Here is a 108637-nt window from a genome sequence, read left to right on the forward strand (position 1 = left end):
AACTGCTATAAGAAAACATAGCCATTACCCTGCAAGATACAGGAGTAAGAAAGGACTTTCTGAATAGGATTCCATTTGCCTAGCAACAATTGACAAATGGTACCTCATGATACCAAAGTTTATGTCCAGAAACGGAAACTATCAGCCCAATAAACAAAAAATTCACAAGAGAAGGAGAGAACCTTTGCTAGTTAAACACCTGATCATGCTTTAATATTCAAATTATATTAAGAACTAAAAAAAAAAAAGCAAGAAGTCTAGAAAATAACTCAATTTAAAATGGGTTGTAGATAGGAACAGAGATTACTCAAAAGAGGGAATACCTCAAAATGTATTCCTGGATAATGTAAGTGACTTGCTCTAAAGCAAAGAATACTAAGTGTTTTATTTATGGAGTGGCTTCATCCCAAACTGGATATAGAGAAGAATACTAAACTAATAAACAGTTGTGTAAATAACACCAGTCTCTGCAAATAGTTATAGGTGCTGCTTTTATGTGCTTTCTATTATTGTGATAAAACACCATTTCAAAAAGTAACTTGGGTAGGAAAGGGATCCCCACCACAGTCCATCACCAAGGGAAGCCAAGACAGGAACCTATATGTGGGAACTGAAGTGGCAACCATGAAGTGATACTGCTTACAGACTTGCTCTCAATGGCTTGTTCAGTCTGCTTTCTTATGCAACGAAGGACCACCTGTCCAGGAGTGGCATCACAAACAGTGGGCAGTATCCTTTCACACCAATTATAAAGAAAATAGCCAACAGATGTCTACAGACTAATCTGATGGAGCATTTGTTCAACAGATGTACCACCGTCCCAGATAACCTTAGCTTGTGTCAACTTGACAAAAATTAACCAGCATATCTGCAAATCAAAGACCATTCTCTACAACTTTCTTATTAGATACCAGTCACTTATTTCAGTTACACAAAGATGGTAATTGTATCACTTACTATAGAACAGCCTAGATCAGATAAGACTAAATATTTCATGATATAAACCTTTTACTGTAAATTTTACCCCATATTAAAAAAAAAAAACTTTATACTACTAAAACTTTAAAAATGAACCAAGAAAGTATAAGGCTTTAAAAATTCAAAAAAATATTTTAACACAAAGGCCTTAAAACTATATTTTAGTCAAGATGAGTATGAGATAAATTTTAGTTTAGAGAAAACTCATATAGAAAATCTTTTGGAAAAATAAACATGCAAGAAGACTCCAAAATATATTGGCCGGGCATGGTGGCACATGCCTTTAATCCTAGCACTTGGGAGGCAGAGGCAAGCAAATTACTGAGTTTGAGGCCAGCCTGGTCTACAGAGTGAGTTCCAGGACAGCCAGGGCTATACAGAGAAACCCTGTCTCGAAAAGAAAAAAAAAGAAAAAGAAGAAGAAAAAAATGAAATATATTAAAAATAAAAATGAATTGAAATTGATAAAGTAATACCTAATTTATTAGGTATTACAATATAATGTAACTTTACAGCAATTAAAGAAATTTGGTACCAGAAAATGATGTAGTTGAAAAAAGTAATTGGTAGTACAGATCTCAGAATTAGACTCCATACATAGGAGAGACATAGGTAATTAAAAAAATACAGATTGTGTGAGGCCTTGGACTTGACCCTAACATTGTACAAAAAGAACATTTATACTGGGACAACTAGATAACAGGTAAGTCATTTTGACAAAAAGATAGGAAAAAATGACTCATATCTTATCTCTGTCCTTACATCAAAGTAGATTGTACATGGAACAAAGGAACAAAGAACAGTCTGTCTGACTTGCTTTCTTTCCTGTTCTTTCTTGAGATTCAAACTCATAACTACCTGCAACTCAAGTTTTAGTCAATCCAATACCCTCTTCTAATCTTCATAGGCACACGAATGCTTGTTGTACAGAAATAGACAAGAAAATGCAAGCACATAAACAGAAATAATAATAAATTTTTAAAAAGACTAGTGATATTAGTTTTTATGTAAAGACCCTGAAGTGGAAAGATATGTTATACAACACCTCAAAGACAGTACAGTACTGGCTAAGAATTCAACAACATATGATATAATCCTAGATTCCACAATTCTGTCACTGCAGTATCTTTCCTCTCTATAACAATAATAAAATATTGGTAGGCACAGAGAACATGGACAATAAAATCAAGAATATGGAACATGCTTTCGAGGTGTGTGTGTATGTGTGTGTGTGTGTAGCTTCTTTATGTTAAATTATAGATCATTTGAATTAGCATAGTGGGTATTAAGACAGGAAAGGGAAATTTAAATCACTTCAAAGAAGGTATTAAATATTAACTTTATATGTTGTATACTTTGAGATATGATTTCAGTAAACCCAGGGTTTCATGTGGGAGAAAACTTGTGTCTGACATGTCTATGTAGAAAGGCAGTGTAGAATCAGAAATACATAAAGTTGATCCTGCCTAGTAGTCTCTGGGTTGGATTCCTAATATCACCAAAAGAAACAAACAAACAAAAAAAAAAAAAAAGAAAGAAAAGGAAGAGTTGTGGGTCTACTGGAGTTGAATAGTTTACTGGGAGAGCAGTTTTTTGAAGGGAATAAGAAAGGCCTCTTGAAGCCTTGTGATAATTCTCATAAGATTGTTTAACAGAATAATCAGTGATTTCATGCCTTACCACACGATCTCCTCAGACACATATCCTTGTACTCTACCAGTATCTCCTATATAACACAGCAAAGGGGACCCTAATGATAGGCCAAATAATGCCAGATTTGTGCCCTTGAACCTCCAGAAATGTAAGTTAAATGAAGCTTTTTTTGCATGTATGTGGTACTGAACATTGAAATGTGTTCCTCTGGGCATGCTAAGCATACAGCGTACCATTGTATAGTGTATCTTTTTAAATTAAAATCTTTATAGAATATATTTTGATCATGTCTTCCTCTTCCTCAACTCTGAGACCATCTCTACCTCTCTATCCACCTAACTTTATGCCCCCCAAACAGACAAACAAACAAACAACAAAAATATGTCTTTTGGTAAAGGGAAAGTAAGTTTTTTCCAATGGAATGTCACTGTATGTATGAATTATACTGCAGAGCAAATAGTTAGACAATATGAAACAAACTCAACTTCATGTGAGCTTTTGATTTCATTTGTTTGGGGTTTTTTGTTGTTGTTGTTGTTCAAGTCTTTTTTATGAAGTATCCAGCATCATATATCTTATTATAGTAACAAAAAATGAGCTTATATAATATGTGTTAGCAAAAAAAGTCACCACAATTTTCTTGGCAGGATAATTATATCTGACAATAGTATACAAGATGGTTTTGAAAAGAAGGCATACAGGGACAAAGACCAGCAGGAAGATAATCATAATGTCCCTGAATACGGGGAAATATGATTGATATGATTGGAAAGAAAAGAATGGCTTGGGGCAATGTTGGTTAATTAACCAACACACAGACCTGTTTGTGTCTATATGTATATACAAGTATATACAAATGTATAACTTATAAAATAGGGTTGACTGACAACTTTATAATTCAATTAAAATATAAACATAAAACCTTGGAAACGGAAAGCAAATGTAGCACTTTTATCATAATGTAATGATAAAACTTATCTATTGATATAAAACCTAAATTTTGACAAAAAAAATAATTTTTAAAATTACATAATGAAATTGAAAATTGCCTGCCAGAGTTCTTTTAAGGAAGGCTGAGAATTAACTGCTCAACACAAGAATGAAAAAACTCCAAAGCCTTACTTGGCTTAATCTTAAATAGTGGGGGGAATATAGGGAAGAAATGAAGCAGAGAAGAGAGGAATACGGAGAAGAGTTGTGAAGGTGTTGAGTAAAAAATTATAACTAGGTTTTAGTCTTAGCTTAATACCAGTCTTTTTTTCTTACAGAAATCATCATTTCATTCAGTCAAGGGAGCAGGGATTAGACTGGAGACACAGCTCAGCAGCTGAATGCTTGCTTAACATCCATTGGGCCCTGGGTTAAATCCCTAGTACCACAACGAGAATCCAAGCAAACAGAATAGATATGAATATTTACAACTTTGAGTTCATATGAAAAGACTCAGAGAAATGAGTTTGGAAATTCAACTTCTTGCTTTGTCTTCTTTTGGTCTGCCGGATCAAATTCAGAGCTTTGTGCTTTCTTGGCAGGTAAGTCTGTCACTGAGCTACATTTCAAACTGGACATGACTTAAGGAAGACAGCAGAATAAAGTTGAAATAATAAAGGATACTTCATAGGAAACTAAGAAAGGGCCTCCAGCTGAGGAGCTATGTTCAAGTGATGGCTGCTGGGAGAGGCAGAGTCAACTTTCTTTAAGGATTCAGGCCCTGACAGGCCAACCATACTCCAGTAGATGGCCTCATACTCATAAAAATAGTGTCAATACTGAGTGTACTCGTGAACTCATGAAGTGATTGAAGGAATGGAAAAGACTTGATTAAAATATTGTATGCACTTATGGAATTATTTTTAAAAAGTTAAAAGGATAGAAATGTTAAACATATTTCAATGTAAACCTTATTTTTAATTTTATTTAATAATGTAAGCAATTATCATTTGATTTCCATTCAAGAATCACAACTTACTTTTGAACTGTGGAATTTTACTAGCTCTTAAGATATTCACCATTTGGAGTTTTTGTACAACACAGTGACAGAGTACTTCCCTGCCTGTCTGAGGACTTGTATTCTATCCCTAGCATAGAAAAGTAAATTTAAAAAACTACCATTTAGTCAAAAAAATTAGGGACCAGGCCTCAATTAGAAAATGTACATAGGAAGCAAAGCAAGAAATTGCCCAAAAAATATTGAAGAAAGAGAAATAAGGAAGCTGTTCTAAATAGAACAGATATAAGGGTGCTGCCTATCTACTGAGACATAGAACTAAATCAAACTACTAGAGTAGTGCCTTAGAACTAATCTGTGATGCTCAGATGCTATACTGGCAGCATGGCACACACCCTATTAAAGGTATTCTTGATGAAAAGCAAGTGGGGAGCAATGATGATCTCATATGAAGATGCAGCTGCTAAGAACCAAAAATTTCCCCTTATCACCTTTGAATAAACATGGCCAAACACAGACTCTGAATGGTAACACCAAAATGAAGTGCCCATGGTTTTGGAGTTGTCAAATGCTACCCAATACACTACAATAGTTATGAGCTGAATCATTTTATCTTTTTGGATCTCAGAAGAATAACCACTCATTTTTTGTGTCATATTTGTTCCTGTGTTTAATTATGAAAAGATTACAAACATATTTTGGTGGAAACTTTTTAATCTGAGAATTATTAACACTTTCTTCCAATACCTTTGGAGAACCAAGCCTTTCATAATTTCCAGTGGACATTCTGTCATAAATTGATTGCAAAACCTCAGTGCTTTGCTAACTTTTTCATAAATCACTTTTATTAGTAATTTTGCATGCATATGTGCTAGGGATATAAATTTAATTATTTCTTATCCTGAATCATAAAGTCTGAGTGGGCAAAGAGGAAAAGAGTAGAAACAAGATTTGGAGAAATGTCATTAAAACCATTACTATTATGTTAACATCAAGGCTCATGGTAGTTGCAATTCTTAATATATATTCAACCAATTATACAGACTGAGCTAATTTTTTTTTTTTTGCTCTTCATGAGAAAAGTCATAATTAGAACTATTTGGTGTATAAGAAGAATGATAATCTATGATCCCAATGTAAGAATTGCAGGGCCTGGGGAGATGATCCAGTGGGTAAAGTGCTTGCTTTTCAAGCATAAGGAAGGACATGAGTTTGGATCTGTGGAATTTGCATTAAACCTGGACACACTGATGTCTGCCTATAAACCCTAGTGTGGGGAAGCAAGTACAAGAGGATCTTAGAGGCTCACTGATCTGTTAATCTATTCAAAATGACTTACCTTCAGGTTTAGTGAAATACCTGGTCTTCAAAACATAAGGTACAGAAACAACTGAGACAAAAATATCCTGACATCAACACCTGTTCTTCAAATATGCCTATATAGGCCAGTGTACCTGATAATGTGTGCACACACATATAATGTTTTTTTAATTAAAAATTAAAGCTGTGAATTATCTTGAAATACCATCTCCTATATTGATAACACTGTATATACCTCCTGTATGAAACTACCCTCAAACCACTTGCTGTGAGACCTTAGACAGTTAATCCAACTTCTTTATAACTTGCACTTTAAAATAAAGCATGGTGCAAAGATTATATGCCCCAGTACAGGGGAATCCCAGGGCCAGGAAGCAGAGGTGGGTGGGTTGGGGAGCAGGGCTGGGGGGGAGGGTATAGGGGACTTTCTGGATAGCATTTGAAATGTAAAGAATATATCTAATAAAACATTCTTTAAAATAAAAAATAAGACCTTTTTGTAGGTGCCAGCACTGGGTCACCTTGGGCACTGAGTAGGCGGACACCCCCATGGTCCTTAGAGGATTCTCCACGTGATCTTGGGACCACTGGTGTGTGGAACTCAACTTCTGTTCCAATCCAATCGTGCGGGACCTGAGACAGCATTAGGGAAGCAGAAAACCGGCCTGACCAGGGGCACAAGTCCCTTCCTGTCAGTGCCAACACTGGGTCACCTTGGGCACAGAGTCAGTGGACACCCCCATGTTCCCTAGAGGACTCTCCACATGATCTTTTTTTTTTTTTTATTACATATTTTCCTCAATTACATTTCCAATACTATCCCAAAAGTCCCCCATAGCGCCCCCCACTTCCCTACCCACCCATTCCCATTCTTTTGGCCCTGGCATTCCCCTATATTGGAGCATATAAAGTTTGCAAGTCCAATGGGCCTCTCTTTCCAGTGATGGCCGACTAGGCCATCTTTCGATACATATGCAGCTAGAGACAAGAGATCCAGGGTTCTGGTTAGTACATCATGTTGTTCCAACATAGGGTTGCAGATCCCTTTAGCTCCTTGGGTACTTTCTCTAGCTTCTCCATTGGGAGCCCTGTGATACATCCAATAGCTGACTGTGAACATCCACTCCTGTGTTTGCTAGGCCCCGGCATCATCTCACAAGAGACAGCTATATTTGGGTCCTTTCAGCAAAATCTTGCTAGTGTATGCAATGGTGTCAGCGTTTAGAAGCTGATTATGGGACGGATCCCTGGATACAGCAGTCTCTAAATGGTCCATCCTTTCATCACAGCTACGAACTTTGTCTCTGTAACTCCTTCCCTGGGTGTTTTGTTCCCAATTCTAAGAAGGTGCACAGTGTCCACACTTTGGTCTTCATTCTTCTTGAGTTTCATGCGTTTATCAAATTGTATCTTATATCTTGGGTATCCTAAGTTTTGGGCTAATATCCACTTATCAATGAATATATATTGTGTGAGTTCTTTTGTGATTGTGTTACTTCACTCAAGATGATGCCCTCCAGGTCCATCCATTTGGCTAGGAATTTCATAAATTCATTCTTTTTAATAGCTGAGTAGTACTCCATTGTGTAAATGTACCATAATTTCTGTATCCATTCCTCTGTTGAGGGACATCTGGGTTCTTTCCAGCTTCTGGCTATTATAAATAGGGCTGCTATGAACATAGTGGAGCATGTGTCCTTTTTACCGGTTGGGACATCTTCTGGATATATGCCCAGGAGAGGTATTGCTGGATCCTCCGGTAGTACTATGTCCAATTTTCTGAGGAACCGCCAGACTGATTTCCAGAGTGGTTGTACAAGCTTGCAATCCCACCAACAATGGAGGAGTGTTCCTCTTTCTCCACATCCTCGCCAGCATCTGCTGTCACCTGAATTTTTGATCTTAGCCATTCTGACTGGTGTGAGGTGGAATCTCAGGGTTGTTTTGATTTGCATTTCCCTGATGATTAAGGATGTTGAACATTTTTTCAGGTGCTTCTCTGCCATTCGGTATTCCTCAGGTGAGAATTCTTTGTTCAGTTCTGAGCCCCATTTTTTAATGGGGTTATTTGACTTTCTGGAGTCCACCTTCTTGAGTTCTTTATATATATTGGATATTAGTCCCTTATCTGATTTAGGATAGGTGAAGATCCTTTCCCAATCTGTTGGTGGTTTTTTTGTCTTATTGATGGTGTCTTTAGCCTTGCAGAAGCTTTGTAGTTTCATGAGGTCCCACTTGTCAATTCTCGATCTTACAGCACAAGCCATTACTGTTCTATTCAAGAATTTTTCCCCTGTGCCCATATCTTCAAGGCTTTTCCCCACTTTCTCCTCTATAAGTTTCAGGGTCTCTGGTTTTATGTGAAGTTCCTTGATCCACTTAGACTTGACCTTAGTACAAGGAGATAGGAATGGATCGATTCGCATTCTTCTACATGTTAACAACCAGTTGTGCCAGCACCATTTGTTGAAAATGCTGTCTTTCTTCCACTGGATGTTTTTAGCTCCCTTGTCGAAGATCAAGTGACCATAGGTGTGTGGGTTCATTTCTGGGTCTTCAATTCTATTCCATTGGTCTATTTGTCTGTCACTATACCAGTACCATGCAGTTTTTATCACAATTGCTCTGTAGTAGAGCTTTAGGTCCGGCATGGTAATTCCACCAGAGGTTCTTTTATCCTTGAGAAGAGTTTTTGCTATCCTAGGTTTTTTGTTATTCCAGATGAATTTGCAGATTGCACTTTCTAATTCGTTGAAGAATTGAGTTGGAATTTTGATGGGGATTGCATTGAATCTGTAGATTGCTTTTGGCAAGATAGCCATTTTTACAATGTTGATCCTGCCAATCCATGAGCATGGGAGATCTTTCCATCTTCTGAGATCTTCTATAATTTCTTTCTTCAGAGACTTGAAGTTTTTATTATACATATCTTTCACTTCCTTAGTTAGAGTCACGCCAAGATATTTTATATTATTTGTGACTATTGAGAAGGGTGTTGTTTCCCTAATTTCTTTCTCAGCCTGTTTATTCTTTGTGTAGAGAAAGGCCATTGATTTGTTTGAGTTAATTTTATATCCAGCTACTTCACCGAAGCTGTTTATCAGGCTTAGGAGTTCTCTGGTGGAATTTTTAGGGTCACTTATATATACTATCATATCATCTGCAAAAAGTGATATTTTGACTTCATCTTTTCCAATTTGTATCCCTTTGATCTCCTTTTGTTGTCGAATTGCTCTGGCTAGGACTTCAAGTACAATGTTGAATAGGTATGGAGAAAGTGGACAGCCTTGTCTAGTCCCTGATTTTAGAGGGATTGCTTCAAGCTTCTCACCATTTACTTTGATGTTGGCTACTGGTTTGCTGTAGATTGCTTTTATCATGTTTAGGTATGGGCCTTGAATTCCTGATCTTTCCAAGACTTTTATCATGAATGGGTGTTGGATCTTGTCAAATGCTTTTTCCGCATCTAAGGAGATGACCAAGTGGTTTTTGTCTTTGAGTTTGTTTATATACTGGATTACGTTGATGGATTTCCGTATATTGAACCATCCCTGCATCCCTGGGATGAAACCTACTTGGTCAGGATGGATGATTGTTTTGATGTGTTCTAGGATTCGGTTAGCAAGAACTTTATTGAGGATTTTTGCATCAATATTCATAAGGGATATTGGTCTGAAGTTTTCTATCTTTGTTGGGTCTTTTTGTGGTTTAGGTATCAGAGTAATTGTGGCTTCATAGAATGAGTTGGGTAGAGTATCTTCTGTTTCTATTTTGTGGAATAGTTTGTGAAGAACTGGGATTAGATCTTCTTTGAAGGTCTGATAGAACTCTGCACTAAACCCATCTGGTCCTGGGCTTTTTTTAGTTGGGAGACTATTAATGACTGCTTCTATTTCTTTGGGGGATATAGGGCTGTTTAGATCATTAACCTGATCTTGATTCAACTTTGGTACCTGGTATCTGTCTAGGAACTTCTCCATTTCATCCAGGTTCTCCAGTTTTGTTGAGTATAGCCTTTGGTAGAAGGATCTGATGGTGTTTTGTATGTCTTCAGGATCTGTTGTTATGTCTCCTTTTTCATTTCTGATTTTGTTAATTAGGATGCTTTCCCTGTGCCCTCTAGTGAGTCTGGCTAAGGGTTTATCTATCTTGTTGATTTTCTCAAAGAACCAGCTCCTTGATTGGTTGATTCTTTGAATAGTTTTTCTTGTTTCCACTTGGTTGATTTCACCCCTGAGTTTGATTATTTCCTGCCGTCTACTCCTCTTGGGTGAATTTGCTTCCTTTTGTTCTAGTGCTTTTAGGTGTGTTGTCAAGCTGCTAATGTGTGATCTCTCTAGTTTCCTTTTGGAGGCACTCAGAGCTATGAGTTTTCCTCTTAGAAATGCTTTCATTGCATCCCATAAGTTTGGGTATGTTGTGGCTTCATTTTCATTGAACTCTAAAAAGTCCTTAATTTCTTTCTTTATTCCTTCCTTGACCAAGGTATCATTGAGAAGAGTGTTGTTCAGTTTCCACGTGAAGGTTGGCTTTCTATTATTTATTTTGTTATTGAAGATCAGCCTTAGGCCATGGTGATCTGATAGGATGCATGGGACAATTTCAATATTTTTATATCTGTTGAGGCCTGCTTTGTGACCAATTATGTGGTCAATTTTGGAGAAGGTACCATGAGGTGCTGAGAAGAAGGTATATCCTTTTGTTTTAGGATAGAATGTTCTGTAGATATCTGCCAGATCCATTTGATTCATAATTTCTCTTAGTTTCACTGTGTCCCTGTTTAGTTTCTGTTTCCATGATCTGTCCATTGGTGAAAGTGGTGTGTTGAAGTCTCCCACTATTATTGTATGAGGTGCAATGTGTGCTTTGAGATTTACTAAAGTTTCTTTAATGAATGTGGCTGCCTTTGTATTTGGAGCATAGATATTCAGGATTGATAGTTCCTCTTGGAGGATTTTACCTTTGATGAGTATGAAGTGTCCCTCCCTGTCTTTTTTAATGACTTTGGGTTGGAAGTCAATCTTATCAGATATTAGAATGGCTACTCCAGCTTGTTTCTTCATGCCATTTGCTTGGAAAATTGTTTTCCATCCTTTCATTCAGAGGTAGTGTCTATCCTTTTCTCTGAGATGAGTTTCCTGTAAGCAGCAAAATGTTGGGTCTTGTTTGTGTAGCCAGTTTGTTAGTCTATGTCTTTTTATCGGGGAGTTGAGTCCATTGATATTAAGAGATATTAAGGAAAAGTAATTGTTGTTTCCTGTTATTTTTGTTGTTAAAGTTGGCATTTTGTTCTTGTGGCTGTCTTCTTTTAGGTTTGTTGAGGGATTACCTTCTTGTTGTTTCTAGGGCGTGGTTCCTGTCCTTGTATTGGTTTTTTTCTGTTATTATCCTTTGAAGGGCTGGATTCGTGGAGAGATAATGTGTGAATTTGGTTTTGTCGTGGAATACTTTGGTTTCTCCATCTATGTTAATTGAGAGTTTGGCTGGGTATAGTAGCCAGGGCTGGCATTTGTGTTCTTTTAGTGTCTGTATAACATCCGTCCAGGATCTTCTGGCTTTCATAGTCTCTGGTGAAAAATCTGGTGTAATTCTGATAGGCTTGCCTTTATATGTTACTTGGCCTTTTTCTCTTACTGCTTTTAGTATTCTATCTTTATTTAGAGCATTTGTTGCTCTGATTATTATGTGTCGGGAGGTATTTCTTTTCTGGTCCAGTCTATTTGGAGTTCTGTAGGCTTCTTGTATGTTCATGGGCATCTCTTTCTTTAGATTTGGGAAGTTTTCTTCTATAATTTTGTTGAAGATGTTTGCTGGTCCTTTGAGTTGAAAATCTTCATTCTCATCCACTCCTATTATCCGTAGGTTTGGTCTTCTCATTGTGTCCTGTATTTCTTGGATGTTTTGAGTTAGGATCTTTTTGCATTTTACATTTTCCTTGATTGTTGTGCCGATGTTCTCTATGGAATCTTCTGCACCTGAGATTCTCTCTTCCATCTCTTGTATTCTGTTGCTGATGCTCGTATCTATGGTTCCAGATTTCTTTCCTAGGGTTTCTATCTCCAGTGTTACCTCATTTTGGGTTTTCTTTATTGTGTCTACTTCCCTTTTTAGGTCTAGTATGGTTTTGTTCATTTCCATCATCTGTTTGGATGTGTTTTCCTGTTTTTCTGTAAGGACTTCTACCTGTTTGATTATGTTATCGTGTTTTTCTTTAAGGATTTGTAACTTTTTAGCAGTGTTCTCCTGCAATTCTTTAAGGGATTTTTGTGCTTTCTCTTTATTGTCTTCTGCCTGTTTAGCAGTGTTCTCCTGCATTTCTTTAAGTGTGTTATTAAAGTCCTTCTTGAAGTTCTCTATCATCATCAGGAGATATGCTTTTAAATCCGTGTCTAGCTTTTCCGGTGTGTTGGGGTGCCCTGGACTGGGCGAAGTGGGGGTGCTGGGTTCTGATGATGGTGAGTGGTCTTGGTTTCTGTTAGTAAGATTATTACGTTTACCTTTCGCCATCTGGTAATCTCTGGGGTTAGTTGTTATCGTTGTCACTGTTTAAAGATTGGAGCAGAAGCTGTGTTCCACTCACCAGCAGTCTCTAAATCCTGCGGCAGGGGTCGTGGGTAGCTGACGGTACCCCGGTGCTGGTCCAGCAGGAAGAGGCCTGTGGTCCTACACAGGCCGTTTTTCTGCTTCCCTAACTAATGCAGTCTCTGGTCCCGCGTGCAATTGGATTGGAGCAGAAGCTGTGTTCCACTCTCCAGAAGTCTTAAGATCCTGTGGTGGGTGTTGTGGGTAGCTGGTGAGTGTCAGCCGACCCTGCGCCCCAGCTGCCCCGGTGCTTTTCTCACCGGAAGAGGGTTGTGGCCCTATGTAGGCCGGATTTCTCTCTCCCCAACCAGAGCAGTCTCAGGTCCCGCGTGATTGGACTGGAACAGAAGCTGTGTTCCGCTCACCAGCAGTCCCAAAATCCTGCGGCGGGGGTCGTGGGTAGCTGGCGGGTGTCAGGCAACCCTGCGCTCCCGCTACCTCGGCACTGATCTGGCCGGATGAGGCCTGTGGCCCTACTCAGGCCGGTTTCTGCTTCCCTAACTAATGCAGTCTCAGGTCCCGCGCAATTGGATTGGAGCAGAAGCTGTGTTCCACTCACCAGCAGTCCCAAAATCCTGCGGCAGGGGTCGTGGGTAGCTGGCGGGTGTCAGGCAACCCTGCGCTCCCGCTACCCCGGCGCTGATCCGACCGGATGTGGCCTGTGGCCCTACTCAGGCCGGTTTCTGCTTCCCTAACTAATGCAGTCTCAGGTCCCGCGCAATTGGATTGGAGCTGAAGCTGTGTTCCACTCACCAGCAGTCCCAAAATCCTGCGGCGGGGGTCGTGGGTAGCTGGTGGGTGTCAGGCAACCCTGCGCTCCCGCTACCCTGGCGCTGATCCGGCCGGATGAGGCCTGTGGTCCTACTCAGGCCGGTTTCTGCTTCCCTAACTAATGCAGTCTCAGGTCCCGAGCAATTGGATTGGAGCAGAAGCTGTGCTCCACTCACCAGAAGTCTTAAGATCCTGTGGCGGGTGTTGTGGGTAGCTGGTGAGTGTCAGCAGACCCTGCGCCCCAGCTGCCCTGGTGCTTTTCTGACCGGAAGAGGGTTGTGGCCCTATGTAGGCCGGATTTCTCTCTCCCCAACCAGAGCAGTCTCAGGTCCCGCGTGATTGGACTGGAACAGAAGCTGTGTTCCGCTCACCAGCAGTCCCAAAATCCTGCGGCGGGGGTCGTGGGTAGCTGGCGGGTGTCAGGCAACCCTGCGCTCCTGCTACCCAGGCACTGATCTGGCCGGATGAGGCCTGTGGCCCTACTCAGGCCGGTTTCTGCTTCCCTAACTAATGCAGTCTCAGGTCCCGCGCAATTGGATTGGAGCAGAAGCTGTGTTCCACTCACCAGCAGTCCCAAAATCCTGCGGCGGGGGTCGTGGGTAGCTGGCGGGTGTCAGGCAACCCTGCGCTCCCGCTACCCTGGCGCTGATCCGGCCGGATGTGGCCTGTGGCCCTACTCAGGCCGGTTTCTGCTTCCCTAACTAATGCAGTCTCAGGTCCCGCGCAATTGGATTGGAGCAGGAGCTGTGTTCCACTCACCAGCAGTCCCAAAATCCTGCGGCGGGGGTCGTGGGTAGCTGGCGGGTGTCAGGCAACCCTGCGCTCCCGCTACCCCGGCGCTGATCCAGCTGGATGAGGCCTGTGGTCCTACTCAGGCCGGTTTCTGCTTCCCTAACTAATGCAGTCTCAGGTCCCGCGCAATTGGATTGGAGCAGAAGCTGTGCTCCACTCACCAGAAGTCTTAAGATCCTGTGGCGGGTGTTGTGGGTAGCTGGCGAGTGTCAGCAGACCCTGCGCCCCAGCTGCCCTGGTGCTTTTCTGACCGGAAGAGGGTTGTGGCCCTATGTAGGCCGGATTTCTCTCTCCCCAACCAGAGCAGTCTCAGATCCCGCGTGATTGGACTGGAGCAGAAGCTGTGTTCCACTCACCAGCATTCCCAAAATCCTGCGGCGGGGGTCGTGGGTAGCTGGCGGGTGTCAGGAAACCCTGCGCTCCCTCTACCCCGGCGCTGATCTGGCCGGATGAGGCCTGTGGCCCTACTCAGGCCGGTTTCTGCTTCCCTAACTAATGCAGTCTCAGGTCCCGCGCAATTGGATTGGAGCAGAAGCTGTGTTCCACTCACCAGCAGTCCCAAAATCCTGCGGTGGGGGTCGTGGGTAGCTGGCGGGTGTCAGGCAACCCTGCGCTCCCGCTACCCTGGCGCTGATCCGGCCGGATGTGGCCTGTGGCCCTACTCAGGCCGGTTTCTGCTTCCCTAACTAATGCAGTCTCAGGTCCTGCGCAATTGGATTGGAGCTGAAGCTGTGTTCCACTCACCAGCAGTCCCAAAATCCTGCGGCAGGGGTCGTGGGTAGCTGGCGGGTGTCAGGCAACCCTGCGCTCCCGCTACCCTGGCGCTGATCCGGCCGGATGTGGCCTGTGGCCCTACTCAGGCCAGTTTCTGCTTCCCTAACTAATGCAGTCTCAGGTCCCGCGCAATTGGATTGGAGCTGAAGCTGTGTTCCACTCACCAGCAGTCCCAAAATCCTGCGGGGGGGGGGGGGTCGTGGGTAGCTGGCGGGTGTCAGGCAACCCTGCGCTCCTGCTACCCCGGCGCTGATCCAGCCGGATGAGGCCTGTGGTCCTACTCAGGCCGGTTTCTGCTTCCCTAACTAATGCAGTCTCAGGTCCCGTGCAATTGGATTGGAGCAGAAGCTGTGCTCCACTCACCAGAAGTCTTAAGATCCTGTGGTGGGTGTTGTGGGTAGCTGGCGAGTGTCAGCAGACCCTGTGCCCCAGCTGCCCTGTCTCCACATGATCTTAAGACCACTGACCAGACAGCTCCACACTCCTCAGAGAAGACACCACTTCCAGGTACTTTAACACGACCAGGATCTTAGGATTACAGGATGCCAAGATAACAGGAGCTGGGTCACACCAGTATTTTAGGGACTCAGAGGAACTTGACTGCCAAGGGCTCTGACACACCCAGAATCTCAGGTTCACAGGAGCCCACTATCAAAGATCACAGAGAAAGCTGGACTCTGAGGAATCCTGAATCAACTGGAATTATAGGAAGGACAGGCTCCAATCAGATATATAGAGGACAGCAAAAACTTGAGATAATCAGATGGCAGGAGGCAAGCATAAGAACAGAAGCAATAGAAACCAAGGTTACTCGGCATCATCAGAACCAAACTCTCCCACCATAGAAAGTTCTGGATACACCATCACACCAGAAAAGCAAGACATGGATCTAAAGTCACTTCTTATGATGATGATGGAGGACTTTAAGAAGGAAATACAGGAAAACACAGGTAAATAGCTAGAAGCCTCTAAAGAGGAAACACAAAAATCCCTTAGAGAGTTACAGGAAAACACTACCTAACAGGTGATGGAATTGAACAAAATCATCCAAGACCTAAAAATGGAAGTAGAAACAATAAAGAAAACCCAAAGGAGACAACTCTGGAGATAGAAACCCTAGGAAAGAAACCATGAACCATAGATATGAGCATCAACAACAGAATACAAGAGATGGAAAACAGAATCTCAGGTGCAGAAGATTCCATAGGGAACATGGAAACAACAATCAAAGAAAATGAAAATGAAAAAAGATCCTAACTCAAAATATCCAGGAAATCCAGGACACAATGAGAAGACCAAACCTACAGATAATAGGAGTAGGTAAGAATGAAGATTTTTCAACATAAAGGGCCAGCAAATATCTTCAACAAAATTATACAGGAAAACTTCCCAAATCTAAAGAAAGAGATGCCCATGAACATACAAGAAGCCTACAGAACTCCAAATAGACTGGACCAGAAAAGAAATTCCTCCAGACACATAATAATCAGAACAACAAATGCACCAAATAAAGACAAAATATTAAAAGCAGTAAGGGAAAAAGGTAAAGTAACTATAAAAGCAGACCTATTAGAATTACTCCAGACTACTCAACAGAGACTATGAAAGCTAGAAGATCCTGGACAGATGTTATATAGACACTAAGAGAACACAAATGCCAGCCCAGGCTACTATACCCAGCCAAACTCTCAATTAACATAGATGGAGAAACCAAAGTATTCCACAACAAAACCAAATTCACACATTATCTCTCCACGAATCCAGCCCTTCAAAGGATAATAACAGAAAAAAACCAATACAAGGACAGGAACCACGCCCTAGAAACAACAAGAAGGTAATCCCTCAACAAACATAAAAGAAGACAGCCACAAGAACAGAATGCCAACTTTAACAACAAAAATAACAGGAAACAACAATTACTTTTCCTTAATATCTCTTAATATCAATGGACTCAACTCCCCGATAAAAAGACATAGACTAACAAACTGGCTACACAAACAAGACCCAACATTTTGCTGCTTACAAGAACCTCATCTCAGAGAAAAAGATAGACACTACCTCAGAATGAAAGGCTGGGAAACAATTTTCCAAGCAAATGGTATGAAGAAATAAGCTGGAGTAGCCATTCTAATATCTGATAAGATTGACTTCCAACCCAAAGTCATTAAAAAAGACAGGGAGGGACACTTCATACTCATCAAAGGTAAAATCCTCCAAGAGGAACTATCAATCCTGAATATCTATGCTCCAAATACAAAGGCAGCCACATTCATTAAAGAAACTTTAGTAAATCTCAAAGCACACATTGCACCTCATACAATAATAGTGGGAGACTTCAACTCACCACTTTCACCAATGGACAGATCATGGAAACAGAAACTAAACAGGGACACAGTGAAACTAACAGAACTTATGAATCAAATGGATCTGACAGATATCTACAGAACATTCTATCCTAAAACAAAAGGATATACCTTCTTTTCAGCACCTCATGGTACCTTCTCCAAAATTGACCACATAATTGGTCACAAAACAGGCCTCAACAGATACAAAAATATTGAAATTGTCCCATGCATCCTATCAGATCACCATGGACTAAGGCTGATCTTCAATAACAAAATAAATAATAGAAAGCCAACCTTCACGTGGAAACTGAACAACACTCTTCTCAATGATACCTTGGTCAAGGAAGGAATAATGAAAGAAATTAAGGACTTTTTAGAATTCAATGAAAATGAAGAAACAACATACCCAAACTTATGGGACACAATGAAAGCATTTCTAAGAGGAAAACTCATAGCTCTGGGTGCCTCCAAAAGGAAACTAGAGAGAGCACACATTAGCAGCTTGACAACATACCTAAAAGCACTAGAACAAAAGGAAGCAAATTCACACAAGAGGAGTAGACAGCAGGAAATAATCAAACTCATGGGCGAAATCAACCAAGTGGAAACAAGAAGAACTATTCAAAGAATCAACCAATCAAGGAGCTGGTTCTTTATGAAAATCAACAAGATAGATAAACCCTTAGCCAGACTCACTAGAGGGCACAGGGAAAGCATCCTAATTAACAAAATCAGAAATGAAAAAGGAGACATAACAACAGATCCTGAAGACATACAAAACACCATCAGATCCTTCTACCAAAGGCTATACTCAACAAAACTGGAGAACCTGGATGTAATGGAGAAGTTCCTAGACAGATACCAGGTACCAAAGTTGAATCAAGATCAGGTTAATGATCTAAACAGCCCTATATCCCCCAAAGAAATAGAAGCAGTCATTAATAGTCTCCCAAATAAAAAAAAGCCCAGGACCAGATGGGTTTAGTGCAGAGTTCTATCAGACCTTCAAAGAAGATCTAATCCCAGTTCTTCACAAACTATTCCACAAAATAGAAACAGAAGGTACTCTACCCAACTCATTCTATGAAGCCACAATTACTCTGATACCTACACCACAAAAGACCCAACAAAGATAGAAATCTTCAGACCAATATCCCTTATGAATATTGATGAAAAAATCCTCAATAAAGTTCTTGCTAACCGAATCCAAGAACACATCAAAACAATCATCCATCCTGACCAAGTAGGTTTCATCCCAGGGATGCAAGGATGGTTCAATATACGGAAATCCATCAATGTAATCCAGTATATAAACAAACTCAAAGACAAAAACCACATGGTCATCTCGTTAGATGCGGAAAAAGCATTTGACAAGATCCAACACCCATTCATGATAAAAGTCTTGGAAAGATCAGGAATTCAAGGCCCATACCTAAACATGATAAAAGCAATCTATAGCAAACCAGTAGCCAACATCAAAGTAAATGGTGAGAAGCTTGAAGCAATCCCTCTAAAATCAGGGACTAGACAAGGCTGTCCACTTTCTCCATACCTATTCAACATTGTACTTGAAGTCCTAGCCAGAGCAATTCGACAACAAAAGGAGATCAAAGGGATACAAATTGGAAAAGATGAAGTCAAAATATCACTTTTTGCAGATGATATGATAGTATTTATAAGTGACCCTAAAAATTCCACCAGAGAACTCCTAAGCCTGATAAACAGCTTCGGTGAAGTAGCTGGATATAAAATTAACTCAAACAAATCAATGGCCTTTCTCTACACAAAGAATAAACAGGCTGAGAAAGAAATTAGGGAAACAACACCCTTCTCAATAGTCACAAATAATATAAAATATCTTGGCATGACTCTAACTAAGGAAGTGAAAGATATGTATAATAAAAACTTCAAGTCTCTGAAGAAAGAAATTATAGAAGATCTCAGAAGATGGAAAGATCTCCCATGCTCATGGATTGGCAGGATCAACATTGTAAAAATGGCTATCTTGCCAAAAGCAATCTACAGATTCAATGCAATCCCCATCAAAATTCCAAATCAATTCTTCAACGAATTAGAAAGTGCAATCTGCAAATTCATCTGGAATAACAAAAAACCTAGGATAGCAAAAACTCTTCTCAAGGATAAAAGAACCTCTGGTGGAATCACCATGCAGGACCTAAAGCTTTACTACAGAGCAATTGTGATAAAAACTGCATGGTACTGGTATAGTGACAAACAAATAGACCAATGGAATAGAATTGAAGACCCAGAAATGAACCCACACACCTATGGTCACTTGATCTTCGACAAGGGAGCTAAAAACATCCAGTGGAAGAAAGACAGCATTTTCAACAAATGGTGCTGGCACAACTGGTTGTTAACATGTAGAAGAATGCGAATCGATCCATTCCTATCTCCTTGTACTAAGGTCAAGTCTAAATGGATCAAGGAACTTCACATAAAACCAGAGACACTGAAACTTATAGAGGAGAAAGTGGGGAAAAGCCTTGAAGATATGGGCACAGGGGAAAAATTCTTGAATAGAACAGTAATGGCTTGTGCTGTAAGATTGAGAATTGACAAGTGGGACCTCATGAAACTGCAAAGCTTCTGCAAGGCTAAGGACACCATCAATAAGACAAAAAAACCACCAACAGATTGTGAAAGGATCTTCACCTATCCTAAATCAGATAATGGACTAATATCCAATATATATAAGGAACTCAAGAAGGTGGACTCCAGAAAGTCAAATAACCCCATTAAAAAATGGGGCTCAGAACTGAACAAAGAATTCTCACCTGAGGAATACCTAATGGCAGAGAAGCACCTGAAAAAATGTTCAACATCCTTAATCATCAGGGAAATGCAAATCAAAACAACCCTGAGATTCCACCTCACACCAGTCAGAATGGCTAAGATCAAAAATTCAGGTGACAGCAGATGCTGGCGAGGATGTGGAGAAAGAGGAACACTCCTCCATTGTTGGTGGGATTGCAAGCTTGTACAACCACTCTGGAAATCAGTCTGGCGGTTCCTCAGAAAATTGGACATAGTACTACCGGAGGATCCAGCAATACCTCTCCTGGGCATATATCCAGAAGATGTCCCAACCGGTAAAAAGGACACATGCTCCACTATGTTCATAGCAGCCCTATTTATAATAGCCAGAAGCTGGAAAGAACCCAGATGTCCCTCAACAGAGGAATGGATACAGAAATTATGGTACATTTACACAATGGAGTACTACTCAGCTATTAAAAAGAATGAATTTATGAAATTCCTAGCCAAATGGATGGACCTGGAGGGCATCATCTTGAGTGAAGTAACACAATCACAAAAGAACTCACACAATATGTATTCACTGATAAGTGGATATTAGCCCAAAACTTAGGATACCCAAGATATAAGATACAATTTGCTAAACGCATGAAACTCAAGAATGAAGACCAAAGTGTGGACACTATGCCCCTTCTTAGAATTGGGAACAAAACACCCAGGGAAGGAGTTACAGAGACAAAGTTCATAGCTGTGATGAAAGGATGGACCATTTAGAGACTGCTGTATCCAGGGATCCATCCCATAAGCAGCTTCTAAACACTGACACCATTGCATACACTAGCAAGATTTTGCTGAAAGGACCCAAATATAGCTGTCTCTTGTGAGATGATCCCGGGCCTAGCAAACACAGGAGTGGATGTTCACAGTCAGCTATTGGATGTATCACAGGGCTCCCAATGGAGAAGCTAGAGAAAGTACCCAAGGAGCTAAAGGGATCTGCAACCCTATTGTTGGAACAACATGATGTACTAACCAGAACCCTGGAGCTCTTGTCTCTAGCTGCATATGTATCGAAAGATGGCCTAGTCGGCCATCACTGGAAAGAGAGGCCCATTGGACTTGCAAACTTTATATGCCCCAATATAGGGGAATGCCAGGGCTAAAAGAATGGGAATGGGTGGGTAGGGAAGTGGGGGGCGCTATGGGGGACTTTTGGGATAGCATTGGAAGTGTAACTGAGGAAAATATGTAATAAAAATATTAAAAAATAAAAAAAGAAAAAGAATAAAACCTATAATCATTTTTTCTTCCATATGCTCTTAAAAGTTACTCAAATAAAATAAAATCAATGTAAAATATGAGTTTGATAGCCCCTACTGCTATTCATTGCTATTATAATAAATGTTACCTTCATATGAAAAGAAATATAAAATTTCAAAACTCAGTTTAAACCAAGGAGTTACAAACTATTTCAGAAAACAATTAGCATTCTAACCATTCACTATTTACACTGTGTGTGAGTGTGTGTGTGTATGTGTGTTTAGATGTGTGTGTATGCCCAGGAAAATCAGGGTTCCCATTGTTCTTTTGAAGCCATTCACCTTGTTCACTGAGACAGGGCGTCTCACTCAGACCTGGGGTTCACCAAATGGTGAATGTCCAGTTAGCCCCAGAAATATGCCTGTTCATTTTTCCTCAGCACTGGAATTACAAGGACAGGCACCAATTTCACCTTTCATTTGGTTGCTGGGGATTGAACTCAGATCTGCATGCTTGCATGGTAATCACTTTATGAGTGTGTTGTCTCTAGCCCCTCATGAAACTATTTTCTAATGAAAGGAGAAATAAGAAAACAACAACAACAAAAAGTCTGTGTTATTAGGCATATTTCTTTCTTCTTAATCTCCTTTCCAACCTTATCACTAAAAGAAGTGAATGCTCTAATATTCTTGCAGTGTCTCACTTCAACAACATGCATACCAAGAATTTTTAGCAGCCATGTGTGGTGACGCACGTCTTTAATCCCAGTAGTAAGGAAACAAAGGCAGGTAGATTTCTGAGTTCACAGACAGCCTGATATACATAATGAGTTCTGGCCAGCTAGGGCTGTCTAGTGAGATTCTGAAAAACAAACACAGAAACAAAGACCTTAACAAACAAATCAAAACAAAAACCAAACAGTTCTCATTATCTCTCCAGAAAATGGATCAAAACCATGCACTGCAAAGCTTTGCCTCATGATACCATTAAGTTCATTACGAAGCTATATTCAACATTAAGTTAATTCGGTGACAACCCAGTGCAGTGCCACACCACTAGGTTGCTAGGTTGTCAGGATGTGACTGTATAAAAGCACTATAGCCTGAAAAGCAACAAAGAAAACATCAAAAGTGGCGCCCCCTACTGCTCTATCATGCTTCATTTTCCCTCACATTATAAAAGGTGTTCCTCTACCGGAAGTTCCCCTGATACAGTCACGTGCCAGAGGTACTGCAGTACTATAACCAGCCAATAAGAATTGCCCCCTGGGCAATTCAGACCCGCCTCCAAGCAAAGTTCTGAGGGAGGGCCATTAATCAGCCTTTTGTCACAGAAAACTGCTGCTTGCTCTCTTGGTAATGGAGTAGCTCAGGTTTTCCTTGCTGCTTACAATTGTCCAGGACGGACGTTTTCTTAAAGCAGTGACATCCCAAAACATGGAGCAATTTCGAAAGACAATGGTTCCTCACTTTCTCACCAAACTCTGGATGTTAGTTGATGATGCTGTCTTGGACCACGTGATTCGCTGGGGCAAGGTAAAGAGACTTCTGGGAAGGGGCGTTGGTTTAAAGAAAAGGATGTGACTTCAGAAAGGGTTTTTTATAGGGGTATGGGAATTTTTTACACAGGTTGAATGACACAGCCACAGGAAGTTTTTGCGCCACCCCACCCCACCCCCGCAGCCACTCAACTGAGTTGGACACTCAGTTCCTTGAGAGGATTAAGTCTCAGTTCACCTAGTTTTGTGATTCCTGGCAAAAGAAAAAGGGGAGGGGCTCATTTTCTACTTTTTATTTTTCTTTCTTCAGAATCCATAAATATGTGCAGCTCGAGTAAAAAGTCACTCAGGCTTGCACTCCCACCAGCAATGGAGGAGTGTTCCTCTTTCTCTGCATCCTCGCCAGCAGCTGTTGTCACCTGAATTTTTGATCTTAGCCATTCTGACTGGTGTGAGGTGGAATCTCAAGGTTGTTTTGATTTGCATTTCCCTGATGATTAAGGATGTTGAACATTTTTTTCAGGTGCTTCTCAGCTATTTGGTATTCCTCAGGTGAGAATTCTTTGTTTAGCTCTGTACACCATTTTTAATGGGGTTAGCTGCATATGTAGCAGAAGATGGCCTAGTCGGCCATCATTGGGAAGAGAGGCCCCTAGGACTTGCAAACTTTATATGCCCCAGTACAGGGGAATGCCAGGGCCAAGAAGTGGGAGTGGGTGGGTAGTGGAGCAGGGTGGGGGAAGGGTATAGGGAACTTTCGGGATAGCATTTGAAATGTAAATAAAGAAAATATCTAATAAAAAAAAATAAGCACATTAAAAAAAAGTCACTCAGGGTAGGACAGCTTCACCATAAAAATACAAGTAGCCTCACACTCCTGATTTCCCGCCAAAGCTCAAATTTGTTGGGGTTTTTGGCTTTTACTCTATAGTACTTGCTATGGTTGTGAGATCAGACAGTGTGCTACATGAGTGCTCTACCACCAAGCTACATCACTAGCTCTTACTCTATGTTTCTTTGAAAGACAAGGTTTGACTATTTAGCCCTGGCTGACCTGAAAGTCACTATGTAGATCAGGTTAGTAAACAGATGAAGCTTTCTAGCCAAATGTACCTAAACTGTCAGTTTCTAAGAGAATTTGTGATACACCTCATTTTATCTCTGGGACATTATTAACCACTCATTGAGTAAGCTGAGTGAATTACAAGTGTACTCCCGGCCACTGGGATTTTGAATTATATTTAACTTCTAATCATTCTGACTGGGAAAAATCTTGTAGAATGTTTTAAGAGGAGACCATGGCCAGTTCTCTAAAATAATAGTCACTTTGGCACTGTGTTCATTTGTTTTTGAGATAGATAGGGTCTCACTCTGTGGCCCAGGTTTATCTTGAATTCATGATCACCTTGCCTCAGCCTGCTCGGTGTTGGTATTACAAGAATGTACTACCACACTCAGCCAAGGTTAAATTTTTTGTTAATAAAATGTCAAACAAAAATATAAAGGGGTACAATGAACTGCCAAGTACCACAGCTAACTTCAAATAATAGTCAACTCAATAGCCATTCTTGTTTCATAAACAGTTTCACTTGAAGAAAATAGTGGATGTGATTTTCAATTTATAGCTTCTCATGAAAATAGCTTTTAAAATATTGAAGTAAATATTTAACATTGAAATAAATAAGAGCTGGGTTGTAGGTCAGTGGTAAAGTACTTATCTATCATGTGAAAAACTCTGGGCTCATCACCAAAACTAGAAAAGTACCGATACGTTATTTATTAATTAAGTTGTCTCAGAGAGCTTACAGATTAATTTTTCTATTCCTCTGAGCCTTATCCTAGGATTTTCATAGTTATGAATTTATGTGAAGTATAAGGGTGCTGTTTTCATAGCATTTATAGAGACACTATCTCAAAGCAGATATTTTAACCTTCTGGCTCTTACACTCTTCCTAACTTCTGTTCTGCAGTCTTCTCTAAGCTTTGTGTGTAAGAGGTTGTATTGTTGATGTATCAATTGGGTCTGACCACTAAACAGTCAGTTTTTCTACACATTTTAAAGTTGTGATTTTCTGTAATGCCCTGTGTTTACTATAAAAATTTTTTGTTGAGACAAACTACATTTATGTATAGCTATAAGGATAATTATTTAGAATGCAGTTAGGAATGATAGTGGTCTAGTAAAGTGGCAATAGTAAGTTCTCCTCTATGATCCATATGGTCTATTTCCAACCATGGTAGTTGGTTAAGTTTATTGTACCAGATAGGAATTCCTTCCTTCTGTTCTTATGTTCAATTAGATAACTGTTGGTTACTCTCAGAATTTAAGTGCCAATTTTCATCTTTCAGAATACCTTGGCATTATAAGTGAATAGAGCCATTGACTGCTTTCTTCCCTTGGCAAATTGCATAGTTTGCTAGGAAGTAACTAGTAATGGTTGGGGGTGTCAGCAGTAAGGACGTTATATTCAACCTCTAAGAGGCAACCAAGAGCCACAGCAATAGCTGTTCACTTCCTTATCAATAATTTGAAAGCACGTTTCCCATGCTTGTCACTGGAGTTTTTGTTTGTCTCTGGCTTTTGAGGGAACACTATCATATACTTACAAGCATATTTTATCGAATTATAAGTAACCATGAAATAATAATTTGGTTCCCCATAGCCTTTCAAAAATATATTTAGTGTTTTCTTTTCTCTCCTCCTTTCATCTCCTTCTGGGTCATAAAGTAGATTTTTCAAAAAGATGTTTGAAGATTCTCTACATTGATTTCCAGAGTTTTATACCAGTTTGCAATATCAATCATGAATGAGGCATCCCCTTTTCCATATTCTAATCAGCATTTGTTATCAATTGTTTTCTTGATCATAAGCATTCTGCCTGGGTAAATGGGATTTCCCCTTCACCAATGTTTGACAAGAAATAAGCAAAAGCAGCACAAATGAAAAACAAAAATCAAAATTACTAACACTATAAATAGAAAGGCAAAGAAGTTAAAATAATTATAAGAAGTTAGTACAACCAAAATAATGCTATAAATATAATCAAAGAAAACTGCTACAATAGGCATGTATGATACTTTATGTGTCATGCTCTATAAATAAACAAAATGTACTCTTATTTTTTGTTAATCATTTTATTCATTTACATTTCAAATGGTATCCCCCTTCCTGGTTACCCCTCCACAAACCCCCACTCCACCCCCTGACCCCCTTTGCCTCTATGGGGGTACTCCTCCACCTATTCACCCACTCCCACCTCACTGCTCTAGCATCTCCCTACGCTGGGGCATCAAGCCTCTACAGTACCAGAGACCTCCCCTCTCATTGATGTCAGATAAGGCCATCCTCTGCTACATATGTACCTGTTGGTATGGATCCCTCCATGATGCAGATACTCACAGCCAACCACTGGGCTGAGCCTAGGGACTCCAATGGAAGAGCTAAGGGAAGGACTGAAGGAGCTGAAGGGGTTGCAACCCCATAGGAAGAACAATATCAACTAACCAGACCACCCAGAACTCCCAGGGACTAAACCACCAAGCAAAATATATTCTTATATACAGTGGTACATAAACAGAATATTTGCTTGTTGGTATATAGAATAAAAGCTCTATTTTGAATATTGAAGATGGATAAAGTTTGTGATGGTGGTTTTAGTAGGCCATTTAACAGTGGTGCAAGAAAACATGGATTTTGAAGATGATTTATACTGTAATTCTTCAGTTAGAATAGTGGACACTCAGCATTATTTTTTATCTATTGTATTTTATTTTTTAATTATATGTATGTAGCCTATATGCATATGTGTGTGTTTCTGTACATGTACATATGAGTATGTGTGCCCATGTAGGCAAAAAAAAAAAATGTTTCAAACCTCAAATAGGAGTTACATGTGACCATGAACTGCTAGATATGGCTGAACGCTGAGAAACAAACTTAGATCCTCTGCAAGAACAGTAACTGCTCCTAATTGCTGAGTCAATTCTAGCTCCATATATATATATATTTTGGTTTGGTTTTTCAAGACAGGGTTCTCTTTACAGCCCTGGCTGTCCTGGAACTCACTTTGTAGACCAGGCTGGCCTCAAACTCAGAAATCCGCCTGCCTCTTCCTCCCCAGTGCTGGAATTAAAGGAGTGCACCACCACGCATGGCCAGATACCTTTTTTGTAATGAATATAGAATTACAAAACAAAGAAAAATAATGCTTCTATATCTTAGCAACATTGAAATGGGATCCATTTTTAAGTAATTGTTTTACTAAGACATTTCAATGTTGTTCAGCTCCTTTAAGTTGTTAACATGTTCACAAAGTGTTAAAATCATCTCCACAATTTTAGAACTTTTAATCATTCATGAACTATAAATTTCTGTCCATTCACAATAATTCCCCAATGTGGAGTCATATGTAAATGAAGGCCACCCTCGTTTCAGTAACACTTTGTTTCAGCTTCAACTCTCAATTGCTTCTACACTATCCTATGAGAATATTCAGAAAGTATCTTTCCCAACAAGAAACCTATTTTAGTGGTGGAGCAATTCTTATTAACTGTGCTGTGTGAGACTGATAAGCAATTACTGTCTTTGGTGGGAGTCTTAACCTTTACTGTAAACTCTCCATATGTGGTTGTTTGAATGAGAAATGCTCCCCATAGACTTGAGTATTTGAACACTTGGTTCCCATGTGGTATCACTGTTGGCAGCAGTTTATGAGACTTGGCAGGCCTGGAGGAAGTATGCCATTAGGAACAGGTTTCGAGGTTTCAAAGATTTACCCACTTCCAATTCCCTCTCATTCTTTCTGCATCCTCATATTTGTGGTTGAGGATGCAATTTCTTTACTTTCTGCTCCAGCCTCTACGCCTCCCTGTCCTGCTGGTCTCTTAACTCTGTGGACCTATACACCCTAAGAAATTCATCCTTCTGTAATTTGCCTTGGCCATGATGATCACAGCTACAGTAAAGAAACACAACACATGCACAACTAAAATCTTTAGTTCAAACATTGTTACAGCTCACGTTCATCATGAAAATACTCTCCAATAAAGCAAAGCAGTGTCTCTCGACAACGGGAATCAAAGGCCCTTTGTCTTTAATGTGTGTTCAGTGAAATTACCTATTGTCTTTCCAGTTTATTTTTCTTATCTGAAAACAAAATCAATTCTATCCATCATTTTAAGTGATGTGTCTCAGTTATTAAATTACTAGGCAAGATGACATATTTTAATTGAGCCCCAAATCCTTTAGTAGTCCCAAACTTAAAGATCAGTAGACTTTCTTGCTAAGCTTCACTTTGCTCATTTTTAGAAAACCAGAGCACCCATTGATTCTGTAGCGTGTATTTAATGTGTTAGCAATCTCCTGATTTTTCTCCTCTTCTTTAGGCAAGAAATTTTTTATGAATGGTTTTCTTTTATGCAGCTGCTATCATGTACAGTTCTGATCACACAATGTAAATATTTTCTAGTTTTTCCAATGCTAGGAATCCAACTTAGGACCTTGGGATGCTGGACAGACCTCGGCCAATGAGCTAATCTCCAGACATCCCTATTTTTTTCACAGTATTGCTTATTGTATAGCAATATTGCTCTTAAATTTGTGATCCTCCTGCTTTAGCCTCCCGAGTGCTAGATTACATATCTGATAAATCTCCCAGCTAATTATCTGTGTTTTATATTTGAAATAGTTTTAACTTATTATACAAAGTAATTTCATAATATGAAATTTATGATATTTTTAGGTATGCCATTATTTGTTCTTACTTATCTCCCTCTTACTGCTTTAGCTTTTTCTCCAGGCCCCCTCTTTCTAGTCCCTTCTTCACATCTGCTTTCATGTCCCAGTGGTCTTTCTGATACATTTGTTGTTCTCAGTACTCACTATTTAATTCTCATAAAGCTTAAGATGGAGCAAAAAAAAAAAAACCCATATGTTTAACTTGAAACACATCATTACATTTTCTTTCATTTTTTTATGTATCATTATCAAGCCTTAGCTATTCAGAAACTATTCATGCAGTTTGTAGGTAATGTGCTCTATGACATTTCCAAACTTCCTGACCTTTTTCAATTGAGGTTGTTGTTTGCTTGTTTGGTTGGTTGGTTTGGGTTTTTGATATCCCCACAAAGGTTTGGTCGGGAAATAGAATAATGTCATATTTAAAGATATTTTCTGACATTCTTTCATAATCTCTGAAGTCCAGTCAGTTCTGGGGAAAGCTAAGGTGGTGTAGTTTCTGGTCTCATATTAAGTTAGTTTATAAATAGTCACGAGTAGCAAAGCCAACTAAAGATAACCCCATCATCCTAAAATGCTCATATGTTCTATTAGAATGACTCAGGTATCCCACTAATAACTGCAATAAAGAAAAGTGCTAACCTCCCATGAGGGCCTAAATTCAGGTATCCAGGTAAAACTGTGTATGTGGAAACTCTGTGTGTGTGTGTGTGTGTAGGTAGGTAGGTAGGTAGACTACCTGCCTAGTACAATTCAGTAGGAGACCTAGTCTCAAGAGAATAAGGTAGAGAAATAGAGCAAGACACTTAAGGCTAAAAGCCCTCCTCTGAATTCCAGAAGCACATGCAGAGTTACAGGCACCTGTACACATCATACATACACCTCTTCTCCCTCTCTCCCTTCATTCCTCCCTCCCTCCCTCCTTCCCACCCTCCCTACTTCACTTCCCCCTCTACCACCACCCCACCCCTCTCTCTCTCTCAAACACACAGATAGATTGGGGGATTATAATGAACCATGTCACCTCTAAAGAACTAAACAATGTATAATCCTATGGGTAAATAACAGATGAGCAAGGCATTTTTTCTAAATCTTAGTTGAAGTATGGTATCAAGTTTAAAAACATGACATTTAAATTAATTATTTTCTAACCTAATTAAAATTTAAAGGTATGATTTAAGAGAATGAACAGCATAGAAGAATATTACATATTTTTTGCTTATTTTAAAATAATTTTTGTTATGGTCTACTTTTTAAAATGTTATCAAAGTAGTTATAGTGTCATCCATTGACACCCACTGTTACCAGTTAACATAATATTGTTTTTTATATGTGAATATCTTTTGTGGGGAACATTGATAATAGGGATTGAATCTAGGTAGTCTGTCTTTGATCTATATTATTATATCATATATATATATGTATATATATATATATGTATATATCATTTATTAAATGATTCATTTTATACCTTTTGAAAATTTGTCTCTCTCATTTGAAATATATCATGAGCATATCCATTCACTAAACATTGTTATATAGCTTAGTTTTATCACTGAATAATATTCATTTTTATAGATTTAGTTATTAAATTAGTATTATGGTAGTTTCTAATTTTTGAATTCTATATACAAATACTTATGTAACTGTTTATTGTTAAGTCTTAGCACATATCAGTAATTATTCTCTAAACAATCTGGAATTAAAACTTCTTTTCTTTTCTTTTCTTTGGGGGGGGGTGGGGAGGAAAGGGTTTATTCAGCTTACGTTTTCACATTGCTGTTCATCACCAAAGGAAGTCAGGACCGGAACTCAAGTAGGTAAGGAAGCAGGAGCTGATGCAGGGACCATGGAAGGATGTTACTTACTGGCTCACTTCCCCTGGCTTGCTCAGCTTCCTTTCTTATAGAACCCAAGACTACCAGCCTAAAGATGACCCCACCCACAAGGGGCCTGCCCCCCCCCTTGATCACTAATTGAGAAAATGCTTTACAGCTGGAACTCATGGAGGCATTTCCTCAAGGGAGGCTCCTTTCTCTGTGATAACTTCAGCTTGTGTCAAGTTGCCTAACAAAACCAGCTTTTAAAATTCTCATAATTTGGGCTGGAGAGATGGCTCAGTGGTTAAGAGCACCAACTGCTCTTCCGAAGGTCCTGAGTTCAAATCCCAGCAACCACATGGTGGCTCACAACCATCTGTAATGAGATCTGACACTCTCTTCTGGTGTGTCTGAAGATAGCTACAGTGTACTTAGATATAATAATAAATAAATCTTTAAAAAAAATTCTCATAATTCTAGTTTATAAAATCACTACATATATTTTATATCATGTATTGATTTATTATTTTATTTGCATGCTTTATAAAATTAGTAATTTTACATTAATAATCATCTCCATTATTAAGGAAATGATTTACTATCATTAACTATTACACTAAATTTGGGGGGGGGGTATTTATTTCATTTACATTTCCAAAGCTATCCCAAAAGTCCCCCACACGCTTCTAAGCTAAAGACTGAGTATTTGGGGACTTTGAATATTTACTGTTAGTAGCATCTGAACTCTTGCTAATTTACAAACAGTGGAGATTGATATCTTCTTTAGTCTTTATCAATTTGATAGACAAAAGATATATCTCATTGTAGTAATTTACAATTTAAACGCTTTTCTTGAAAACATATTTGGTGTCTTGTTTTTCTGTTGTTGTGATAAATATCTTGAAACAGGCGACTTAAGGAAAAGTATGTTTATATCAGCGTGTGTTCAAGGTCACAGTCCATCATAATTGAGAAAGTCACATTGGCAAGAGCTTAAAGAAGCTAGTCGTGGAATCCCGGCAGCAGCTGCAGTGGCTTCAGTAGCTCTTTCTGTCTCCCTTTCGTTTCCGGAAATATGGCCTCTGGTGTGGCTGTCTTTGACGGTGTAATCAAGGTGTTCAATGACATGAAAGTTTGCAATTCTTCAACGCCAGAAGAAGTGAAGTAATGCAAGAAAGCAGTGCTTTTTTTTGCCTGAGTGAGGACAAAAAGAACATCATCCTGGAGGAGGGCAAGGAGATCCTGGTAGGAGATGTGGGGCAGGCTGTGGATGACCCCTACACCACTTTCGTCAAGATGCTGCCAGACAAGGGCTGCTGCTATGCTTTCTATGATGCAACCTATGAGACCAAGAAGAGCAAGAAGGAGCACCTGGCGTTCATCTTTTGGGCCCCTGAGAATGTGCCCCTTAAGAGCAAAATGATCTATGCCAGCATCAAGGATGCCATCAAGAAATATCTGACAGGAATCAAGCATGAATTACAAGCTAACTGCTAAGAGGAGGTCAAGGACCGCTGCACCCTGGCAGAGAAACTAGGTGGCAGTATCTGGAGAGAAAGCCTTTGTGAGCCACCTCCAGCCCCCTGCATGGAGCATCTAGCAGCCCTAGACCTGCTCTTGGGTGTGGCAGGCTGCCCCTTTTCTGCCAGACCGGAGGGGCTGGGAGCATCCCAGCAGGGGGAGGACTATCCCTTCACCCCAGTTGCCAAACATCCCTCCCACCCCCTGGACCATCCTCCCTCCATCCCTGAAGATTCTGGCCTTCCCAAACTGCTTTTGTTCTTCTTCCTACTCCTCATCCCTCCCCATCCCATGCTGCCAATTTCTAATCACAATAGTGACTCTGTGCTTGTCTGTTTAGTTCTGTGTGTAAGTGAAATGTGGAAATGACCCTCCCTGCACCAGCTGGTTGCCCTCCCGTTTCCCTTGATCTTGGCCACTCACCGAAGCAGGACCAGTAAGGGATGTTCAATTTAAAAAACAAACAAAAAAAAACAATAAAAACAATAAAAAGACTAACAGCAGCAGCAGAAGAGGAAGAAGAAGAAGAAGAGGAGGAGGAGGAGGAAGAGGAAGAAGAAGAAGAAGAACAAGAAGAAGAACAAGAAGAAGAAGAAGAAGAAGAAGAAGAAGAAGAAGAAGAAGAAGAAGAAGAAGAAGAAGAAGAAGAAAAGAAGAAGAAGAAGAAGAAGAAGAAGAAGAAGAAGAAGAAGAAGAAGAAGAGGAGGAGGAGGAGGAGGAGGAGGAGGAGGAGGAAGAGGAAGAAGAAGAAGAAGAAGAACAAGAAGAACAAGAAGAAGAACAAGAAGAAGAAGAAGAAGAAGAAGAAGAAGAAGAAGAAGAAGAGGAGGAGGAGGAGGAGGAGGAGGAAGAGGAAGAAGAAGAAGAACAAGAAGAACAAGAAGAAGAACAAGAAGAAGAAGAAGAAGAAGAAGAAGAGGAGGAGGAGGAGGAGGAGGAGGAGGAGGAGGAGGAAGAGGAAGAAGAAGAACAAGAAGAACAAGAAGAAGAACAAGAAGAAGAAGAAGAAGAAGAAGAAGAAGAAGAAGAAGAAGAAGAAGAAGAAGAAGAAGAAGAAGAAGAAGAAGAAGCAGCAGCAGCTAGTCACATTGCATCCATATGAATGCATTTATGCTTCTCCACTCCTTTTCTCCCCTTTTACATCCAAGGATAGTTGGCTCAGGGAATGGTCCTACCTGCAAATAAGAGGTGTCTCCCCACATTATTCAACACAGGATAGTCCCCTTGTAGATGTGTTCAAAGCTCCATTTTCCAGGTGATTCTAGACTTTGTCAGGTTGGCAACACTAAGCATCACAATTGACAAGTTTTTTTTTTGAATTACTACTTAATATCTTTTTTTGCCCAAGTTTGTAGAAAAAAGCAAGTTTCCTTGGTCTAAGCTCACCTAAAATTCTTTGTCTTCCTGCTTTTGCTTTCCAAGTGCTAGGATGACAGATGTGCTCTAACATGTCTGCTTTTGCCTGTTTACTTTTAATTTGTGAAGTTTTTTTTTTTTTTGGATATATGCTTTCATGATCAATCCATTACATTTTCCTTCATGTTGTTTCTTTTGTTCATATTCTGTGTCTTTATGGTATATTTTCCCCCATAATAAAGGATTTGAAACCATAGCCTCATGCATGCTAGGAACACACTCCAGTGTGAAGAATTCTGTACTTTGGTCTTTATTTATTTTTTGCAAGTTTGGGGTTCATGAGGTATTATTTTGATTTGTTACTTTGGTGAAACCTTACTTTTTTCCTGGTAAATAAACTACTTTTTGGGTTTTCTTTATTACAAGGATGGCCACAGCTTTCAGATTGTGAATGAAGAAACTTTTGCCAGAGAAGTACTACCAAAATACTTCAAACATAACAAAATAACAAGCTTTATTAGACAACTCAACATGTGTAAGTATGATTTAATTGTACAAGTATTACTATTTGTCACAAAATATTCAGTTTATTTTCAATGAATAAATATAAGTATCAGTTGAGTGAAAACTTTTACTATAGTATATTATTTAAACCCTGCTTTGCTTTTTTGTTGAGTGAAGGCTTTTCTTAGTTATTTTTATCTATTTTTATTGATGTTATAAAGCAATTTTTAAAAAATGCATTTGAGTCTTTATAGTTCCAGAGAGAGTCCATGATCATCATGACGGGGATCATGGCTACAGGCAGGCAAACATGGCACAGGAGCAGTAGCTGAGAGCACACATCTTAAAACACAATCACAAGTCAAAGAAGGAAAACTGGGAAGTGTAGGCTTTTGAAACCTCACATCTTACCCACACTGACGCACCTCCTCCAAAGAGGCCACATTTCCCAATCTTTCCCAAACCCTTCACCAACTAGGGACCAAGTATTCAAATATATGGTAGCCATTCTCCTTTGAACAACTACAGGTCTCAAACACACAAAAAAATCCTTTCTGAAAATATCTGATTTAAATTTTTGAGTTATAGGTACATAAGGCTGAATGTGACCAAAGATTTATCTAGTTTAATCTTACTGTGCTAGTGATAAAGAATGGGGACTAAAGAGATTAAGTATTTTTGATCCAGATTGTACAGCTAGGTAACTCATTGCCTTTATTAAATATATTTTAGTTTACCTATCTCTAGTCTTTAAAGTTTTGAAAGCCTTACATATCATTCTTTGTAATTCCATTATTAAGGTTGCTTTCATTTTAGATATTTTTTAAAAGTTGTTTCTATTTTTATTTCTCTTAAATTTTTTGTAATGAGCATTTATTATTTTATAGTGAAAATGCTGTACTATTGTCATAAAATATCCGTAAATTACTACCAGATTACTTTTGGTAATAACATTTATCTGAGAGACTGACTTGATGCTTACTACTATTATTAGTTGCAATAAGGGCAAAAAATTCCATTGCAATCTTGAATCCACTCTATAATTAACCAATCACTTCCTCTTTGTGCACTCATTGGCCAATCACTGCCTAGTCTCAAGGCCCAAATGTGAGAAGTAGTATATAATGTGGTGCTTTAAATCATCCAGGGTAACAAGCACAGAAATCTCATGTTTATTAACAACATACAATATTTAATTTAACATATTTAAGATATAGCAACCACAGCCATAGGCATAGTAAAAATGTAAACTTAAAGCTTTCTTTATTAATTCTCAAGTTAATACATGTAGTTATTTTACCCCGTTGTTTCTCTTCATTTTTCAACTTTATGGCTTTAGTATCTGATCAGTTTCACTTTAACTACAGACAAGATTAATTTTCATAGTTACTGAGAAACTATAATTCTCTTAAGTCTTTTTACTTCCATTAGCTCTTGCAGTTTCTTTACCTGTACTCCCTCCAATATATAAAAAAAAATTCAGAAGCCAGGATCACTCATAGTGGGAACATGTCGTGTCTTCCTTTTAAAAACTGAATTGTCTCATTTAATAATAATATTTTACAGTTCTATTTATTCTTTTGCAGATTTCCTTTATTATTTATTTATTTACTTACTTTACTTTACATCCCAATATCAGTTTCCCCTCTCCTTCCTGTATCCCCTCACACAAATCTTCCCCCCATTCTTCTGTCCCCTTCTCCTCTGAAAAGGGGGACTCACCTTCCCAATTATCACACCCCATACCCCCACTCATCAAGTCACTGCAGGACTAGGTGCATTCTCTTCTATTGAAGCCAGACAAGGAGCCTCAATTAGGGGAACAGGATCTACAGGCAGCTAACAGAATTAAGGAACATCCTCTGGTCCACTTCTCAGGGGACTTGCATGAAGACCAAGCTGCTTATCTGGGGGCATATTGTATATATATATATATATATATATATATATATATATATATATATATATATATGTATATATATATATATAGTATGTATGTCATTATACAGACTCAACAGATTGTATCTAGTCATTTAAATATATATATGTATATATATATTACAACTGAACAGATTGTATCTAGACATTTAAATATATATATATATATATGTGTGTATTACAACTGAACAGATTGTATCTAGACATTTAAATATATATATGTATATATATGTATATATATATATGTATATATGTGTATATATGTATATATATATATATATGTGTGTGTGTGTGTGTGTGTATTACAACAATTAATGAAAAAAGAACCCATGAATTTGAAAGAAAGTAAGGATCAGTATATTGTAACATTTGACATTTGGGAAGCAGAATGGGAAGGAGTAAATGATGTTATTTATAATCATAAAATATTAAAAATAATGTAAAAAATAAAATGTCTAATAAACACTTTTAAATTACTTCAACATTCTTAGTTATCAAGGAAATGAAGATTAAAATGGCTTCATGATTATCTCTGATCAGACAGCCAACATCAGCAATACTATTGACAACAAATGATCATGTGGATGTGGATGAAGGAGAACACTTAAACACTATTGGTGGGAGTGTAGTACTGCAGCCAATTTGAAAATTGGGCTGTTGTTTTATCAAAAAGTTAGGAGAGACTGAAGTGACAATCAGAGAGCCTGCATAGGGCTGTGCTAAGTCCTCTGCACATATGTTATGGCTGTTTGACTTGGCGTTCTTGTGGGACTCCTAACAGTGGGAGCAGGAGGTATCTTTGACTAGCAGTTCATGGGATGTCCGGTTCTAATAGATGTATTTACAGCACAACATCCAAAAAAAAAAAAAAAAAAAACGGGAATCGAAAGAGTATAAGACCTGGAGGTCCAGAACACTGTTATAAGAATGTGTATCCCAGAAATAATAGGGAAGTTTCACCTATAATATCTCAACAGTATGACATCCTAAACAAGACCTGAGCAGACAGCACCCATAGACATACCAGTGTAGAAAACATAAATCTCGCAAGACTCCAACCCTAGACAAATATAGGCAACTAATGACTACTGAGAGTAGAAGAATCAATAAAGGGAGATGAGCTCCTTAATTGATTAAACAATAGCAAGTGGTCAACCTGGAAATCTCATATACACAAGCAACAGTAAACAGACTCAATAAGTTGTATTTATATATCTATGCACATGTAGTGTGTGTGTGTGTGTGTGTGTGTGTGTAACAACATTAGTTAAAGAAAATGAGGACATGAATTTAGGAGGAACGAAGAGGAAAGGGTTATGGAATGAAAGGAAAGGTGGAAATGATTTCCTAGAGATTCCCCACACAGCCCCACATCCAGCGGCTGCACATTTTCATTCATTTTCCTGGCCCTCTCTCCTGGCCCTCCCCACATCTGATCCTGAACCAGCCCATTCCTCTCCCCATTCCTTCTTCTACCCAATTCTCTCCCTCTCTCTGCTTCCTATGACTATTTATCCCTGCTTCTAAGTGAGAGTCAAGCATCCTTGCTTGGGCCTTCATTCTTTTTTTAAAATATTTTTATTAGGTATTTTCCTCATTTACATTTCCAGTGCTATCCCAAAAGTCCCCCATACCCTCCCCCCCACTCCCCCACCCACCCACTCCCACTTTTTGGCCCTGGAGTTCTCCTGTACTGGGGCATATAAAGTTTGCATGTCCAATGGGCCTCTCTTTCCAGTGATGGCCGACTAGGCCATCTTTTGATAAATATGTAGCTAGAGTCAAGAGCTCTGGGGTACTGGTTAGTTCATATTGTTGTTCCACCTATAGGGTTGCAGATTCCTTTAGCTCCTTGGGTACTTTCTCTAGCTCCTCCATTGGGGGCCCTATGATCCATCCAATAGCTGACTGTGAGCATCCACTTCTGTGTTTGCTAGGCCCCAGCATAGTCTCACAAGAGAGAGCTATATCAGGGTCCTTTCAGCAAAATCTTGCTAGTGTGTGCAATGGTGTCAGCATTTGGAGGCTGATTATGGGATGGATCCCTGGATATGGCAGTCTTCATTCTTGTTTACTTTCATTAGGTCTATGCAGGCCAGAGCCTAGCATAACTGTCCTCTCAAAGGCTCTATCTAGCAGATGCAGATACTCATAGCCAAACATTGGACAGGGACTCTTATGGGAGAATATGGGGAAGGATTGTGGGCCCTGAAGGGATAGGAACTCCACAGGAGGACAACAGAGTCAGCTAGCCTGGACCCTTGAGAGCTCTTAGAGACTGAGCCAACAACCAAACAGCATATCAAGGCTGGACTAAAACCCCCAGCACATATGTAGTAGATGTGCAGCTCAGTATCTATGCGGGTCCCCAAACAGCTAGAGCTGAGGCTGTTCCTAAAGCTGTTGTCTGTCTGTGGAATCTGTTCCCCAACAGGGCTGCCTTCTCTGGCCTCAGTGAGAAAGGATATGCCTGACTCTGCAGAGACTTGATGTGGCCTTACTCTGTTAGAAGAGAAAGGTTGTAGAGATGGGAGAAGGGACTGTGTGAGGGGAGAGCAGGAAGGGCAGTAATTGGGATGTAAAAAATAAAAATAAATCAATTTAAAAATAAAGAGGGAGAGAAGAAGAAAGGGACAAGGGAAAAAGAAAGAAGAGGGAGGGAAAAGGAAGTAAAAGAGAAAGGGAGAAAGAATGAAAAGAGAGGTTGTGGAGAGAGAGAGGAGGACAGAATATTGCTAGTTCACAAAACTGAAGTTATGTTTTAAATAAGTATAAACGTGAAGGCAGGCCCAGTGAAGTGGCTCCGTGCATAAAGGTAGTAGGCCCTAAGCCTAATGACCTGAGTTCTGTTCCTGGAACCCATATGGTGGAGTGAGAGAACTGCTATTTATTGAAAGAAAGAGAGAGAGAGAGAGAGAGAGAGAGAGAGAGAGAGAGAGAGAGAGGGAGAGGGAGGGAAGGAGAGGGAGAGGGAGAGGGAGAGGGAGAGAGAGAGAGAGAGAGAGAGAGAGAGAGAGAGAGAGAGAGAGAGAGAGAGAGAGAAAGAGAAAGAAAAAAGAAAGAAAGAAAGAAAGAAAGAAAGAAAGAGAAAGAAAGAAAGAAAGAAAGAAAGAAAGAAAGAAAGAAAGAAAGAAAGAAAGAAAGAAAAAAAAAAAAAGAGGGAGGGAGGAAGGAACAGACAGAGAGACAGCAAGACAGAGAGAGAGGGAGGGAGAGGTGAGGGAGGGAGAAAGGAAGGAACAAAGGGAGGAAGGGAGAAAGGAAAGGAAAGATAGCTGGTGGCACAACATGTATTTCTATGTAGTCACTCACTTGACTACAAGTGCAACCTCTATGTATTTGTAATCACTAGTCTTGGTTCAAGTCAAGGCTTGTCTTCTTATGTTCTTTCTTGTGCAGAGGCAGAATCTCTCTCTATGTGGTGCCTTTTCTGGACAGTCAAATTCTCTCTATTCAGATAGTTGCATGTTTACATATGTAGAGTCTGATACATGCAGTCACTCATGAAGGTTCATATTTGAATTCTTTGTGCCTTCATTCATTCATGAGTGTTTTATTCTTGCTAATTAATTTTCAAGATAGATAACACTGGCTATCTACATGTTGTGTGATTTATCATAAATACACTTGAAATATTGCCATCTATACATAATAAATTTTTGCCTCTTATATGTTCCCAAGTGCATGTTATAATTGTGAATATATTTGTATTTCTTGCTTTGTTATTTTCTTACAAACAAGAATTTTATCTGATAGACTTATAAATCCCCCCCAGAACTTGGCACACTAGTTATGTTTGATTAAATGGTGTTCATTAAATGTTTGTAAAAATGTGAAGGGCTCTAGAAGGCCAAGCATGGCAAATATGGCTCTGGCAGGTCTCGCCCTTCCCCCATTTCTTCTGCTTTGTTAGATTATATTTCTAAAGATAGCCACCAAAGTCTATTCCCTTACTTGGCCACTTCCTCCTCCTGAGACTGACCACCAAGGCCCAGCTATGAAAATCCTGAAGCAATCAAGATCTGTCTTTTGACTACCTTAATTAACATGCCAAATCAAATAAACTAATTCATCCTAGCCAGGAGTTTCCCTTTTTCTCTTTGCAAATTACCATTTGCCTATGGGCCATATCTGTCTTCTTGCCATCCAGAGGCAGTCCTTTATCTCTCCAGGGAAAATTGCACACACACCTCATCTCCCTTGTTTATTTTCCATTCTCCCCTGTCCTCTGTTTCCTGGTTTTGTCTCTTTTTCCCTGCCTTTTGACCCTTTGTGGCAAATAGATCTTTGTTCTGAGAACTTGGTCTTGGGGTTTCCTGTGCCAATTCCGGTCCTTTCAAAATGGATAATCAATAAGAATCCTTAAAGTTATAGATTTAGGTGGCCAGAAACTGTGTTAACTAGTTTGTAAGTATGTTCTAAATGGAAAGGAATTGTATTTGTCTTGTAAAAGTATGGTGTTTTTTAAAGAAAAAAAAATAAGAACCCTCAAGTGATTAGTTTTGTGTTATCTGCTTTTATAAAGCATGTAGAGATTGGAAATAAAAGTTAAACTTCTCACAAAATGATAGAAGAATAATCCTTTAGAAAGTAAGTCTTGTAATAAATGTTTCTTTTTAGCACACATTTGGGCAATTTTCTGCTATTAATTAAGCACAGATAAGTACATTAAGCTATGTTTAACCTCATTACTTCAAAGGCACTGGGGCCATGCTCTTGGCTGAAGATGTTATTGAAGATATTATCCTCCCTCCTCACCCCCTTTTCTTAAGATCTTATTTCTCCTCTCATGAACCTTTCTCCTTTTCCTCTATAGATACTCACTCCCCTATAAATACAAAAAAGTAGGACCTAGGGTCTACATGATCAAAAAAGTATTGTGTTTGTGTTCGCAGCTTGAGTTATCAGCTTTCATATAATATTTTTCAGTTCTGTCCATTTTCCTGCAGATTTTATAATTTCATTTCAGTTTTGGATTAATAAAACTTCATTTTATTTATATACTACATTTGTCTTATCCATTCATCAGTTGGTAGGCATTTAAGATGATTCCTTTTCCTTCCTATTGTAAACAGAGCAGTTATGAACATGGATACCCAGGAATGTTTCTGATAATATAGAGTCTTTGCATATATTCCATAGAGTCATCTAGCTGTATCATGTGTAGTTATACTTCTAGTTTTCCTGAAAAAATTTCACCCTGATTTCTATAGTGACTATGCCAGTTTACATTCCTGCTACCAGTGAATATGGTTTTCCTTTCCTTACATCCACACCCAGCATTTGTTGTAATATGTTTTCTTGATGATAACTATTCAGAATATGGTTAAAGAGAGTTTTACCAGCTTTAATTTTCATTGCCCTGGCAGCTAAGGATATTGAGCATTTAAATTTTTCATTGGGCATTTGAACTTCTTTCAGAACTCTCTGTTCAGTTCCTTAGCTGCTTCTTTGATTGTTTGTTTTCTTGTTGTTTTGATTTTTAAAACATTTGTAGATTCTATGTATTAATACTCTTAAATATTGGTAATTAATATTGGTAAAATTTTTCTCTCATGCTAAGGGATGGAGCTCTGTGTGTGTGTGTGTGTGTGTGTGTGTGTGTGTGTGTGTGTGTGTGTGTTTTCTTTTATTTTTCCTCCAGCAGCTTCAGATTTTCAGGTTTTTACATTGAAGTCTTTAATTGATTTGGAGTTGATATATTTTTGTTCAAGGTGAGAGGTAATATGCTATATTTGTCTACTTATATGTAGTTATCCGATATTCCCAGCACCATTTATTAAATAAGTTGGCTTTCTTCTATGACTGTTTTGTTAGCAGTGTTGTCTAATCATGTGTCTGTAGCTGTGTGAGTTTCTATCTGGATCTTCTATTATTTTCCATTGATTTATTTGTGTGTGTGTCCCAGTACTGTGCTGGTTTTGTTGCTGCTTCTCTGTAATATTACTTAATATTAGGTATTTAGGTATGGCAGTACCCTCTTTATTACTCTTTTTCTTAGTCTTTTTTGTGTATCTGAAGTATTCTATATACTAAATTTTAAGATCTTTTTCTACTCCCATGAAGAATGATATTAGAATTTTGATAAGGGTTGTATTCTATAAATTGCATTTGGTATGATAACCATTTTTACAGTATGGCTACTTCTAATTTATGAGTATGGAAGGTAATTCCATCTTTTAATGTCTTCGTTTTCTCTTGAGTATTTTCAGATTTTCACATTATAAGCCTTTCATTTCCTTGGTTAGGTCTATTTCAAGATTATGGCAGGGCGTGTCAACAATTGTGAATAAGATTGTTTCTATAGTTTCTTCAGCATATTTGTTATATATATGCAGGAATACTACTTATTTAGGGGTTAATTTTTGTATCTTAAAATTTTGCTGAAAGTGTTTATCAGTTCAAGTTTAGGGTGACATGTTTACTGTGTCTGGTGTACAGAATTATATCATCTGCAAGCATGAATATGTTTATTTCTTCCTCTCATGTTTTGTCTGTTTTTACTTGCTTCTTTTTCTCTTATTGCTTTAGCTAAGAATTTCAATACTACACTAAGTAAGAATGGAGAAAATTTTTTGGGATCGCACACTGCCTCACCTCAAGCTAGGCCCCATTCCTTCCTATGTCCTAGGCTATCTGATAAAGACATCTCATCTCAGCTCTTCAACTGTTGGCAATCAGTACAGATGCCCAGATCACTGCCCCTCCTCAGAACTCTCTGTAACTACCAAAGAGGTCCTTGTAAGGGACCCATTTCCAGCATATTATCAATCATAACTCAGCAAAATCATCAGTCATAATTGATGAGGAATGAAAACAACTTCCATGATAAGAACAGACTGAAAGAAAATGTATAACTGCCATTCAAACATTACAGATACACACCCAAGTAGGTTCTATGCTTGCTCCTTCAGTCTCTGAGTTCATGTGAACATTTATCCACTGATAAAGAGGTATTTGCCCTCCTTCTGTCCTCCATCCCTTCTTGTCCTTAAACTCTTTCTGCCTCCTATTCTGATGGGTTTCATGACTTGGAACTATGTGTACCAAAGTCTGTCTCTCTCTCTCTCTCTCTCTCTCTCTCTCTCTCTCTCTCTCTCTCTCTCTCTCCTGAATGTCTGCCTGTTAGTAGTTTCTGAATTTGTTCTCATCTGCTGCAGGAGGAAGCTTCTCTGATGTTGGCTGAATGAGGCCACTGGATCTATGAGCATAGCATAATATTAGAAGTAATTTTATTGTTACTTTTTCAGACCAGTAATATTTGGTTTTACCCTAGGTCTCTGGGCTATCTAATCCATGGTTCTTAGTTATGCAAGCAGTATTGGGTATGGGCTCCATCTTGTGGAATGGGCCTTAAGTCAAATCAGATATTGCTTTGTGCCACCATTATCCTAGCCTATTTTGCATGCAGGACAGATTGTCGATAAGAAGTTTTATGTCTCTGTTGGTGAGTTGGTGTTTGCATTTCTTTTTCTTTTTCTTTTTTCTTTTTACTTTTCTTTTTCTGGTAGCCTGCACAGTACCTTCCCATCTCAAAGACAGTAGATCATAGAAGTGAAGTTTCTATGTAGGCATCAGCTCAATAGCTCCATGTTCAATGAGTTGTATATATTACACACACACACACACATACAAGCCCCCATTGACAATGAGGTCTTGATGTCAGTTTGTAGAGAGCAGTCTACTATCTTGGTAACAGCCTGGGTTATTCAGGGATTTTCATGGGACCCCTTTGGCCAACAATTCAATTCTGTGTAACCTAGTCCCAGTACTGGAAGGTTCATTTGGTGACAAGAGATGGCCAGTTAGGCCTCTGTCTTCCTCATTATTTGGAGACTTCATTAGAATAGCCTTTATATATTGTAGGAAGTTTTCACTGTACTAGGTTCTCATATCACTCCTCAAATGTCTCTCAATTCCAGTTGCCTTTCTCTGCAAATTCTCCCCCAACCAGATTGTCCCTCATCCTCTCTACTTAATTCTCATATTCCAGTTCCCCCATTACCAGTCACCCCATAAAATCTATTTCATCCCCCCTAATATGGAGCTCCACATGTTATCCCTAGTCTTTTTCTGATACCTAATCTCTCTGGGTCTACTGATTGTAGCTTGGTTATCATTTAACAGCTAATATCCATACATAAGTGACTACATACCATATTTGTCTTTCTAGGTCTGGGTTACCTCACTCTGGATTATTTATTCCAATTTCATCCATTTCCTTGAAATTTTCATGATGTCATTTTTTTAACAGCTGAACAATACTCCATTATGTAAATGTACCACATTTTAAAATCTACTCTTCTATTGAGTGACACCTGGAATGTTTCCAGTTTCTGGCTATTATGAATAGAGCAGCAATAAACACAGTTGAGGGCCAGAGAGAACAGGGCCAGAGCAAGAGGGAAAAGGGAAGTGGGTGGGAAATAAACATAGTTGAGCAAGTTTTCTTGTGGTAAGATCAAGCATCCTTTAGGTTTATGCCTAAGAGTTGTATAGCTGGATCTTGAAGTAGATTGATTTCCATCTTTCTGAGGAACCACCATACTTATTTCCATAGTAGCTGTAAAAGTTTGTATGCCTACCAACAATGGAGAAGTGTTTCCCTTGCTCCATATTCTCGCTAGCATGAGCTGTCACTTGTTCTGTTAATCTTAGCCATTATGGCAGGTGTAAGATGGAATCACAAGATAGTTTAGATTTGCATTTCCTTGCTAGCTAAGGATGTTGAACTTTTCTTTAAGCATTTCCCAGCCATTTGAGGTTACTCTATTGAGAATAGTCTGTTTAGATCTAGGTATACCCAAGAAGCTCACATGACCAAACAGTTTAGACAGAAAAGCAAGTTCCAGGTTCAGTGAAAGACAGGGCAAAATAAAAAACAGGGCAAAATAAAGTGAACGGGGGATTGAAGAAGACATCATGGTATCAAGCTCAGGCCTCTAAATGCTCCCACACAGAAGTCCACGTCAGCTCATATACCTACATACACACACATGCCAGAGACATAAACAACAGCAAGAAGAGGTAGTAGTACCCAATTTTGAAATTAAGCTATTACAGTATACCAGTTTTTTATGACATCAAACATTTTGAATATCACTTACTTGTTCTGATCCTTCCAAATGTCCTATTAGAATCTATTCTATGGCATTCCTTCTTATCATTCTTTTTTTTTCCTTATACTAGATGGTTTCCGAAAGGTGTTTGCACTGCAGACTGAAAAGACAAGCCAGGAGAATAAAACATCTATTGAATTTCAGCATCCACTTTTCAAAAGGGGAGAAGCCTGTCTTCTTGCAAACATTAAACGAAAGGTAGGAAGAAGACCATTGTCTTTTTTTCTGCAGGATTTAGGGTGAAATTCAGTAATCAAAAACTTTTATGATTTCTCTTAATTCTTAGCATGAAACCGTTGAAATTAGGAACTGGCTTGCTAGGTATTTTTTCAGGTTTCTCTGAACATGACCTTTAAATATTAGTTCATCTAAAACCTTGATATCTTTTCTTGTGTTCTATTTTATTTTCTTGTGTCCTTTTAATCATGTAGATAGTTCTATAACATCTTAGAAAATAAGCAGAGGAGGCTAGGATAGATTTTGAAGTAGTATCTTAAATATTGAATTTTTAAAAAATAACTACAGACCCTATCTGCATAACCCAGATCTGATGACAATTCAAAGCCGTATATAAAAAAGTAATATAGTTTTCCACTTGTAAGATGTCTCTTTGTGTTGGAAATTCATGTGAAACTTACCAGTATACTGGAAGTTCAGTACCAAAAGCAAATACAGAAAGAACATTTAGACTTCCACTAAGAATCGTGGTTCTCAATATGTATTTTGAAAAATTTCTGAGTCCTAAGACCTTTTTTTTAGAGAACTATGAGATAAAGCTATTTTTATAAAAAAGAACTAAAAAGTAATTTTTCTATCTCTATTCTCTTATGATCACAGTTCAATATTCTTAGGAATATATGATATTTGATTACATAAGTATTCTCGTTTTAATGTGTAGTAATGTGCACAGTATTGTAAATTTTAAATAAATAATTACATTTTTATCAATTCAAATTTTATTAAATATATAAACACTTTCTTACAAGAACTCATTATATATTGAGCATATTCTCCTGTGTCATCTCCCTATCCTCTTCCCCCCTCCTTCTAATTTCTATCACTCTGTTTTCCTGGAAGTTTTCACTTCTAATTTTAATATATATGTATATATGTTTATATATGTATATGTATTATACATAGGTATGTTGTGACTATTTGAAATCTGGGAACCACAGATGAGAGAACCCATAGAATGTTTTTTTTCCTAAGATTAGTTTTATTCATTCATGATATGTTTATTTATTTTTCTGAGACACAGTCTTACTATGTAGGCCTGGCTGTCCTGGAACTCACTATATAGACCAGCCTGGCCTTGAACTCACAGAGATCCACCTGCCTCTGCCTCTGCCTCCAAAAAGATGGGATTAAAAATGTGTGTGACCACAATGAGTTAGTTTCACTCTTTAAATATGATTGTATTTAATTACATCCATTTTTCTACAAATTGCAAAACGTCATAATTCTTTACAGTTGAAAAGAACTTGCATCATATATATTACAACAGTTTCTCTATTCATATTCTGTTGATGCACATTGTTTGGTAACTTAGCTATTACAACTAGAGCCTAAAATAACATTGATACACAGATATCTCTGTGATGTGTTTACTTTGGATAAATGTCAGTGATTTTTTTCATTTTGGATTTAAAATTTTTATCTTATGAATTTTTAATTAAAACAGGATTACATTCCTTACGCCCATCCCTTTACTCCTCTAGTCCCTTCCATGCCCCTTCTCTCCAACCTCTTCTTCCATAACCCTCTGCCCACTCTCAAATTGATGATCTTTTAATTATTATTGTTACATATGCATATGTATGTACAAATATAAAAGCACAACATTCTGAATCCATCTTTGTCATTTCTGTGTATATGGTTTCCATGGCAACTTCATATGAGATGACCGATTAGGTGGTTTATCCCTGAAAGAGGGTATACTCTCTCTCAATCTCTCTCTCTCTCTCTCTCTCTCTCTCTCTCTCTCTCTCTCTCTCTCTCTCTCTCTCTCTCTCTCTCTCTGTAGTCACTGGATAACTATAGTTCTTTTTCTAGGGGTAGGACACCATGATGTTTTCCTCCATCTACATTGGCACGTTTATTGATATTGCCATTTTTCTTGTCTTTTTCATGGCGCTGTATTTTGGAGAGACTATTTCACAGCAGACTTCCTCATATTCTGCCTCTTAAAATCATTCTCCAGCCTCATCCATGATATTTTCTGGATTATAGATGCAGAAGATGTGGTGCAAATGTATCACAGAGGGCTATGTTTCCCATACTCCATTGATATCTGCATTGTACCCATTTTCTAAGATGCTTTCCATTTTCTGTAAAGGAAAACTTCTTAGATGAGAGGTGATAGCTGTTGGGTATAAGAATGTGATTTAGAATGTAGTAAGAAATTATGCTGGTATAGCAAAGTGCAAGTAGTAGATTCTTTTCTAAAGTCAATGACCTCACTAGCCACATGAAGTCAGCTAGGTTTTTATTACCTAGCTTGATTTCCCTCCTGATGATCAGACCTTAAGCCCAATTAGGCAGCTATTTGTTATCACTCATTTGAAAGCCTCCTTCCTTCCATCTAGTTTCCATAGTACCAGAAGATACTATGCATCTGAGTTAAGTCACCCAAGGGGGCCTCATGAATGAATTCATGGCCACAGGTCTAGAAATAGGCTCATGGGTTTATAGATGGCAGATAGTTGAGGGAAGTGGAGAAAGGCAAGATGAGACTTACAAAGAGAGTTCAGAGGTTTGAGCTAGGTTGGTGTGTTTCTGGGTGTTTTATTTTGTTTTGTTTTGTTTTTTGCTTTTTGGTTAGCTGGACCAGGAATCTATCAATCTTGCTTATCTTCTCAAACAATCAGCTCTTGGATTCATTGATTCTTTTGTATTGTTTTCTCCTGTGAATTTTATTATTTCTTGCCATCAACTGTGTTTAGAGTTGGTTTGTCCTTGCTTTTTGAAATTTTTTAGTTGCAGCATTAAGTCAATTATTTTTGCTTTTCTTTTTTTATGATATGATAAATTTTGTATTTGTGAAAGTCAATAAAGTTTGTTTTATCTCTGAATGTCATCCTTGAACTAGATTGCAGTCTTATTAAGACTGCTAAACAATAACCTTGGAGTTGTATTGTAAACTAACCAGCAAGTAGGTGGACACTCATTTCTTAAATGAGACTGTGAGGCACACGGATGCTGGAGGATGACTCTCACCTGATGTCTATGAGACCTTAGTACGTATTTAGGATCCCAGCTCCAGGCTTGTTTTATTCCTGTGGTATTGACTGACATACACAAAGGTGGTCTTCCAAAAGCCATGCCTTTAGTCCAAGCTCCCACCCACACCCAAGCACAGCTGACGGGCTGTTCCTCTTGAGAATTTAAACTGAGACAGCAAATGAACAGTGCTGGCAGTGGAACAGTAAAGTAAGAGCTGGGTTGTGCTCCTCAGAGCCCCACAAAGGCCGGTATCAAAGGCAGCCTCCTCCCTGTGAAGATCTCAGACTCACCGAGAGCTGCTTAATCTTTCCCAGTTTTTCTGTTTTGTTTTGTTTTGTTTTAAATGTAGTCACTTAGAGCCATATATTTCCCTCATAGGAATTGGGGTTTTTTGTTTGTTTGTTTGTTTTTTGTACTGTGTTTTCACTTTAATTTATTTCCATGAAGGTCTTGATTTCTATTTTGATTTCTTTGACCCAGTCATTATTCAGTAATGAGTTGTTTAATCTCCATGAGTTTGGGTTTTTACTAGACGATTTTTGTTATATTGTTGTTCAGTAGGATGCAAGGAGTTATTTCTCTCTTTTCAATTTGTAAAGATTTATTTTGTGTCACAAGATGTAGTTGGTCTTTGTACTACTATGTACTACTGAGTAGAATGTGTATCCTTTGGTGTTGGGTAGAATATTCTGTAGTTATCTGTTGAGTCCATTTGACATAAGATGTCATGTATTTCTGAGGGTTTTTTTTTTTGGTTATTTTTTGTTTGTTTGTTTTTTGTTTTGTTTTTGTTTTTTCCAGATGACCTGTCTATTGGAAGAGGGGTATTTAAATCACCTACAGTTATTGGATTGTTACTAATCTGTGCCATTAATATCAATCTTAAACAATTTATTAAAATGGGTGCACCAGAGTTTGGTGTATGTGTGATGTGTCCTTTTATCTCTTCTGATCAATTTTACTTTGATGTTTGTTTTTAATCAGACATTAAGATAGTATGGCCTGTTTGTTCCCTGGCCCCATTTGTTTGCAGCACTTTTTCTAATCTGTTCATTTTAAGGTATTTCCCTTTTTTAAAATATAAAATGAATTTCATTTCTTAATCCATTCAGTGAGCGCAAGCCTTTTGGTTGGAGAGTTGGGGCCATTTATATTTGAACTTATTACTGAGAGGTATATGCTGCTTGTATTCATTTTGTTGTGCTCTTAGTTGTATTTTATGTGTCAGTAATTATATCTTCATTTTTCCCTGTGGTCTTTTAGCTATGCTCAATCCTTTCTTCAGCTCATGGTACTATTTTCAATATACCCTTTAGGGCTAGTTTAATGGATGTGAATTCTGTTACCTATTTTATATAGTAAGTTTTTCTTTCTCCTTCAACTCTAGCAGATTGCTTTTCCAGGTACAGTAGTCTGGGTTGGTATCTGCATTTATTTAGAAGTTGGATTACATTGTTTCATCCTTTTCTGGCTTTCAAAGTTCCCATTGAGAAATCAACTCTTATTCTGATAGGTTTTCCTTTAAAAGCAGCTTTTCTCTTGCTGCTTTCTCTATCCTCTTTTTGTTCTGTATATCTGCTGTTTTAATTATAATATACCAATGTAGAGGGTTTGTTGTTGTTGTTGTTGTTGTTGCTGTTGTTTCAGTTGCTTAGGGAAAAACAAAACAGCATTTTCCATTCTTTCACCATAAGAACTGTTATTTCTTTGGAGGGAACAAATCAATAGATACTGTTTTTAACTTAATCTTCTAGTCTTTGTCTTTTCCCTAGGGAATTAATACCTGTCATAATCAGTTTATTATTCAAAGATATATGTTAATTCCTGATAGTTTATTGGTTTGTGGTTTGGGGTTTTCTTCTTTCTCTGCCAAACTATTATGGAAGCATAGTTTATTTTTCCTGTGGTCTCTTTCATTCCAAAGGACTCCTTCAAGGATCTGCCATAGAGCTGGCTTAGTGGTCATGAAGGTGCTTAGCCTGTTTTTTGTCATCATAGTCGTCGTCCTCGTTGTTGTTGTTTATCATGAAAAGACTTTATTTTTCCTTAAAGTCTTACAAATAATTTTGCTAGGTATAGAAATTTAGGATGGTAGTTGACTTTCAAAACTTGAAAGATATCATTTCCCAGTCTTTAGTATTTTTTTCGAATTATGGTTTTCCATTATATCTTGCACATCTGGAGTTTAGTTGTTGATTGGATTTATTTATTTAATTATTTTCATTTTTTTAATTAGATATTTTCTTTACTTACATTTCAAATGCTATCCCGAAAGTTACCTATACCTTCCCCCTGCCCTGCTCCCCTACCCACCCACTCCCACTTCTTGGCCCTGGCATTTCCATGTACTGGGGCATATAAAGTTTGCAAGACCAAGGGGCCCCTCTTCACAATGATGACCAACTAGGCCATCTTCTGCTACATATGCAGCTAGAGACACAAGCTCTGGGGGTACTGGTTAGTTCATGCTGTTGTTCCACCTATAGGGTTGCAGACCCCTTCAGCTCCTTGGGTACTTTCTCTAGCTCCTCCATTGGGGGGTCCTGTTTTCCATCCTATAGATGACTGTGAGCATCCACTTCTGTATTTGCCAGGCACTGGCATAGCCTCACAGGAGACAGCTATATCAGGGTCCTTTCAGCAAAGTCTTGCTGGCAATAGTGTCTTTATTTGGTGACTGATTATGGGATGGGTCTCTGGGTGGGGTAGGATTTACTGATTTTTAAATTTTGTTATGATTAACTAATTAATACAAAACCACCGTATTATTTCAGAAGGACTCTGATTGTTTTCAAGTGGATCTCCAGTGTTATAGGGTTGAGTTATTGTTTTCATATACAAGACTGCTAGTTAGGGCACCAAGTTTGACTCTTAGTGTTCCCCTAAAGTTACATGATTGTCTGAAAAAAAATCACTATCAAGGGGTAGGCTCTCAATAGCAGTCCACTATTAGCCAAATAAAAAGTTATTCATTTCTATCCACAACCACTTTAGGAACTAAAGGGACACAGATATTAGTGTGTGAACTAATATACTACCTGCTTTAGATATGAATAAAAACAACATAAAATGAAGAGAAACATAGCAGCAGACCCATGAACCCATTCACACCACTTTTCCCAATTCCACTGGACCAGTGCCTCTGTACTGCAAACACAGCAGGTGTAATTTTGACACTGTTTTGATGAAAAAATATATAAGTATACTTATGTGTTCAGCAAAATTATCCTCCATAAGTGCATAAGAAATAAAACTTTCAGAGAGAGAGAGAGAGAGAGAGAGAGAGAGAGAGAGAGAGAGAGAGAGAGAGAGAATAAATTAGTTATCAGTGGAACTACCCTAGGAAAAACTTGAGGGATGTTTCAAGACCATGGGTGACCACCAAAATAGACACATCATTAAAAAAGCGTACAGTGTAGGTGTAATTCTCCATAGATACATAGATTGATTTTAAGTTTTCATATGGTAGATATTGGTATATATTAATATAACCCATACAAGCAAAATGTTCAACAAATAACATAAGAGTATGAAATGGTCATAAGAAAAACATATCACCAAAATAGACAAAAATTTGGCTTTTTAAATACCAAATTGAAACAGCCTTTATTTTAGTCATAGTGACTGTGGAACGACAGTTTCAATTCTAGGAGAAAATGAAAAATAGTGCTTTGGTGAGTCATTTTTCAATCACATTGAAAAAGGAATAATGTTCAGTCATCTCTGATCCTACTGAATACTTAAATCTTCTTGGTCTAATTAAGAATAACTTCAAGCCATAAGTCCTAAGGAGTATTTAATTTGAGATTAAAACTTCTACACGGGGAACAGTGATTATCATATCTCATGAGTTAGTGAAAGTAATAATACATAAAAAATACCATATTTTTATTTTAATTACTTATGGCTAAAAACAAAGACATAATTTTATGTAGCAATGGCTTGATAGCTTTTATTCCATTAGTTTGGCATATATTGTAGAAGGGACACATACTATCTGAAGATGAGATGCCTAGTTTATGAACTATTCAGGTAGTAGTTATGTGTTTTTCATCACAGAATCAAAAGAGAGGCCTGGCTCATTGCTAACGTAATTGTTTCCTCTTCTGAATCCTGCTAAAATATATTATTATCTGTACTGCTCATTTGCAGTCTACTACATACCGCTTTTCATGGCCAATGTTTTAAAGTTGAAACATTAAATTTCTCTCTGGTCTGTTAATTACACAGCATTGCCTTGTTTCCCAGATCAGCTTATTCTTCAAACACATTTACAGCAGGTAAAACAAGGTAGAAGTTTCTGTTCACAATTTAGAAGTTTTACTCTGAGGGAACAGGACTCTCTAGTTCCTATTCACACATATAGTATAATATAAAGCTTCAATTTGGAATAATTGAAATGTTTTGTTTGTTTAAATTATTTTTATTACTTCTCTCATTTGCATTAAAAATAATAAACTTTTATTGTGCCCATACTGTAAGATTCTGAATGAATGACACTTTTCAAAGTTGCATTGACTATGGGGATAATGCATCCTATAAACCCTTGAAAACAATACACATACAAATTATTAAAGCTGTCCTAATCACTACCTGCAAAACTAATGTTTACATTATTTTGTGCATTGCTATGCATTAAGTTTTAGAACCATAGTATGTATGGTGTTTGATTTTGTAAAAAAAACCCACATAGTTTAATATACTTACATCTCAGCGAACCTAAAATGAATCTGAAGTTTATTATGGGTTATTTCTGAGACTTTATTCATGAAATATACCTCCTCCCAAATTATGCTCATAATCACTCCCAATAGAAAAATGGAGGGAAAGTTTCACACTTGAACTCTAAACAGAATGAGATGTGTGTATAACAGAACATTTCTAAATTAATATAATCGTTGTCAAAGTCCGATGTATTTATTTGGTTATGTTATAGTACTTACTATAATTTGAATTTTTTTGTCCCTGTAAAGTATTGTCATTTTATTAATGATAGAAAATCTGGGGTACTTAAACTTTTTATTTTTCTTTTCTTTTTTGGGATGATGAGGCATTTTTTGGCCTCAAACTTAGGATCTCCTTTCCTCAGCCTCCAGAATTCTGTGGTTATAAATGTGTGCCAATACAACTATATATAAAGCCACAGATATATGTATGGTGTACATATATGTATATAACGTGTGATATACATAATTCATATGTCCGTAAGGTATTTGTAAAGTACCCATGAAATCAGGAGGGAGTGTATCTGAAACTATTTTTTTTTTCATTTTTCATTTAAGTTTTATGTGTGTGGGCATTTTGCCTACATATCTGCCTATCCACCATGCACATGTAGTTCTTGCACAGGCCAGAAGAGGGTATCCTATCCCATAGGACTTAAGTAGAATAAACTGGGTCCTGTGGATGAGCCGCCAGTTCTATTAATTGGTGAGCAATCTCTCCAGCTCCCAGGAACTATATATGTCTAACTTCCAGGAGCTTTCAAGTTAGTGGAAACACAATAATGTGTGTAATAACTATAATAAGAAGCATGCATGCTGTAGTACTATAATCAAGGTACATTTACAGAATTAAATGTACTTTTATCCATTTGTCATGCTTTTTACCTTTCTCATTAGTAATCATAATGGATAGTTAATGGTATGCCAAAATTTTAACCAGCCTAACTATAATTTTCCATTCTAGGTGCCAACAATAAAAATTGAAGGTGCCAGCCTCTACTCTGATGAGTTTCAGAAAATTGTGACTGAAATGCAAGAGTTTAAAGACATGCAGAGGAAGATGGATGCCAAATATACACAAATGAAACAGTACGTGTTAGTCTGAATGTTCTAGCATCTGTTACCAAGGATTTAAGTTTGATTACTTCGGACTTGTGAAGCTCCACTCTCATTTTGCATGGTACTTTTGGTGTGATTTATTTTAAGTTAAAACACAGCACTGTTTCAAATGCTTTAAATCTTGAATTGCTACTATGAGCCAATAACTCAAATATTGCTATAATGCCCTAACACACCACTGTACAAACCAAAAGTAAAATCACCAGGATATAAGACAACAGAAATATGAATACTAACCTAGATAGAAATTTCCATTTTAACCAAGAAAGAAAACTAGACAAGGGTGTGAAATGTATAAGTTCTGTATCTAATTACTCTGATATATGTAACTAATGCACTTTCTGATTCTTCCTTCACTCTGCTCTTATTTCAGTTTGTCCTATAAAATAAGTTCTTTAATATAGTCTTCAGCATTTTATAAAGACTCAGAGTCCATAAAACACCATGAAATGTCTCTGACAGTAAAGCTTTAATTCAGAAAGTAATATTGTAAAGCAAATTTTAACCAGCTAAAAATATTCACAGTAATAACTTTGAGAAAATATTATAACCTATTATTTACTTTAGAGAAGATATGTATGGATAAGTTTTAGCAAATATTCATCAGTTTTCATATTAAAATTGAGATTTTCTGAAAATCTTCCACTGAAGTGTAAATGAACCTTGAATTTGATGAGTCTATCATTGGTATTTAACTTAGTAAATTAAGCTTTTCATATATGGCAACAGAGGAAGGAGAGAAGAGATGTAGACAACATAAGTATTTTTCATCAACGTAGAAAAGAAATCATGATTTTCCTTGAAATTGAACATGAGCCAGTCCTTCATATTAATTTTTGGATGTCAGCCTGCTGTTAAATGTTAACCATTGCATCTGTTTATTTCATATGGGTGATAATGTTCCAGTGGGTTCTACCTGGTTTTATGTGCAAATAAGTCCAAACACTACACCTAAATAGTGAACAAAGTAGCCTCTGGAGTTCCTTCTAAGCAAATGTTTGTGGTGCTTTCCTTCCAAAAATTTTGTGAAATTTTCGTTATTTTTTATCATATTTAGAACTAATTCTGAGAAGAATTTAGATGCCCACAATATAAACTGAAAATCTCAGAATCTATCAGCTAAGTGAGGATGAAAACATGAGTATAGAAAATAATTAATTCTTTGAAGTACTCACTGGACATATTCATCTGTTCCTCTAATTAGTGTAGCCATTTCATTTTTACCTTGCAATTATAATTTAATTATATTTCTCTCTTCCCTTTCCCATATATTCTTCCCTACTCTTCTTCAAGTCCTTGGCCTCTTTTTCAACTTGTTTTTATTGCATGCATATATACATATGCATGTGCATATACATTCTTAAATATAACCTGTTCAGTCTGTATCTTGCTGATCTCAATTGGGCAGTCATGTTGGTGAGACTTTATGAGTATAGCCTCTGATGTTACTAAGAGAAACAATCATGCAATCTCATAATCTCAAAGCAAGCTCTCTGATCCACTGGTTTACCAAATCAGAATGCCAAAGATCAACAGAACAACATACAACAAATGCTGGAGGTGGTGCAGGCTCAGGGGACAGTGTAGAAGAGAGGCTGAAGAGATTGTAAGAGCCAGAGGATCAAGAAATTTGCCATGAAGTTGTGTCTTCTGTTAACTGTAGAAACTATACCTATAAAGTCTCACCAACATGACCACCCAGACATGAGCTGAGCAAAGAGGATACCAATGAGCATAGCAATCTGCATGGGAAAAGACCCATGAGGCATTAATCCTAAACTGAGAACTATAGGCAAATGAGTAAAGCTGGAAGCAGGAGAAGTGGTCCTGCCTAGAAAAGAGCACACCAATTCGCTGTCCAGTGCCAAGTAAGCATTCCTGAAAAATATATACAAGTACCATTATATCAACTCAAAAAGATATAAATACATAAACATACAATAACAATTAATGAGAAGGAAGAGGACATGAATTTGAGATAGATGGGAGTATTTGGAGGGAGAAAAAGGAAAAGAGAAAATGTGTACTTAAATTACAGTCTCAAATATAAAAAAAAAATAATTGACTCTAGAATTTGGTATTTAAAAAATGTCACATAAAGCTTAGGTGTTGTTGCCTGGTTAGAGGCTTGTCAAAAGCATTTTAATTTTTAACCATGTGAAAAGATGATAGTAAACTGTGCTATTCTATCATAAATTTTATTCCATTCTAAACATATTTTAGATTCACCACTCTTAGTATATATACATATGTGTTTTCATAAGTTGCTGGTATTTAAAGAAAAAGAGTAATGTCACTATTGTTGAGTATCTCCTAAGAGTAATATTATTAAGTACTAAAATCACAATTAACATGAGATTCTATATGCAGAAAATCAAGATGTAAATTTACCTTAAGGATTTTTATGAAGCCAACTTTATTTTACTGATGTAGAATTACAACATAATTCGCTACTTCCAAGGCAACAAGGCTTTTTTAAAAAAATATTGTTCTACTCTCAGTAACATTTGAAAAAGAAAATTGGTTAAGAGGTTAAGATTTTATATTTTATCAAAATAATGGTTTTTGTTCTCTGTTCAGTTTGTCAGTCACTTGATTAGTTAAGAAACTAGGATTTAAGCCCTATTTAAAAATGGGAACAGGATCTGGCCACCCTCCCAGCCAGAGGACAGGTGTCCGCCTGGCTTGGAAGCCCTCTGCCTCAGGAGCAGCGGGCGACATCTTGATTCCGGGACTCCGCCGAACTTAGGAACTTAGTCTGCACAGGTGAGAGTGTGCACCACAGAAGCTGACAGATTATGTGACCTGCCAAAGCAACACAGCTTCTGAGAAAGGTCCTATTTTGGGCCTTCTTCTTCGGCCAGGAGGAGGTCCAAACGCAAGATATCTGTGCACCTTCCCTGTAAGAGGAGAGCTTGCCAGCAGAGAGTCCTCTGACCACTAAAACTCAGAGGAGAGAGCCTGTCTCCCAAGTCTGCTGATAGACGGTGACAGAACCACCAGAAGAATAATCTCTAAACACAGTCAACTATAACAACTAACTCCAGAGATTACCAGATGGCGAAAGGTAAACCTAAGAATCTTACTAACAGGAACCAAGACCACTCACCATCATCAGAACCCAGCACTCCCACTTCGCCCAGTCCAGGGCACCCCAACACACCCAAAAAGCTAGACCTGGATTTAAAAGCATATCTCATGATGATGGTAGAGGACATCAAGAAGGACTTTAATAACTCACTTAAAGAAATACAGGAGAACACTGCTAAAGAGTTACAAGTCCTTAAAGAAAAACAGGAAAACACAACCAAACAGGTAGAAGTCCTTACAGAAAAACAGGAAAACACATCCAAACAGGTGATGGAAATGAACAAAACCATACTAGACCTAAAAAGGGAAGTAGACACAATAAAGAAAACTCAAAGTGAGGCAACGCTAGAGATAGAAACTCTAGGAAAGAATTCTGGAACCATAGATGCGAGCATCAGCAACAGAATACAAGAGCTGGAAGAGAGAATCTCAGGTGCAGAAGATTCCATAGAGAACATCGGCACAACAATCAAAGAAAATGCAAAATGCAAAATGATCCTAACTCAAAACCTCCAGGAAATCCAGGACACAATGAGAAGACCAAACCTACTGATAATAGGAGTGGATGAGAATGAAGATTTTCAACTCAAAGGACCAGCAAACATCTTCAACAAAATTATAGAGGAAAAATCACCAAATCTAAAGAAAGAGATGCCCATGAACATACAAGAAGCCTACAGAACTCCAAATAGACTGGACCAGAAAAGAAATACCTCCTGACACATAATAATCAGAACAATCAGGCTGAGAAAGAAATTAGGGAAACAACATCCTTCTCAATAGCCACAAATAATATAAAATACCTAGGCTTGACTCTAAGGAAGTGAAAGATCTGTATGACAAAAACTTCATGTCTCTGAAGAAAGAAATTAAAGAAGATCTCAGAAGATGGAAAGATCTCCCATGCTCATGGATTGGCAGGATCAATATAGTAAAAATGGGTATCTTGCCAAAAGCAATCTACAAATTCAATGCAATCCCCATCAAACTTCCAACTCAATTCTTCAACGAATTAGAAAGGGCAATCGGCAGATTCATCTGGAATAACAAAAAATCCTAGGATAGCAAAAACTCTTCTCAAGGATAAAAGAACCTCTGGTGGAATCACCAAGCCTGACCTAAAGCTGTACTACAGAGCAATAGTGATAAAAACTGCATGGTACTGGTATAGTGACAGACAAGTAGACCGATGGAACAGAATTGAAGACCCAGAGATGAACCCACACACCTATGGTCGCTTGATCTTTGACAAGGGAGCTAAAACCATGAAGTGGAAAAAAGACAGCATTTTCAACAAATGGTGCTGGCACAACTGACTGTTATCATGTAGAAGATTGCGAATTGATCCATTGCTATCTCCTTGTACTAAGGTCAAATATAAGTGGATTAAGGAACTCCACATAAAACCAGAGACACTGAAACTTATAGAAGAGAAAGTAGGGAAAAGCCTCGAAGATATGGGTACAGGGGAAAAACTCCTGAATAGAACAGCAATGGCTTGTGCTGTAAGATCGAGAATCGATAAATGGGACCTCATAAAATTGCAAAGCTTCTGCAAGGCAAAAGACTCCGTCAATTAGACAAAAAGACCACCAACAGATTGGGAAAGGATCTTTACCTATCCCAAATCTGATAGATGACTAATAGCCAATATATATAAAGAACTCAAGAAGGTGGACTCCAGAAAATCAAATAACCCCATTTAAAAATGGGGCTCAGAACTGAACAAAGAATTCTCACCCAAGGAATACCGAATGGCAGAGAAGCACCTGAAAAAATGTTCAACATCCTTAATCATCAGGGAAATGCAAATCAAAACAACCCTGAGATTCCACCTCACACCAGTCAGAATGGCTAAGATGAAAAATTCAGGTGACAGCAGATGCTGGCGACGATGCAGAGAAAGAGGAACGCTCCTCCATTGTTGGTGGGATTGCAAGCTTGTACAACCACTCTGGAAATCAGTCTGGTGGTTCCTCAGAAAATTGGACATAGTACTAACGGAGGATCCAGCAATACCTCTCCTGGGCATATATCCAGAAGATGTCCCAACTGGTAAGAAGGACACATGCTCCACTATGTTCATAGCAGCCTTATTTATAAGAGCCAGAAGCTGGAAAGAACCCAGATGCCCCTCAAGAGTAGAATGGATACAGAAAATGTGGTACATCTACACAATAGAGTACTACTCAGCTATTAAAAAGAATGAATTTATGAAATTCCTAGGCAAATGGATGGACCTGGAGGGCATCATCCTGAGTGAGGTAACCCAATCACAAAGGAACTCTCACAATATGTACTCACTGATAAGTGGATATTAGCCCAGAAACATAGGATACCCAAGATATAAGATACAATTTGCTAAACACATTAAACTCAAGAGAAGGAAGACCAAAGTGTGGACACTTTGCCCCTTCTTAGAATAGGGAACAAAACACCCATGGAAGGAATTACAGAGACAAAATTTGGAAGTGTGACGAAATGATGGGCCATCTAGTGATTGCCATAGCCAGAGATCCATCCCATGATCAGCTTCCAAACGCTGACACCATTGTATACAATAGCAAGATTTTGCTGAAAGGACCCAGATATAGCAGTCTTTTGTCAGACTATGCCAGGACCTAGCAAACACAGAAGTGGATGCTCACAATCAGCTATGGAATGGATCACAGGGCCCCCAATGGAGGAGCTAGAGAAAGCACCCAAGGAACTAAAGGGAACTGCAACCCTATAGGTGGAACAACAATATGCACTAACCAGTACCACGGAGCTCTTGTCTCTAGCTGCATATGTATCAAAAGATGGCCTAATAGGCCATCACTTGAAAGAGAGGCCCATTGGATTTGCAAACTTTATATGCCCCAATACAGGGGAAGGCCAGGGCCAAAAAGGGGGAGTGGGTGGGTAGGGAAGTGGGGGTGGTATGGGGGACCTTTGGTATAGCATTGGAAATGTAAATGAGCTAAATACCTAATAAAAAAATGGAAAAAAAATGGGAACAGAGCTAAACAGAGAATTCTCAACTGAGGAAACCAAAGGGCTGAGAAGCACCTAAAGAAATGTTCAACATACTTAGTCATCAGGGAAATGCAAATCAAAACAACCCTGAGAATCCACCTCACACCAGTCAGAATGGCTAAGATCAAAAATTCAGGTGATAGCAGATGCTGGGTAGGATGTGAAGAAAGAGGAACACTCCTCCATTGCTGGTGGGATTGAAAGCTTATACAACCACTCTGGAAATCAGTCTGGTGGTTCCTCAGATAATTGGACATAGTACTACCAAAAGATCCAGCAGCCTTATTTATAATAGCCAGAAACTGGAAAGAACCCAGATGTTCTTCAACATAGAAATGGATACAGAAGATGTGGGACATTTATACAGTGGAGTGCTACACAGCTATTAAAAATGATGAATTCTTGAAATTATTAGGCAAATGGATGGACCTAGAAAATATCATTCTGAGTGAGGTAACCCAATCACAAAAGATCACACATGGTGTGCACTCACTGATAAGTGAATATTAGCCCAAAAGCTGCAAATACCCAAGATAAAATTCACAGACAACATGAAGCTCAAGAAGGAAGACCAACGTGTAGATGCTTCAGTTCTTCGTAGAAAGGACAAGAAAATACTCATGGAAGCAAATATGGAGACAAAGTGCAGAGCAGAGATGGAAAGAAGTCCATCCTGGGTAGTCTAAGTTTCTGAGCTAATATCCACCTATCAGTGAGTGCATATCAAGTGAGCTCTTTTGTGATTGGGTTACCTCACTAAGGATGATATCCTCCAGATCCATCCATTTGCCTAAGAACTTCATAAATTCATTGTTTTTAATAGCAGAGTAGTACCCCATTGTGTAAATGTACCACATTTTCTGCAAATTGATCCATCCTTATCTCCTTGTACAAAGGTCAAGTCTAAGTGGATCAAAGAACTCCACATAAAACAAGAGACACTGAAATTTATAGAGGAGAAAGTGGGAAAGAGCCTCAAAGATATAGGCACAGGGGAAAAATCCCTAAACAGAATAGCAATGGCTTGTGCTGTAAAATCGAGGATATCATCCTGAGTGAGGTAACCCAATCACAAAAGAAGTCACTGATAAGTGGATATTAGCCCAGAAACCTAGAATACCCAAGATACAATTTCCAAAACACAAGAAAATCAAGAAGAAAGAAGACCAATGTGTAGATACTTCATTCCTCCCTAGAACAGGGAATAAAATACCCATGGAAGGAGTAGCAGAGACAAACTTTGGAGCTAAGATGAAAGGATGGACCATCCAGAGACTGCACCACCCAGGGGTCCATCCCATAATCAACCACCAAACACAGACACTATTGCATATGCTAGCAAGATTTTGTGGAAAGGACCCTGATATAGCTGTCTCTTGTGAAGCTATGTCAGTGCCTGGCAAAATCAGAAGTGGATGCTCACAGTCATCTATTGGATGGAACACAGGGCCCCCCAATGGAGGAGATAGAGAAAATACCCAAGGAGCTAAAGGGGTTTGCAACCCTATAGGTAGAACAACAATATGAATTAACCAGTACCCCCAGAGCTCGTGTCTCTAGCTGCATATGTAGCAGAAGATGGCCTAGTTGGCCATCATTGGGAAGAGGGGCCCCTTGGTCTTGCAAACTTTATATGCTCTAGTATAGAGGAACACCAGAGCCAAGAAGCAGGAGTGGGTGGGTAGGGGAGCAGGGCAGGGGGAGGGTATAGGAAACTTTCAGGATAGCATTTGAAATGTAAATGAAGAAAATATCTAATAAAAATTGAAAAAACAAAAAAAGAAAGAAAGAAGGTCATCCAGAGACTGTCTCACATGGGGCTTAATCTTAATCCCAGATACAGTCACCAAACTCTGAAACTATTGTGGATGCTAAGAAATGCATGCTGAGTGGAACAACAATATGAACTAACCAGTACCCCCAGAACTCGTGTCTCTAGCTGCATTTGTAGCAGAAGATGGCCTAGTTGGCCATCATTGGTAAAAGAGGCCCTTGGTCTAGCGAACTTTATATGCCCCAGTACAGGGGAAAGCCAGGGCCAAGAAGTGGGAGTGAGTGGGTAGGGGAGCAGGGTGGGGAGAGGGTATAGGGGACTTTTGGGATAGCATTTGAAGTGTAAATGAAGAAAATATCTAAGAAAAAATTAAAAGAAAAAAAAAAAAAAGAAATGCATGCTGAAAGGAGCTTGATATAGCTGTCTCCTAAGAGACCATGCCAGAGTCTTACAAATACAGAGGCAGTTGTTTGCAACCAAGTAGTAGACTGAGTGCAAGGTCCCCAAATGTAGGAGTTAGAGAGAGGACTGAAGGATCTGAAGGGGTTTACAACCTTATATAAAGAACAACAATATCAACAAACAGACCACCCAGAGCTCCCAGGGACTAAGCCACCAACCAAGAAGTTTGCATGACTCCTGCTGCATGTGTAGCAGAGGATGGCCTTGTCAGGCATCAATGGAAGGACAGTTTCTTGGTCCTATGAAGGCTCAAATAGATGCCCCAGTGTAGGGGAATCAAGAGCAGGGAGGCGGGAATGAGTGCATGGGTGGAAGCAGGGAGAGGGGCGATAGGATGAGGGTTGCCAAGAGGAGGGGAAACCTAGTATATATATATATATATATATATGGAGAGAGAGAGAGAGAAAGAGAGAAAGAGAGACAGACAGACACACACACACACTAGGATTTAACATAGTCTGTTAAATGCCCACTTTATAGAAGTTATTCTCTAAGATAACTTTTGTTCTTTTATCACCCTGTGCATATAAAAATATATCTGAACTTTATCTAAATGCTATGTACTGGTTTGCAGAGTTAAAAGCATGCACATTTACTATATGCAAAACAACTAACAAATGCTCTCTTTAAAACAGTATACATTAACATCAGGACTTTCTACGTAGAAATAGCATCCAAAAGAACATATTGCCATTTGGGTTCTCTTCCTATTTAAAACCTGACCATCATCAAGGTAGCTGCCATCCAGATTAGCTGTCACTAGTCTAAATATGGCTGGTGTTTTGTTTTGGGATTTTTTTGTTTGTTTGTTTTGGTTTTGGGTTTTTTTTTTCCTTAACACAACAGTAGTACACTGGTAGTCTAGACAAAAATATACAATGTTAGAGGGAAATTAAAGACAGTAAACCATTTCTAGTATTCTATTCTACTATGGAGTAAGATAAATTTGTATATATTTCAAAATGAGTAGCAGAGTAAGAAATTCCAACACATATATATGATTATATAAATGAGATATAACTGGACTATCTGGACCACATCCTATAAGCCAGTCTAACAAACTGCTTTTAAAGTACATATTCATTCTACCAGTTTCGTTTCCTTAGAGAACACTGACTAATACACCCCCCCTTCACAGTTAAAAGTCCCTATAATTTTCTTTCTTTCCCCCTTCATAATACCTATGTCCTGCTTGTCCCTTCTCTAGCACTTCTCCTTTTCATCCTTGAAGGCTTTCCTCATTTTTGTGATCACTCCACACTATGCATTCATATCTCAAGATTCATAGCTCAGAACCATAAATAAGATAGAATATGTAGTGCTTGTCTTTATGCATCTGGCTTACTTCACTCAGTATCATAATTTCAGGCTAATCCATTTACCTGTGAAGCTGAATTAATAGCTAATTGTTGTGGGCTCCTTTGTATGTTATATGTACTTACATTCCAAAGTATGTAGTCCAACAAAACTTCAAAGCTTAAGAAAGCACATTACTAAACCAATATTCTCCAAAACCATAGTTGTAGTGCTGCAAACATTGTTGAGGTTTTTGTGTTCCTGTTTCTAATTGTATCATTACCATTATCTTTGTAATTAGACACGTTCAAACATCCTGCATTTCAACCAATGCCTCTGATAAAAGGGAACATATCTACAAGGAAGTATATTCAATCTTATTTAGAAAAAATTACTGTTTATTCTTAAAGTGCATAACTCAATCAAATTTGCATATAAAAATTAATTCACTATTAGAAATGTAATATGATAGCATGTGTCTCCTGTAATACTTACTAGAAATGTAAATGTGATACGCTGGTATAAAACTGCTAACCTGGAGATTTGTTCTCATATACTTCTATGAAAATTTTTTCTCCTCTAGCGATTAGAGGAATAATAAGAAATTTATGATCTTGTATTCTCAAATATTAAGGTAGGATGTGCAAGCAATCTAAGTATGATTTATGTCATTCTATTGATCACTGACATTCAAAATTATCAAGTTAATCTGAGCTTTCAAGCCTATAAGTGTATGGGATTGGGCATGCAACTTAGTGGTAGAATGATTTCCCAGCATGTGCAATGTCCTAGGTTATTGTCAGCACCACTAAAAACTCATAGCTCTAAGATCTATGTGAACTAATTAACTAATAAAGGCAGTGATTTTCAATTAAAAGGCACTGATATTATACTAGGAAAATAAGGGTATAATTTTGTGAAGAACACAGTGGATACTATTAATCCAGACAATTCAACATTATTTTAGGTATTTTCAAAATTTTAAGGAACATTAATATATCTTTGTTAATTCAAGTAATCTATTTATGTTTCAGAGACTATTCAAACCTATATCATGAAGTTACAAACCTAAGAAAGAAGTACTGTGCACAACAACAACTGCTGACACGGGTATAAGCTATTCTTTAAAGGACTGATAGTTTTTCTTTTCTGGAAATTATTTATTTATTTTCTGGTGCTTTGTGCTTAAATATAAAATATTTACAATATGAAGTCATGTGAAAACCAAATTGTACTTATACAAAGTTACAGTTGGAACTTTGTACTGGAAAGTTACAGTCTGGAACCTCTCACAAGCTTTCTGTTGTATTGTTGTTTTCCCTAAATACTGAAAATGGTGTCCTAGTTAAAAAACAGTCTCTGCTATTTTCAGGTACTCCATTTTATCTTGGATTTGATGAGTGAAAACCATATAGTACTAAAAAAGAGGAAAAGGTGAGTTTTCTGAGACAGGCCCCTTTATTCTCTTGGCTAAAGCATTTTCTTTTATTTAGGCCCTATTTTTTAGTTCCGAATATATCTCAATGCATGGAATAAGCATGTGTCACCACAGGAAAAAAAGACCTACTAAGAAAAGCAAAACACACCATTATCCAGCAATACACCTACAATAAAATACAATACCTGTTGATTACAAAACACTCAATCCTTTCTCCTTAGGAATTGATCATTTTAGGAAGTAAATGGACACATAGCACTCTACTAATTAATATATTAGTTATTGTGAATATCAATAGATATAAAAAGCAGCAAGAAATTACACTGAGACTAGTGGTTAGCATTAGGATGCTATGTAGGAAATAAGAGTGGAACACATACATAAAGGATGATGATAGAAGAAAGAAAAGTATATAAGAGTTTTGTTAAAAATAAAGTGAAAAAGAAGACTATAAATATGCACTCAAATAATGTATAACAGTCTAATTCCAAGGAAGTAGATCCCCTAAAACCATTTAAGTCAAGCCAGGCTATGTTCTTCTTTGGAAGAGGTAAAAGAAGGAGGCAAGTGTACAGAGAAATAGGTGGGGATGGGGGAATACCGAATACATACATTGGGGGGACCAGGCTGGTCTGCTATAATGTCCTGAATATTATTTAAATACAGAATAATGGGGCCTTAGTGAAGATCTGCAGCAAGAGTTGAAGTCCAAACATGCTCTCTCATTTCACTGGATAGCTGACAGTGTGACAAAAGTCTCTAACTGAAATTTTCTAATTAAATTTTATAATACTATCACAGTGTATCGTGAGGGTTTTCTAATTACATCTTTCTTCTTTTTAGTTTGCATTCTACATGAGAAAGAATATTTCCATTTTCCTGATTTTATCCAGTTAATGATTTCAGAATAGAATAATATATTCATAATTTACTTGAAGGATTTTAATCTTTACTAAAATAGATGCATTAATAAGTATATCCAGACATCATTATTGTTAATATTTACTTTGAACATAAGTAAAATGCTACAGGCTTTATCTGTCTGCCCCAGCTCTAGAATCAGGGATAGGAACTTTACTGTTGTCTTTAGTTTTAGGTTACAAGATGTACTAAAAATTTTAAACCTTTTGGCAGGTGGCTAACATCCAGGGATATAATTCCAAATGATCACTCGCTCTTTTAAGTGACCTTTACCTTTGATTCTGAGATGTAAATCACTAATTTCTAGTGGGAATCATGATGACAACAATGAATAAAACTCAGGTTCTACACAACAGAGCTGGCTGACCATTACAACATTAATATAGCTTATGACAGTACATTTGTGGGTCTCATTTCAGGTCATTATCATTCATATCTGAAGCTTCAGATTCTGAATGGCATCATCAGTATTTCCGTATTCCAGAGGACAAGAAGGAAGCTGTAAGATTTTGAAGCAAAACAGTGTTGGCAGATGGATTCAAAACGAATTATTTGTTGTCAAAGAAATTTCTACCCCTAGTTCCTATAACTGTTAAGTGGTTTTGATGGGAATTGCAACAAATGTGGTCCAAGAAATATTAGATATATACACAGAAGCATTCTCATTTTCTCAAACCTTTATATTTAGATGGAGATATTAAAAGATGGTTACGAACTCGTTGAAGACAAATATAAAAGTCTCCTTGATAGAGTCATACCAATTTTGAAAGAATCCAAAAAGTTAATTTCATCTGGAGACCAGCCAAGTGGAGATGATGGGTAAGCAGGTTTTGTGAGCAATATATTGGTAATGAAACTGAATACTGGTGATATTATTTATTTGTATATATTTACTATATAATGGACTTGAATCCATTTCAATGATTATTCCCTTTCATAAACAACAAAAACTACATACAAATCAGTTTGACTTGAATTATTTTCTTACTACAGAACAGGAATTCTTATATCACAACAGGATATTATATATATACATTTGTGTGTGTGTGTGTGTGTGTGTGTACTGCATGTTGAAGATAATCACTTGAAATTCTTGTAGAAAAATGACACTTATAAAAAGGAAATAAGTTAAAGGGCTTAAGATAAAGTTCATTAGCAAAGTAATTGCATATCACACAGAATTCCCTAGATTGAATGACTCAACTCTCCAAAAAATGAATTAGTACACATCATAAATTTAATAAATGTAACAAGCACATATTTGAATGAAAAAAGGCCAAGAAGGTTGAGATTTTCAGGGATTAGGGAGATGGCTCAGTGAGTAAAGTACTTGCTGTGGAAACCTAAGGACCTCAGTTTGGACCCCAACCATCCACATAAAAGCTGGGCATCGGGACAAAACTCCACAACCCTGGCAGTGAAGGAAAGAAACAGCCATATCTTACAGACTCACGGACCTGCCAGCATAGTTTAAATAGCAAGCTCCACATTCAATGGAGAGACTCTAACCCAAAGAACAAGTTAGAAATACATTTAAAATTGCCCTCTGCTCTCCACATTTATATACATAGGCAAGCATATATACATATGCATACACACATATATACAGCATATACCTACTGAATTGTTATTAGAGTTTGTATACATGTTAACTATTATAATTACATGATTTACCCCTCCCCCTTTCCTCCCCCTAATCCCTACCACATTCCCACTCTCACTCTCACATTCCTGGTCTTTTTCTTTACTAGTTTTACGTTTACATATGCATTAATATATAAATACAATCTGCTGTATCTGTTTAGTGTTGTTTGTATGTATATGGTTCCAGGTCTGACAACTTGGTATTAGATAATTAAAGGGTTCATACCTGGGAAAGACTGATTTTCCCTCTTTTTTTTTTTTTTTTTTTTCTGAGAGCTATCATTTTCTTTTTTTTTTTTGTCATTACTCTTTTTTTTTATTTTTATTACATATTTTCCTCAATTACATTTCCAATGCTATCCCAAAAGTCCCCCATAGCGCCCCCCACTTCCCTACCCACCCATTCCCATTCTTTTGGCCCTGGCATTCCCCTATATTGGGGCATATAAAGTTTGCAAGTCCAATGGGCCTCTCTTTCCATTGATGGCCGACTAGGCCATCTTTCGATACATATGCAGCTAGAGACAAGAGCTCCGGGGTTCTGGTTAGTACATCATGTTGTTCCAACAATAGGGTTGCAGATCCCTTTAGCTCCTTGGGTACTTTCTCTAGCTTCTCCATTGGGAGCCCTGTGATACATCCAATAGCTGACTGTGAACATCCACTCCTGTGTTTGCTAGGCCCCGGCATCGTCTCACAAGAGACAGCTATATTTGGGTCCTTTCAGCAAAATCTTGCTAGTGTATGCAATGGTGTCAGCGTTTAGAAGCTGATTATGGGATGGATCCCTGGATACGGCAGTCTCTAAATGGTCCATCCTTTCATCACAGCTACGAACTTTGTCTCTGTAACTCCTTCCCTGGGTGTTTTGTTCCCAATTCTAAGAAGGTGCACAGTGTCCACACTTTGGTCTTCATTCTTCTTGAGTTTCATGCGTTTAGCAAATTGTATCTTATATCTTGGGTATCCTAAGTTTTGGGCTAATATCCACTTATCAATGAATACATATTGTGTGAGTTCTTTTGTGATTGTGTTACTTCACTCAGGATGATGCCCTCCAGGTCCATCCATTTGGCTAGGAATTTCATAAATTCATTCTTTTTAATAGCTGAGTAGTACTCCATTGTGTAAATGTTCCATAATTTCTGTATCCATTCCTCTGTTGAGGGACATCTGGGTTCTTTCCAGCTTCTGGCTATTATAAATAGGGCTGCTATGAACATAGTGGAGCATGTGTCCTTTTTACCGGTTGGGACATCTTCTGGATATATGCCCAGGAGAGGTATTGCTGGATCCTCCGGTAGTACTATGTCCAATTTTCTGAGGAACCGCCAGACTGATTTCCAGAGTGGTTGTACAAGCTTGCAATCCCACCAACAATGGAGGAGTGTTCCTCTTTCTCCACATCCTCGCCAGCATCTGCTGTCACCTGAATTTTTGATCTTAGCCATTCTGACTGGTGTGAGGTGGAATCTCAGGGTTGTTTTGATTTGCATTTCCCTGATGAATAAGGATGTTGAACATTTTTTTCAGGTGTTTCTCTGCCATTCGGTATTCCTCAGGTGAGAATTCTTTGTTCAGTTCTGAGCCCCATTTTTTAATGGGGTTATTTGACTTTCTGGAGTCCACCTTCTTGAGTTCTTTATATATATTGGATATTAGTCCCTTATCTGATTTAGGATAGGTGAAGATCCTTTCCCAATCTGTTGGTGGTTTTTTTGTCTTATTGATGGTGTCTTTAGCCTTGCAGAAGCTTTGTAGTTTCATGAGGTCCCACTTGTCAATTCTCGATCTTACAGCACAAGCCATTACTGTTCTATTCAGGAATTTTTCCCCTGTGCCCATATCTTCAAGGCTTTTCCCCACTTTCTCCTCTATAAGTTTCAGTGTCTCTGGTTTTATGTGAAGTTCCTTGATCCACTTAGACTTGACCTTAGTACAAGGAGATAGGAATGGATCGATTCGCATTCTTCTACATGTTAACAACCAGTTGTGCCAGCACCATTTGTTGAAAATGCTGTCTTTATTCCACTGGATGTTTTTAGCTCCCTTGTCGAAGATCAAGTGACCATAGGTGTGTGGGTTCATTTCTGGGTCTTCAATTCTATTCCATTGGTCTATTTGTCTGTCACTATACCAGTACCACGCAGTTTTTATCACAATTGCTCTGTAGTAGAGCTTTAGGTCCGGCATGGTGATTCCACCAGAGGTTCTTTTATCCTTGAGAAGAGTTTTTGCTATCCTAGGTTTTTTGTTATTCCAGATGAATTTGCAGATTGCACTTTCTAATTCGTTGAAGAATTGATTTGGAATTTTGATGGGGATTGCATTGAATCTGTAGATTGCTTTTGGCAAGATAGCCATTTTTACAATGTTGATCCTGCCAATCCATGAGCATGGGAGATCTTTCCATCTTCTGAGATCTTCTATAATTTCTTTCTTCAGAGACTTGAAGTTTTTATTATACAGATCTTTCACTTCCTTAGTTAGAGTCACGCCAAGATATTTTATATTATTTGTGACTATTGAGAAGGGTGTTGTTTCCCTAATTTCTTTCTCAGCCTGTTTATTCTTTGTGTAGAGAAAGGCCATTGATTTGTTTGAGTTAATTTTATATCCAGCTACTTCACCGAAGCTGTTTATCAGGCTTAGGAGTTCTCTGGTGGAATTTTTAGGGTCACTTATATATACTATCATATCATCTGCAAAAAGTGATATTTTGACTTCATCTTTTCCAATTTGTATCCCTTTGATCTCCTTTTGTTGTCGAATTGCTCTGGCTAGGACTTCAAGTACAATGTTGAATAGGTATGGAGAAAGTGGACAGCCTTGTCTAGTCCCTGATTTTAGAGGGATTGCTTCAAGCTTCTCACCATTTACTTTGATGTTGGCTACTGGTTTGCTGTAGATTGCTTTTATCATGTTTAGGTATGGGCCTTGAATTCCTGATCTTTCCAAGACTTTTATCATGAATGGGTGTTGGATCTTGTCAAATGCTTTTTCCGCATCTAACGAGATGATCATGTGGTTTTTGTCTTTGAGTTTGTTTATATACTGGATTACGTTGATGGATTTCCGTATATTGAACCATCCCTGCATCCCTGGGATGAAACCTACTTGGTCAGGATGGATGATTGTTTTGATGTGTTCTTGGATTCGGTTAGCAAGAACTTTATTGAGGATTTTTGCATCAATATTCATAAGGGATATTGGTCTGAAGTTTTCTATCTTTGTTGGGTCTTTTTGTGGTTTAGGTATCAGAGTAATTGTGGCTTCATAGAATGAGTTGGGTAGAGTACCTTCTGTTTCTTTTTGTGGAATAGTTTGTGAAGAACTGGGATTAGATCTTCTTTGAAGGTCTGATAGAACTCTGCACTAAACCCATCTGGTCCTGGGCTTTTTTTAGTTGGGAGACTATTAATGACTGCTTCTATTTCTTTGGGGGATATAGGGCTGTTTAGATCATTAACCTGATCTTGATTCAACTTTGGTACCTGGTATCTGTCTAGGAACTTCTCCATTTCATCCAGGTTCTCCAGTTTTGTTGAGTATAGCCTTTGGTAGAAGGATCTGATGGTGTTTTGGATGTCTTCAGGATCTGTTGTTATGTCTCCTTTTTCATTTCTGATTTTGTTAATTAGGATGCTTTCCCTGTGCCCTCTAGTGAGTCTGGCTAAGGGTTTATCTATCTTGTTGATTTTCTCAAAGAACCAGCTCCTTGATTGGTTGATTCTTTGAATAGTTTTTCTTGTTTCCACTTGGTTGATTTCACCCCTTAGTTTGATTATTTCCTGCCGTCTACTCCTCTTGGGTGAATTTGCTTCCTTTTGTTCTAGTGCTTTTAGGTGTGTTGTCAAGCTGCTAATGTGTGCTCTTTCTAGTTTCCTTTTGGAGGCACTCAGAGCTATGAGTTTTCCTCTTAGAAATGCTTTCATTGCGTCCCATAAGTTTGGGTATGTTGTGGCTTCATTTTCATTGAACTCTAAAAAGTCCTTAATTTCTTTCTTTATTCCTTCCTTGACCAAGGTATCATTGAGAAGAGTGTTGTTCAGTTTCCACGTGAAGGTTGGCTTTCTATTATTTATTTTGTTATTGAAGATCAGCCTTAGTCCATGGTGATCTGATAGGATGCATGGTACAATTTCAATATTTTTGTATCTGTTGAGGCCTACTTTGTGACCAATTATGTGGTCAATTTTGGAGAAGGTACCATGAGGTGCTGAGAAGAAGGTATATCCTTTTGTTTTAGGATAGAATGTTCTGTAGATATCTGCCAGCTCCATTTGATTCATAATTTCTCTTAGTTTCACTGTGTCCCTGTTTAGTTTCTGTTTCCATGATCTGTCCATTGGTGAAAGTGGTGTGTTGAAGTCTCCCACTATTATTGTATGAGGTGCAATGTGTGCTTTGAGATTTACTAAAGTTTCTTTAATGAATGTGGCTGCCTTTGTATTTGGAGCATAGATATTCAGGATTGATAGTTCCTCTTGGAGGATTTTACCTTTGATGAGTATGAAGTGTCCCTCCCTGTCTTTTTTAATGACTTTGGGTTGGAAGTCAATCTTATCAGATATTAGAATGGCTACTCCAGCTTGTTTCTTCATGCCATTTGCTTGGAAAATTGTTTTCCAGCCTTTCATTCTGAGGTAGTGTCTATCCTTTTCTCTGAGATGAGTTTCCTGTAAGCAGCAAAATGTTGGGTCTTGTTTGTGTAGCCAGTTTGTTAGTCTATGTCTTTTTATCGGGGAGTTGAGTCCATTGATATTAAGAGATATTAAGGAAAAGTAATTGTTGTTTCCTGTTATTTTTGTTGTTAAAGTTGGCATTCTGTTCTTGTGGCTGTCTTCTTTTAGGTTTGTTGAGGGATTACCTTCTTGTTTTTTCTAGGGCGTGGTTCCTGTCCTTGTATTGGTTTTTTTCTGTTATTATCCTTTGAAGGGCTGGATTCGTGGAGAGATAATGTGTGAATTTGGTTTTGTAGTGGAATACTTTGGTTTCTCCATCTATGTTAATTGAGAGTTTGGCTGGGTATAGTAGCCTGGGCTGGAATTTGTGTTCTTTTAGTGTCTGTATAACATCCGTCCAGGATCTTCTGGCTTTCATAGTCTCTGGTGAAAAATCTGGTGTAATTCTGATAGGCTTGCCTTTATATGTTACTTGGCCTTTTTCTCTTACTGCTTTTAGTATTCTATCTTTATTTAGAGCATTTGTTGTTCTGATTATAATGTGTCGGGAGGTATTTCTTTTCTGGTCCAGTCTATTTGGAGTTCTGTAGGCTTCTTGTATGTTCATGGGCATCTCTTTCTTTAGATTTGGGAAGTTTTCTTCTATAATTTTGTTGAAGATGTTTGCTGGTCCTTTGAGTTGAAAATCTTCATTCTCATCCACTCCTATTATCCTTAGGTTTGGTCTTCTCATTGTGTCCTGTATTTCTTGGATGTTTTGAGTTAGGATCTTTTTGCATTTTACATTTTCCTTGATTGTTGTGCCGATGTTCTCTATGGAATCTTCTGCACCTGAGATTCTCTCTTCCATCTCTTGTATTCTGTTGCTGATGCTCGTATCTATGGTTCCAGATTTCTTTCCTAGGGTTTCTATCTCCACTGTTGCCTCATTTTGGGTTTTCTTTATTGTGTCTACTTCCCTTTTTAGGTCTAGTATGGTTTTGTTCATTTCCATCATCTGTTTGGATGTGTTTTCCTGTTTTTCTGTAAGGACTTCTACCTGTTTGATTATGTTATCCTGTTTTTCTTTAAGGATTTGTAACTCTTTAGCAGTGTTCTCCTGCAATTCTTTAAGGGATTTTTGTGCTTCCTCTTTATTATCTTCTGCCTGTTTAGCAGTGTTCTCCTGCATTTCTTTAAGTGTGTTATTAAAGTCCTTCTTGAAGTCCTCTATCATCATCAGGAGATATGCTTTTAAATCCGTGTCTAGCTTTTCCGGTGTGTTGGGGTGCCCTGGACTGGGCGAAGTGGGGGTGCTGGGTTCTGATGATGGTGAGTGGTCTTGGTTTCTGTTAGTAAGATTATTACGTTTACCTTTCGCCATCTTGTAATCTCTGGGGTTAGTTGTTATCGTTGTCACTGTTTAAAGATTGGAGCCGAAGCTGTGTTCCACTCACCAGCAGTCCCAAAATCCTGTGCTGGGGGTCGTGGGTAGCTGGCGGGGTCAGGCAACCCTGCTCTCCTGCTACCCCGGTGCTGATCCGGCCGGATGAGGCCTGTGGCCCTACTCAGGCTGGTTTCTGCTTCCCTAACTAATGCAGTCTCAGGTCCCGAGCACTTGGATTGGAGCAGAAGCTGTGCTCCACTCACCAGAAGTCTTAAGATCCTGTGGCGGGTGTTGTGGGTAGCTGGCAAGTGTCAGGAGACCCTGCGCCCCAGCTGCCCCGGTGCTTTTCTGACCGGAAGAGGGTTGTGTCCCTATGTAGGCCGGATTTCTCTCTCCCCAGCCAGAGCAGTCTCAGGTCCCGCGTGATTGGACTGGAGCAGAAGCTGTGTTCCACTCACCAGCAGTCCCAAAATCCTGCGGCGGGGGTCGTGGGTAGCTGGCGGGTGTCAGGCAACCCTGCTCTCCTGCTACTCCGGCGCTGATCCGGCTGGATGAGGCCTGTGGCCCTACTCAGGCCGGTTTCTGCTTCCCTAACTAATGCAGTCTCAGGTCCCGCGCAATTGGATTGGAGCAGAAACTGTGCTCCACTCACCAGAAGTCTTAAGATCCTGTGGTGGGTGTTGTGGGTAGCTGGAGAGTGTCAGCAGACCCTGCGCCCCAGCTGCCCAGGCGCTTTTCATGATTTTCCCTCTTTTAAAAGCCATTAGGTATCTATAGTTCTTGTCTAACCTGGGGCTGCTGAGATTTCCACCCCCACTTTTTTAGCAAGTCTGTTAGTGATGGTCTTGTTCAGGTCTTGTTTAGACAGCCATTATTGTTAAGGTATCATGAATATAGCTTCCCTGTATTTCTAGAAGACACAATCTCACATAATATTTCTTGGTCCTCTGGCTCTTACTGTCTTTTGGCCCCTTCTTTCACAGTGTTGCCTGAACCTTAAGTGCAGGCATTGTGTTACAAATGTATCCTTTGAGGCTGTACACCCCACAGTCAGTTCTCTGCATTTTTAAGAACTCTGGGGTCTTTGCAATGGTTTCCATCTGATGAGAGGTTTGAGTTATATGCATTGTGGTATTAGGTATTTAATATATAGTTAGAAATTATACTGGCTCAGTAAAGTGATGCTTATTGGTTCTCCTTTATGATTCATGACTTTGCTAGTTGGTAGTTGGTAGGTGGATAAGTTTCTAGTACCAGGCATGGTTTCTTTCCTATAGAGCAGACCTTAAATCCAATCAGTCACATTTTAGTTACTACCAAAATGTGGGTGCCAATATTTAACCTTTAGGGATACTCATTCACTTTGGATACAGGACTTTCATCATTTATATTACATGAATAATTTTCTGTGATTTCTTTCTAAATGTAACATTTAACCAATATTTAATACGATTATTTGTGTTTGCTATTTTTAAGTATGTTTTATTGGAGTCAACTAGATATTAAAGTTTGTTTTTAAATATTTAAAACATTAAATGTTTAGACATTTGTTTAGACTGTTTGTTTGTTTGTTTGTTTGTTTTTAAGATAGGTCATCACATGTCTGTCCTAGAATTCTCTATGTTTATCAGGCTGGCCTAGAACTCATAGAAATCTTTCTCCTTCTCCCTCCCAAGTACTGAGATTAAAGGCATGTTCCACCATGCCTGACCTTGTTTAGACATTTAAAAAGAACTATTTGTATACTTGGAAGTCCAAATGGAGTATTGTAAATCTAGTACAGGAAGAAAAGAGTTATATAAAAGAATGTCTAGCAAGGGGACTATGAAAGGAAAAGACTTCTAGTTACTATTTGGAAGGCATATGTTTATAAAATAACTTAAGGCAATATCAAAAAGGAAACCCAAGATGTAGAAGTGAAATATTTTGCTAGAAGTGAAATATTTGAGGGAAAGGTTTTTATAGCAGTAAGCATGAGTATGCTATACCTAGGAATACAAAGGAGATTAGCAAGCTGCTAAATCACTTGTTTCTAACAAATGTTTTTTGTTTTTTTTTAAGAAAAATAGTGAGGTCATATTTTTTAAGAACAAATTTGGAACAACAGTTCCTGAATTATATTTTTGGATGAGATTGGGTAGATAGATAGATAGATAGATAGATAGATAGATAGATAGATAGATAGATAAGGGTTAATGATATCTCAAGGCCAACAATATGAAAGCCATCTGGGTAGTACCATGTCTGCCAAGTGGATAGGGGTAAATATTCCTAACACTAGGCACATTTCAAAATCAGAGTATAATGAAAAGCATTAATAAAGAAAGAAGTAAGTGTATATCAAACTTTATGACCTCTAATGGCCATAATGGAGGAGCTAGAGAAATTACCCAAGGAGCTGAAAGGGTCTGCAACCCTATAGGTAGAACATCAATATGAACTAACCAGTACCCCCAGAGCTCGTGTCTCTAGCTGCATATGTATCAGAAGATGGCCTAGTTGGCCATCAGTGGAAAGAGAGGCCCATTGATCATACAAACTTTATATGCCCCAGTACAGGGGAACAGCAGGGCCAAGAAGTGGGAGTGAGTGTGTAGTGGAGCAGGGCGGAGGGTGGGGAGGGTAGAGGGGACTTTTGGGATAGCATTTGAAATGTAAATGAAGAAAATATCTAACAAAAATTTTTTAAATCTTGTAAATATCTATAACTATACAAATTTTTATATAGACATTTTCTTCATTTACATTTCAAATACTATCCCCAAAGACCCCTATACCCTTCCCCCGCCCTGCTCCCCAACCTACCCACTCCACTTCCTGGTCCTGGCATGCCCCTGTACTGGGGCATATGATCTTCCCAAGATCAAGGGACTCTCCTCCCATTGATGGCCAACTAGGCCATCCTATGATACATATGCAACTAGAGACACAACTCTTGTGGGGTACTGGTTAGTTTACATTGTTGTTCCTCCTATAGGGTTGCAGACCCCTTCAGCTCCTTGGGTACTTTCTCTCGCTCCTCCATTAGGGGCCCTGTGTTCCATCCAATAGATGACTGTGAGCATCAACTTCTGTGTTTGCCAGGCCCTGGCATAGCCTCACAAGAGAGAGCTATGTCAGGGTCCTGTCAGCAAAATCTTTCTGGCATATGCAATAGTGTCTGGGTTTGGTGGTTGTATATAGAATGGATCCCTGGGTGGGGCAGTCTCTGGATGGTCATTCCTTCTGTCTCAGTTCTCAACTTTGTCTCTATAACTCCTTCCATGGGTATTTTGTTCCCCATTCTAAGAAGGAATGAAGTATCCACACTTTGGTCTTCCTTCTTCTTGGGTTTCATGTGTTTTGAAAATTGTATCTTGGGTATTCTAAGTTTCTGGGCTAATATCCACTTATCAGTGAGTACATATTGTGCGAGTTCCTTTGTGATTGTGTTACCTCACTCAGGATGATATCCTCCAGATCCATCCACTTGCCAAAGAATTTCATGAATTCATTGTTTTTAATAGCTGAGTAGTACTCCATTGTGTAAATGCACCACATTTTCTGTATCCATTCCTCTGTTGAGGGACATCTGGGTTCTTCCCAGCTTCTGGCTATTTTAAATAAAGCTGCTATGAACATATTGGAGCATGTGTCATTATTACAAGTTGGAACATCTTCTGGGTATATGCCCAGGAGAAGTATTGCTTGATCTTCTGGTATAACTATACAAATTTACCTGAAATTTAACTTGATAATTTGTCTTCTTAGGTTCAATGTGTAGGTATTCAAATATTTGAGAGATTTCTAATTTTCAATTCAGAAAAAATTATGGAAAATAAGATGACTAATCACATTTGATTATTCTATATGAGATTTTTTTAAATGAAGATATATGTACATGGCTGTTTGCCTGCATGTATGCCTGTGTACCAATTTTGTATCTAGTGCCCATGAAAACCAGGAGAGTGCCTTGGATCTCCTAGAACTAGAGTTACAGACAGTTGTGAACCAACATACATTAGTGCTGAGAACTGAACCCAGATCTTCTAGAAGAGCATCCAGTGCTGTTAACCAGGGATCCATCTCTCTACCCTCTGATTATTCTACTGAAAAGAAATCATTAATACTGTGATTAAATTAACCTCTATTATAGTTATATACTAATCAGTGAAAATTTTAGGTTGCACTGTAACTTATACCTTTCCCTTGATATAAGCTTAAATAACTTGTTATATAATATATCAATCAAAGAACTATATTATTTTACCTTTAGATTTCCTCTTTTAAATGACAAAATAGTCCCTATACTTCTTTCTCAATTAAATTTAAGGTGACAGTAATTATTCATAAATGATATTCAGTAGTATGCATGTATATATACTTTACTTATCTGGTTATTGGTTAGTTAAAACAGTGGATATAAGATATATGTGAATATAGGTTATATTATAAAATTTCTACAGTTAAGTTTTATGTTCAGCTCTTTATAGTGCAGTTACTGAGTTATTTATTTACCACCATTATCTTTCATGAGAGCATTTTCATTACTCCAATTTTATTTTTCATTCCCACTTATAAAACACATTTTGTCACTAAAATTTAAATTTGACTATTCTGGACTCTTTGTATCAGTAGAATCATATAAGTGATCGTTTGTGTTTGGTTTATTTCTCTTAGCATTTCTTGCATGTTCACTTATGTTTCATCAAGGACTAATAGTTTATTTTTTTATTGCTAAACAATCATTTGATCTGTGAAGTATGTTAGAGCATTGTGTCATATATTATATAAATGAAGTTAAAGGAGAACATATTGGCACAATATAAATTTTTTATCTGATGATTGCAAATCTGCTTACACGATATAAATGGATATACTATAGGCCATGTGATTGGAATTCTTGCAACATGTTAGGTTATTATTTCCCTGCACTATTTTTCAGAGAACACCCTAAAGTGTCAGTTCAGGATAAACCTATGAATGAAGAGTCACTGACCATTCAGTTGGATTTGACCATACCAGTTTTACCAGAACAAATAACTGAAGAATCTGTTGAACAAGAACCTAAGGATATTTCTCTGGAATTATATCTTTCTTCTCAGGATTCAATTTTGATGAAAGATAAATCAGACAATTTGTATAACAATATAATTAACAGGTATTCAGTGTCCTCCATCTTTAATCTCCTTTACATGGTTTTGGAAAAAAATGTTTAATGGTATGCTGAGAGAAGCATGATGTGATGAAAGAAGCTTTTCCCTTAGATACTTCAATTCCTGACCTTATCATTGCTTCTCATGTATTACAGATATACTGATAACATTGACTGTTTCTCCTCTAGTGTTAAATGAGAACCCAGCATTGTCAGTGTAAAATACTCCATCCTATACTCAATATTAGCCCCGATATTAGAGTGAAACTTCCTGCTTGGAACTGAACTATAAGAAAAAAAGAAGAAATGTCTTCATTTCCTGAAACTTGAAGGTTGTGTATGCTTCAGCAAAAATCCTACTAAATTGGAGTCACAAAGTCTCCATTGTCAGCACAACTCTGCCCTGGGGATGTCTGCCTAAGTTTCACCTTCATCAGCAGTGCTTACAATTGTCTGTTTGAGTGCTTTATCATCTTATATTTGTATAATTCATTACTGGTTCTCATTTATTGCCTAACCTCAGAGGACAAAGATCACATCTAGTTCCTCATAGACTTGATATATAAATATCCTCTTGACAAACACACCCAAAACAGCTTCCTCAGCTTGACCCCAAACTAAACTGTAGACTCTTAGGAATGTGCATAAAGAAACAACTCTACACACCAAAATAATCTACCTTTTAGTATACTGAATCCTACCACATAAGTAACAAAACATGACAATGACAGTATTGATTATGATGATTATTTTGAGATGGATTAACATTGATAGACTTGGCTATTAAAGCTGAGACCAAGATCTCCAAGATTAAAAAAAAAAAAAAAAACATAGGGAGAAACAAAGAGTTCCTCTGCTATTAGCATACAGGAATTTAATAGCCTCTTGAAGTCAAGTTGAGCGTCAATACTGATTGTGATATTTGATATAAGTACAAGTGTTTCTCAGAACGCTGGCTTTCCTAATGAATGACAAAATGCATTCAAGAGCCTCAGAAGGAAATTAAAAAATGTGTAACAACTTTGCTTACTGACAGATAATATGTGTGTCCCACTTACTCAAGTATGTGACTCTCATCTTTTGATGAGATTCAGACTGGATGTTCTCCATAGAGAGGAATCAAGTAATTTCTAAGCCTAAATTTGAATATTTACTATCCCATAAATATAAAGATATTCTAGTCCTTTTGGGTCAGCTAGTAATATTGTTGTGATGCCTTGGATCTTGGTTTTCTGAGACAGTGATTTATCATCTTTATTTTGTATTAAATGGTCAAAACACACATGACCATCTTGTGGATATTGACAGCTTTCTTGGGTTGAAAACTACAGAAATAGACCAAAATGATCTTTTTCTTCTATCCTTTTCTGGAGTTCGCCAGGTTGAAAACTCTGGAATTTCACTGAGAAGTGGGCTACTATGTGTTATAACTGCTGCATCAATTCTGAAATATTACAGCAGTAGGCTTTATAGTCTATAAATGTGATGTTTGTAACTGAAAAGTGCAAAAAGTGAAATATTTGTTTGTGGTTTCTTAGTTGAGAACCTGGTGTAATCTTTTCAGTTCATTGTCTGTTGAGTTTTTTTTTTTTTCTGAAAGATTGTTTATTGAAAGTAATAACATCCATGGCTTACATCTACCTTCACTCCCCATCTCTGTGTTTTTCATTGAAGGGATAACAAGGATATGCATCATACTGAAGGAAATTTGTTAGAGCTAAATTCATTACTATCTAGGAAGGCATTGAATTATGACTCTGATCATTTCAGTGAGGTAAGCTCGCCAACTCAAATTTGTGACTTTCCTGCCTTTATATTGATTGCTCAAAATGTTATCTTCCCTTCAGCCCCTCAAAGTCCCATCAGCAAGGTATTGGGTTATAAAATAGCCATAGTTTTTTTTTCTTCTGGAAAATAAAAGAGAAATAAAAAATGAGCATCTAGTTTTTATTTTTATAAAACTTTATTAAAATCTTCCTCAGCCTGGTATGGTGACATACACCTTTAATTCCAGCACTTGGGAGGCAGAGGCAGAAGGATCTCTGTGAATTCTAGGTCAGCCTAGTCTACAGAGTAAGTTCTAGGACAGGCAGGGCTACACAGAGAAACTGTCTCAAAACAAAATAAAAACAAATCTTCCTTGCTGAGTGAGGGTGAATGCATGGACTGAGTTAAAGGCATGGGACTTCGGAGGGGCTGGAGGGAGGTAAGTCATGCAATTGTATATTAATTACATATAATAAAATCATGAAATATATAAAACAATAAAATTAAAAGAAAATCCTCACTTATTTACAAATAATAAGGAAACACAATTCCTCCTAGACAACTGTCTTTAAAAGTATACTTGCAAATATTTCTCTTTAATTTGGTAAAATCTCATTGTTGCTCTTTTTTTTTTTTTTTTTGGTTTTTTTCGAGACAGGGTTTCTCTGTATAGCCCTGGCTGTCCTGGAACTCACTTTGTAGACCAGGCTGGCCTTGAACTCAGAAATCCACCTGCCTCTGCCTCCCGAGTGCTAGGATTAAAGGCGTGCGCCACCACGCCCAGCTCTCATTGTTGCTCTTTTAAGAGAAAAATAAAACCCTATTCTCTCAGAATGATTTCTTCAACTACGGAAGCTGTATAAATGGAACCATTATTTTTCATCATTAACCAATAATGGGGCTAGACTCTAAGGGAATTCATTCTTGTTATCTTGCATAGACAGGAATGATTTGAAAGAAGTATTGTTTCCTTTTGCCAAGCACATTAGTCGGTTTTGGTGAGTCCCATTATTCAGGTTAAAACATGCATTTTCATATACAAAACATAATGTGTTTCCTTCTGATTTGTCCAATAAATATTGGTAGATATTAGTTGAAGTTAAGTGGAATATAAACCTACATGGTATAGTTGGCTGTAGGTGTACTGTGAATTGTGAATTGTTTTTTCCCCTTCTGCTTAAACAGTGGTTAGAAAGAAAAACCAACTTTTAGAAAATAAGATAAACAGTAATGTCTTTTCTTAACTGTGTTAATCTCTCAAGAAATATGCTTTGGGTGCAGAGAATTGAAAGGAGGGCCTCATATTTGCAAAACACATACTCTCAGAGCCTCCAGGGAAATATTTTATCTCAGTTATTTAACTTCACGAAAAATGATATGCTGATAACAATTCTAGTGTTTTCTCTTTTTACCCAGAGTCTAAGTTTAATGAAAAATGAAGAAGAGAAAATTCAGCTTGATCTCAGTGGGGGAAAAGGTACAAAAGAATATTTATAGAATGATCAGAAAATATGCATCTTAGTTCCAGGCTCACAAATGACTATCCATATGATTCTTTGCAAGCCATTTACCATTTGAAAGCCTCAGTCAATTCATGTATAAACTACTTTTTTTCATTTTATACGTTTTTGGTTGGTTGGTTGGTTTTTGGTTTTTTGAGACAGGTTTTCTCTGTGTATCCCTGGCTGTCCTGGAACTCACTCTGTAGACCAGGCTGGCCTCGAACTCAGAAATCTGCCTGCCTCTGCCTCCCAAGTGCTGGGATTAAAGGTATTTATAAGTTATTTTAAATAAGTTTATATATATGAAAGAGCCCTGATGATGACTATATTTTTTTTCTTTTTGTAATTAGATACTTTCTTTATTTACATGTCAAATGTTATCCCACTTCCTGGTTTCCCCTCCGAAAGTCCCTATCCCCTCCCCCCTTCCCCTGTTCCCCAACCTACCCCCTCCTATTCCTGGTCCTGGTATTTTACTATACTGGGGCATAGAGCCTTCACTGGACCAAGGGCCTCTCCTCCCATTGATGACTAACTAGGCCATCCTTTGCTACATATATAGCTAGAGCCACAAGTTCCACCATGTGTTTTCTTTGATTGGTGGTATAGTTCCAAGGAGCTCTGGGAGGATTGGTTAGTTCATATTGATGTTCCTCCTATGGGGCTTCAGACCCCTTCAGCTCCCTGGGTACTTTCTCTAGCTCTTTCATTGGGGACCTTCCATCCAATGGATGACTGTGAGTATCTACTTCTGTATTAGGCACTGTTAGAGCCTCTCAGAAGACAGCTATATCAGGATCCTGTCAGCAGGCTCTTGTTGGCATCTACCTAGTGCCTGGGTTTGGTGGTTGTTTATGGGATGGATCTCCAAGTGGGGCAGTCTCTGGATAGTCATTCCTTTAGTCTCTGCTCCGAACTTTGTAACTCCTTCCATGGGCATTTTGTTTCCTCTTCTGTAAAGGATTCTGAACTTCTGGGCTAATATCCACTTATCATTGAGTGCATATCATCTGTGTTCTTTTGTGATTGTGTTACCTCACTCAAGATGATATCCTCCATCCATTTGTCTAAGAATTTCATAAATTCATTGTTTTTATTAGCTAAGTAGTACTCCATTGTGTAAATGTACCACATTTTCTGTATCTATTCCTCTGCTGAGGTAGATCTGGGTTCTTTCCAGCTTCTGGCTATTATAAATAAGGTTGCTGTGAACATAGTGGAGCATGTGTCCTTATGACATGGTGGAGCATCTTCTGGGTATATGCCTAGGAGTGGTATTGCTGGATCTTCTGGTAGAATTACATCCAGTTTTCTGAGGAACCACCAAAGTGATTTCCAGAGTGGTTGTACCAGCTTGCAATCCCACCAGCAATGGAGGAGTGTTCCTCTTTCTCCACAATCTTGCCAGCATCTGTTGTCACCTGAGTTTTTGATCATAGCCATTCTGATTGGTGTGAGGAGGAATCTCAGGATTGTTATGATTTGCATTTCCCTGATGACTAAGGATGTTGAACAGTTTTTTAGGTGCTTCTCAACCATTCGGTATTCTTCAGTTTAGAATTCTTTGTTTAGCTCTGTAGAGACACTGAAACTTATAGAGGAGAAAGTGGGGAAGAGCCTGGAACATATGGGCACAGGGGGAAAATTCCTGAACAGAACACCAATGGCTTGTACTGTAAGATCAAGAATAGACAAATGGGACCTCATAAAACTGCAAATCTTTTGTAAGGCAAAGGACATTGTCAATAGACAAAAAGGCAACCAACAGATTGGGAAAAAATCTTTAACAATCCTAAATCTGATAGATGGCTAATATCCAATATATACAAAGAACTCAAGAAGTTAGGCTCCAGACTATATAATCTTAAGGGAAAATATATTGTTGTTTGGCTGAATTTTAAACGCCATGATAAAACATCAAAAGGCTACAATATAAGTTTTTTTAGTTTTTCACTTGACATTAAAAGTTCTTTTTCAGAAAATAAGTCATTTACTATTTACTGCACCCAGTCATTCACATTTAGCCTTATAGTTTTTGAGTAATGTAATCTGCCAATTTTAAGTTCTATTGGTTTGTGTGTCCTTAATTCTAAGTGTGTATTTGGATGTAATTAGATCTCTTTTCCTAAACAGAAGTACCAAAAATTGATAGCCTAAGAAAGGCTGAAAGTTAAGTCTAAGAATAATAGTGCATTCTTCTTGGATAAGATAACCAAGTTGAAAGAGTTTGTAACTCAAAAGATTAGTATAACAATGTCTCCCATGAAGCATTTAACAGTGTAAGACTTATGAATTATGCTTTGTTTTAAATTTTCTCCTCTTATATTACATATAACAAAGCACTCTCTCTCCACAGACAATCATATGATACAATGTATGGAAAAACCAGAGCTTTTCCTATTGGATGGGATACCAATGTGTGATTTTGGAGAAAATCTTCAAGATTATGACATACTTTTAGATGATCTGAAGAACCCACCAAATGTCATATCAGCTTTATGTGACCATGATTATGTAACCTCCAATATTTCTACTCCACAAGAAGATACTATTGAAAAGAGTATTCCCCGGTTATGTATGGAAGCCAATGGGGAATCTAGTGTGTTCCCTTTTCTCTTTCTCAACCCTATTACTAATATTTTTTGAAGAGCATATTGAAATCAATCTTTTGTTACAATTTATTTTGAGTCTTAATGAATCTCATTTAGATATTCCATGGCTGCTGGCTAGTATTATGTATCTTCATTTGGAAATTTCTGTAACTTAAATTAATATGTTAAAATTATAGCCCCCCAACATCTAGACAAGCTTTGGCAACTAGGATAAAATTCAGACCACAAGAAAACATAAGTAATACATGCAAATTTTAATATAATAAGAAGTTAGTTTTTAATTTTTAAACTAATGATGTTCTAGTACTTTATTTGTTACTACAACAGAGATTAATGTTATTGCATTTTTAAGTAATTAGAAATTTTCTGTAGCTAGATTTTGTTTATAGTAAAGAAACAATTATTGCAAAATTTAAAAGCAAGGTTTAGAGTTAATGAAAATGATGTTACTCCTAGATTTTACAGATACGTTTATTCTATAGCTTCCCACTTTATTTTCTGTCTTACACTATTTTTACTTCCTAAAGGAAGTTAAAATTTCAGCAGGATATGATTTTATTTGTATAATGGCCAACTCATATACAATCAAAGTCAACATACTGACTCTCATACAAATCCTTCAACAAAAACTCCAAGAATCAAACTCAAGCAAACGTTTTCTGAAAAAGCATGCAGAAACCCAAGAGCAAGTGATTTATTCAAAATTAAGTATAAAAATTCACAGTAAACCATTTCTCAACTATATTTATCTATCATTTCCACATTAATCTCTAGCTATATCAGTATTCTTTGACAGATATGTAGTTATTTGATAGAATATTATCTTTCAAAAATAGTATGGTTTTACCTAAACTTGAAGCAGTTTTCATACTATCTCAACTGTTTTAACACCAACTTTCATACATGGCTAAACATTGAGTACCATAGCACTTAGAATCTAAGAGTATCTGTTTAGTTGAAGAAGCACTTTAGAATATGTTTAAGGTCTTATGTTAGTAAACTGAATACTAAAACATCAAGCTTCTAAAGGGCTCAGTCTGTAACACTTTCTTACTGCTTTACCCTACCTGCTAAAGGGTCTACAAATTTACCTTGTTTTTTAGTCCTTTTATTTTTCAAAATTTAACATGTTCTTCAATAGGCTCACTAATGAAGTTAGCTTTAACAGAAAGGGGAAATAGGTCATTATTTTCAGTATCCATTTTTAAAATGTGTATTTGTTTAAATAAAATGGTTTGTGTAATTTTGAGAATTCTTAAGGAAAGTCCAGACCTCTTTTAGTGATGGCTGAGCTTTTGATATGCAGGAGTAACCTGGAGTATTTCAAAAACTGAAAAATATCTTGTCACTGTAATGCTATATAAGTCAATAAAGAGTTGAACATACTTTTTCATGGCATCGCGTCCTTTGTTGTAAACCAGGGTCTGTGACAATAAGGAATGAAAATTGTAGGCTGCATGCACATGTACTAAGGATATTGTGTTACATACACACAGTAATTTGTGTTTGTGCTATTTTCAGTTCAAAGAACTTATAACTCATAGGGAGGAAACTTGTACTTGGTAATGTGATTTTTGACTTCATAACCCATGTCTTCTGGAGGAACATTGTTCCCTCTCCATGCATATTACATCCATTCCAACTCCATTTTTATCATATTTTGAAATTATCTTATTAACTAATGAGGTTCCATAAGGATTTTTCATGTATCCTTAGTATTAGTGAGTTAGCCACACACTAGCCTTTTCCCCCACAATCACTGGGCTCCCATCTCTGTTTAATTCTCCCTTTTTCCCATTAACTAATTAACTTATTCACTTTACATCCCAATTGCATCCCACCTTCTTCCAGTCACCCCCTCATCTAGCCCCATCCCCTTCTTTTCTGATTATGGAGAACTCCAGATGCCAACCTGTGGGACGCCTGACTCACCAGCAAGAAAGACACCACAATAGGATCCTTCTGCAACACGTTTATTGGGCTGTGCATTGACTGTGTAGGCGAAAGACCCCAAGCCCTGGGCCTCTCACTCTTATATACTATCAGTTCCCATCCACTCACAGCAGGTCACATAACCTCACCAGGTACGCAGCTTCAGCTAATCAGGGCAGCAGGGGCATATCCCCACCAAAATGGCTTCGCCAGTAACCTGGTACACCTGCGCAGCTCTCACGATATTTGTGGTTTATATTCAGATGTATGAGGAAGTCAGGTGCAAGTCATAAGACTTAGCTGCAGTCCCTGGCACCTTCTTGGGACTGCTGCCACACCTGCTCCCCACATTTCCCCTTTTTCTTTTTTGGCAGAGAGAATGTCTGTCTTAGATTGCCCCCTGCAGCAATGTCCCTTACCGTCCTTGGGAGACAAACAGCATTGGTTTGATCCCTGTCTTAGGTTGGTGACATGCCCAGGGAGTCTTATCTGTCACTGACTACTTCTCTGTCATGCCAAGCCACACTTGGGGAGATTGTGTTTTGCTTGCGGCAGGTGCATCAAAAGGCCAGGATGTTGATTAATCTATGGCCAGATCTTAATTGCTGCAAGCAAGCCTCATGGGTGAAGGTAGAGGTCTGATCCCCAGTGTGCAAGCATAGGGGCCTTACACAAAACCATCCCTTGGGCTCATCACCCAGAGAGGTCTTGGCCAGCTCCCGTGTCGTTTTTCCTGGGGGAAGGGAACTAGGACACTGAACCTTCATGCAATCAGACATGCCTTCCACAGGATGCCAACAGCAAGATATCCTCTGTGCAGTGCTTAGCCTCGCAACCCATGGCATAATGCAGCATAATTTCTTTTAGAGTGGCAAACCGAATCTGAGGAGATTGTGCTGCCTCCACTGCAGCAAAAGCCTACGCTACCATGGCGAAAGTGCGAGCCTGCACACACTGCACCTGACACATGTGCCAAACACACAACACACACACTATTACAAGCATACATCCCAGGGCTCCCATCAGCCCTGAGGCAAGGGATAGACAGTTTGTAAACAAAGCAACTTGAACAGGCAAAGGTACAAAGCAAGGCATCCTAGTCACAACAGCCAAATGATATAACGAATATCACTACTACAATTAACATTATTCTTCTAAACAATAAACACAAAAGGAGATCACATACAAACAGGCATAGCCAGAAAAGAAACATTCCTTCCTCCAGCAAATTGAAATACAGAAGTTTCAAACACATTAGAACCATTCCAATAAAATTTGCATTATCCTAGGCCCCTCCCGCCACCATGCTTAGGGGGAAAGATCAGTGCAACTACAATTCACCCCACATAACAACCATACATATAAGGGGCACTGCCCAAGGTGGAAGGAAATCAGAACACTCCTACAAAAAGGAAAGAGAGGCCCATCTAGGTTGGGAGGGTATAGTGCCATTGCCCTTGGATATACTGGCAGGCCACACCCCTCGAATCCAGGTAACATTAACTTTAGTAGATACAGCTGAACACAATAACTCATCTGTGAAATATTTTGAATCATCTGAAAACAAAACAGGGGACTCCGCCGAACTTAGGAACTTAGTCTGCACAGGTGAGAGTGTGCACCACAGAGGCAGACAGCTTCTGGGACAGGCGGGAGCCACAGTGCCACTGAGGCAGCACCCTTTGGGGACCGCAGACATCCAGCACCCTCCCAGCCAGAGGACAGTGGTCAGCCCTGCACGGGAGCCCTCTGCCTCAGGGGCAGGGAGCGCCATCTTGGTTCCGGGACTCCGCCAAACATAGGAACTTATTCTGCACAGGTGAGAGTGTGCACCACAGAAGCTGACAGCATCTGTAACCTGCCAAAGCAACACAGCATCTGGGAATGGTCCTGTTTTGGGCCTTCTTCTTCGGCCAGGAGGAGGTCCAAACACCAGATATCTGTGCACCTTCCCTGTAAGAGGAGAGATTGCCAGCAGAGAGTGCTCTAACCACTGAAACTCAGAGGAGAGAGCCTGTCTCCCAGGTCTGCTGATAGACAGTAATCAGAATCACCAGAAGAACAAGCTCTAAACAGAGACATCTATAACAACTAACTCCAGAAATTACCAGATGGCGAAAGGTAAAAGTAAAATCTTACTAACAGAAACCAAGACCACTCACCATCATCAGAACCCAGCACTCCCACGTCGCCCAGTCCAGGGCACCCCAACACACCTGAAAAGCTAGACCTGGATTTAAAAACATATCTCATGATGATGGTAGAGGACATCAAGAAGGACTTTAATGACTCACTTAAAGAAATACAGGAGAACACTGCTAAAGAAGTAGAAGACATTAAAGAGGAAGCACAAAAATCCCTTCAAGAATTGCAGGAAAACATAACCAAACAGGTAGAAGACATTAAAGAGGAAACAAAAATCCCTTAAAGAACTTCAGGAAAACACAAACAAACAGGTGATGGAATTGAATAAAACCATCCAAGACCTAAAAAGGGAAGTAGACACAATAAAGAAAACCCAAAGTGAGGCAACGCTGGCGATAGAAACCCTAGGAAAGAAATCTGGAACCATAGATACGAGCATCAGTAACAGAATACAAGAGATGGAAGAGAGAATCTCAGGTGCAGAAGATTCCATAGAAAACATCGGCACAACAATCAAAGAAAATGGAAAATGCAAAATGATCCTAACTCAAAACATCCAGGAAATCCAGGACACAATGAGAAGACCAAACCTACGGATAATAGGAGTGGATGAAAATGAAGATTTTCAACTCAAAAGACCAGCAAACATCTTCAACAAAATTATAGAAGAAAACTTCCCAAATCTAAAGAAAGAGATGCCCATGAACATACAAGAAGCCTACAGAACTCCAAATAGACTGGACCAGAAAAGAAATACCTGCCGACACATAATAATCTGAACAACAAATGCACTAAATAAAGATAGAATACTAAAAGCAGTAAGGGAAAAAGGCCAAGTAACATATAAAGACAAGCCTATCAAAATTACACCAGATTTTTCACCAGAGACTATGAAAGCCAGAAGATCCTGGACAGATATTATACAGACACTAAAAGAACACAAATTCCAGCCCAGGCTACTATACCCAGCGAAACTCTCAATTAACATAGATGGAGAAACCAAAGTATTCCACGACAAAACCAAATTCACACATTATCTTTCCATGAATCCAGCCCTTCAAAGGATAATAACAGAAAAAAACAATACAAGGATGGGAACCACGCCCTAGAAAAAACAAGAAAGTAATCCCTCAACAAACCTAAAAGAAGACAGCCACAAGAACAGAATGCCAACTTTAACAACAAAAATAACAGGAAGCAACAATTACTTTTCCTTAATATCTCTTAATATCAATGGACTCAACTCCCCAATAAAAAGACATAGACTAACAAACTGGCTACACAAACAAGACCCAACATTTTGCTGCTTACAAGAAACTCATCACAGAGAAAAAGATAGACACTACCTCAGAATGAAAGGCTAGAAAACAATTTTCCAGGCAAATGGTATGAAGAAACAACCTGGAGTAGCCATTCTAATATCTGATAAGATTGACTTCCAACCCAAGTCATCAAAAAAGACAGGGAGGGGCATTTCATACTCAAAGGTAAAATCCTCCAAGAGGAACTATCAATTCTGAATATATATGCTCCAAATACAATCAGCCACATTCATTAAAGAAACTTTAGTAAAGTTCAAAGCACACATTGCACCTCACACAATAATAGTGGGAGACTTCAACACACCACTTTCACCAATGGACAGATCATGGAAACAGCAACCAAACAGGGACACAGTGAACTAACAGAAGTTATGAATCAAATGGATCTGGCAGATATCTACAGAACATTCTATCCTAAAACAAAAGGATATACCTTCTTCTCAGCACCTCATGGTACCTTCTCCAAAAGTGACCACATAATTGGTCACAAAACAGGCCTCAACAGATACAAAAATATTGAAATTGTCCCATGCATCCTATCAGATCACCATGGACTAAGGCTGATCTTCACTAACAAAATAAATAAGAGAAAGCCAACATTCACGTGGAAACTGAACAACACTCTTCTCAATGATACCTTGGTCAAAAAAGGAATAAAGAAAGAAATTAAGGACTTTTTAGAGTTCAATGAAAATGAAGCCACAACATACCCAAACTTATGAGACGCAATGAAAGCATTTCTAAGAGGAAAAGTCATAGCGCTGAGTGCTTCCAAAAGGAAACTAGAGAGAGCACACATTAGCAGCTTGACAACACACCTAAAAGCACTAGAACAAAAGGAAGCAAATTCACCCAAAAGGAGTAGATGGCAGGAAATAATCAATCTCAGGGGCGAAAACAACCAAGTGGAAACAAGAAGAACTATTCAAAGAATCAACCAATCAAGGAGCTGGTTCTTTGAGAAAATCAACAAGATAGATAAACCCTTAGCCAGACTCACTAGAGGGCACAGGGAAAGCATTCTAATTAACAAAATCAGAAATGAAAAAGGAGACATAACAACAGATCCTAAGGACATCCAAAACACCATCAGATCCTTTTACAAAAGGCTATACTCAACAAAACTGGAGAACCTGGATGAAATGGAGAAGTTTCTAGACAGATACCAGGTACCAAAGTTGAATCAAGATCAGGTTAATGATATAAACAACCCTATATCCCCCAAAGAAATAGAAGCAGTCATTAATAGTTTCCCAACCAAAAAAAGCCCAGGACCAGATGGATTTATTACAGAGTTCTATCAGACCTTCAAAGAAGATCTAATCCCAGTTCTTCACAAACTATTCCACAAAATAGAAACAGAAGGTACTCTACCCAACTCATTCTATGAAGCCACAATTACTCTGATACCTAAACCACAAAAAGACCCAACAAAGATAAAAAACTTCAGACCATTATCCCTTATGAATATTGATGCAAAAATCCTCAATAAAGTTCTTGCTAAACGAATCCAAGAAGACATGAAATCAATCATCCATTCTGTCCAAGTAGGTTTCATCCCATTGATGCAGGGATGGTTCAATATACGGAAATCCATCAACGTAATCCAGTATATAAACAAACTCAAAGACAAAAACCACATGATCATCTCGTTAGATGGAGAAAAAGCATTTGACAAGATTCAACACCCATTCATGATAAAAGTCTTGGAAAGATCAGGAATTCAAGGCCCATACTTAACATGGTAAAAGCAATCTACAGCAAACCAGTAGCCATCATCAAAGCAAATGGTGAGAAGCTTGAAGCTATCCCTCTAAAATCAGGGACTAGACAAGGCTGTCCACTTTCTCCCTACCTATTCAACATTGTACTTGAAGTCCTAGCCAGAGCAATTCGACAACAAAAGGAGATCAAGGGGATACAAATTGGAAAAGATGAAGTCAAAATATCACTTTTTGCAGATGATATGATAGTATATATAAGTGACCCTAAAAATTCCACCAGAGAACTCCTAAACCTGTTAAACAGATTCAGTGAAGTAGCTGGATATAAAATTAACTCAAACAAATCAATGGCCTTTCTCTACACAAAGAATAAACAGGCTGAGAAAGAAATTAGGGAAACAACACCCTTCTCAATAGTCACAAATAATATAAAATATCTTGGTGTGACTCTAACTAAGGAAGTGAAAGATCTGTATAATAAAAACTTCAAGTCTCTGAAGAAAGAAATTATAGAAGATCTCAGAAGATGGAAAGATCTCCCATGCTCATGGATTGGCAGGATCAACATTGTAAAAATGGCTATCTTGCCAAAAGCAATCTACAGATTCAATGCAATCCCCATCAAAATCCCAACTCAATTCTTCAACGAATTAGAAAGTCCAATCTGCAAATTCATCTGGAATAATAAAAAATCTAGGATAGCAAAAACTCTGCTCAAGGATAAAAGAACCTCTGGTGGAATCACCATCCCGAACCTAAGGCTTTACTACATAGCAATTGTGATAAAAACTGCATGGTACTGGTTTAGTGACAGACAAGTAGACCAATGGAATAGAATTGAAGACCCAGAAATGAACCCACACACCTATGGTCACTTGATCTTCGACAAGGGAGTTAAAACCATCCAGTAGAAGAAAGACAGCATTTTCAACAAATGGTGCTGGCACAACTGGTTGTTATCATGTAGAAGAATGCGAATTGATCCATTCCTATCTCCTTGTACTAAGGTCAAGTCTAAGTGGATCAAGGAACTTCACATAAAACCAGAGACACTGAAACTTATAGAGGAGAATGTGGGGAAAAGCCTTGAAGATATGAGCACAGGGGAAAAATTCTTGAATAGAACAGTAATGGCTTGTGCTGTAAGATCGAGAATTGACAAGTGGGACATCATGAAACTGCAAAGCTTCTGCATGGCAAAAGACACCATCAATAAGCCAAAAAAACCACCAACAGAGTGGGAAAGGATCTTTACCTATCCTAAATCAGATAAGGGACTAATATCCAATATATATAAAGAACTCAAGAAGGTGGACTCCAGAAAATCAAATAACCCCATTAAAAAAATGCGGCTCAGAACTCAACAAAGAATTCTCACCTGAGGAATACCCAATGGCAGAGAAGCACCTGAAAAAATGTTCAACATCCTTAATCATCAGGGAAATGCAAATCAAAACAACCCTGAGATTCCACCTCACACCAGTCAGAATGGCTAAGATCAAACATTCAGGTGACAGCAGATGCTGGCGAGGATGTGGAGAAAGAGGAACACTCCTCCATTGTTGGTGGGATTGCAAGCTTGTACAACCACTCTGGAAATCAGTATGGCTGTTCCTCAGAAAACTGGACATAGTACTACCGGAGGATCCAGCAATACCTCTCCTGGGCATATATCCAGAAGATGTCCCAACCTGTAAGAAGGACACATGCTCCACTATGTTCATAGCAGCCCTATTTATAATAGCCAGAAGCTGGAAAGAACCCAGATGCCCCTCAACAGAGGAATGGATACAGAAATTATGGTACATTTACACAATGGAGTACTACTCAGCTATTAAAAAGAATGAATTTATGAAATTCCTAGCCAAATGGATGGACCTGGAGGGCATCGTCTTGAGTGAGGTAACATATTCACAAAGGAACTCACACAATATGTATTCACTGATAAGTGGATATTAGCCCAAAACTTAGGATACCCAAGATATAAGATACAATTTGCTAAACGCATGAAACTCAAGAAGAATGAAGACCAAAGTGTGGACAATATGCCCCTCCTTAGAATTGGGAACAAAACACCCAGGGAAGGAGTTACAGAGACAAAGTTCGTAGCTGTGATGAAAGGATGGACCATTTAGAGACTGCCGTATCCAGGGATCCATCCCATAATCAGCTTCTATACGCTGACACCATTGCATACACTAGCAAGATTTTGCTGAAAGGACCCAAATATAGCTGTCTCTTGTGAGACGATGCCGGGGCCTAGCAAACACAGGAGTGGATGTTCACAGTCAGCTATTGGATGTATCACAGGGCTCCCAATGGAGAAGCTAGAGAAAGTACCCAAGGAGCTAAAGGGATCTGCAACCCTATTGTTGGAACAACATGATGTACTAACCAGAACCCTGGAGCTCTTGTCTCTAGCTGCATATGTATCGAAAGATGGCCTAGTCGGCCATCAATGGAAAGAGAGGCCCATTGGACTTGCAAACTTTATATGCCCCAATATAGGGGAATGCCAGGGCCAAAAGAATGGGAATGGGTGGGTAGGGAAGTGGGGGGCGCTATGGGGGACTTTTGGGATAGTATTGGAAATGTAATTGAGGAAAATATGTAATAAAAATATATAAAAAAAAATAAAGACGGATGGGCAGGCAAAAAATAAATAAATAAACATAGATATTTATATAAAAAAAAAAAAGATACAGTTTGCTAAACGCATGAAACTCAAGAAGAATGAAGACCAAAGTGTGGACACTATGCCCCTTCTTAGAATTGGGAACAAAACACCCATGGAAGGAATTACAGAGACAAAGTTTGGAGCTGTGATGAAAGGATGGACCATCTAGAGACTGCCATATCCAGGGATCCATCCCATAATCAGCTTCCAAACGCTGACACCATTGCATACACTAGCAAGATTTTCTGAAAGGACCCAGATATAGCAGTCTCTTGTGAGACTATGCCGGGGCCTAGCAAACACAGAAGTGGATGAGCACAGTCAGCTATTGGATGGATCACAGGGCTCCCAATGGAGAAGCTAGAGAAAGTACCCAAGGAGTTAAAGGGATCTGCAACCCTATAGGGGGAACAACATGATGAACTAACCAGTACCCCGGAGCTCTTGTCTCTAGCTGCATATGTATCGAAAGATGGCCTAGTCGGCCATCACTGGAAAGAGAGGCCCATTGGACTTGCAAACTTTATATGCCCCAATACAGGGGAATGCCAGGGCCAAAAGAATGGGAATGGGTGGGTAGGGAAGTGGGGTGGTGGATATGGGGGACTTTTGGGATAGCATTGGAAATGTAATTGAGGAAAATACGTAATAAAAAATATTAAATATTTAAAAAAAAAAGAAAGCTGGATCATGTTCCCACTGAGGCAAGACAAGATAGCCCAGTTAGGGGAACATGATCCAGAGGCATGCAACAAAGTCAGGGACAACCCTGCTCCAGTTGTTGGAAAAGCCACATGAAGACTAAGCTGCACATCTGCTAAGTATGTTCAGGGAGTGTGGAAAGGGGCCAGGTCCAGTTTATTATGTATGCTCTTTGGCTAGTGGTTCAGTCTCTGGGATTTCCCAAGGGTCCAAGTTAGTTGACTCTGTTAGTCTTCATGTAGAGTCCCTAACCCCTCCAGATCCCTCAATCCTTCCTCCAACTCTTCTACAAGACTCTCTGAACCCTGTCTAATGTTTGGCTGTGGGTATTTGAATCTGTTTCAGTCAGCTGCTGGGTGGAGCCTGTCAGAGGACAGTCATGCTAGGCTCCTGTCTGTAAGCATAATACAGTATCATTAATAGTGTCGGGGATTGGTGCTTGCCCATGGGATGAGTCTCAAGTTGGACCAGTCATTGGTTAGTCATTCCCTCAGTCTATACTCCATTTTTGTTCCTGCACTTCTTTTTTTTTTTTTTAAGATTTATTTATTTATTATAAGTACACTGTAGCTGTCTTCAGACACTCCAGAAGAGGGCGCCAGATCTCGTTACGGATGGTTGTGAGCCACCTTGTGGTTGCTGGGATTTGAACTCTGGACCTTCGGAAGAGCAGTCGGGTGCTCTTACCCACTGAGCCATCTCACCAGCCCCCCTGCACTTCTTTTAGGCAGGAAATATTTTGGGTCAAATGTTTTGTGGCAGGTTCCATATACTCACTGCTAGGATTTTCAACTAGAGTCACTCTCACAGACACCTTGGTGCCTCCCCATCCCAGACCTCTGGTACACCCTAGAAATGGCCCCTACCCACCTGCATACCTCCCATTTCCATTCACTCTTCTGGTCTTTCTCCCTGGCTTTACCTACCTGCTTCCTACCCCAACCCTGTTTCCCTTCCTATACCCTCTCCCACCTAGTTTCCTCCTTCCATCCACCATGATGACTATTTTATTTCCGTTTCTGAGTGGGATTCAAGCATCTCCCTTAGATCCTCCTTGTTCTTTACCTTCTTTGAGTCTGTGGAATGTAATGTGGGTATCCTCTATGTTCTGGCTAGTTTTGTGTCAACTTGACACAGGCTGGAGTTATCACAGAGAAAGGAGCTTCAGTTGGGGAAATGCTTCCACCAGATCCAGCTGTAAGGCATTTTCTCAATTAGTGATCAAGGGAGAAAGGCCCCTTGTGGGTGGGACCATCTTTGGACTGGTAGTCTTGTGTTCGATAAGAGAGCAGGCTGAGCAAGCTAGGGGAAGCAAGCCAGTAAAGAACATCTCTCCATGGCCTCTGCATCAACTCCTGCTTCCTGACCTGCTTGAGTTCCAGTATGACTTCAGCAGTATGGAAGTTTAAGCTAAATAAACCCTTTCCTCCCCAACTTGCTTCATGGTCATGATGTTTTGTACAGGAATAGAAACCCTGACTAAGACACTCTACTTTATGTCTAATATCCACTTATAAGTGAGTGCATTCCATGCATCCTCTTGGGTTTGGGTTTAAATTTTTTAACTCACAATATTTCTCCCTCTTCCTACATTTTACATACTGGATATTCTACAGCCCCTCCAATTAATTTGTTTTAGCTATATTGTGATATGGTATATTTCCTAATGAGTTTTCATACCCTCTTCCTTTGTGACTAGCCTCCTCTCCCTGCACATTTTCTAATTCTCCTCATACTCCAGTGCCTCTGCTTGGTTGAGCCTTCACACCTAGAAAAATTCACTTCTCTGGTTTTGTCCATAAGGTTAATTAGATGACTGTTAGTAATTCACAAAACTGTTAGTAATTTGTACCCTTGGGCTGTAGCTTGCCCTGTGGATCACTGTTGTGGTTTGTAGGCTTTAGAGTTGAATAGAACTATGGACTGCTTTTCTAACATGGCACCTTGTTTCTGATACTGAGCCCTAGTGCTAAAGTAGGAGGTTTCCATGACAATTCTAAGTCTTACAAGTCCTCTATCTGAAGTGTGTGGTGTTTTTAACAATATGGGCTTGCTTTCAAGTTTTAAAAGGCAACCAAGGGTAACAGCAACAGCCTGTATTATTTTGTGAGGTTCCTGACCTCCTCTGACTAAAGACTACTCAGAGACATTTCCATGTCTGGCTCTGGAAATTTCAATAGATTGTCTATGAAACTTAGGGGTAGAATTATCATTCCCCGTGATATAAGATGTAATTTGTTTAAGTGTGCATGCATGTGTATATGTACATATACTTGTAATATATATTATATATGAAAACAAAATGATGCTTTCTTACGGCTTTTTTAAGCCTTCTTAGTGCCATTTGTCACTCCTTCCTCCTTCTTTCCTGTATCCCCCAAGATAAAGACACCCCCCATTTTTCTTGTTTCCCACTTCACAGCACCTATGTCCTATGAGCTCCCTGTTTAGAATTCTTTCCACCACCCCATAATAGTCCATTTTTACTGTGTGTTTTCTTCGGTTACTCCGTGTTATATACTCAAATCTATAAATTTAGAACTACAATCCACAAATTAGATTCTGTGCCAGTTGTTTTTTCTGGGTCTGGTTTAACTTCACCAAATATGGTATTTTCTAGTTCCATCCATTTACCTGCAAATTTCTTGACTTAATTTTTCTTTAGAGATGAATACTATTGTATTGTACATATATACTACATTTTCATTATCCATGTATCAGTTAAAGGATAGTTGTTTCCATTTCCTAGATGCTGTAGATAGAACAGCAATGGACTTGGATGATCAAATATATGTAGAGTAGTACATGGAGTCCTTTAGGCGTATGTCAAGGAGTGGGATAGCTGGGTTATGTGATATATTTGTTTTTAGCTTTTTGGATATTTTTCATGCTGATTTCCAGAGTGTCTGCACCATTTTCCAATCATATCAACAATGAATGAGAGTTCCCTGTTCCTCACATTCTCTGCAAAATTTGTTTTCAGTTACTTTCTTGTCCTTAGCTATTCTGACTGTTTTGTAGCTAAATATATTTAGCACCTTTTAGCCATTGATAACTCCCTTTAGTTAAGTATTATCTTTCAATGGGGTTGTTTCCTTGATTCTTATGGGGTTTTGACTCTATTCTTTTGTCAGATATATAGTTAAGGAAGGAAAACATTTCTTATGGAAAAGAAATTCAGTTACATAAGGAGATATAACATCCCACAAATTAAAAACATATCCATATTAAAGCATAGTTAAATATACTTTAACATTAATCTTGTTTTTATGTTAATTTGCCATAAAACATGTTTTATTCATGTATATTACACACATATATTATTTTACTCTATTCTTATTCACACCCCCCCCACTTATTGCCATCACTTATTACTCAGACCACTATCTTCTTCATACTCTCTGCCTCCAAATAGTTCCTCAATCTGTTTCTATGTCATATGTATTCTGATACTTATTTTCCCTCATTGTCTCCTCACTTTATACATCAGAGTAGGTAGGTAGATAGACAGGTATGTAGGTAGATGATAATGATAGATAGATAGATAGATAGATAGATAGATAGATAGATAGATAGATAGGCAAAGAAACAGGGGCACAGAGATTGCACATGGTAGAGAACTTTTTTGCCTTATTGAGTCTAATTTCACTAAGGTATTGGTCTACAGATTCAACCATTAATTTTTAGATGCTATTATTTGCTTTTCTTTATCACTGCATTAAATTAAATGTGATTGTGCACCATATTTTGTGTCATTTTTCATGGGCATAGAGGCTGAATCTTTGTCTTAGGTATTATGAATACTTCAAAGATGAATATGAATTACAAGATTACAGTGTTTATTAAGCCACTAAGAAAGTGTTATTTACTTCAATGTTCAACAACATAAGTCATGAAAGAAGTAGCAATCAAAACTACTTGGTGGTTTTATCTTACACACAGCAGACTGGTTAATATCAATAAAGCAAGTAACAGCTCACACTGGCAAGGATGTGGAGTAAGGGGAACACTCATCCTTTGCTGGCAGGAATGCAAACTTGTACAGACACTATGAAAATGAGTGTGGTGATTCCTCAGGAAGTTGGGAAGTGATCTACCTAAAGGTACAGCTAAACCACTCTTGGGTATATACCCAAAAGACACTTCATCCAATCACAGAGACAATTTCTCAACCATGTTCATCTCTGCTATCTATTCTTAATATCCAGAAACTTGAAGCAACCAAGATGTCCCTCAACAGAAGAATAGATAAAGAAAATGTGATATATTTACAAGAATAGATAAAGAAAATGTGATATATTTACAAAGTGAATATTCAGCTATAAAAAAGAAATAAAATTATGAAATTCACAGGCAAATGGATGGAAAATCATCCTGAGAGAAGTATCACAGATCCAGAAAGACAAATCAGTTATATGTGGATATTAACTTTTAAGTCAATGAAAACCAAGCTGCAATCTAAACAACCACAGAGGCTATATATAGAGTAAGGGATCAAGGATTACAGATAGATTTTCCCCAGGAAAGTGAAATAGAATAGATAGTTTGGGGTGGGGGAACCGGAAGTAGGATTGAGTTGGGAGGGAGGAAAGGAAATGGCAATCAGGGAGGGCATACAATGAGAGACAACTAAAAGTAAGGGCCATTTGAGGAATAATATGGAAACCTAATACAGTAGAAGCTTCCCAAAATCTGTACACATATAAATATGATCTAAATGAAATAGCCATATAATGGGGAAGACAGAGCCCCAACTGGTCATCTCTTGACATCAGATGAAGCTTCCAGTCGTGGGACTGGGTTACATCCAATTTAGTTATTGACAAAAAGTGTTCCATGGGAATTCCCAAACAACCCAGGCTACAAACTGTTGATAAGGCTCCATTGCTGAAGACAACACCTACACAACTCATTAAGTATGGAGAAGTATAACTGGTGCCTACATAGAGCATTACTCCTGACATTCTAGCCTTTAGTATGAGAAGATTTACTCTGCATACTACCAAGGAAGAAACATCAACACTGAAACTACCAGCCACAGAAAGAAAGAAACTGTTCTTGAAGAGTTCTTGCTTGCTTGTTTGCTTGCTTGCTTGCTTGCTTGCTTGCTTGCTTGCTTTACATCTCAAAATGTTGTCTTAGAAAGATTATAACAATTTAAAGTAGTCCATTGGAAGTATTAACTAGAAGGCTTTGATAAAATTTATTTTCTTTCATTGGATTCCAAAGTAGGAAGAGGCAACTGCTAGATTTAGTTGTTATATGAGTCATATATAGTAAACACCATCTGTTATAAGATTTTACTTCCACTCATGATTCAACAGTTTTGCCACATAATGAATTTAAGACCTTTTTTTTTCTTGGTACCTGTGTTGGCTAGTTTTTTGTTAACTTGACACATGCTAAAGTTACCTGAAAGGTGGAATTTCAGTTGAGAAAATGCTTCCATAAGATCCAGCTGCAAGGCATTTTCCTAATTAATGATTGATGGAGGAGGTCCATTGTGGATGGTGCCACCCCTGGGCTGGTGGTCCTGGGTTCTATAAGAAAGAAAACTGAAATCGCCAAGAGTAATAAGCCAGGAAGCAGCACCCCTTTGTGGTCTCTGTATCACTCCCTCCAGGCTCCTGACCTGTTTGAGTTCCTGTCCTGACTTCCCTGAATGATGGAGTATTACCTGAAAGTGTAAGCCACATAAGCCTTTTTCTCTACAACTTGCTTTTGGTCAATGTTTCATTACAGCAATAGAAAACCTAAAATTGTAACAATAACCAAACAATCAGGAACAAAAGTGCTGGTGATTTCTTCAACCCTAAGAACTTTAATGACCCCTATCAAATCTTCATTGGTTGTTACTTTGCTTTTTTCACTTGCCCTGTCTGGAGCCCAGTTTTCATCCTCTTGCTGTACTTCTACAATTGCATGATTTTTTTTCCATAGGAGTGCAGTTCTGATTTTGCTATTATGTCAACAAGACCATTTTTTTCCACTTTAGTCAGCAGCATGCTATCTGGGTGTGCTTGCATTTCCCAACAACCTTGTCATGAGCTTGGCAGTCATATCTCACTAGAATATAGTGATTAACAAGAAAATCAAATAGATACTGTGAAGTACATGAAGCCATGAGACCATTATTTGTGAAATAATGCTAATAGAACTATGAATTTATGTGTAAAACAGCAGAAAAATTTGAGGAAATAGAAGAGTATCTTGATGACAATCTATAAATCTTGGAAATTTGACCAATGGCACCTAAACTAAACAAACTTAACTAAACTTAAACTTAAATTAACAAAACTTTGTTAAGATTTTATGATGCTCAATAAGCATCTTTTGTCTGGATTTCTTTCCATTTTGTCCCTCCTTTCCTCATTCCTTCCCTCTCCCCCTGCTTCCCATACTTCTTTCCGTCCTTTCCTTTGTTTCTGATGAAGTCTTGTCACATGGCCCTGGTTAGATTAAGTTTCATGTGTAGCTCAGATCTCAAACCCATGATCTTCCTGCCTCAGCTTCTCAATTGGCAAGATTACAGTCATGAAATACTGTCTCAGACTGGCATTTCTCTTTAGTAGCTAGATTGTAAATAATCTCTCTCCTTTGTACTTCTGGATGACTTAGTGTATATTACAAAATACTTAATATATATGCAGCCAAGAAGTCTAGTTTACTTTTATATGTTTATTCTGGATTCTGAGTTTACTATTAGTGGGACTATGTTACATTCACATTTATATAGAATACATATTCTAGTCATCAGTTTTAGAAATTAGAAAATATTTGGAAGGATAACTGTAGGGACCTGAGTGAGCTGTATCGGCAAAGTGCTTGAGGTACAAGTATGAACACCAGAGCTTGATCACAGAATCCATTTTTGTTTTGTTTTATTAAAAAAAAACTGGTTTTAATGGTGTAGATTTGTAAGTCCAGAGATAGGAGGATCTATGTAACTCACTGACCAGCCAGTCCTTTCTACTACTCAGTGAGTACAGGTAATGAACAATGTTGTCTCAAAAATAATAATAATAATAATAATAATAATAATAATAATAATAATACACAAGAGGGATATCATCTAAACAAAAGATATTATGTTGACTTTTGGCCTCCACATGCATATGCACACCTGTATATACACCCTCATACCTATGCACCCAGGCACACATGAATACACCTCACCATATAGACACAGTAATTCTCTGCTGTCTTATTCCTTAGAATGTGTATCCTTTAAACATTTATCTGATTGTTTAATTCCTACTTAGGTACTACAAAAAGGTAAGGGAAGCACAACACATAAAAATGGTCACCCATTCATCATCCATTCAATAAATATGTTATTCAACTCTCAGCAAAGCACCATCCTTAACACTTAGGGCATATTACAAAATACTGTAAAGTTATTCCATCATGGAACTTACATTCTATCAACCAATAAAAATGAGAAGCAAGCTATGGTACTTAGGATATAGATTAGTGATAAAGCATGGTTCAGCATTCTCAAGGTACCAGGTTCAGTCTCTAGCACCAAATATTAAAAGAGAAGTAAATTATATTTCCCACTCTTACCTGATTTTCCACTAAAATTCTGAGATATTTAATTCCATGTTTAAAGTGTTTAGATTGCAAATAGATTATGAAGACTAATTGTTAGTGAAGTTAAGAAAACCTAAAGATTTACACAAGGGAGAACTACTCAGCTATTAAAAGGAATGAATTTATGAAATTGCTAGGCAAATGGTTGGACGTGGAGGGCATCATCCTGAGTGAGGTAACAAAATCACAAAGAACTCAAATGATATGTACTCACTGATAAGTGGATATTAGCCCAGAAACTTAGTATACCCGAGATATAAGATACTATTTGCAAAACACATGAAACTAAAGAAGAACAAAGACCAAAGTGTGGACACTTTGCCCCTTCTTAGAATTGGGAACAATCACCCTTGGAAGGAGTTACAGAGACAAAGTTTGGAGCTGAGACAAAAGGATGGACTATCTAGAGACTGCCATATCCAGGGATCCATCCCATAATCAGCCTCCAAACAATGACACCATTGCATACACTATCAAGATTTTGCTGAAAGGACCCTGATATAGCTGTCTCTTGTGAGACTATGCCGGGGCCTAGCAAACACAGAAATGGATGCTCACAGTCAGCTATTGGATGGATTACAGGGCCCCTAATGGAGGAGCTAGAGAAAGTATCCAAGGAGCTAAAGAGATCTGCAACCCTGTAGGTGCAACAACATTATGAACTAACCAGTGCCCTGGAGCTCTTGACTCTAGCTGCATATGCATCAAAAGATGGCCTAGTCGGCCATCACTGGAAAGAGAAGCCCATTGGAAATGCAAACATTATATGCCCCAGTACAGGGGAATGCCAGGACCAAAAAGTGGGAATGGGTGGGTAGGGGAGGGGGAATGGTATGGGGAACTTTTGGGATAGCATTGGAAATGTAAATGAGGAAAATACAGAAAAAATATTTTAAAAAAATAAAAATAAAAAAAGAACAATTAAATGGAAAAAAATTTTAAAAAAGAAAGAAAGAAATCCTAAAGAATTATCAAAATATTATTTGGGACAAATTTAAGTCTAAACTTGAGATGGTTAGGCCCATAAGAAGAAATAGTCCAGCCAGAGCATCTACAGAAGACATCTTGGTCCCCAGACTCCACTGAGACTAGTCTGCACAGGTGAGCATGTAGGCTACAGAAGCTAACAGCTTCTGGGACAGGTCCTGTTTTGGGCCTTCATCTTCTGCCAGGAGGCAGGTCTGAATGCCAGATATCTGTGCACATTCCCTGAAAGAGGAGAACCTGCCTGCAGAGAGTGTTCTGACCACTGAAACTCAGGAGAGAGCTAGTCTCCCAGGTCTGCTGGTAGAGAATAACAGAATCATGAGAGGAACAAGCTCTAACCAGAGACAATGATAACAACTGACTCCAGAGTTTACCAGATGGCGAAAGGCAGAGGTAAGAATATTACTAACAAAAACCAAGACATTTTGCTGCTTACAGGAAACCCATCTCAGGGAAAAAGATAGACACTATATCAGAATGAAAGGCTAGAAAACAATTTTCCAAGCAAATGGTCTGAAGAAACAAGCTGGAGTAGCCATTCTAATATCTAATAAAACCCACTTTTAACCCAAAGTCATCAAAAAAGACAAGGAGGGACACTTCATACTCATCAAAGGAAAAATCTTCTAAGAGGAACTCTCAATTCTAAATATCTATGCTCCAAATACAAGGGCAGCCACATTCATTAAAGAAACTTTAGTAAAGCTCAAGGCACACATTGCACCTCACAAAATAATACTGGGAGACTTCAACACACTACTTTCACCAATGCACAGATCATGGAAACAGAAACTAAACAGGGATACACAGAAACTAACGGAAGTTATGAAAAAGATATCTACAGAACATTTTATCCTAAAACAAAAGGATATACCTTCTTCTCAGCACCTCATGGTACCTTCTCCAAATTGACCATATAATTGGACACAAAACAGGCCTCGACAGATACAAAAATATTGAAATTGTCCCATGCACCCTATCAGATCACCATGGACTAAGGCTGATCTTCAATAACAACATAAATAATAGAAAGGCAACATTCACGTGAAAACTGAATAACACTCTTCTCAATGATACCTTGGTCAAGGATGGAATAAAGAAAGAAATTAAGGACATTTTAGAGTTTAATGAAAATGAAGCCACAACATACCCAAATTTATGGGACACAATGAAAGCATTTCTAAGAGGAAAAAACATAGCTCTGAGTGCCTCCAAAAAGAAACTTGAGAGAGCACACACTAGCAGCTTGACAACACACCTAAAAACTCTAGAACAAAAGGAAGTAAAATCACCTAAGAGGAGTAGACAGCAGGAAATAATCAAACTCAGGGGCGAAATCAACCAAGTGGAGACAAGAAGAACTACTCAAAGAATCAACCAAAGGAGGAGCTGGTTCTTTGAGAAAATCAACAAGATAGATAAACCCTTAGCCAGACTCACTAGAGGGCAGAGGGAAAACATCCTAATTAGCAAAATCAGAAATGAAAAGGGAGACATAACAAAAGATCCTGAAGAAATCAAAAACATCATCAGATCCTTCTACAAAAGGCTATACTCAACAAAACTGGGGAACCTGGATGAAATGGACAAGTTTCTAGACAGATAACTGGTACCAAAGTTAAATCAAGATCAGGTTAATAATCTAAACAGTCCTATATGCCCTAAAGTCTCCCAAACAAAAACAGCCCAGGACCAGATGGGTTTAGTGCAGAGTTCTATCAGACCTTCAAAGAAGATCTAATCCCAGTTCTTCACAAACTATTCCACAAAATAGAAGGAGAAGGCATTCTACCCAACTCATTCTATTAAGCCACAATTACTCTGATACCTAAACCACATAAAGACCCAACAAAGATAGAGAACTTCAGACCAATTTCCCTTATGAATATCTATTCAAAAATCCTCAATAAAATTCTTGCTAACCGAATCCAAGAACACATCAAAACAATCATCCATCCTTACCAAGTAGGATTCATCCAGGGTTGCAGGGATGGGTCAACATACGGAAATCCATCACCATAATCCAGTATACAAATAAACTCAAAGATAAAAAAAAAAAAAAAAACCACACGATCATCTCGTTAGATGTAGAGAAAACATTTGACAAAATCCAACACCCATTCATGATAAAAGTCTTGGAAAGATCAGGAATTCAAGGCCCATACTTAACACGGTAAAAAGCAATCTATAGCAAACCAGTAGCCAACATCAAAGTAAATGGTGAGAAGCTGGAAGCAATCCCACTAAAATCAGGGACTAGACAAGGCTGCCCACTTTTATCCCTACATATTCAACATTGTACTTGAAGTCCTAGCCAGAGCAATTCAACAACAAAAGGAGATCAAGGGGATACAAATTGGAAAAGATGAAGTCAAAATATCACTTTTTGCAGATGATATGATAGTATATATAAGTGACCCTAAAAATTCCACCAGAGAACTCCTAAGCCTGATAAACAGCTTCGGTGAAGTAGCTGGATATAAAATTAACTCAAACAAATCAATGGCCTTTCTCTACACAAAGAATAAACAGGCTAAGAAAGAAATCAGGGAAACAACACCCTTCTCAATAGTCACAAATAATATAAAATATCTTGGCGTGACTCTAACTAAGGAAGTGAAAGATCTGTATAATAAAAACTTCAAGTCTCTGAAGAAAGAAATTATAGAAGATCTCAGAAGATGGAAAGATCTCCCATGCTCATGGATTGGCAGGATCAACATTGTAAAAATGGCTATCTTGCCAAAAGCAATCTACAGATTCAATGCAATCCCCATCAAAATTCCAAATCAAGTCTTCAACGAATTAGAAAGTGCAATCTGCAAATTCATCTGGAATAACAAAAAACCTAGGATAGCAAAAACTCTTCTCAAGGATAAAAGAACCTCTGGTGGAATCACCATGCCAGACCTAAAGCTCTACTACAGAGCAATTGTGATAAAAACTGCATGGTACTGGTATAGTGACAGACAAATAGACCAATGGAATAGAATTGAAGACCCAGAAATGAACCCACACACCTATGGTCACTTGATCTTCGACAAGGGAGCTAAAAACATCCAGTGGAAGAAAGACAGCATTTTCAACAAATGGTGCTGGCACAACTGGTTGTTAACATGTAGAAGAATGCGAATCGATCCATTCCTATCTCCTTGTACTAAGGTCAAGTCTAAGTGGATCAAGGAACTTCACATAAAACCAGAGACACTGAAACTTATAGAGGAGAAAGTGTGGAAAAGCCTTGAAGATATGGGCACAGGGGAAAAATTCCTGAATAGAACAGTAATGGCTTGTGCTGTAAGATCGAGAATTGACAAGTGGGACCTCATGAAACTACAAAGCTTCTGCAAGGCTAAAGACACCATCAATAAGACAAAAAAACCACCAACAGATTGGGAAAGGATCTTCACCTATCCTAAATCAGATAAGGGACTAATATCCAATATATATAAAGAACTCAAGAAGGTGGACTCCAGAAAGTCAAATAACCCCATTAAAAAATGGGGCTCAGAACTGAACAAAGAATTCTCACCTGAGGAATACCGAATGGCAGAGAAACACCTGAAAAAATGTTCAACATCCTTAATCATCAGGGAAATGCAAATCAAAACAACCCTGAGATTCCACCTCACACCAGTCAGAATGGCTAAGATCAAAAATTCAGGTGACAGCAGATGCTGGCGAGGATGTGGAGAAAGAGGAACACTCCTCCATTGTTGGTGGGATTGCAAGCTTGTACAACCACTCTGGAAATCAGTCTGGCGGTTCCTCAGAAAATTGGACATAGTACTACCGGAGGATCCAGCAATACCTCTCCTGGGCATATATCCAGAAGATGTCCCAACCGGTAAAAAGGACACATGCTCCACTATGTTTATAGCAGCCCTATTTATAATAGCCAGAAGCTGGAAAGAACCCAGATGTCCCTCAACAGAGGAATGGATACAGAAATTATGGTACATTTACACAATGGAGTACTACTCAGCTATTAAAAAGAATGAATTTATGAAATTCCTAGCCAAATGGATGGACCTGGAGGGCATCATCTTGAGTGAAGTAACACAATCACAAAAGAACTCACACAATATGTATTCATTGATAAGTGGATATTAGCCCAAAACTTAGGATACCCAAGATATAAGATACAATTTGCTAAACGCATGAAACTCAAGAAGAATGAAGACCAAAGTGTGGACACTGTGCACCTTCTTAGAATTGGGAACAAAACACCCAGGGAAGGAGTTACAGAGACAAAGTTCGTAGCTGTGATGAAAGGATGGACCATTTAGAGACTGCCGTATCCAGGGATCCATCCCATAATCAGCTTCTAAACGCTGACACCATTGCATACACTAGCAAGATTTTGCTGAAAGGACCCAAATATAGCTGTCTCTTGTGAGACGATGCCGGGGCCTAGCAAACACAGGAGTGGATGTTCACAGTCAGCTATTGGATGTATCACAGGGCTCCCAATGGAGAAGCTAGAGAAAGTACCCAAGGAGCTAAAGGGATCTGCAACCCTATTGTTGGAACAACATGATGTACTAACCAGAACCCCGGAGCTCTTGTCTCTAGCTGCATATGTATGGAAAGATGGCCTAGTTGGCCATCAATGGAAAGAGAGGCCCATTGGACTTGCAAACTTTATATGCCCCAATATAGGGGAATGCCAGGGCCAAAAGAATGGGAATGGGTGGGTAGGGAAGTGGGGGGCGCTATGGGGGACTTTTGGGATAGCATTGGAAATGTAATTGAGGAAAATATGTAATAAAAATATTAAAAATCAAAAAAAAAAGATTTTGCTGAAAGGACCCAGACATAGCTGTCTCTTGTGAGATTATGCCGGGGCCTAGAAAACACAGAAGTGGATGCTCACAGTCAGCTACTGGATGGATCACAGGGCCCCCAATGGAGGAGGTAGAGAAAATAACCAAGGAGCTAAAGGGATCTGCAACCCTATAGGTGGAACAACAATATGAACTAACCAGTACCCCCCAGAGCTCTTGTCTCTAGCTGCATATGTATCAGAAGATGGCCTAGTCAGCCATCAGTGGAAAGAGAGACCCATTGTCCGTGCAATCTTTATA

The 108637-nt window shown here is 38.3% G+C and overlaps 1 protein-coding gene across 2 annotated transcripts; it reads left to right on the forward strand.

The window, feature by feature from the left end:
• The first annotated feature begins 22637 nt into the window (after positions 1 to 22637).
• LOC110286969 (heat shock factor protein 3) lies at positions 22638 to 84502 on the forward strand. 2 transcript variants are annotated; one of them, XM_085838109.1, is made up of 13 exons: positions 22638 to 22736; positions 33560 to 33668; positions 44765 to 44892; positions 53605 to 53729; positions 64434 to 64509; positions 64772 to 64833; positions 66178 to 66259; positions 66447 to 66577; positions 78378 to 78593; positions 78892 to 78895; positions 80272 to 80361; positions 81771 to 81831; positions 84213 to 84502. In XM_085838109.1, the coding sequence occupies exons 1-13, from the start codon at positions 22638 to 22640 to the stop codon at positions 84500 to 84502; spliced, it is 1473 nt and encodes a 490-aa protein (XP_085694235.1). The 2 variants fall into 2 exon arrangements, with proteins under 2 accessions (XP_085694235.1, XP_021009317.1); XM_021153658.2 differs by lacking the exon at positions 78892 to 78895 and having other exon boundaries at positions 80262 to 80361.
• The last annotated feature ends 24135 nt before the right edge of the window (positions 84503 to 108637 follow it).

The sequence above is a fragment of the Mus caroli genome, unplaced genomic scaffold (assembly GCF_978045245.1).
Source record: "Mus caroli unplaced genomic scaffold, Mus_caroli_1 scaffold_5, whole genome shotgun sequence".
Lineage (NCBI taxonomy): Eukaryota > Metazoa > Chordata > Mammalia > Rodentia > Muridae > Mus > Mus caroli.

Coding starts and splice junctions, on each gene's coding strand:
- LOC110286969 (XM_021153658.2), top strand. CDS start 22,638: ATGGAGCAATTTCGAAAGACAATGGTTCCTCACTTTCTCACCAAACTC. Junction 33,669..44,764: donor TATTAGACAACTCAACATGT/GTAAGTATGATT, acceptor TCCTTATACTAG/ATGGTTTCCGAAAGGTGTTT. Junction 78,594..80,261: donor TATAACAATATAATTAACAG/GTATTCAGTGTC, acceptor TTTTCATTGAAG/GGATAACAAGGATATGCATC.